At 44.4% G+C, this 105,028-nt stretch overlaps 1 protein-coding gene across 1 annotated transcript; it reads right to left on the bottom strand.

Moving 5' to 3' along the window:
- Window positions 1–19,008: 19,008 nt before the first annotated feature.
- On the bottom strand, window positions 19,009–83,780 carry LOC124551225 (luciferin sulfotransferase-like). Its single transcript, XM_047126217.1, has 6 exons — window positions 83,579–83,780; window positions 71,019–71,118; window positions 64,344–64,485; window positions 48,993–49,113; window positions 36,168–36,262; window positions 19,009–19,320 (listed from the first exon to the last, which is right to left on the bottom strand). Exons 1-6 carry the CDS (start codon window positions 83,778–83,780, stop codon window positions 19,009–19,011), a joined length of 972 nt encoding a protein of 323 aa, XP_046982173.1.
- Window positions 83,781–105,028: the final 21,248 nt, after the last annotated feature.

The following is a 105,028-nucleotide window of genomic DNA, read 5'->3' as shown; positions in this document are numbered from 1 at the left end:
TTAACTGCACACAGTTAATAACTAGGTTATTTATTCATAAACAAAGAGCTACTTAACTTAAGTTTCCATGTACGAGCTCTCTTCTGTATACTCCAAGTAGCCTCAATGCTGTTGAAGTAGAAGTCCGCTATGTTCACTATAAGGCTGCTATGTGCTGCCTGTCTCTGTGACACGCCAGAACTCCACGGCTTACAGACTCGAACTACTGGCGTAACAGGCTCGAACTAACTGGCTAAACTTGCTCTCCAATCCGCCGCGGCGATCCTAAACACTGGTGCCTGAGAGGGCGTTGGCGGCGTGTTTCCAGTGAGTCTTGTCGTTGACCTCTATCGATACTATCCTAACCTCTATGCTGCATGGTGTGCCGGCGCCAGCGTACGCCTGCACACGTAGGATAAGTTGAATTGTCTTATATTTCTGGTCACTCAGTGCAATTAATGTTTTAAAAAAAAACTAAAATCTAATGCTTTTGCTAAACGTATCAAAAAATCTAGTGGTTTCTGATGGTTTCGTACAAGCTTTTTGGTGGAAAATCCCGTTGCACAGTGGTAACACAGATTAAAGCATCATAAGACCAATCTAGGCTTACAGATCTGGATTTTTCTGATGACATCGTTACTCTGACAGAAACACTGCAAAGTTTACAACTCACGACTACCAAGCTGGATTGTGCGTCCAGTTCTGAAGGGCTAAAATTGAATGGTGATGATAAAGACACAATGTGCATTGAAAGTGGAAATGTGTCTCCTCAAATTGTAGTGCAACAGATGGAACGACAAGATGTTGGTAGATTTCCATATCTGGGCAGTGTTAACTGTAATGAGGGGGACGTAGATGCAGATATCAGCAGCAGAATTGGGACAGCTTGTGCAGCCTTCCAACAAATGTGATCCTGCTTCTTTGATGTGCAGATTGAACAGTAAGGGCGAAAGACTGTGTTACACCCTTTATAACACGAGCACTTCGTTCTTGTTCTTCCACTCTTATTATTCCCTCTTGGCTCTTGTACATATTGTATATCACCCACCTCTCACTAAAACTTACTCCTATTTTTCTCAGAATTTCGAATTAAATCGAGTTGTTTATCATTGTAATCTAATTAAATTACTTGCTTTTAAATTAAATACACTGCACTGCATTACACGTAATATTACAGTTCATTTAGTTTTTGTTTAGCCACTACATACTCTTTATGTTGTATACCTAAATATAGCTTCAGATTAGTATTCAAATAAACATTGTTTGGATTCAGGCTCAGCTCAATTACTCCGAACTGTGTTTGAAACTCGCCAGTAGCCGCTGATAAAATCATCCTTTATCTACACTGTTAACTTTTCAGAACCATAAAATTGTTTACAACAGCCTTTATGGCAGCGTAGATCAGAAGAGAGAAATCGACATTAAATAAAGATTTATTCATCGACAGGTGTTAGCGGTTGTGAAATATGACTTTTTCGCAAATATTTACGAGACGGGGGCACCATATGAACAAAACATACAGCGAAGAAGAGATGTACGTTCATGTCATTTTGATATGCGCCGAGTACAGCACACGTTGGAGTTACACAAATTTCGTTTTGTAGCTTCCGATAACTTTTTAGCCAATCTCACTTACACACTTTGTATTTAGTATTGGTTTATAGTGAGTTGTCTCCCAGGAAGCGCTATTTTATTAACAACTAATAACAATCCCACAGGCGAGGGTATTCAAATCCTAGTGATCAACTGCAGAAGCTTCCGCAATGAAGTACCAGTGGTGCAGTGGTGCTCAATTAATACTAGACACAGAAAGCTAGTGAAAACCGAAAAGTCAAAGCAATGACATTTTTTGGAAAAATTTAAGTGTATCTGAAAAGGACACAAATGGAAATGGAGGCTGTAAGTTCGTCGCAGAAAACAGGAAACTCAAGTTCACTGAGATAGTAACTGAAGCTGCATGAGAGATTGTTTGGCAAAGACTCACCCTGTGTGTGTGATGTCGCAAAAGGCCACTGATGATTACGGCATTCGATGTCCCATATATTTTCTATTGAACGCTAATGGCACCAGGGTTTCGACTGGGGGTGTCCAATGGTGAACGCGGCATGAGGCCACGGAGCGTAGTTGAACTGTTAATGCCGGCCGCAGTAGCCGAGCTGTTCTAGGCGCTTCAGTCAGGAACCGCGCGACTGCTACGGTCGCAGGTTCGAATCCTGCCTCGGGCATGGATGTGTGTGATGTCCTTAGGTTAGTTAGGTTTAAGTAGTTCTAAGTTCTAGGGGACTGATGACCTCCGATGTTAAGTCCCATAGTGCTCAGAGCCATTTTTTTTAACGGCTAATCACCGAGTAACTCACAACAGTGCTACAGTGATACAAGGCAGAGGAAAGGAAACGATAAACAAAGCAAGCATTGCACTGTATCTACAAGAACAATTGACGAATCTGAAACTTCGTCAGAAAGGAACTCAAGAAATTTTGCAGAGTGAGAAATAAGTGGCAGGTGCAATATTAGCGTTTCTACAAGGTGGAACGTGTGATGTCGCATATGCTCGACTGCGCGGGCAAAGCACATGAGGAGTACAGTGATGCCGATACCTGCTTATCAAGTGAAAGTGATATTGAAGTAGGTGTCGAGCCATGTAGTTCATCATTACTGTTGGACAGGGGGTCACAAATCCCGTCTCCAGTGAAGCACAGTAAAGCACAATCGTTGTCCAAGGAGCGGATACTAAACACAGCTACGTAGGTGACAGATCCTCCGTAGCATAGTAAAAAAAACCAATTATGAACAGATTTCGAATAAGTCCGCAGAAATATGACGGTGTAAAGCATAAGAAAGACTACGGATATTAAAGGGACGACAAGGCGCACTTATTACAAAAACTGGTGTTTGCGCTGTTCAAGGATGCTCGATACAATTTACGGGACTTTCGTGGTAGTGACCTGCTACGTTATGCACTTCAGATTGTGCACGACGTAGATTACATTGATTTCAAGGGAAGCAGTCGATTGGGGCATAACTTCAAACAGTGCTACAGGATTGGAAGACGTAAGGTAACGAAATTTCAAACAAAACGTCAACTTGACGATGCATAGCAAACTTCGGAATCGGCCCGAAAATTTTTAAGTGAGATAAACAAACTACCGTATCGTTCAGTAAGCAATTTGTTTTCAGCTCCGACCAAATGGGATTTGAAGAGGAAATGCTTATGAAAGGAACCCTGGAAATTAGGGGTACCAAGAGAGTTGTATCGAGAGCAACTAACACCAATGCCTTAATGGGGGAAACCACATTAGTAGAGTCAAAAAGCCGATAATTATTGCATAAATCGTTAGCTTAACTATCCAAGAATATGCTGTCAAAATTTCAAAGCGAAATTCACATTCGTTTAGATTTTATGAGCATAGACGTACAGAAGGAAATTCTTCCAACATCTGGAGATTTATCAAGGGGAAATTACTGGAGAGATGTTTAGGTGGCCACACACAAAATCTGAATGAAAGTTTTAATTCCACTATCTGGCAATTAGCTCCTAAACACTTGCATTCCGTGCTAGGAGTCGTTGAATTGCCATCGTATTTAGCAGCGGGCTTATTCAATGAAGGAAATTCATCCCTTCTGATGGTCATGAACGAGGGAGCAATCGTAGTGGGCACGCAAAGCTTCAATTATGCCGAACAAATGGATAACCAGCGCGTGAGCCGGCAGAACCGACGTAGTTCACTGGAATCGAAGGAAGGTCGGAAACCTCGGGAAGCGCAAAACGAAGCTAATGAGGAAGAAGAAGGATTACTGTGTGCTGGAAATGCAGATTAATCGGTAACCATTTTATAATATTGTTAACTTCCTTGACCGAAGATTTGTCTGATGTGATAGAAGAAGAAACAGGAGTCGATTTAGAAGAGATAGGGGATCCAATATTAGAATCGGAATTAAAAAGAGCATTGGAGGACTTACGGTCAGATAAGGCAGAAGGGATAGCTAACATTCCATCAGAACTTCTAAAATCATTGGGGGAAGTGGCAACAAAACGACTATTCACGTTGATGTGTAGAATATATGAGTCTGGCGACATACCATCTGACTTTCGGAAAAGCATCATGCACACAATTCCGAAGACGGCAAGAGCTGACAAGTGCGAGAATTATCGCACAATCAGCTTAACAGCTCATGCATCGAAGCTGCTTACAAGAATAATATACAGAAGAATGGAAAAGAAAATTGAGAATGCGCTAGGTGACGATCAGTTTGGCTTTAGGAAAAATAAAGGGACGAGAGAGGCAATTCTGACGTTACGGCTAATAATGGAAGCAAGGCTAAAGAAAAATCAAGACACTGTCATACGATTTGTCGACCTGGAAAAAGCGTTCGACACTATAAAATGGTGCAAGCTGTTCGAGATTCTGAAAAAAGTAGGGGTAAGCTATAGGGAGAGACGGGTCATATACAATATGTACAACAACCGAGAGGGAATAATAAGAGTGGACGATCAAGAACGAAGTGCTCGTATTAAGAAGGGTGTAAGACAAGGCTGTAGCCTTTCCCCCCTACTCTTCAATCTGTACATCGAGGAAGCAATGATGGAAATAAAAGAAAGGTTCAGGAGTGGAATTAAAATACAAAGTGAAAGAATATCAATGATACGATTCGCTGATGACATTGCTATCCTGAGTGAAAGTGAAGAAGAATTAAATGATCTGCTGAACGGAATGAACAGTCTAATGAGTACACAGTATGGTTTGAGAGTAAATCGGAGAAAGACGAAGGTAATGAGAAGCAGTAGAAATGAGAACAGCGAGAAACTTAACATCAGGATTGATGGTCACGAAGTCAATGAAGGAATTCTGCTACCTGGGCAGTAAAATAACCAATGACGGACGGAGCAAGGAGGACATCAAAAGCAGACTCGCTATGGCAAAAAAGGCATTTCTGGCCAAGAGAAGTCTACTAATATCAAATACCGGCCTTAATTTGAGGAAGAAATTTCTGAGGATGTATGTCTGGAGTACAGCATTGTATGGTAGTGAAACATGGACTGTGGGAAAACCGGAACAAAAGAGAATCGAAGCATTTGAGATGTGGTGCTATAGACGAATGTTGAAAATTAGGTGGACTGATAAGGTAAGGAATGAGGAGGTACTACGCAGAATCGGAGAGGAAAGGAATATGTGGAAGACACTGATAAGGAGAAGGGACAGGATGATAGGACATCTGCTAAGACATGAGGGAATGACTTCCATGGTACTAGAGGGAGCTGTAGAGGGCAAAAACTGTAGAGGAAGACAGAGATTGGAATACGTCAAGCAAATAATTGAGGACGTAGGTTGCAAGTGCTACTCTGAGATGAAGAGGTTAGCACAGGAAAGGAATTCGTGGCGGGCCGCATCAAACCAGTCAGTAGACTGATGACCAAAAAAAAAAATTCCTTGAATTTCTAGTTTCAGAGAATTTGTTTTTCATACGCGTTTATCTCGAAGTGACTTTTTTCGCATTTGGTTAAGTCTAACTCAAAAAGTATAGAAGCGATCATTGTGAAAATTGATAGTATGATTCTTTATAAAATTACGAATTGTATGAACCAACTTGTGAGATGATATCATGATTTTAATGGTATTTTTCTTTACATGATTAGACAAAAAATATCGTGAAAATCGAAGTCAATTGTTCCAACACCTGCAAAATGTTTAATTTTCATTATTTTCACCTGCATTGAGGTCCATAATCTTAGAAAATACACTCCTGGAAATTGAAATAAGAACACCGTGAATTCATTGTCCCAGGAAGGGGAAACTTTATTGACACATTCCTGGGGTCAGATACATCACATGATCACACTGACAGAACCAGAGGCACATAGACACAGGCAACAGAGCATGCACAATGTCGGCACTAGTACAGTGTATATCCACCTTTCGCAGCAATGCAGGCTGCTATTCTCCCATGGAGACGATCGTAGAGATGCTGGATGTAGACCTGTGGAACGGCTTGCCATGCCATTTCCACCTGGCCCCTCAGTTGGACCAGCGTTCGTGCTGGACGTGCAGACCGCGTGAGACGACGCTTCACCCAGTCCCAAACATGCTCAATGGGGGACAGATCCGGAGATCTTGCTGGCCAGGGTAGTTGACTTACACCTTCTAGAGCACGTTGGGTGGCACGGGATAGATGCGGACGTGCATTGTCCTGTTGGAACAGCAAGTTCCCTTGCCGGTCTAGGAATGGTAGAACGATGGGTTCGATGACGGTTTGGATGTACCGTGCACTATTCAGTGTCCTCTCGACGATCACCAGTGGTGTATGGCCAGTGTAGGAGATCGCTCCCCACACCATGATGCCGGGTGTTGGCCCTGTGTGCTTCGGTCGTATGCAGTCCTGATTGTGGCGCCCACCTGCACGGTGCCAAACACGCATACGACCATCATTGGCACCAAGGCAGAAGCGACTCTCATCGCTGAAGACGACACGTCTCCATTCGTCCCTCCATTCACGCCTGTCGCGACACCACTGGAGGCGGGCTGCACGATGTTGGGGCGTGAGCGGAAGACGGCCTAACGGTGTGCGGGACCGTAGCCCAGCTTCATGGAGACGGTTGCGAATGGTCCTCGCCGATACCCCACGAGCAACAGTGTCCCTAATTTGCTGGGAAGTGGCGGTGCGGTCCCCTACGGCACTGCGTAGGATCCTACGGTCTTGGCGTGCATCCGTGCGTCGCTGCGGTCCGGTCCCAGGTCGACGGGCACGTGCACCTTCCGCCGACCACTGGCGACAACATCGATGTACTGTGGAGACCTCACGCCCCACGTGTTGAGCAATTCGGCGGTACGTCCACGCGGCCTCCCGTATGCCCACTATACGCCCTCGCTCAAAGTCCGTCAACTGCACATACGGTTCACGTCCACGCTGTCGCGGCATGCTACCAGTGTTAAAGACTGCGATGGAGCTCCGTATGCCACGGCAAACTGGCTGACACTGACGGCGGCGGTGCACAAATGCTGCGCAGCTAGCGCCATTCGACGGCCAACACCGCGGTTCCTGGTGTGTCCGCTGTGCCGTGCGTGTGATCATTGCTTGTACAGCCCTCTCGCAGTGTCCGGAGCAAGTATGGTGGGTCTGACACACCGGTGTCAATGTGTTCTTTTTTCCATTTCCAGGAGTGTACATTATTAGTCAAAACCTTTTTTATATCAGAAGACAATCCGAATGGCGACACTGCACGCTATTGGAGAACTACACTTTCAACCTACAGCGGACATCATAGCGTAACTTTGTTATTTGGGGCTGAAAATATTCAAAACACTTCACAAAGTTAGAAACATGAATGTAATGATGCCGACATTTGATTAAATTCTAATTAATTCTTCCCACCCGAAAAAATCCCAAAAAATCAGTATCAAACAGCCTCCTAATGTGGTTTCCCCCCTTAACGCATTCGTATAAAATTATGCCGACTGTTAATCTGGATGGTAAATTGGCTGGAAAGTCATTTATTGTGTTGCTAGAAGGTGCAGGTGCTCTGCCTCCTACGAGTATTTATCGTGTACGTGATCTTGCAAGAGCATTAGTGTCTATTTAAGTCACAGCAAGCAAGAGTGGGGAAACTGGTTTAAGAGAACTACAGCTACGGTATGAGCACTGATTTTGGCCAGCAGCTGGTCAAAATAACGTGCGTTTGCTTGATTCCTGGTCTGCGTATAACAATCATTCTTCAGAATCTTAAACATGGCTGCGAATCAGCAACTGTGTAAATCCAAGAAGTTGAAAAAAAAATCAGCCACCCAGCTGCATAACAAAGGTTTATTAGCCCTTGATGTAGCTAATCTAATGCACCATCATGTGATGTAACAAGGCACACTCCTTCTGAAGATAATATTTTTAGAACTTCCGAAACCTCGGTCAAGGGCTAATAAACCTTTGTTATAGAACGGGTTTGCTGATTTTTTAGTGTTACAAATCACACTCCTTTAGAGCAAACTATCCCTCCTTAAAACTGTGTAACATTGCAATTCATACCACCTGGAACCATTGGACAAGTACAGCCTCTGGATGTTTGTTTTATACATGCCTTTACATATTATCGCACTGTCTGCACCTACGTCTTGAAGGATAGCCAGATTCACGATAAGCTCCAAGACAAAGAGTTTCGCATTCGGTTGCGGAGAAGACAGCAAAATCAGACACGACTTCACATGTTCCTCCGTTACATCCTATTGTACCGATTATTGAGACATATGGCCGCTGTAGATATTTTTGGTCCGATTCCCAGAACTAATAGAGGTTTTTGCTACATCTTTGTCGCTGTTGAACTAACTTCAAAATTTGTTACCTTCACTCCGTTACGCAAAGCTACTGCTAAAACTGTTTCGAAAGCATTTGTAAAACATTTTTTATTTCATGTAGGGCATGTGTTGAAAGTAATTTCCGACAATGGATCACAGTTTCGATCTGCTATATGGACACGTATGTTGCGAGCTAGAAACATTTCTCCGATCTATGTATCCAGGTACCATGCTTCTTCGAACCCTTGTGAACGATTAATGAAAGAAATTGGTAAACTGTGTAGAATATACTGCCATAAAACACATATTGATCGGGACACATCCATACTCTCATTCCAGGATGTAATTAATTCCACACCAAATGAATCTACTTTGCTATCTCCGTCTGTTATACTGAAAAATGTTGAACCACCTAACAAAATTAAAGAATTGGTAACCTTTCCTACATCTCGTCGACTACGACACCATGAAATAATTGACATTGCGCTGAACAACATCAAACATGCCGCAGAGTGCCGGAGAAGACAGCAAAAACCGGTTTGTATACGCCGTGACTTTCACATTGGACAGAAGATAGTAGTACGTACACACTATTTATCCAACAGAGGAAAGAATAGGTGTAGTAAATTTGAGCTTCTATACGCAGGTCCATATCGAATTCGCAGCATTCCTCACCCCAATGTAGTACACGCCGAAACTTTGAGAACTAGAAAAAGCAAAGGGAACCACCACGTCTCCAACGCCAAACCTTTTATTGAATGAACATACTTTATGATTTATCACACTGTAATGCCATTTCCTAATTTTTTTTATGACCACTTATGCAATTATATTCATATGAACACTTACTGATGATTATCGTATTTTTTCTTGGCAAGTGCCCGGCAAGGTAAGGTTAGCAGGTCGCTTTTCTTGTCGTTACACATCAGAACGTGCACATTTTTCCACATAAACTTACGTATCTTATGAATAATTATGCAATTCTATCTAGTGACATATTAATTTTATTAAATTCTCTCTCCATTAAAGTCTACAATTCTCGCCTCTGTTAACTACACAACATACAAGCTGAACACAAAGAAAGTCCCTTCCTGTCGTTATATATCAGACCGTATACATATTTTCCATTCTTCATGTATGCATGATTGTTTTCCTATTTTGTTTATATGCTCTATCAAATATTTAAGATATAACAAACACCAGTTGACTTTAACATTTTGCCTTATGATAGTTCAACATCGTGACTATTTTACATTTTTTTTTTTTTTTGCTGCTACATTGTGGTACTCTGTGTACATTTTTTGCACCTGCACACTGTCTATGTTTTTGACATATTACGTTTTCTGTCATGCTATGCTGTATGCTCAATTATGTTACTATAAACCAGTTTTTATTTAGTGGGTATATGATATAAATGCAAGACATTAATCTTTGTTCATCACTTTCAGAAAGCAATAACGTGTAAATGAAATAAATTAAACAGAAATGGGAATTTCACCTTCGGAATCGAAAGAAGATGCAATACCTCGTCACGAAGAGTAAATGGATCAGAATTAACAAGCATTAACAAGACTATACTATACACATCGTAGAATAGCAGTCTTAACTAATTTTTTCTTTCAGAATACGAGGCGATTGATGCAGGCTGTCAGACAGAACTACACATCTTAGTTTTAGTGATGAAATATGCTAGAAATAAGGAATTGTTGTATAATGAATAATGAAGTGACTTTTTGCAGTTGATAATGAATGGTGATGAATAACGATGAAGAATATGCTAATATGGATAATGAAGTTTTTCTTTATAGGTGATGATAATAATGGAGTTATGATGATATGGATAATGAAATTTTTCTTTGCAGATGAGGATAATGTTGAAGTTTATGTATTTATGCTATGTAGTTATTTAAGTATTTGTTGCAGTTCGTTTTGACAGTATGTCTTATGTCGCATGGTATGATGACTGAAGGTTTTGGAAAGGACAGCTAGAGAACATATATATTTTATACACATTTCACTAACTGTTAATTCGAAGTTCACTACTTCTCAGCATAATATGCGTTTCTTCTTTCAGTTTAATAATCCATTTTGTATTTTTTACAGGAGAAATTATTCATGAAATTAATGTGCTATAAGCAGTTGGTCATTAAACCTGTGTCATTTATGAATGTGATCACATATACTCTACTTGTTTCATAACCTTGCTACAGCTGACTCATGACGAATGACGTTACACATCTTCATTTGCAGCAATAACTCAAAAGCAAATATTGTTATGCCCCAGTAATTAATTATCGATCTCAACGCAATGCATTGCTAGCACAAAAAAAGAGAGTTCTGAGTAATTCTGAATAATGTTTTCTAGTCACAGACCTTGAATAATAGTTACAGTATGTTACATTTTCAATATGTCCTATGTCACTGGAATGATCAGTTCTGAGTAATACTGAATAATGTTTTCTAATCACAGACCTTGAATAATAGTTACAGTATGTTACATTGTCAATATGTCCTATGTCACTGGAGTGATCAGTTCTGAGTAATACTGAATGATGCTTTGTAATAATGCATAAATACTATGCCCCTAATTTCTGTAAATAATATTTTGTTATACTCTATAAATGCTATGCCAATAATTGACTCTCATTTTGAATGAAAACTTCTGAATAATACTGGATAAGATTTTATAAAAATATAAGAATTCTTTGTAACTGGCCAATGAATGCCAATAATTATTTTAAATATGTCGTATGTCACTTGAATGATGAAAAATGTTTTGTGCTATTCAATACTTGCTATATGTTTTGTAACTGGACAATGAGTGCCAATGATTACTATAACTAAGTGAATTATGTTAATACTATGCTATTCATTAGCTCCTGTTTTGAATGATAACTTCTGATGGTTTGTAACTGGCCAATGAGTGCCAATGTTCTCTGTAAACAGATAATTTATGAACATTATTCTGTAATACTACATACATGGTACAGAAATGTTCAGTAACTGGGCGATGAGTGCCACCAATTACTCAAATCAATTGTTAGACTAGTGTAATTCTCAATGAAGACTAGTATGTGACTTAATGTCCTTCACCTTCTGACCTAATTACCAGAAATTACTGCAATATCCGTTTGTCCTGTCTATCCTCATGATCATGGAGTACTATATTTGGTTTTTGCACTAACTCTAGGTTGGTGTACTTTACAAGAACGTGGTGTTGACACGACATGCTGTCCACCACCTTGAGCGATGGAGATGTTATTATGGTCCCACTGTTTGGTGTACCTAATGTACTACCAAAATGATAACATGGAATATTATTACGACATTTCAGTGTCTTGGCTACACTCATTAATACTTCAAGGAAAAGAACTTCAGATTGTCTCACTTGGTGTTGTGCTTCTGTAGAAAGATATGGACTTTCAGTGCAGCTGCGTGCAACCTAATGTGCTACAACCATGATGCAATCCTTCCCATTCCTTACCTAGTTCTTGTAAAATGGTAAACACTTATACAATGCGTTTAAATTCTTGTAAAATGATAAAGACATATACAGTGCGTGTGCACTTCATTTCATTTGTTAACAAGATCAGTTGTCCTAAATATGCTAAAGACTTATACAGTGCGTGTGCACTTTATTTCACTCCATGATATGTTATGTAAAAATGCTAAAGACTTATACAGTGCGTGTGCGCTTTATTTCACTCCATGATATGTCACGTAAAAATGCTAAAGACTTCTACAGTGCGTGTGCACTTTATTTCACTCCTTGATATGTTTATTTGTTGTAAAAATGCTAAAGAGTTCTACAGTGTGTGTGCACTTTATGTCATTTGTTAATATGATTTCTACTCATTCCGTACACATTTTGTGATTTGCTGATATGTTCAGTACTACAGTGCGTGTGCATTTTTGCCATTTGTTAGTATGTTTTGTACTCATTGTGTATACATTTTGTCATTGCCTGATATGTTCTGTACTCAGTGCATGTGCACTATATTTTATTTCATGTTCTGCACATATATATATGTATATATTCTGTGTTGTAAACTTAGTTAGTTAAGAAAAGTTTGTTGCTCATGGCAAGTCCAATTGACTCACCATCACTGCCAAATTTTTGCCCCCCCCCCCCCCCCCCCCCCCAGTGGAGGGTTATGTAAGACGTATGCGTTGCCGGCGATGGGCGAGGCATGGCAGAGTCTCTGACCAGAGAGTAGTATGTAGTTAGTTGTTGATTGTCGCGAGTCGGCGTCTGTCGGCTTTAGTCTTCTGTCGGCTTTAGTCTTCTGTCCGTGCTAGTAAGCAGTAGTCTTGAGTCGGCAGTAGTCGGCGCGTGCGTGCGCGTGTCGGCTGTCTGGTCTGCTCGGGACTCTGGTCAGGACTCTGGAGGATGAGTATTGTTGTAGAAGGTAAAGAAGCAGCCTTGCGCATATCTAGTAATGTATATTAATTGTCATTCAATTTCTTTAAAAAAAATGCCCCAATAATAATTGTTATAATATAAAGTAACTTTTTTAAAGAAAAGCATTCATTTCAAATTAAAGAATATTTCCAATGCATGATCATTCCTTCCAAGAATAAAAAAATATATATATATATACGCCAGCATTGCACGAAGCTGTGTCAATAAATGTCTACATAAGAGCAGATATATTTGCAGTTTTTATTGAGGTAAGAATTTTTCCTTTTTTTATTCAGAATACAGGGCCGAAGGGCAGCGCTGCTGTCCTCATAAAATTTACCAGATTACTAATTTTTTTTTATTATTTTGGTGTTTAGGAATTTTTCTGTTTCGAACTTAACATTAAATGAGAAAAGAATTTTGTGGGAACATTAAATGTGAATGCATTTCTGCACACAGATTATAAATGGGAGCCAATTTTGTTCAGAGGTTACAATACTTTAAAAATTCATTTAATTAAATATTTTTGTGGGGACGTTATACTTGGTTAATGGTTTCATATAAAATAATTCTGTGGGGAGGTTACAGGGTTCCTTGTCAGTATCAAGCATGGGCATTAACTTTTAACTGGAGCTTTTCGTCAGCCAACAAATTTATGTGCTTCTGTTAATCTGTTGCGTTTCCTTCTACTGACACTGGTTGTTGAAAGGCTCAGCGCAACTGCTTGCGTTTGTGGTCTATTGAGAAACACATAGAATTTTTGGAAGATCATCGTGGACCTCCTTACTTGAGTGAAATTAGAATTATATATCAATACCTTCAGTTGCTGACGGGGACAGGTGAAAATGTGCTCTCCGACCGGGACTCGAACCCGGGATCTCCTGCTTACATGGCATACGCTCTATCCATCTGAGCCACCGCGGGCACAGAGGATAGTGCGTCTGCAGGGACTATCTCGCGCACGCCTCCCGCGAGACTCACGGTCTCACCTTATATGTCTACACACTACATTCGTAGTGCCCCTACCCAACACACTCTTTACTCGTGGAAGACATTCTTTTAAAGTGTGTGTGAAATCTTATGGGACTTGACTGCTAAGGTCATCAGTCCCTAAGCTTACACACTAATTAACCTAAATTATCGTGGGGACAAACACACACACCCATGCCCGAGGGAGGACTCGAACCTCTGCCGGGACCAGCCTGCACAGTCCATGACTGCAGCGCCTGAGACCGCTCGGCTAATCCCGCGCGGCGAAGACATTCTTACCAAGTCCCGTAAGAGTTCGGGTAATATGTGTACATCCGCACAGAAGAGGAAGGTCATGGCCGGTATTGCCAAAACTATATACTTATATGGATATGGTGTCTGTCCTTACTTGAGGTCCGTCAGGTCCATCGTTTACAAAAGCAGAATGAACCGAAATGACTGTCTACTGTTCTTCGAAAATAGGAACAACCTGTAAACACCAAAGGCAAGTGGATCTAGACGCTTCAGTCCGGAACTGTGCGACTGCTACGGTCGCAGGTTCGAATCCTGCCTCGGGCATGGATGTGTGTGATGTCCTTAGGTTAGTTAGGTTTACGTAGTTCTACGTTCTAGGGGACTGATGACCTCAGATGTTAAGTCCCATAGTGCTCAGAGCCATTTGAACCATTTGTTCAAATACAAACTTCACATACTGTTGCTTTCATATACACTGCTGAGCCGAAACGTTACGATAGCCTTCTTAATAGCGTATTGGCCCGCCTTTGGAAATCAATACAGCAGCGATTCTTGATGACATGGACTCGGCAAGTGTTTAGTAGGTTTCCAGAGATATTGTAGAAGCAGATGTATACTCACAGATCATAAAATTCCGATAAACTACGTGCTGAGCTGGAGACGTATAGCGTCGCAGAGGTGTTCCGTATGGTTCAGGTCAAGAGAATTTGTTGGCCAACACGACGACGCGAATTCAGTATCGTTCTCGTCAAATCACAGCAGCGCGATCGTGGCCTTGTGACATAGACAGATATCCTGCTGAAAGATGACATGGCCATGAGGAAAGACAAGCGTGAAGCGATTCACAGGCTCGTAGTAATGATTATGTAGCACCTGTCATGCTGCCTTTGGTTATCACCACGGGTCGCACATAAAAAGAGGTGAATGTCCCTCATAGTACAGGGCAGGTTAAAAAGGACTTTACGATTTTGGTATAATACAGCAATTTTTTGAGATAGCTTACAGAATCGGCAAATGTGTCATTTTGTAGCAAACAGTTTCAAGTTTGATTCACGTAGTGCATCAGTACTCCATTCCACCGCCAGGAGCGCCAGCGCAGTGCACAGTTAAAATGGCTACTTTCACTGGAGCGGAGTGTGCTCGCTGTGTGTTTTGGTTTCATGAAACGAACTCTACAATAACTATTTGGCGTAAGTTTCGCACCGAATACACTAAAGGAACTCCAAGCAGACCTAGAATTTACTCTTGGCACAAGAACTTTGTTGAGATGTTTTCACTGCAGCATGGTAAATCACCACATTGCCCACAAGTTGGTGATTATGTCGAACACCTCGCTCCATAGCCTTTCCTCTGGGGTTTCATTACAGACCGTGTATATGTTCCTCTCCTACCAAACAACGTAGTCGACTTGAAAAACTGAATCTACGCTGTCATTGCACAAGTTACGCCAGATTTGGTGCCACGAATGTGGAAAGAAATTGACTACCAGTAGGGTGTTTGCTGCATCACAAATGATAGTCACATCGTATGAAAATGATACCTGACGCTTTATGCTTGACGATGTTTGCTGCAAAATAACACACCTACCGATTCTATAAGTTGTTCGAGTAAATTACTATATCATTTCTAAGTTGTAAGTCCTATTCAGCTCACACCATATACTACTGTCCTACCAGACTGCATCCATGGTGGGGAGGGGGGTTCATGTTTCGACCGGTCTAGATGAAGGTCATCACACACATTCATGCCTGAGGCAGGATTCGAACCTGCGACCACAGCAGCTGCATGGTTCCTGACTGAAGTGCCTAGAACCATTCGGTCACAGAGGCCGGCCACTGCTCTTCAGCTGAGAGACATAGCAAGTAGACAGGAAGACATTTTAAACAATATAAAGAAGAAAACAAGGCGGAATATGGAAACCAAAAAAGACAGAACATAAGAAAAGAAAGCATACAAAGCAGCGACTGTGACAGAGAGGTAAAAATAAAAAAAAAGTATTTTACACAAACACAAACTGGGTTAAAAGGCACCAGGTAAAGTATGGCCAGAACATAAAAAGTTGCAGAATGATTAAGACAGCCGTGTGATTGGAACAATCATGGAAGATAAACAGGTCAAGCACACAATTAAAACCACATCACTAGCTGACACTGTATAACGGCGCTGAAACACAACACTAACACAGCAGACTTGATAATGAATAAAAACCTGGTGGGGGGATCTGCCAAAGGGGGGGGGGGGGAACAGGGAGAAGGGAAAAGGAGGGGAGAGAAAGGGGGTTGAGGTGGGAGCACACCGAAGGAGGGCTGGGGAGGAAAGGGACGGGAGAGGAAAACACCTGAGGAGGGGGTGCAGGGACTCAGGGGGAGGGATGGAAATCCGCTCTGGGAGGAGGAGAGAGGAAAAGGAGGGGCCCTGGGGAGGGGGGGGGGGAACAAGGCCAGGTTACAGTTAGAAGGAAGGGTATATGTCACAGCAAAGTTCAACATCTGGGAGGGGGAGGTGCTGGAAATTGCCCTGATGGAGGAGATGGAGAGTGTGGAGGTGGAGAGAGGGAGGGATACAGCGATAGAGGCTCGGCAATGGGCGGGGGGTGGAGAGGAAAGAGGAAACCAGGGGGTGGGGGGATCAAGCCTGCGGACAGTGTAAAGGAAGTGGAGATGTCAGAGAAAAAGAAGGTGGTGGGGGAAAGGGATAAGGTCATACAGGAGTTGTGTGGGGGAGGAAGACGGATACAGAAGGCAAGGCAGAGCACGTGGCGTATCATCAGGTGTAGTTGGTATGTCCTTGTGGACAGCACCTTTCAGCTCTCCACAGAGAAGAAAGTCTACAGCTGTCAAACCTGGGAACGGGCCAGGCAGTTCCGCAATATTTCCATTGTAAGTTATAGATGGTTCAACCTAAATATATATACAGAGGAACATTAATAAAACCATCCCCAGGGACGGATTGCTAACGGGAAATGGAGGGAAAAAGATTCTACAAACACGTGTCCAGAAATGCATCTATGACACAGTAGATGGCACTGACAAATGACAGTCCCTCTGACCACGTGCCACGTGTTCCTTGTGTGATGCAGGCTGTGTGGCTGATGCAGCACAATGGTCTGGTATTTTTGTCAGGAACAAGCAGAGGTGGTGTCTGTGTACGGCCAAGCGGATGCAAACGGTCGATAGGCAGCACAGCTGCACCAAAACAAGTACTGACACAGACAGTGACCACATCACACAACATTTCAAGCACTGGTTTGGCGCTTGTGCGATCATGGATTCTTTCAGACAGACGAACATGAAGGGAGGCGGCGGACTGTGCGTACGCCAAATCTGGAGGATCGGGTTCCACAGGATATTGAAACGAGCCATAGTACAAGTTCCAGGCAAGTGGCCCGCCAACATGGTGTAAGCCAAAGCACGATTACGTGTATCCTGCATGACACCCGCTACTGTCCCTATCACCTGCAATCCCATGGAGGCCACTTTGAACATCTGTTGTGACGTGGACGAGATGTAACTCAGTACTGTGGTCATAGTCGAATTGTTGTCGTTGCACCCACACCGCCCATTTCGAGACACATGTTCGTCGGACCTTTTTTCCTCCACTTCCAGTCATCAATCTGTTGCTGCAGTTTGTTTAGTTCCTGCTTTCTTCGGAGCATCGTTCTCTGAATTAACTTCCCATCTGTCAACTTTCTGCTTAAATACCTTTCTGTCCAAAATATCTGAATAATTTATCTGAGTTTTTATACAGGTCCTATTTGACCGCTTCTACCCAGGGTATAGTTTTAAGTCCTTCTATGTATTTAAGAATTTTGTGGTTGAGTCTTGTTTTGGGACGCCTAGAGACGTGCCCATAAAATTTTAATCGCCTTTTTCTAATGTCTGCTGCAAAGTTGGACAAGTTCTCAGTTATATAAATGTAGAGTGCAGTAATCAGTCGTCCTTTTTAGATCTTATAACGCAAATCCAGATTTACGCTAGTAGCTAGCCGTTCTCAATGCACTACTTGCTCTTGTCAATGCATGTAAGCCCCTGAAGGCATTGAGAAGGCTAGCATTGAGAAGGCTAGCATTGAGAAGGCTAGCTACTAGCCGAAATGTGGATTTGCTTAATTAAATCTTAAAAGGACGGCTGATTGTTGCACTCTATATTTGTAAGTTACATAACAGTCGCTGAGTGCACCCACTTTCCGAATGGAAGGTAACCTGATGAATTTCTCAGTCGCTTGACGAGATAGTAGTCTATAACCCTCTTCTGTTTTCTTTGGCTCTAGTCACCTTTTATGTTGATTGTCGGGGTTTCACTGGCATACAGGACTTCAGGTTTTAATACTGTATTATAGAGCTTAATTTTAGTTTTTTTGGGCAAGCATTTTTTATTGTACATGTTTTAGGTTCTTCCATAGGCTCTCTTTAGTTTTTTGAGGGGAATGTTATTTGGTATTTGGTCTTGACCCGCAGCTTCAGCCGGCCGGAGTGGCCGAGCGGTTCTAGGCGCTACAGTCTGGATGTGAGATGTCTTTAGGTTAGTTAGGTTAAAGTAGTTCTAAGTTCTAGGGGACTGACGACCTCAGATGTTAAGTCCCATAGTGCTCAGAGCCATTTGAACCATTTGAACCGTAGCTTCAAGGACTTCACGAAAGCGTTTAAAATATGGGACTCTGTTGATATGACCATATTTTGCAGTCTTGCTTTGGGTGTCAGTTCTTGTGGAGATGAACTCAGACTTCAGGAAAACTAGAGTTCATTAACCGTGGCAGCAGTCTCAAGAATTAAGTGATTGCATCGTAAAAATGAGACAGGGCAGAACGGTGTAGCAGAAAATTTTATTTGTCTCGTTGAAATACATTTTCATCTACTTCATTGTACAATATGCAGTAGTTAGACAATAGTGCTTCTTTACTGATGTTTGATTTGGCTTTATTAGAAGTTTTGTGCGTTATGTGCGTGGGTGCGTGCGCACATGAGTGCTTGCTTGACAGTGTGTGTGTGTGTGTGTGTGTGTGTGTGTGTGTGTGTGTGTGTGTGTATGCATGTGTCTTTAGTAGAGAGATTTCGCCAGAACAGCACTGGCGTTGAACTCGACAGCTTCTCTCTGGTAGCCAGGTGTGCACGCCTGCTCCTCCCAATCATCTGAGCCCATCGAAGTCGGACCCGGCGAGGCAGGCGTCGGTCCAGGCGTCGACCTTCCGGCGGACGTCTTCAGAGAGTCGCTGCTGGCCGTCGCCCACAGCGCCGCTACGCATGAACCTTAGGCCTTCAGAAACAGCGGGTCGGAGGCCCATGTCCTGGCGGGCGTTCTCCACCTTCTCCTCGAAGTTGACGGCCTTGTTGGAGCGCATCTTCTGGAAGCTGAGGTGCTCCAGCAGCGCCGGCAGCTGGTCCTCCGGCACGGGTCTCCCCAGGTGGGCGGCCATTCTGTGCACCACCGAAGACAAGTCCTGCCAACAGACCACAGACGCTCTACGACAGCAGCTATGATCAGCATCGGGGGCCTCATGTGGCCACAGCCACACAAGTGGAAGGTCCAGCTCCAGCGACACTGCGGACCTAGGGCGTCAAATCCTCTCAATAAAAAACAGATTGATTGTAAGAGCAATCACACCTAGGACCAGGGTCCTCCAGTGGTCTCAGGCACCAGCTGTTATACGAGGGCGTGCGGGAAAGCAATGCCTTCGAATCTTCAATATGAAAACTCTTGTAGCTTTTTAAATACTAAAAAAAGAGTTCTTCATTTTTATTTTTCATGTCTACATGTTTATTTCTGAATACAGTCAGCCTGAACACATTTCGCCGGCCGGAGTGGCCAAGCGGATCTAGGCGCTTCCGTCTGGAACCGCGCGACCGCTACGGTCGTAGGTTCGAATCTTGCCTCGGTCATGGATGTGTGTGATGACCTTAGGTTAGTTAGGTTTAAGTAGTTCTAGGGGACTGATGACCTCAGATGTTAAGTCCCATAGTGCTCAGAGCCATTTGAACCCTTTTTGAACACATTTCTCCCAACGAGAGCAGTCACAGTTGAATGTTCGACTCTGTTGACGGAGCCACGACCTCACCTCTGCTTGTACCGCGTCATCAGTATCAAACTAAAGTCCTCGAAGCTGTTCTTTAAGTATTGGAAACAGAGGAAAATCTGACAGGACCAAGTCGGGCCCGTATGGAGGATGATCCATAACGGTGAACTCATGGTGCTGTATTGTTGCCGGCCGGAGTGGCCGAGCGGTTCTAGGCGCTACAGTCTGGAACCGCGAGGCAGCTACGGTCGCAGGTTCAGTGTGTGATGTACTCAGATTAGTTAGGTTTAAGTAGTTCTACGTTCTAGGGGACTAATGACCTCAGAAGTTAAGGCCCATAGTGCTCAGAGCCATTTGAACCATTTTTGTTATATTGTTGCAGATGTTACAGCGCTCGTGTATGGACTGGCATTGTCATGCTGAAGGGTGCTTCATGTGTGGACAAAGTTTTCTGCTGTTCGAAACTCTATTACAGAACGCTATTTCTCACGCACCGCCATGTTACACACTACAATTCGGAACCCTCTAACGGCAGAAGGTTGCAACTTGCACCAGAGAAGCGGGAAAATCGACCGAGTAACGCGCGTGACGTGTAATACGAGTATCTCAACCAATATTGAGAACAGAATAAAAAACTCTGAGGCGTTACTTTCCAGCACCCTCTCGTACATGTTCAAATCTCAAAATGCACCTAAAAGTTGAAAAGAGTTTCACAATAAAATAAACTTATTTTACATATTCAGCATAGTTTCATTCTAATCACCTGAAAGAAATATTGTTTAAGGAAATCATTTGTGTTTTGCTCTTCTTTGTATCATAAATGCAGGCAGTAACTTTATTAAGAGAACTGGTAGTTTAGAATCTAGTTATTTAAAAAAATAAAAACTGCCTGTTATTTTGTAACGCAGAGAAAATTTGAGATGCGCCTCTAAAAAAAAACTCTTGTATTAATTCTGAAATACCGTTTTAAACATAGATCTTGTGGTGTCACCGCCAGACACCACACTTGCTAGGTGGTAGCCTTTAAATCGGCCGCGGTCCATTAGTGTAGGTCGGACCCGCGTGTCCCCACTGTCAGTGATAGCAGACCGAGCGCCACCACACGGCAGGTCTAGAGAGACGTACTGGCACTCGCCCCAGTTGTACAGCCGACTTTGCAAGGAAAGGTTCACTGACAACTACGCTCTCATTTGTCGAGACCATAGTTAGCATAGCCTTCAGCTACGTCAATTGCTACGACCTAGCAAGGCGCCGTATTCAATTGATAATATTGTGGAGCATGTACCGTAACATCTACATCTACATCTACATTAATACTCCGCAAGCCACCCAACGGTATGTGGCGGAGGGCACTTTACGTGCCATTGTCATTACCTCCCTTTCCTGTTCCAGTCGCGTATGGTTCGCGGGAAGAACGACTGTCTGAAAGCCTCCGTGCGCACTCTAATGTCTCTAATTTTACATTCGTGATCTCCTCGGGAAGTATAAGTAGGGGGAAGCAATATATTCGATACCTCATCCAGAAACGCACCCTCTCGAAACCTGGCGAGCAAGCTACACCGCGATGCAGAGCGCCTCTCTTGCAGAGTCTGCCACTTGAGTTTGTTAAACATCTCCGTAACGCTATCACGGTTACCAAATAACCCTGTGACGAAACGCGCCGCTCTTCTTTGGATCTTCTCTATCTCCTCCGTCAACCCGATCTGGTACGGATCCCACACTGATGAGCAATAAGCCACATCCTTTGTTGATGGACTACATTTTCTCTCCCAATGAATCTCAACCTGGTACCCGCCTTACCAACAATTAATTTTATATGATCATTCTACTTCAAATCGTTCCGCACGCATACTCCCAGATATTTTACAGAAGTAACTGCTACCAGTGTTTGTTCCGCTATCATATAATCATACAATAAAGGATCCTTCTTTCTATGTATTCGCAATACATTACATTTGTCTATGTTAAGGGTCAGTTGCCACTCCCTGCACCAAGTGCCTATCCGCTGCAGATCTTCCTGCATTTCGCTACAATTTTCTAATGCTGCGACTTCTCAGTATACTACATCATCATCCGCGAGAAGCCGCATGGAACTTCCGACACTATCTACTAGGTCATTTATATATACTGTGAAAAGCAATGGTCCCATAACACTCCCCAGTGGCACGCCAGAGGTTACTTTAACGTCTGTAGACGTCTCTCCATTGATAACAACATGCTGTGTTCTGTTTGCTAAAAACTCTTCAATCCAGCCACCCAGCTGGTCTGATATTCCGTAGGCTCTTACTTTGTTTATCAGGCGACAGTGCGGAACTGTATCGAACGCCTTCCGGAAGTCAAGAAAAATAGCATCTACCTGGGAGCCTGTATCTAATATTTTCTGGGTCTCATGAACAAATAAAGCGAGTTTGGTCTCACACGATCGCTGTTTCCGGAATCCATGTTGATTCCTACATAGTAGATTCTGGGTTTCCAAAAACGACATGATACTCGAGCAAAAAACATGTTCTAAAATTCTACAACAGATCGACGTCAGAGATATAGGTCTATAGTTTTGCGCATCTGCTCGACGACCCTTCTTGAAGACTGGGACTACCTGTGCTCTTCTCCAATCATTTGGAACCTTCCTTTCCTCTAGAGACTTGCGGTACACGGCTGTTAGAAGGCGGGCAAGTTCTTTCGCGTACTCTGTGTAGAATCGAACTGGTATCCCGTCAGGTCCAGTGGACTTTCCTCTGTTGAGCGATTTCAGTTGCTTTTCTATTCCTTGGACACTTATTTCGATGTCAGCTATTTTTTCGTTTGTGCGAGGATTTAGAGAAGGAACAGCAGTGCGGTCTTCCTCTGTGAAACAGCTTTGGAAAAAGGTGTTTAGTATTTCAGCTTTACGCGTGTCATCCTCTGTTTCAATGCCATCATCATCCCGGAGTGTCTGGATATGCTGTTTCGAGCCACTTACTGATTTAACGTAAGACCAGAACTTCCTAGGATTTTCTGTCAAGTCGGTACATAGAATTTTACTTTCGAATTCACTGAACGCTTCATGCATAGCCCTCCTTACGCTAACTTTGACATCGTTTAGCTTCTGTTTGTCTGAGAGGTTTTGGCTGCGTTTAAACTTAGAGTGAAGCTCTCTTTGCTTTCGCAGTAGTTTTCTAACTTTGTTGTTGTACCACGGTGGGTTTTTCCCGTCCCTCACAGTTTTACTCGGCACGTACCTGTCTAAAACGCATTTTACGATTGCCTTGAACTTTTTCCATAAACACTCAACATTGTCAATGTCGGAACAGAAATTTTCGTTTTGATCTGCTAGGTAGTCTGAAATCTGCCTTTTATTACTCTTGCTAAACAGATAAACCTTCCTCCCTTTTTTTTTATATTCCTACTAACTTCCATATTCAGGGATGCTGCAACGGCCTTATGATCACTGATTCCCTGTTCTGTACATACAGAGTCGAAAACTTCGGGTCTGTTTGTTATCAGTAGGTCCAAGATGTTATCTCCACGAGTCGGTTCTCTGTTTAATTGCTCGATGTAATTTTCGGATGTGCACTCAGTATAATGTCACTCGATGCTCTGTCCCTACCACCCGTCCTAAACATCTGAGTGTCCCAGTCTATATCTGGTAAATTGAAATCTCCACCTAAGACTATAACATGCTGAGAAAATTTATGTGCAATGTATTCCAAATTTTCTCTCAGTTGTTCTGCCACTAATACTGCTGAGTCTGGAGGTCGGTAAAAGGAGCCAAGTATTAACCTAGCTCGGTTGTTGAGTGTAACCTCCACCCATAATAATTCACAGGAACTATCCACTTCTATTTCACTACAGGATAAACTACTACTAACAGCGACGAACACTCTACCACCGGTTGCATGCAATCTATCCTTTCTAAACACCGTCTGTACCTTTGTAAAAATTTCGGCAGAATTTATCTCTGGCTTCAACCAGCTTTCTGTACCTATAACGATTTCGGCTTCGGTGCTTTCTATCAGCGCTTGAAGTTCCGGTACTTTACCAACGCAGCTTCGACAGTTTACAATTACAATACCGATTGCTGCTTGGTCCCCGCATGTCCTGACTTTGCCCTGCACCTGTTGAGGCTGTTGCCCTTTCTGTACTTGCCCAAGGCCATCTAACCTAAAAAACCGCCCAGCCCACGCCACACAACCCCTGCTACCCGTGTAGCCGCTTGTTGCGTGTAGTGGACTCCTGACCTATCCAGCGGAACCCGAAACCCCACCACCCTATGGCGCAAGTCGAGGAATCTGCAGCCCATACGGTCGCAGAACCGTCTCAGCCTCTGATTCAGACCCTCCACCCGGCTCTGCACCAAAGGTCCGCAGTCAGTCCTGTCGACGATGCTGCAGATGGTGAGCTCTGCTTTCATCCCGCTAGCGAGACTGGCAGTCTTCACCAAATCAGATAGCCGCCGGAAGCCAGAGAGGATTTCCTCGGATCCATAGCGACACACATCATTGGTGCCGACATGAGCGACCACCTGCAGATGGGTGCACCCTGTACCCTTCATGGCATCCGGAAGGACCCTTTCCACATATGGAATGACTCCCCCGGTATGCACACGGAGTGCACATTGGTTTTCTTCCCCTCTCTTGCTGCCATATCCCTAAGGGGCCCCATTACGCGCCTGACGTTGGAGCTCCCAACTACCAGTAAGCCCACCCTCTGCGACCGCCCGGATCTTGCAGACTGAGGAACAGGACAAGCAGCCATGTCAGGCCGAAGATCAGTATCAGCCTGCGACAGAGCCTGAAATCGGTTCGTCAGACAAACCGGAGAGGCCTTCCGTTCAGCCCTCCGGAATGTCTTTCGCCCCCTGCCACACCCTGAGACGACCTCCCACTCTACCACAGGTGAGGGATCAGCCTCAATGCGGGCAGTATCCCGGGCAACCACAGTCGTAGTCCGATCGGGGGATGCGTGGGACGAGCTGGCCGTCGCGGACAAACCCCCATCCGGAACCCCACAGTGATGCCCATTGGCAACAGCCTAAAGCTGTGTGACCGAAGCCAACACTGCCTGAAGCTGGGAGCGAAGGGATGCCAACTCAGCCTGCATCCGAACACAGCAGTTGCAGTCCCTATCCATGCTAAAAACTGTTGTGCAAAGAACGTCTGAACAAATCTACAGAGAGCGCAAACAAATCGACACAAAATTTAAACGGTTATTAAAATACAAGATTGCCTAGTAAATGCAGTAATGCTGCTACTTGCGCACTGCTGACACACTGCTCGGCGGCGGAAGGAGACCACGCGATTTTACACTATTCAGGTACTAAAACGCGATGCTACAACTCTCAAATACTATAATACGCCCGAAATTTATGAATTAAACAATGCAAGTACCAAAAACACGCAAAGAAATTAAGAATTAAACTATGTAACAAATGAGTGAGCTAAGAGTATACGACTTGCTGCTGCAGCTGCTTATCCAACGGCGGCAGGGAGCACACTGACTGTGACCAACCGACACTGGCCGTTCAAAACAAAAACAGAAGACAAACGACTACGCGAATTTACAGTATTCAGGTACTAAAACGCGATGCTACAACTCTCAAATACTATAATACGCCCGAAATTTATGAATTAAACAATGCAAGTACCAAAAACACGCAAAGAAATTAAGAATTAAACTATGTAACAAATGAGTGAGCTAGGAGTATACGACTTGCTGCTGCAGCTGCTTATCCAACGATGGCAGAGAGCACACGAGGGATGTTCTACAATTGTGGATTAAAGTTAAGTATTACATCATCTACGTACTTTATTTGCAATTCTCAAGATATTGTCCTGTTCCAGGCCTCACGCCAGTCAGCGTGTAATTAAACGCGTGCATTTCGGCCTCCTCTAGAAACACAGTGTTGGCTCTTCTGCCAACACTACAGATCTCTCTCAGCAACCTTGCGTAAGTTCAGCATAGGAGCCGGCCGTAGTGGCCGTGCGGTTCTAGGCGCTACAGTCTGGAGCCGCGAGACCGCTACGGTCGCAGGTTCGAATCCTGCCTCGGGCATGGATGTGTGTGATGTCCCTAGGTTAGTTACCTTTAAGCAGTACTAAGTTCTAGGGGACTGATGACCTCAGCAGTTAAGTCCCATAGTGCTCAGAGCCATTTGAGCCATTTCAGCACAGGAATCACACAGCCAACCGTTTGCAAATAGCCGTTTGGTACACTGACCTCAGTTTCGACACCTCTAAGGTCTCCTTCAGAATGAAATTTTAAGAAACCCTACGAAATAGTACATCAAGTTTGTCACCAGAACAAACTGCCATGTTCGGAAAAGGGCTTAAATACAATGCAATACTTAAGCTGACAGACAAAAAGTTATAGAAAATATGATTGTAGATCTAAAAATTGGCCTTGTTAGGATTAAATTAGACGCTTCTAGTCAAACGAGGGTAGCTCATGATGTGTGTTGTATTTTGAGAAACATGCTGTTAGAAACTCCGTCAATAGCATTTCGATAAAAAATTGTTTAAAAATATGTCGGGCTAAGAAAACAATGCCCCTATAACGCAGTCTGACAAAGGGAATGCTTTAATCGTTGCTACTCAAAACGAATGTGTGTCTGAAGCTTCACAGTTTTTTGAAGAGAATAATGTTTCGGAGCGACCCCCCAAGATACAAAAAGAAATTAGATTTGCCATTAATGGCGCTATTTGCTTAAACCGTTTCTTAAAAAACATCTTATTAATACGAATCCACAGGTCCCAAAAATGCGTTCTCAGTTTAAAGTACATAAAATTCGCCATCCGACATGTCCGGTTGTAAACAGTATGAACAGTGCGTTTCATGACTTAGCAAGATTTCTTTACGAAAAAATTATAAAAGTCCTTTGTTTTTCGAAATAATTGTTCTGTCGTCAATAGTCAAAATCGAGTCAATAAAGTCAAAGATTTGCGGTGTGATCAAGATACTAAATTGTTTCCAGTAGATATTACGAACCTGCATACTAATGTACCTGTTCAAACAACTGTTGACATTGTTGAAATAAACTTACGTACTTTTAAAAAAGGTGTTTCTGATGAGCAAGTCACTGACCTAATTCGTTTGCTAAGAATGGTAGTAAAATACAACTATTTTGTTTTCAATGACGGTCTGGCAATGTGTAACCCACTGGCAAGCATCTTGGCCGATAATTTCATAAATTCGTTGGAAGAAAAATTCTTCAATAATTTATCAGTTGCTGATCTGAGTATTCTGTCGTATTCTCGGTACGTAGACGACATTTTGATCATATTCAGCGGTTCCCTGGAAGAAATTGAAACCTGTTTTAATAGTCTTCATTAAAAAATCAACTCACAGTAACAATCGTCAGTTTTATTACTTGGACCTTAGTGTTGCTACTGACAATGACAGACTTTCCTTCGGTATTTTTCGAAAAACCACTAACACAGATCAGATTGTGCCTGCTAGTTCAGTGCATCCTCATTCCTATAAAGATGAAATTTCCCATTCAGCCATTCATCGTGCAGCTTCTATACCTTTGTCATCTGACAAGCCTAATGAAAAGACGAATTTAATAAAAACTATTGAAATTAATAACGGCTATGATCCCTCGTAAAGACTTCAAAGTTACAACCAGCGCTAAAGTGATTGCTTTAGGCATCAGCGCTGTTTCTGACAATAACGAGTACAAAAACATTTTTCCACTCCACTTTTACGTTCTATTTCCTGTAAAATTCGTCGTCTTATAGTTAAAAAATATGGATGCAAAGTTACTTTTCCACTAACAATAACTTGAAAAAAATAATCTTGTGCATAATCTCAAGTCCACAGTTGCTGCTATACACAGTTAAGGAGTTCATAAAACCACTTGTGATACATGTCCAGTTTATTATATAGGACACACTGGAAGATCTTTCAGTGTCAGGTACATCATCATCATCAATTTTCTACTATATTAGCATGTCCTTTGCCTCTCCATTATCTATGATCCATTGCTTCTTTCTTAAGGCTGCTGTATGTTGTACCGTCCATCACGTCATCCAGTAACTGAAATCTCTTCCTTCCTCGCTTCCTTTTCCCTTCTACATAACCTTCTAAAACTGTTTTTATCAGTCCTTCTTAATATATGCCCAATCTAATTTCTTTTTCTCCTTTTTATTACATCTAGTAACTGTCTTCTCTCTCCCACCCTTCACAGTACCTCTTCATTTTTTACCCTGTCCATCCAACTTATTCGTTCCATCTTCCGCCATGTCCACATCTCAAAAGCCTCCAGCCTTTCTCTGTCTTTCTTCCTCAAAGTCCATGTTTCAGCGCCATACGGAAGAACACTCCATACAAAGCATTTTATGAGTCTTTTCCTCAGTTATCTGTCCAGACTGCTGTAGACAATTCTCCTTTTCTTATAAAATACCTCTTTTCCCATTGCTATCCTTGTTTTAATTTCTGTGCTGCACTTCCAGTCGGTGTCTATCCTGCTTCCAAGTTACTTAAAATTTTGCACCTGTTCTAATATTTTTCCATTCAGCATAATTTTTTTCTTTATTTCCTCCTAGTGCCAATATTTTTGTTTTCTTTGTGTTAATTTTCATTCCATAATTTTTCCGTTAGCTTCAGTGGTGTCCACTAAATCTTGTAATTCTGATCATAATTTAATTCTAAATCCTGTAACCTGACACTGTAAAAGAATTACAGTGTCAGATACAAGGAACATTTATTTGGAAAAAGAGGCACTAATGTACACTGAAGAGCCAAAGAAACTGGCACACCTGCCTAATATCATGTAGGGCCCCCGCGAGCACGTAGAACTGCAGCAGCTTGACTTGGCATGGATTCGGCTAAAGTCTGAAGTAGTGCTGGAGGGAATTGACAACATGAATCCTGGAGGGCTGTCCGTAAATCCGTAAGAGTACCAAAGGTGGAGGTCTCTTCTGAACATCACATTGCAAGGAATCCCAGATATGCTCAATAACGTTCATTTCTGGGGAATTTGGTGGACAGCGGAAGTGTTTAAACTATGATGAGTGTTCCTGGAGCCATTCTGTAGCTACTATAGACGCGCGAGGTGTCACATTGTCCTACTGGAATTGCTCAAGTCCGTCGGAATGCACAATGGACATGAATGGAAACAGGTGATCAGACAGATGCTGACGTACGTACCACGCGTCACAGTCATATCTAGACGGATCAGAGGGCCCATATAACTGCACACCTCCCCCCCCCCCCCCCCCCCCCCCCCCCCCCCCCACACACACACTATTGCAGAGCCTCCACCAGCTTGAATAGTCCCCTGCTGACATGCAGGATCCATGGATTCATGAGGTTGTCCCTATACCCGTATAAATCCATCCTCTCGATACAATTTGAAACGAGACTCATCTGACCAAGCAGCATGTTTCCAGTCATCAACAGTCCAATCTCAGTGTTGACGGGTCCAGGCGAGGTGTAAAGCTTTGTGTCGTGCAGTCATCAAGGGTAGATGAGTAGGCCTTCGGGTACGAAAGCCCATATCGATGATGTTTCATTGAATTTTAGCCCCCACACATCCCTCCAATACTAAATTTACGATTCCTTGATGTCGCAGAATGTGTCCTACCAACCAATCCCTTCTTCCAGTCAGGTTGTGACACAAATTTGTTTGGTCCTCAATTCTATTCAGTATTCCCTCATTAGTTACGTGAACTACGCATCTAATCTTCTGTAGCACCACATTTCAAAAATTTCTATTCTCTTCTTGTCCAAACTCTTCATCGTCCGAAGAAAAGACTTCCTGACAGTTAAATTTATACTTGACGTTAACAAATTTCTCTTCTTCAGAAACGCTTTTGTTGCCATTGCACGTCTACTTTTCATATCATCTCTACTTCAGCCATCATGAGTTATTTTGCTGCCCAAAAAGCAAAACTCATCTACTACTTTAAGTGTCTCATTGCCTAATCTGAGGTAATACTCATCGTAAATCAGGCTCGCAGTGTTTTTCTCGGCGTCTTGAACACGTTATAAACGCTATATTTTTACAATTACATATGCGTTTTAAAGTTGCTATAGAAAAACAAACTTGGTTTACAGTCATCAAAGTTTCTCTCACATTGCATAGTCTGCACCTAAGCAAGCGTAGCGCTGATCGAAGGGCGAAAACAAAATAATAGAATACGAAGTCCCATAGGCTTTAACTACAATCCCTTCTTGGTAAGATATTTTCAGAATCCTGTTGGATGCAACAGGTACAATCCCTTCGTGGAAATTTGTTTGCTATCCCTAAATGTCCTTTGTCTTTCTTTTTCATGCCTTTTAAGAAAATATTAAAAATACAACACACTGTGCATTTCGGTTTATTTAAAGTGTAAGTGAAACGAAATTTTAAAATAAATCAGTTACCAGTAAAGGGCCTCCCCACGACCCTCGGATTACCACCTCGCTTCTCCAACCGCTGACATACACTTCTGGCCATTAAAATTGCTACACCAAGAAGAAATGCAGATGATAAACGGGTATTCATTGGACAGATAGATTATACTAGACCTGACATGTGATTACATTTTCACGCAATTTGGGTGCATAGGTCCTGAAATCATTACCCAGAACAACCACGTCTGGCCGTAATAACGGCCTTGATACGCCTGGGCATTGAGTCAAACAGAGCTTGGATGGCGTGTACAGGTACAGATGCCCATGCAGCTTCAACACGGTACCACAGTTCATCAAGAGTAGTGACTGGCGTATTGTGACGAGCCAGTTGCTCGGCCACCATTGACCAGACGTTTTCAATTGGTGAGAGATCTGGAGAATGTGCTGGCCAGGGCAGCAGTCGAACATTTTCTGTATCCAGGAAGGCCCGTAGAGGACCTGCAACATGCGGTCATGCATTATCCTGCTGAAATGTAGGGTTTCACAGGGATCGAATGAAGGGTAGAGTCACGGGTCGTAACAAATCTGAAATGTAACATCCACTGTTCAAAGTGCCGTCAATGCGAACAAGAGGTGACCGAGACGTGACACCAATGGCACCCCATACCATCACGCAGGGTGATACGCCAGTATGGCGATGACGAATACGCGCTTCCAATGTGCGTTCACCGTGATGTCGCCAAACACGGATGTGACCATCATGATGCTGTAGACGGAACCTGGATTCATCCGAAAAAATGACGTTTTGCCATTCGTGAACCCAGGTTCGTCGTTGAGTACACCATCGCAGGCGCTCCTGTCTGTGATTCAGCGTCAAGAGTAACCGCAGCCATGGTCTCCGAGCTGATAGTCCATGCTGCTGCAAACGTCGTCGAACTGTTCGTGCAGATGGTTGTTGTCCTACAAACGTCCCCATCTGTTGACTCAGGGATCGAGACGTGGCTGCACGATCCGTTACAGCCATGCGGATAAGATGCCTGTCACCTCGACTGCTAGTGATACGAGGGCGTTGGGACCCAGCACGGCGTTTCGTATTACCCTCCTGAACCCACCGATTCCATATTCTGCTAACAGTCATTGGATCTCGACCATCGCGAGCATCAATGTCGCGATACGATAAACCGCAATCGTGGTAGGCTATAATCCGACCTTTATTAACCCTAGGATGCATATACAGGGCCTCCGAGGCCCTTGTATGTCTTCATTTTTTTTTAAATTCTGTAATTTTTTGTTTGATTTCAAACTGCTTTCCAGTACTCTTTCACTAACACTGTGACATTCCTCCTGTCACGTCTGAACGAGGTAACTTTTTAAGTTTTTTGTATAATTCAATACGTTTACCCATACACCGTGAATGCATAAGCAGGGCTTCAGAAGCCCTCACACATTTATAAATGTTCTTTAGCCTATATTGTCTTCAGCATTTGTTTGGGAGGAGTTATTAATCCAACAAAAACTATAGTGGTATTTCCAACAACCGGAGTGCCAACAGCAGGAGTAGCTGTAGTAGTAATAGTATAACTAAAAAATAATACACATTACTTTCACACATCGGTAATGTCGGTGTACTGTTGATCTTTTTGCTATCAGATGTTTTATTATTGCATGGTATTGTTATCCTGTGCTGCTCTTGTCAGCCTCATTGTTACTGTAGTTTGTTTGTTGCTGCAAGACCCATACTGTTACGAGTATGACTCGTTTAGTGCTGCACATGTGGTGTCACCGCCAGACACCACACTTGCTAGGTGGTAGCACTTTAAATCGGCCGCGGTCCATTAGTGTAGGTCGGACCCGCGTGTCGCCACTGTCAGTGATAGCAGACCGAGCGCCACCACACGGCAGGTCTAGAGAGACGTACTGGCACTCGCCCCAGTTGTACAGCCGACGTTGCTAGCCATGGTTCACTGACAATTACGCTCTCATTTGCCGAGACTATAGTTAGCATAGCCTTCAGCTACGTCAATTGCTACGACCTAGCAAGGCGCCAATTATCTTTTGCTGGTTATCTTATAAAGTCTGTACCGTCAGACCTATGTTCTCCAATTATGAATTAAAGTTAAGTTTCCCAGAAGCTATGTACTGTTTTTGGCTACTATAATTCCTTGTAATTTTCCAGACCTCACGCCAGCCTGCGTGAGCTTAAACGCGTGCCTTTCGGCTGCCCGTCCTAGTGGATTGGCTGTCGGGTCAGTCCACTACAGCACAAGCTGCTGTTCGAGGGACACGCCTTCTGCTATGGCTTCGACACGCAAAGCAAGAGAGTCAGTGCGTGCAAATGCAGCTAATTTTGAAAGTTTGGTGGCTCAGTGGTTTGAAGAAGATGATTCTTGCGAGGAAGGAAATATTTTTGAAGATGCAAGTAGTGAAGAATCAGCCAATGAACCTGCAGCTGTGAATATTGAGGCAGATGACAGTCCTTCCGATAATATTACTTCATCAGAGTCAGAAAATGAAGAACCACCGCAAAAAGGTATAGAAGACCATACATACATTAGTCGGAATGGAACGATTTGGAAATTAGATCCTTCTGCAACTTTTCGTACGCCTGTCCATAATATCGTAAAGAAGGCACCTGGTCCAGCCCGTGGTTTGAAAACCTGTAAACCTAAGAATGCCTGTGGACTATTTCATCTCCAAGGAAATACTAGAGGAAATCATCAACAGCACAAATATTGAAGGCAGAAGAGTGGCTGCTTTACGTGGTAAAACGTGGAAAAATGTTTCGCTTGCTGAAATGGAGGGTTTTCTTGGTCTATTACTGCTTTCTGGTGTTGAGAAGAGTTGGGATGTCCCTACTGGAGAATTATTCTTGGATGAAAAGGCAAATCCTACATATAAGGCCACCATGTCAGTAAATAGATTCGAGGATATAAGGAGAATGATTAGATTTGATGACAGGCGTACCCGTGAAGCTTGATCTACAGATGAGAAAACATGCTGTTCGCTATGTATGGGAACTATTTCTTGACAAGTGTAGAAATAGAATGATTCCCAATGACTCGTTCACAGTTGACGAACAGCTAGTCCCATTCCGTGGAAGATGCAGCTTCACCCAGTGTATGCCCTCTATACCTGCCAAGTATGGCACAAAAATATTTTGGTTATGTGATGCTACATCTGCATATGCTTTAGACGGAATTGTTTACACTGGAAGCCCCATGAACCTATTCAGAAAAATCTTGGATTGAATGTTGTGAAAGATCTTGCTAAAAGCATTGAAGGATCATCAAAAAATATTACTGTTGACAATTTCTTCACTAGTGTGCACCTGGCAGAAGAGATGCTTCAGAAGCAAATTACAGTGGTGGGAACTGTGTTGTCACCGCCAGACACCACACCTGTTAGGTGGTAGCCTTTAAATCGGCCGCGGTCCGTTGGTATACGTCGGACCCGCGTGTCGCCACTATCAGTGATTGCAGACCGAGCGCCGCCACACGGCAGGTCTGGAGAGACTTCCTAGCACTCGCCCCAGTTGTACAGCCGACTTTGCTAGCGATGCTACGCTGACAAATTACGCTCTCATTTGCCGAGACGACAGTTTAACATAGCCTTCAGCTACGTCATTTGCTACGACCTAGCAAGGCGCCATTATCTGTTGCTATTAATATTGTGAATCATGTAACGGCAAGACCGACGTTCACCACTAACGGGTTAAAGTTAAGTATTCCACCAGCTACGTCCGTTTTTCTAAATTCTAATTTCCTTGTCCTGTTCCAGACCTCTCGCCAGCCTGCGTGAGCTAAAACGCGTGCCTTTCGGCTTCCTCTATTAACACGGTGTTGGCTCTCCTGCCAACCCGCAACAGGAACAATCAAACAAAATAAACCAGAAATTCCTAATAAGATGAAACCATCTGCCTCAAGAGGGATTCGTTCCTCTTTGTTTGCATTTAGAGGTGACATTACAATGGTGAGTTATGTTCCCAAAAAGAAAAAAAAGTCTGTAGTTCTCATTAGCACAATGCACCACGACAGAAACATTGATGAAACTCATGCAAAAAAGAAACCAAATATAATAAAGTTCTATAACTCTACGAAGGGTGGGGTAGATCAAATGGACCAGAAAATTCGTTATTACAGTTGCAAGAGACAAACAAGAAGATGGCCATTTGCATTATGGATGAATATGATGGACGTCGCAGCAATGAACAGTGAAATTTTATTTTCCGCCCAACATCTGACATACTATAGTGGAAGAAGTGATAAAAGGCGTTTGTTCCTAAGAGATTTAGCAGAGGAAATGGTAAGACCACTAATGGAACTTCGTATTCAGATCCCTAATCTGCCACAGAAAACCGTTGATGCCATGCAAAGATGTGGTGCTCAAAAAGATATTGCCGAACCAATTACATGTTTCAGGAAAAAGTAGAAGATGCAGTTATTGTCCATATAATAAACACAGGAAAAGTGCTATGACATGCATTAAGTGTAAAACCAACATTTGTAAGGAACATAGTGGCGTTCTTTGTGCTTCTTGTTTGTCACATTTGAAAACTAAGAAAAATGCAATTTTGTATGATCAATGAATAATAACTTTTTGTCAAAATATGGCCTATATACATAATATTGTGAATAATGAGTATGTTTTGATTGGTGAAATTGGTTCTAATAAATGTTATAAAATGTAAACTGCAACTTATATGTGAATTAATAAAATTATTTGTGTATGTTGTATGTAAATGGATGTAACTAATAAATATTCACTCTTAGAGTTTTTTTAATTAATAAAATGTTGATCAGGCCCACCAGATCCTGTTACTGTATCTTAGGAATCTTTCAATATGATAATTAATTTGTCAGAAATAAATCCGAAACGTGATGGTACGCATTTCTCCTCCATACACGAGGCATCACAACAACGTTTTACCAGGCAACGCCGGTTAACTGCTGTTTGTGTATGAGAAATCGGTTGGAAACTTTCCTTATGTCAGCACGTTTTAGGTGTCGCCATCGGCGCCAACCTTGTGTGAATGCTTTGAAAAGCTAATCATTTGCATGTCACAGGATCTTCTTCCTGTCGGTTAAATTTCGCGTCTGTAGCAATTTTAATGGCCAGTAGTGTAAATAGAACATACCTCGCACGACCCGCAGAAAAAATGCTACTTTCTTCTAATCGCTGGGTCATCTGGAGCTACGACTTCCGTCGTAGGCCGTGCCCTGCCCTTCCCTAATTAAAAATTCTCCTCTTTTCATATAATCATTCTTTTGAGTTAAATTTATTTCTGACAAATTAATTATCATATTGAAAGATTCCTAAGATACAGTAACAGGATCTGGTGGGCCTGATTAACATTTTATTAATTAAAAGAAACTCTAAGAGTGAATATTTATTAGTTACATCCATTTACATACAGCATATACAAATAATTTTATTAATTTCCGTCACCCTGTTTCTGGCCAAGCCGTGCACTTACCATTGATTCGGAGGATATTGGGTATAATGAGTAGGTGTGGTCCGCTTATTAGCGCTACGCGGAGAAGACACAAGGAAATGCGCCGAACTGTTTACGTTCCTACGAGAGCACCAGCGCACAGCTTGGTAGTGTGACGTAATGATGACGTAATCGACCAATCTCCCATAGACTCGTGGACTGTAAATGGTCAAACAACAGCAGCAACGACATTCATTTTTTTTCCTTACTAGGGCAATGGAGGGTTTTGTCGAAAACCAGACTTGGTGCGACAAATAAACCAAAGTTGTTTTATGTAAGGATGTCGTCACGAGAAACTTCGATTTTATGTTAATAATGAGCTGTCAAAAAAAAGCTTTTGTCGCAGTCTTTTTAACCTGCGTCATATCCAAGAGCGACACGGGTCCCAAAAGCAGCCGATATCTGTGAAACACATTGATGCTCATGTCTTACCTTGATTAATCTTATGTTCAATATAAGAAATACTTACCGCCTTCATCTCCTCAAAGCTGTAGACGAGTACGTTCGGTTCATTCCTCAACTTCCAGAAAGCGAGGACGTGGTCCCAGAATGGGGTGTACTTTGCTGCAAATAAATAAGTATATAAATAAAATAACATTTTTTTCCCGTTTGGTTGTTAAAAAACAGCGTTTCTAGCATAATTAGCTGCATTGGGTTCAAACGAATTTCTTTATATCTTTCCTTGTTACTAAATTACTAACAATACTTCTGACACTCAAAAATTAGAGCAGCTGTGACAAATGGTGAGAGAATTACAGAATACTTATTTCAAGTTACATGACGATGACGATGAAAATGATGCTGTTGCGTGCATGACATCATGGTCTGAAGGTCTTTGAGACGAGTATGGTTATTAGACATCTGTAACATCTCTTTCCCCCTTCTCCCTCCCCCTCCGCCCTTCCCCCCCCCCCCCCCCCAAACCTAGCGGGGTGGAGGGGTGGTAACACACTGGACTCGCATTCGGGAGGACGACGGTTCAATCCCGTCTCCAGCCATCCTGATTTAGGTTTTCCGTGATTTCCCTAAATCGTTTCAGGCAAATGCCGGGATGGTTCCATTGAAAGGGCACGGCCGATTTCCTTCCCAATCCTTCCGTCACCCGAGCTTGTGCTCCGTCTCTAATGACCTCGTTGTCGACGGGACGTTAAACACTAATCTAACCTTCCCCCTTCTCCCCCTTCCCCCTCGCACCCCCCAACCCCTCTCTCCCCATCGCCTCTCTCCCCTCCCTCTCTCCCTCCCCCTCTCTGTCTCTTTCCCTCTCCCCCCCTCTCTCTCTCACATACACACACACACACACATACACACACACACACACACACACATACACTCTCAAATCAGTACAATCGTCAAGTCTGAAATAATGAATTAAAAGAGAAAGAAACCACAATGAAAGACATAAAAAGGCACAGAATCGTGGGTGCCTGATCGCTAGACTAATAAAGGATGAATGAGCCAGCCACTGTGGAACACTCCAATCTAAGAGCTTAGGGTGAAGGTTGGAAAATTCGCAAAAATGAGAAATACGGACCACACAGACCCCGTCAACTGTTAAAATGGATGGCAAATCCCCACCTAAATCCGCTGCTGCCCACTCGTGTGAATTCAAAACACACTGTATTGAAAGATGACTCTCCATAATGCGTACGCCACAAGTGCCATAAATAGATGGGTCTTCCGAAGCGAGCAAAAGGTGTAGGGAGGCGACCGAGTATGACTTAGTCACGCACGCACTTGAATTTATCCATCTTATATGGATGTTATTTACTAGCTGCGACTCTATTGTAAGATTTCTATGAAATAATGTATACTACAACAGTCACTTCTTACTAATATTTTATTAGCATGACGCGTTTCGGCAGCATAATGCCATCGTCAGATGAATTTGCAGTTACTTTTACAAATTAATTACAATGTGAAAATAACTGTAATTGCACCTGACAATCTCAGCACGCTGCTGAAAGACCGTGTGCTAATAAAATATTTGTAAGAAGTAAGTATTGCAGCCCATCATGATGCTGTAAACAGAATCTGGATTTATCCGAAAACATGTTTTGCCATTCTTGCACCCAGGTTCGTCGTTGAGTACACCATCGCAGGCGCTCCTACCTGTGATGCAGCGTCAAGGGTAACCGCAGCCATGGTCTCCGAGCTGATAGTCCATGCTGCTGCAAACGTCGTCGAACTGTTCGTGCAGATGGTTGTTGTCTTGCAAACGTCCCCATCTGTTGACTCAGGGATCCAGACGTGGCTGCACGATCCGGTACGGCCATGCGGATAAGATGCCTGTCATCTCGACTGCTAATGATACGAGGCCGTTGGGATCCAGCACGGCGTTCTGTATTACCCTCCTGAACCCACCGATTCCATATTCTGCTAACAGACATTGGATCTCGACCAACGCGAGCAGCAGTGTCGCGATACGATAAAGCGCAATCGCGTTAGGCTACGATCAGACCTTTATCAAAGTCGGAAACGTGATGGTACGCATTTCTCCTCCTTACACGGGGCATCACAACAACGTTTCACCTGGCAACGCCGGTCAACTGCTGTTTGTGTATGAGAAATCGGTTGGAAACTTTCCTCATGTCAGCACGTTGTAGGTGTCGCCATTGGAGCCAACCTTGTATGAATGCTCTGAAAAGCTAATCATTTGCATACCACAGCATCTTCTTCCTGTCGGTTAAATTTCGCGTCTGTAGGACGTCATCTTCGTGGTGTAGCAATTTTAATGGCCTGTAGTGTACAAAACCACCATGCAAACGGAGGCTCTCCGCTACTAAAGCACGAGTGGACTGTCAAAGACTGGCTCAGACTGAGGACTGTGGAAGACTGCGACAGACTGGGCCGTGTAGCTGCCGCCGGCCATCCTATATCGCGGCGGCACAGGACGCTCATGGTAGGAGCTGCCGAAGGTGGGGCTCAGTGGGCATGCATCATTAGATCCACTGGGTCACCGCATGACCACCGTTGACATCTGTCAGAATTGTGCGTTTCCATTGCCAATTGTGAGACACTGGTATGGGAGGTATCGATTTATGATACCGCATTCATTTCCAAAAGATGACTCCTTGCTCTCATCCTAAATGACCTTATTACTCATTGATGACTATTTAAAAGCTATAAGTTTGTGGCACAAGCTTGTGACCAGGCTATTGGCCTGATTGCATGTATGGCACTGCCTTTCTTCGCCACAGCACTAGGGTAGCCACCTTTCACTCCTGGGAGAGACCCCCAGTACTCATCTGATAGCAGGCTGAATGATTTTGGAGTCGTCCAATAGGGAGTGGAACGAGGAAATGTGCCCGCGCCTATCGGAGATTAAACCAGCGACGTTCAGTTCTGGAGCCAAGTGGTCTACCCACTACATCACCATCAATTATGCAAGTGGGTTCATTGCTCTAAGACGCACAGATACTGCAATACGCTATAGCTGCACTACGTCATGGCAGCTGCTGCGTGCCACTGCCTACCTGTCAGTCACTGGCCTGCTGTTTACTGAAACCAGGGGCATTTCAGCACACGGCGTACATGATATCTACGGCAGCAAGACCACAGCTAACCTGTTCTGGTACGTACAAATACTTGTCATCCGCTCAGGCAGGTCAGTGAATCAGTAAATCACTGAGTCGTCGCCCGTCACAGCGTCGTCTTCTGCCACGAGGTCAGTACAGCTCCACCATCATACACTCAGGGCCACCTGGCAGCGGGGTCCAGACACGGCCTTGCTGCACCAAGCGTCGAACTGAGACCCTCCTAGACATCGAGCCACTCGCCATCTGGGAGCACCAGTCGTCACCACCCAGACGCTGAACTGCAATTTCCTCTCTGGATATCTATGGTCCCTTCACCTGCCACAGCAGTGGCCTACCTCAGAATCAGCTTTGCAATGCTACTTTGCCACGGGAGTCCTTGAAGTAGCTCGGCCACCAACCAACGATGCTAGGGCGCGCCATGCCTGCACTGTGGAACTGCAGGTTTCTTCGAGACAACCATTCGCCGCCGAGGTTCATTGGTCAGTCCCCGCCTTCCAGCACCTGTCAGTGGAACTGAGCTACTAGTTTGAACTGTCGGAAAGTAAGCTTCCACTGTCACAGAGTGGCTTTCGACTCTCGCTCAGACTCACTATTCACCACCACCCCTACAGCAGACACAAAATGTCATAAACCACAAAAAAAAAAAAAAAAAAAAAGAACCGGTTTGCACCACCAACGTCACTTGCGTAGTTTGTTGTTTCTTTAACGTAAACGTCCTTTGGAATACTTCACTGAGCACAGGAACCCGCTAGGTACAGTCACCTATGGAACGGGAATCAATGTGAATTTTATGGGATTGCAGTATGTCCCCAGTCGTGATTGGGACAAAGTGGCTTCTGCACACTGGTAACTCTGTCAGGATGTCTGGGGTAGCCATCTCAAGTTTAGATCGCGCACGTACTGTCACGTTATGGCAAGAATGGCTGCCATAACTGGGAGTAGCCAGCTGAATTGACCGATGCTGCCTCGCTTAATGACGCAGGTGAGTAACCGCTGTCCTTGGCCACTTATATGTGATGCATCCATTATCACTGGCACACAGGCTGGGAATATGCAGTGTGTGCATGCGCAGTGGGCTTCCTTTACCACTATACCTTCCACTTTCTTCCTCTTTACGGTCAGCGCAATTAAGATTGTTTTCTGTAACGAGTGATACTATTTCATTTGCTCGATTTATTCACGAGAGTCTACCATGTAGCTGGATTGAAGTTTTTTTGTTAGTTGTAAACCAAGCTGACAATTATAATCAGCCGACACGTTCCTCAACTTAAATCTTTTCCATTTGTTCTGTCCAAAGTAAGTGTCAATGTCAGCGATATTTTAATTGTAGACTGAACGCGAGTATTACTTCACTACAGTTCAATCGCTGAGTGGAACACCTTCAGTAACATTTGTTATTCGATTGTCACTTTAACTTGCGTTGTATGCAGTCATATTCAGTCAGTTTGGTAACAGTTCGTGAATCTCAGGTATATAGCATTGAAAACATGGAAAATCGACAGCCAAAACGAAATTCAATTCTGTTTGCATTCCAAAGCTTGCCGGGCCCATTAAGTGCCACTTTGTTTTGACGAAGCTGTATAGAGCCCATCTTTCCTTAGGCATGTGGCAGTGGCAATCATCTGTTGCCCCGCATGCAGCAAGTGTGCGCTCTCAAGAAGTAGAGGGCAAAGCGGGTGCAAAGCTCTGCTCTAAACATCCATTACAAACAACAGTACAAACGCCTCAACAATGGTGCGTGACGAAGATGGGCAAAGTAGCAACTGGAGTGGAACCCGTACTGAGCGAGGTGGTGCAGTGGTTAGCACGCTGGACTGGCATTCGGGAGGACGACGGCTCAAACCCACAGTCCGGCCATCCTGATTTGTGTTTTCCGTAACTTCCCTAAATCACTCTAGGCAAATTCTGGGATGGTTCTTTTGGAAGGGCACGACTATTTCCTTCCCCATCCCTGAAACAATCAGGACCTCGACCTCGACAGTACGTTAAGCCCTAACCCTCTTTCCTTGGAATAGGACCTGAATAAAAGGCATCAGATTACTGGCTAATGCAGGTTCCTCGGACACTCAATCATCAAGGTTGAAGACTATGGAGGCAGAGCACGTGTCGGGCATGCAGTCCCCACTGGTTCATCAGTGAAGGGTGAGGGTGCTCTTCTGGACTGTTACAATGCGTGGGTGCGAGGCATCTCTAATCGCTATCTAAGGAGATTTGAAGGATGAACAGCTGTGAGACAGAATCCTCCAACCAGTTGTCCAGCCCTGCAGTCAACATTTCGGCGATGGGTTCATCTTTTAAGATGGTAACGCACCTCCTAAACACTAAGGCGTGAACGAAATGGGGTGCCCTGTATATCGGCTGACATGAACCTGACTGAGCAAGTGTAGGACCAGATGAAGCTTGCAGAGCGTCGTAACAGAAACCCTCACACACTGGATGGCCTCAGGACGGTGAATGTAGGCAACCAGCCTGTGACGACGTGCGGTTCTAAGCGCGTCAGTTTGGAATCGCGTGACCGCTACGGTCGCAGTTTCGAATCCTGCCTCGGGCATGGATGTCTGTGATGTCCTTAGGTTAGTTAGGTTTAAGAAGTTCTAAGTTCTAGGGGACTGATGACCTCAGTAGTTAAGTCCCATAGTGCTCAGAGCCATTTGAACCATTTTGAACCAGCCTGTGACAGCATGTCAAGCGATCCTGATATGTTGCTGCAGACGGTGTGGGGCAACACGGTTTTGTGTATTACCCTACTACAGAGTTTGATGACAAAAAATTAACAAAGATGTGCTCTTTCGAACTAACTGCCATAATTTCAATTACTTTTCACAGCAGAGTGTCATTAAGAGGGCTGTTCAAAAAATAAGGTCACTTTTCAAATTGCGCAGGCAGCGTACATTCGAATATTGTTTTTTTTTTATGGTGGTACACATGTCCCAAACATATGTTCACAGTTTTAAGTGTGCACCATACTTGCTTTTAACAGATAGAAAGGTTAGACTTGTTTTAGTGTGCTCGGCTATTTTCGATGATTATAAAAAGTGGAATAAAGAATTTGCCTCAAATTTTGTGTGAAGAATGGAATCAAGTGCTCTAAAACACTTGAAATGTTGACAATGGCATGCGGTGAGTCTTCACTAAGTAAAAAAAAAAAAAGTTTGCAAGTGGTACAAGATCATTCAAGATGGCCGAGAAGTTGCCAATGACGAACCTCACTCTGGACGTCCCAGCATATCAACAACAGAGGATAACGTCGAAGCTGTGAAGCAAACTGTTTTGGAAAGTTACTGTAAGAGAAGTTGCTGACAATGTTGGCATATCGGTCGGCTTGTGTCATGCAATTTTTTCGAATATTTTGGGCATGAGACGTGTTTCAGCGAAGTTTGTTCCAAAACTTCTTTGATCAGAAGAACCGTCGCATGAGCATCGCTCAGGAGCTCTTGAATGACGTCAGTGATGATCTTGATTTGCTCAAAAGGGTCATAACTGGTGACGGGACATAGTTTTACGGTTCTGACGTTGAAACCAAAGCCCAATTGTCCCAAAGGAAGCATCCCGGAGAGCCAAGACCGAAAAAAGCTCGCCAAGTTCGATTAAATGTCAGAGTTTTACTTTTTTCAGTTACCGTGGCGTAGTGCATCATGAATTATTGCCTCAAGGTTGCACGGTCAGTAGGGAGTATTACCTTGATTTTATGCTCCGTTTGCGAGAGGCAATACGCAAAAAACGTTTGGAGTTGTGCAAAAACAATTCATGGCTTTTGCATCACGAAAATGCACCTGCTCATTCATTGTCACTTGTGAGAGATTTTTTGGCCAAAAACAACAGGATAATCGTGCCTCAGCCAACGTATTCACCGGATTTGGCCCCCAGCAACTTTTTCCTGTTCCCAAAACTGAAGAGACCTATGCAAGGACAAATATTTTCAACGACTGGGGAAATAAGAACTGCATCTCTGGAAAAACTCAAGGCTGTACCAAAAAGTGCTTATGAGAAGTGCTTCGAGGATTGGAAGAAACGTTGTATCTGAGGAGGATTAGTGTGAATATTGATGAATAAATAAGTATTTTTTTCATAGAAATATAGAGTCGCCTTACTTTTTGAACACACTTCATATTTCATTCGACGATCCCCTTGAATCTAACAAGGAAAAATCACAAACTTGACCTCATATTTTAAGGGAAAAAAACCGAAGTAGCCAAATCTGCCAACCGGCCAGAGTGGCCGAGCGGTTCTAGGCGCTACAATCTGGAACCGCGCTACCGCTACGGTAGCAGGTTCGAATCCTGCCTCGGGCATAGACGTGTGTGATGTCCTTAGGTTAGTCAGGTTTAAGTAGTTTTAAGTTATAGGGAACTGATGACCTCAGCAATTAAGTCCCATAGTTCTCAGGGCCATTTGAACCAATTTGAACCAAATCTCCGACCCAGTAAACAACCCTGAGTGAAAATTTGAGAGGAGGCAGCAATAACTTTCTGAATTTTCAGCTTTTGAACATTCGCGCGTACTGGTTGTTTGTCACCCGCCCCACCTCAACGCAGCCGCCAATTGTTGAAGTGCGAAGTGCTGTACCGTGGCGTAAGAGATTACTGAAATACTATTCTGACTTTGGTAAAATGCTTTCTTCATTTTGTCAAAGTGCGCTGTATCTAACCTGCAGCTGCTGTCAGAAATTCCCTTGCTTTGAACATTTTTATACTGCGATTCACAAATGCTGTGTTAATGAAAGGAATCGACTGAGGATGCCATTAAGTAAGTAGCGTCGCGTTGTTTAATTATTATCATTGCTGTCATGCGGTGTCTTCTTTGGATTTTCAAGCTCCTACTCTTAAAGTGAAGCACATTTATAGCAGATGTGCTATTCTTCAGAGTGGTCGGCATCATTAAGTACTAAATCCAAAATCATATATTTCATTTCATAATTATTCTTCAGTTGGTTGGATATATTCATTTCGATTTTGTGGCGTATTTATGGCTGCAGAATGTCAATACGAGAATACTGTTAAAGTAATATTGAACGTATATGTGCGTAAGGTTGATATACAACCTCTGACAAAGTTCGGTGAGTAGTCTTGTAAAGTTAACGTAGATGAACTATGAACTTCAGTTACCTTACTGTCCTTAGAAATAGTCACCTCTCATAACTATGCACCGCTGAGCTCTGCGGCACATGTCCTGAAATTTGCACGAAATCTTCCTTTTGGATGGCGTCAAAAGCCGCGTCACGTTTCGTTGGATGTCAGGAATATCGTCCAAATTAAACCGAGTCTAAGTCGAGGGAATATGAAGAAGTCTGGAGGATTGGGATCCGGCGAGTATGGTGGATGTTCAAGTTGCACCACAGCCTTTTTTGCCAGGAACTGTTTGACGATATTAGCTGGTAGCTGGACGTGGGCGAGGGTTGTCGTGAAAAAAAAAAAAAAAAAAGCGGAACTTTGTTGTGCGTACTGGGGCCGTATCCTCCATAGATATTGCATGAAACAGGTCACATTTCAATGTACCGTGCGGCGTTCAACGTCGTTCCCTCAGGTAGAAATTCCTTGTGGATAATGCCTTGACTATCTAAATAGGTGATGAGCATCGTTTTGATGCGTGATATTTCGGCTCTGGCCTTTTTCTGACGCGGTGATGTCGGAGATCGCCATTCCATGCTTTGCCATTTCGACTCAGGTTCGTACTGGAGACACAAGGTTTCATCTTCAGTGACAATATGGTCCAAGAAATTGGGTGTCGCATCCACTGTTTCGACAAATTCCTGTGAAGCCTGTAAACGTGCCTGCTTCTGATCATCAGTCAAGTGATATGACACAAGACGACAAAAAGTTTTCCTCTTACCTAATTCCTGGGTAAGGATTTGTCGCAATGATTCACGGTTCATCTGCAGTTCATCCGCTATCATGCGCACAGTTTATCAATGGTCGTTCGTGATTAATGTCCTCACTTTCTCAATGTTTTCGCCACTGACGACGGTCGCCGGTGGTCCGCTACGGGGATTGTCAGAAACACTTTCCAGGCCTCCTCGGAAACGGGAGAACCACTAGCACACACACTTCACGGGCAGTGCTTGATCTCCATAAACACGCACCAGCATTGCGTGCGTTTCTTTCGGTGTCTTACCAAACTTAAACCAAAACTTTAAATTGATCCTTTGCTCATTCATTGTCCTGTCCACAGTTCAGAACCAACGCACTAAACAAGGTCTGACAGGTCTAACACGGAACACACACGATGCTCGACTGAACTACGGTGGGGGCAGGCTGTCAACACCGGCCGCTACGCAGGTGCAACGCTGTGAGTCGCCAGTGTTGCCTAATCGACCGTTCTGACTTGATTCACCGAACTTTATTGTCAGAGGTTGTATTATGTTCTCATATAACTTCCTGTTTTTCGCGTAGGATAACACTGGTCTCGAACAAGATTTTAAAACATTTTGGACATATGTATCCATCTTCCACCTCCTCTTTCCTGACCTTCATCACCCCACGAATAGGAAAGCTATGCTCGTTGCTCATCCGTTCAGTACTTCGTGCTTGGGCATTAGGTGGCTGCAGGGGGGCGGACCGAATGGCAAACCATCTGAGTGTCGGAACTTCCTGCCCGAAACCACTATTTTATCACTTTTTTTTAACGTACCAATGCATTTAGCATGAAACCACCAATGCCGCTGCAAGACTGAGACATCTGGTGGTACACTGAGGTACTTCTACAAATGTACTGCATTGCAGCAGTCACTTACAGCGTTCGCAGCAAGTCGGCGGGGCAATTGTGCTATGCAGTTGTAGGAGATTCGGACAGTTTTTTTTACAGAGGCCATGTTGAGGGGATCACTGACTGTGAAACTAAGTATATCTGAAGTTACTGTAATGTGAATTTGAGTTTGTACCGCCGCTATTGTGAGTAGTATCGAAATGAAAGCACTGGGGCAGTATGTAGTTTTGATACAAAATTTATGAAATTTTAGGCCTCTTCTTGCTTGTTTTATAGGACTATAGTTCATTTTAGGCATTATGAATTCACGGAATTTTCAAGATGTGCGAATTTCTTTTCAAATGTGTTACATGAAAAGATGGTGATTGAAAACTGTATATCCTAGTGGCTCCAAAGTGAAACCATCTCCTTAAAACAACTGATTGTTTACCGTTTACCAATTTCTTCTTCTATTCGTTGATTTCTGAGAGAATGATTTTTAATTTTGTGAAATTTAGTAAAATTGTACTCCAAAGTGCAACCACCTTCTTAAAACAACCGACCGCTCCCTTTTTCCTGATTTCTTCTTCTATGATTGTGAAGGTCGATTTTGTGAAAAATTAAAAAATTTTTTTTTTCATATTGTTGGGATTCAAAGAAAAACATAACTGGAATTTTTTCTCCTTAACATATGAGGTCAAATTGGTGATGTTTCCTTGTAAGCCCACACGCATTGAGAGGTATGTAGACGATTCATTGCTTTCAAAGCATTTCACGGCTCTCCCATGGTGTTGTCACGCTCACTGCACTCTATTAATATTTTCATCTGTACACACCCACCCATGCGACATCCCTGCTAAACAGTGGTAAACAGTATTATCTTTGCCTGTGCCAACAGTTTCTTCAAGTACTGCTCACCTGTCTTACGAAATGGCAGACCTTGCTCATGGTCAATGGCGCACGGTTCCAGCTGCAAATTGCCTAACAGTTTCCAAGGGCAACAAATTTCAAATTTTTCCATATTTCATATAATTATTGACCAAATTTATAACTTTGTCATACTCTACTCATTACGAGGTATAATGGTATGTTAACAGTTTAATACAATAAGGCAATTATTAAACTTAGAAACTGTGTACGTCTCTTGAGGCAGGGTAACTAACTCATGGCGCGGAAATTACCCAGACTGTATGTTCATCCAGTGTTTCAGGATGAGCGAACTCAGCGAGTTCCAACAAACTTCAAACGTAATTTCAAACTTTTTCTTGCTTACATGCTTAACCCTTTCAGACCTAAATTTTTTCTGGAGAAAAGAAAATTTTCCTTTATGTGGTAATGGTTCTGGGTGATTTTTTAAAATGATTTTAGATTTAAGGTTAATAAAAAGATGTTTACCCGTTTTCAAAACATACTTTGTACACTAAATTTCATTTTTATGGACTAAAATAACTAATTACAAAATGTACTCTATTGTAGCAAACAGTAAAATGATCGCTCAATAATTACCATGAAAAATAACGATAACAGTACTCAGTTATGCAGTAGAATATAGGAAACCAAGCAAGTCCGTGTAATCTGGTGGTCACGTGTCCGCTGGGCACTGCTGATATTTTCATAGTGACGTTCAACAGCTGGCAGCAATTGCGAATGATGCAAATGGTGGACATTCACAAATGTGTGCCTCAGTTTTCGAACGGGAAAAATACTCCTTTTGCTGCTAAGCCACAGTCAAAGTTAATGTACACAGCTGTAGCCAGACGTTCTGAAAGGGTTAACTTTAAATATTTAACACTTCAATTCATTTGTGATTAGACATTTGAAGCTCTTTCATGGATGGGAGTTCGACTTTTTAAATGATGAGGGATTCACTGACGTACAGCGAAAACATCACTTAGGTACAATTTATGGTCAATTGCTAATTTTCGCACCATACAGATATCTTTTCTGAATCTTTTTGCAATTTGTTTTGATCTTATGATTACTTTATTAGTCGATAAATGACAGCGTCACCTGCTAACAAACTAAGAGAGCTGCTCAGATTGTCTCCCAAATTGTTTATATAGATAAGGAACAGCAAAGGGCCTGTAACACTACCTTGAGAAACGCCAGAAATCACTTCTGTTTTCGACTTTAATGATATGGGCGTGTAATTTAGCGGATTACTGCTACTACCTTTCTTGAATATTGGTGTGACCTGTGCAAGTTTCCATTCTTTGGGCACGGATCTTTCGTCGAGGGAACGGTTGTATATGAGTGTTAAGTATGGAGCTATTGCATCAGCATACTCCGAAAGGAACCTAATAGGTATACAGTCTGGACCAGAAGACTTATTAAGTGATTCAAGTTGCTTCACTGCTCCGAGGATATTTACTTCCACGTTACTCATGTTAGCAGCTGTTTTTGATTCGAATTCTAGAATATTTACATCGTCTTCATTTGTGAAGGCATTTTGGAAGGCCAAGTTTATAAATTTGTCATACTCTACTCATTAAGAGGTATAATATTATGTTAAAGGTTTAATATAATAACACAGTTATTAAAAATGGCTCTCAGCACTATGGGACTTCTAAGGTCATCAGTCCCCTAGAACTTACAACTACTTAAACCTAACTAACCTAAGGACGTCACACACATCCATGCCCGAGACAGGATTCGAACCTGATACCGTAGCGGTCGCGCGGTTCCAGACTGTAGCGCCTAGAACCGCTCGGCGACTCCGGCTGGCAACACAATTATTAAAATTAGGACCCGTGTATATCTCTTGAGGCAGCGCAACTCATGGCACAGAAATTACCCAGAGTGTAGGTTCATCCAGTATTTGAGGATGAGCGAAGTCAGCGACTTCCAACAAACTTTAAACGTAATTTCAAACTTTTCGTTGCTTACATGGCTAACTTCAAATATTTAACACGTTAATGTACACAGTTGTAGCCAGACGTTCTGAAAGGGTTAACCTTAAATATTTAACACTTCAATTCATTTGTGATTAGACATTTGAAGCTGTTTCATGGATGGGAGTTAGACTTTTTAAAGGATGAGGGATTCACTGACGAACAACGAAAACATTCACTTACGTATGTTTTCCATGAAGCACTCTGCAAATTCATCAGCCGTGAGAGAGCAGCCGACCCACAGCTGGTGGTGGTTGAGGTAGGACACGATCACATCCTTCACGTTTCGAGTCACGTATATGATCTGGAACATTCCAAAACACGACCGTGGCAATACATTTCTAATGGAGAAACCACTACCCTGAAATGATCAATGCTGATTTTTAACACACGATGTTCTAATAATGGTACAGTATAAACTACCAATTTTTCATCATTTGTTCTTCACTGAATACGTTAAATATTTGTTGAACCACCCACGTAACGTTCAGCAGGATACATTAGTTAACTAAGGAAGATGTACTGTTTCGAAATGGGGAGAAAATAAAAGTATGGTACAACTTGAGTAAAAGAGACGATCCGTTGATAGAACATCCTGAGGCAGCAAAGAATAGTCAGTTATATAGAGGTGTGTGTCTGTGTGTGTGTGTGTGTGTGTGTGTGTGAGAGAGAGAGAGAGAGAGAGAGAATGTGTGCGTGGGTGTGAATGTGGGAGGGGGGGAGAGGAGGTAAAGATTGCAGGTTGCACTAGTTATGCAGAGATTGAAGAGACTTGCACAGGACACACTAGCGTAGAGAGAGCTGCATCAAATCAATCCTCTTCTTCTTCTTCTCAGGTCTTCGGTCCTCAGGTTCGTTAGCAGCAGTTCGTCATCATTTCTGTCTTCAGCCGTCCTGTTGAGAGCGGTATAGGTGTAGGCGGTGCATCTGGTATCCTCCATGATGCGTTTGACGTATTCTACCCTCAGCCTGCCTTTTGTGTTCTTCCTTTCTACTGTCCCTTCGATAATACTTTAAATGAACCCATCAAGTCTCAATGTACCTGCTGTGCCTGATGGGCTTCATGAGAGAAGGCTTCTCTTCCTCTACTCTCTGGAGCGCCTCATCGTTTCGTACCTTCCCTACCCAGGAAACCTTGAGCATTACGCGGTGGCGCCACATCTCTAAGGCTATTATTTTATGTTTTTCTGTTTCTGCTAGTGTCCACGCTTCACTTCCGTACAGCCGCAGACTCCAAACAAACGTATTTATGTGGTCTTTCCTTAGCTATTTGTCTGTACAACAAGATGTGAAAAGGTTTCTTCTCTAGTTAAAATCAGCTTTTGTCTGATGGATTCAGGTTGCAATATGCCCTTTTGATTTACCATCCGATGTAATTTTACTCCCTAGTTAGGCAAAGGATTCGACGTTTTCCAGTCGCTCATTTTTCAGTGATCATTTGTTTTACGTTTATTAATTTTCGCATTATAGGAAGTGCTGAGAGTGGTTTAGCATCTGGGACAACGTCGCTTCTAATTCTTTGGCACATTAACTAAACTAATTAGCACACTGTATTTTACTGTAATATTTTAAGCTATGTTGTAACATTTTACTTATTTTCATCAATTTTTACATTTCTAAATACTCTATAATCTTTCATTATCGTATTTCATACTTTATTATAACATTTATATGCCGCGCGGGATTAGCCGAGCGGTCTACGGAGCTGCAGTCATGGACTGTGCAGCTGGTCCCGGCGGAGGTTCGAGTCCTCCCTCGGGCATGGGTGTGTGTGTTTGTCCTTAGTATAATTTAGGTTAAGTGGTGAGTAAGCTTAGGGACTGATGACCTTAACAGTTAAGTCCCATAAGATTTCACACACATTTGAACATTTGAAAGTTTATATTTTTACTGTTGTAATAAAAATTATGTACTCTGATATTTCAATACCTGTAAATTTTGTTCATTATTTTCTCACCTTCTTTATATATTCTTACAAAGGCTAGATACTTCAATATAGCATAGTACTGTATTGCGTGTTACCACAATAGCTCCTACAAAGGTACTATTTGAATTTTATTTTTTCGGTTATATAATCTTGATAATTTTTACATTTGCATATGGTAGACTATAAAGGTAAAATATATGTATAATTTTCGGTAACTTATCATCAGTTTAACTACCCACTGAAGATGTGATAAGAGATAATGGATAGTTTATTACATAAACTATTGAAAACAAAACCATTATGAAGATGACGAAAGATAAACTTAAGTTGGATAGACATTAGATTTCAAAATTAAAATAACTTACGACTCGAAAAATAACTACAGTATAAAGCAGGGGAAGAATCATACAAACGTTCAATAATTTCTTTAAATCAGAAATGTGGATAATTCATAACAGAAAAATGACATTCCAGAAGTAATGTAGGATGGCGTGTATGGAGCCATTCCAGAAATGAAGAATGGAGAGGAGAATAAAGATAATGGTGTTTGAACAGAAAGAAATTAATCTCGGTGCAAAGTAGCACACGTGGAAATTCCAGAGCTGTGTACAGACAGACAACTCTACCAAAGGCGTGCCTGAAATTATAAAATGGAGTAATGAGAAAAAAGTTATCAGTCGAGTCAAATATTCTGTGAAAGCTTCTGAGTCTGTTTCAGCCAAATTTTTACGTAACGTCCTTCGAAACGTGACTTTTTTTCAGCTCATGTTAATACAATGAAGGGACGTATAGATCAATATTACAGCTCCACTTTCGGTAGATTTAACCAGTTTAGAAGGGCATTCAGAATAGAAATCACAAAAACTATTCTTAGTAAAAGAAATACACGCCTGGAAATTGAAATAAGAACACCGTGAATTCATTGTCCCAGGAAGGGGAAACTTTATTGCCACATTCCTGGGGTCAGATACATCACATGATCACACTGACAGAACCACAGGCACATAGACACAGGCAACAGAGCATGCACAATGTCGGCACTAGTACAGTGTATATCCACCTTTCACAGCAATGCTGGCTGCTATTCTCCCATGGAGACGATCGTAGAGATGCTGGATGTAGTCCTGTGGAACGGCTTGCCATGCCATTTCCACCTGGCGCCTCAGTTGGACCAGCGTTCGTGCTGGACGTGCAGACCGCGTGAGACGACGCTTCATCCAGTCCCAAACATGCTCAATGGGGGACGGATCCGGAGATCTTGCTGGCCAGGGTAGTTGACTTACACCTTCTAGAGCACGTTGGGTGGCACGGGATACATGCGGACGTGCATTGTCCTGTTGGAACAGCAAGTTCCCTTGCCGGTCTAGGAATGATAGAACGATGGGTTCGATGACGGTTTGGATGTACCGTGCACTATTCAGTGTCCCCTCGACGATCACCAGTGGTGTATGGCCAGCGTAGGAGATCGCTCCCCACACCATGATGCCGGGTGTTGGCCCTGTGTGCCTCGGTCGTATGCAGTCCTGATTGTGGCGCTCACCTGCACGGCGCCAAACACGCATACGACCATCATTGGCACCAAGGCAGAAGCGACTCTCATCGCTGAAGACGACACGTCTCCATTCGTCCCTTCATTCACGCCTGTCGCGACACCACTGGAGGCGGGCTGCACGATGTTGGGGCGTGAGCGGAAGACGGCCTAACGGTGTGCGGGACCGTAGCCCAGCTTCATGGAGACGGTTGCGAATGGTCCTCGCCGATACCCCAGGAGCAACAGTGTCCCTAATTTGCTGGGAAGTGGCGGTGCGGTCCCCTACGGCACTGCGTAGGATCCTACGGTCTTGGCGTGCATCCGTGCGTCGCTGCGGTCCGGTCCCAGGTCGACGGGCACGTGCACCTTCCGCCGACCACTGGCGACAACATCGATGTACTGTGGAGACCTCACGCCCCACGTGTTGAGCAATTCGGCGGTACGTCCACCCGGCCTCCCGCATGCCCACTATACGCCCTCGCTCAAAGTCCGTCAACTGCACATACGGTTCACGTCCACGCTGTCGCGGCATGCTACCAGTGTTAAAGACTGTGATGGAGCTCCGTATGCCACGGCAAACTGGCTGACACTGACGGCGGCGGTGCACAAATGCTGCGCAGCTAGCGCCATTCGACGGCCAACACCGCGGTTCCTGGTGTGTCCGCTGTGCCGTGCGTGTGATCATTGCTTGTACAGCCCTCTCGCAGTGTCCGGAGCAAGTATGGTGGGTCTGACACACCGGTGTCAATGTGTTCTTTTTTCCATTTCCAGGAGTGTATATTCAGAAGAGTGGGATGCGTATTCATAATGTTCTGATCATCATTTCGAAAAAATAAAGCTGCATGATTAATTATCTATTTGTTTGCAGGTACACATCTAGAGTCGTGGTGCACATCGAAACTCGGCGTCACAGTACCGTACAACGCCGCTAGAGGACCCAAAACAAATGGAACAGGCCACTGAAAGAAGTGTTCAGGGGCAATTCGTTTTCGGCAGCAGCAGATATGTTTCAACTGTCTGACTAACCGAGACCCCTAAAGAAGTCGTCCAGTCTGGCCTGAAACAGCTGCTGCACAGCGCTGAATCCTAGTCGGATAACGAAAATTTTCAATGTGCCTTTAATCCAACCTTCACCTGTCAGTGATGTAAAAAATTATCAGGAACAACGCATCGTTCGGATTCCACACTAAACCTAGGTCCTCTTTCCCTCGTTGGGTAACTGGGATAGATAAGAGACCCATAAGTAGCCGAAGTAATGTGTAATCTAAAGAGTGGCACCTGTCCGTTAACATACATGAAATTATTATTACCTAAATATTTAATTTTTTTCTTCTTCTTTCTAGTCTTTCCCGCAGTGGTGAAACCTCGGGGAGTACGTGTAGCTATGTTTTCCCCTGTCCTTCTTTATCCTCTTCTTTATCCTCCTATGGAACAGCAGCCGATTCACGCAACCCTCTCCAGCATACTTTTTTATGAGAGACCTGATTCCTCACTTGCCTCTTCCAACATAAACTGAATGACATTGCATATAACCACACATGCCAGCTTGTGAGAATGTTCTCTGCACCTACAATGGACAAAGACTCTGACGGCGTTCTGCGTAATAATGACAGAACAACGGGAACACCCAAGGTGTGCAGGTCGACAGGCGGGAACCAGTTGAGGCGCCCGCCATCTCGGAACAGCGGGCTGGATACAAGACGAGAACGTGATACCGCGCAGTGGTCCCACGTTATTTTGCGTGAGTTCTTCGCCATTTGTTTTGGCTCCCCTAGCGGTTCACGTACCAAGATTTCACACCTTTACTTGCAATCAACAGACAAATAAATGCATAACTTTATTTTTCTGAGATGACAATTAAAACTTTATAATTGCTCCTCATAAAAGTCGAAGTTTACATTTACTGTACGTTAGCAGTATTGACTTGCGGTTGTGAGACAAGGACTGTTAATGCGAAACCTATGCAGAAAGTGATAGTTGTTCAGCAAGTAATGGAGGAAGGGAAATGACCCGGTACCAATGTGGTGGTTTCAAACTGTGCAGTTATTGGTTATAAACAGCTGCTCTCCGAATCCCTGTAGTTCCCTTGCATACTGTCGCATCAGTAGCCTACACAGAAGTTTATTTGACCGTGTAACAAGTCAAGCTTACTCAGATATAGCCATTCGCCTCTGCTGTTTAGTCTATACATCTAAGAATCAATGACGGAAATAAAGGAAAGTCTCCAGTTTGGGATTAAAATTCTTCATGAAAGCATTGAGGCGTGGCGCCTTATATCGCTCCTCTCTAGAGGCCGAATGTCGGGAGAATGACTCATGCGTGCACAGTGACAGATGGTCTGAAGCCGATTCAGTCGAGTACGTAGCTCTAACTTTCATCCACCAGAGTCTAGGAGTGCACAGAGACATTCAGGAAACAGGCCAAGAAAATGTTTTTGTGAATTGTTCTGTTTATTTCTTGAAGGATTTTTTGCTTATTTACGTTTTCACAGTTTTGTATATGTCTTTAGTAGTGTGAGTGTGGTCTGAAGTAAATATGTAGCTCATTGTTCTATTGATGAACGCTGTACGAAGTAGTGTGAGAAAGTTCTAACACAGTGCGAATGCAGACGACGGGAAATTTTGTGTCATATGTTAACTAATTTTGGCTGCCGCTGTGGCCGAGCGCTTCAGTCGGGAACCGCGCTGCTACTACGGTCTCAGGTTCGATTCCTGCCTCGGGCATGGATGTGTGTGATGTCCTTAGGTTAGTTAGGTTTACGTAGTTCTAAGTCTAAGGGACTGATGGCCTCAGATGTTAAGTCCCATAGTGGTTAGAGCCATTTGAACCATTTGAAATCATTGTTCACTTTGTTAAGCATAGTACCGTTTAGACCAATGTTACACTACTGGCCGTTAAAATTGCTACACCACGAAGATGACGTGCTACAGACGCGAAATTTAACCGACAGGAAGAACATCCTGTGATATGCAAATGATTAATTTTTCAGAGCAGTCACACGAGGTTGGCGCTGGTGGCGACACCTACAACGTGCTGACTTGGGGAAAGTTTCCAACAGATTTCTTATACACAAACAGCAGTTGACCGGCATTGCCTGGTGAAACGTTGTTGTGATTTCTCGTGTAAGGAGGAGAAATGCGTACCATCACGTTTCCGATTTTGATAAACGTCGGATTGTAGCCTATCGCGATTGCGGTTTATCGTATCGCGACATTGCTGCTCGCGTTGGTCGAGATCCAATGACTGTTAGCAGAATGTGAAATTGGTGGGTTCATGAGCGTAACGGAACGCCGTGCTGCCTCCCAACGGCCTCGTATCACTAGCAGTCGAGATGACAGGCATCTTATCCGCATGGCTGTAACGGATCGTGCAGCCACGTCTCGATCCGTGAGTCAACAGATGGGGACGTTTGCAAGACAACAACCATCTGCACGAAGAGTTCGAGGACGTTTGCAGTAGCATGGACTATCAGCTCTGAGACCATGGCTGCGGTGACCCTTGACGCTGCATCACAGACAAACGACGAAGCTGGGTGCACGAATGGCAAAACGTCGTTTTTTCGGATGAATCCAGGTTCTGTTTACAGCATCATGATGGTCGCATCCGTCTTTGGCGACATCGCGGTGCACGCACATTGGAAGCGTGTATTCGTCATCGCCATACTGGCGTATCACCCGGCGTGATGGTATGGGGTGCCATTGGTTACACGTCTCGGTCACCTCTTGTTCGCACTGACGGCACTTTGAACAGTGGGCGTTACATTTAAGATGTGTTACGACCCGTGACTCTACCCTTCATTCGATCCCTGCGAAACCCTACATTTCAGCAGGATAATGCAGGACCGCATGTTGCAGGTCCTCTACGGGCCTTCCTGGATACAGAAAATGTTCGACTGCTGCCCTGGCCAGTACATTCACCAGATCTCTCACCAATTGAAAACGTCTGGTCAATGGTGGCCGAGCAGCTGGCTCGTCGCAATACGCCAGTCACTACTCTTGATGAACTGTGGTATCGTATTGCTGCATAGGCAGCTGTACCTGTACATCCCACCCAAGCTCTGTTTGACTCAATGCCCAGGCGCATCAAGGCTGTTATTACGGCCAGAGCTGGTTGTTCTGGGTACTGATTTCTCAGGATCTATGCATGCAAATTGCGTGAAAATGTAATCACACTTCAGTTCTAGTATAACATGTTTGTCCAATGAATACCGTTTATCATCTTCATTTCTTCTTGGTGTAGCAATTTTAATGGCCAGTAGTGTAAGATCATGTGAAGTTTTACTCTGTCTTTTTGAATACTGTATATACATCATTCTAAAACCGTCGTCTTGGAATATCGTTTTATAGAAATAGTTACTCTCGCCACCCCACTTTATCATTACGCATTACTACACGTGGTATACAACAGTTGGAATTTTTAATTAGAAATAAAAATCTAGCTTATCCGCTGCCTGCTTGCTGTCTGCTGTTGGGCTTTCGAGAAATCTGCAAGAATGTTGTCAAGACGCGAGGTAAGTGGAAATTTTGATTAGGGCAAGATAATTATTTTAGTCAGTTGGGCATTTAAATGGCTCTGAGCACTATGGGACTTAACATCTCAGGTCATCGGTCCCCTAGAACTTAGAACTACTTAAACCTAAAGAACCTAAGGACATCACACACATCCATGCCCGACGCAGGATTCGAACCTACGACCGTAGTGGTCGCGTTGTTCCAGACTGAAGCGCCGAGAACCGCTCGGCCACCAGCGGCCGGCAGTTGGGCATTTAATATAAGGACAAGTTGTATTGAGATCAGTTACAATTCAGTTCAAATTAGGTTATGTATATTCCAAGATTAGCATATGAGTTTAAGTTGGGTAACAGCTTGTGGGAAATAGTTTTGGTGATACATAAACTTTTATAGAGTGGGAGGGAAAGCTGGGCTAAATTTCATACAGAAGCGAAATTCTAGTGGTGAGGTTACAGTTATGACTGCAATGAATAAGAAATGGAGGTAGGCAGTACACTCAAACAATCAAATGGAAGGCCGATAGATTCGAAGAGATAAGAAAATACCCAAACAACCACTTATGTGATAACAGCAAATGAAAAATCCATCCCTCTTGGGGTACTGCTGCAGTCAGCGCTGGCCGTAGTTGTCGTTATGCCGTATGTGATGGGCATATCCAGGGTTGTCTGAAGCTGCATTAACCTGGTGATCCGAGCCAGGGCTGTGATGACCGTGAGCTGCGTGAGATGGATACCTCTGATTAGACTTAGGAGTTGGCAGCAGTATGTGTGCCTCGACTTATACCCTCAGAGAACAGCTATGTCTGCGTTTCACCAACGGCACAGACACGAAAACCACAGACAAAAAGTCAGCTTTATTGGCGAAATCTTGCCGTTCTGCAGTGTCCCAGAAGACCTGGGAGTAACATTAGGCAGAACTCTAACTTACAAACAGCGTCTTTCAGACATAGCTGCTAAACTCCAAACGAAAAATAACAGCCTTTAAAAACTTGCTGATACCTCATGGAGGGCTAATGTCCATCTTTTAAGATCGGCAACCTGTCTTACTCTGCTGTTGACTACTGCTGTTATGAAGAGCCAGCCGTTGTGGCCGAGCGGTTCTAGGCGCTTCTGTCCGGAACCGCGCGACTGCTACGGTCGCTGGATCGAATCCTGCCTCGGGCATGGATGTTTGTGATGTCCTTAGGTTAGTTATGTTTAAGTTATAGGGGACTGATGATCTCAGATGTTGTCCCATAGTGCTCAGAGCCATTTGAATCAGTTAGACATGAAGATAGATGTGCAACTCAACGGCAATGCGAATAATTACAGGATGTATTCAGAGTACGAACACCCTTCGACTTCCTGTTTTCAGCAACGTCTCTTCCGCAGTTCTGAGACGATCACAAGTTCTCCTGAAGATCTGTGTAACTTGAGAACAGTACTTAGCTACCCTTTTATGGAGACACTGCATAAGCAGAACACCAACGCTTGAAATTAAGGAAACGGTCGTGACGCACAGTAGACAACCTTGTTGGTTCCCCTTTCAATGTCAACCGTTCTCGGAAACCCCAATGGGAACAGTCATCAGTAGTCAACAAACATATACTTGAGAAGTTTCATATGCTTGAGAACCTTTCCGTGCAAGATACAAAGATTTAGAGATGGGCAAAGTCGTTCATCCTTGGGAACTACACTCCTGGAAATTGAAATAAGAACACCGTGAATTCATTGTCCCAGGAAGGGGAAACTTTATTGACACATTCCTGGGGTCAGATACATCACATGATCACACTGACAGAACCACAGGCACATAGACACAGGCAACAGAGCATGCACAATGTCGGCACTAGTACAGTGTATATCCACCTTTCGCAGCAATGCAGGCTGCTATTCTCCCATGGAGACGATCGTAGAGATGCTGGATGTAGTCCTGTGGAACGGCTTGCCATGCCATTTCCACCTGGCGCCTCAGTTGGACCAGCGTTCGTGCTGGACGTGCAGACCGCGTGAGACGACGCTTCATCCAGTCCCAAACATGCTCAATGGGGGACAGATCCGGAGATCTTGCTGGCCAGGGTAGTTGACTTACACCTTCTAGAGCACGTTGGGTGGCACGGGATACATGCGGACGTGCATTGTCCTGTTGGAACAGCAAGTTCCCTTGCCGGTCTAGGAATGGTAGAACGATGGGTTCGATGACGGTTTGGATGTACCGTGCACTATTCAGTGTCCCCTCGACGATCACCAGTGGTGTACGGCCAGTGTAGGAGATCGCTCCCCACAACATGATGCCGGGTGTTGGCCCTGTGTGCCTCAGTCGTATGCAGTCCTGATTGTGGCGCTCACCTGCACGGCGCCAAACACGCATACGACCATCATTGGCACCAAGGCAGAAGCGACTCTCATCGCTGAAGACGACACGTCTCCATTCGTCCCTCCATTCACGCCTGTCGCGACACCACTGGAGGCGGGCTGCACGATGTTGGGGCGTGAGCGGAAGACGGCCTAACGGTGTGCGGGACCGTAGCCCAGCTTCATGGAGACGGTTGCGAATGGTCCTCGCCGATACCCCAGGAGCAACAGTGTCCCTAATTTGCTGGGAAGTGGCGGTGCGGTCCCCTACGGCACTGCGTAGGATCCTACGGTCTTGGCGTGCATCCGTGCGTCGCTGCGGTCCGGTCCCAGGTCGACGGGCACGTGCACCTTCCGCCGACCACTGGCGACAACATCGATGTACTGTGGAGACCTCACGCCCCACGTGTTGAGCAAGTCGGCGGTACGTCCACCCGGCCTCCCGCATGCCCACTATACGCCCTCGCTCAAAGTCCGTCAACTGCACATACGGTTCACGTCCACGCTGTCGCGGCATGCTACCAGTGTTAAAGACTGCGATGGAGCTTCGTATGCCACGGCAAACTGGCTGACACTGACGGCGGCGGTGCACAAATGCTGCGCAGCTAGCGCCATTCGACGGCCAAAACCGCGGTTCCTGGTGTGTCCGCTGTGCCGTGCGTGTGATCATTGCTTGTACAGCCCTCTCGCAGTGTCCGGAGCAAGTATGGTGGGTCTGACACACCGGTGTCAATGTGTTCTTTTTTCCATTTCCAGGAGTGTAGTTCATTGGTGATGGTTCTTTTTTGGGAACTGTTCATTTTTATTCGTTCACCGTTCATTGTGCTTGGTATGTGGTTCTTGTTAAAAATTGAAAATTAGTAGCATAGCTGACTGAAGATGGAAGCCGCCAAGAGAGGGCACTTGCCTCCCCCCTGGAGTACAGAGTTTTTATTTATAACAGAATTCTCACACACTTGTAATTTTCGTGATTCTGAAAAACATCTCATTTAGTCAACTGTAGCGTTATATGTCTGATCGCAGTGAAAAAATATAATGTGGCGCACGAAAAACCGGCCCCGAGTACAAACTGCTCGCCAATTACGCACGATTTGTTGACCGCTACGAGCAGAATAGGTAAACATGTAATAATTAGGCAGTGAAGAAATAACAAATAAGCTAATGCAAACAACTTCGAAACAATAGATGGCAATTGGTAAGCGACAATGAACAGTCTAGTACTCGGGGAGGATTTTTCGTGCGCCACCCTGTAGCACTGAAATAATATTGTAGGAGTTATCATATTCTGTTTACAAAATAAGACACCATACACTCGATTACGAAGCGGGGGCTTCATTTGGTTGTATGTCGGTCTGCCTTCCATAACAATGGACATGCTGTTTAACCTTGGATAAAAAAAAAGACGAAAAATGGCCACTCGTGTGTGCCGTGCCGACCTCCTTTGCATGTGTAATAACAAAAAATCTTACCTTTTTACAAGTATTTTTTCTGCTGTTTATCGAAATAGTGAAGTAAGCTGATACGCCGTTACCTGAAAAGATGTATGTATTACATCCCACGTAATTTTTATGTAACTTAAGTAATTATAAAGTACATTCTAATTATCGGTTGTGGACGCTGAATAGAATACGAAAAGAACCAGAAGTTCAGAGTTCAAAAAAGGTTTGAAACAAATCTACGAGGGCCGTTCAGAAAGTAACCTCCGGTTGATTTAAAAAAAATACACCAAGTTAAATAAAAATATTTTAATATATACATCTTACAACTACATCTTTGCACTATTTTTCTACATAGTCTCCATAGCGATTGAGGCACTTATCGTATCTCTTCACAAGCTTTGAAATTCCTTCTGCATAAAAATCACCCGCTTGTGCCTGGAGCCAGCCTGTGACGGCATCTTTGAGCTCTTCGTCGTCATCAAACCGCTGTGACCCGAGCCATTTCTTCAAATGCATGAAGAGGTGATAATCACTTGGCGCCAGGTCTGGGCTGTAAGGTGGATGGTTGATAACGTCCCACTTGAAGGACTCAAGAAGGGCTGTTGTTCTGCAAGCAGAGTGAGGACGGGCGTTATCGTGCAAAAAAGCGATACCGGAAGTCAGCATACCACGGCGTTTGTTCTGTATAGCCCGTCGTAACTTTTTTATTGTCTCACAGTACACGTCTTGATTAATGGTCGTCCTACGTTCCATGAATTCAACCAACAACAGCCCTTTGGCATCCCAAAACACCGTTGCCATCAGTTTTCTGGCAGAAAAATCTTGCGAGGCTTTTCTTGGTTTGGTAGGCGAATTTGAATGTGCCCACATCTTTGATTGTTCTTATGTCTCAGGGTTCACGTACTTAATCCAGGTTCCGTCACCGGTCACGATTCTGTTTAACAATGGTTCTCCTTCGTCCTCATAACGTGACAGAAAGTCTAATGCAGAGGCCATTCTTTGAGTTTTGTGGTGGTCGGTAAGAATTTTGGGCACCCATCGTGCACAGAACTTACGGTAACCCAATCTTGCTGTCACTATCTCGTACAAGAGAGTCTTAGAAATCTGTGGAAAACCAGTAGACAACTCCGACAATGAGAAACGTCGATTTTCACGAACTTTTGCATCAACTGTCTGAACGAGTTCGTCAGTCACCAATGATGGTCTACCACTCCTCTCTTCATCATGAACGTTTTCTCGTCCACTTTTAAATAAACGTACCCATTCACGGACAACTCCTTCACTCATAACTCTTGGTCCGTACACGGCACAAAGCTCACGATGAATAGCTGCTGCAGAATATCCTTTGACTGTAAAAAACCTTATGACAGCACGCACTGCACATTTGGCGGGGTTTTCTATTGCAGCACACATTTCAAACTGCCACAAAAACTAAACTAGCGCAGGTACGACGTTCACTCGACCACGGCTTGATGCCGACTGACCTGTTGAGTGCGTGAACGCACAGATGCCGTCGCTAGTCCCCCCACAACCCGCACTGTGACCAATCGGAGGTTACTTTCTGAACCGCCCTCGTAGAATGGACGTGTGAACGAAACAAACAACAAAAACTCGATACTGAACTATGAGCAGTCAGCAGTGGAACTGCGAGTGGCCACCCGAAGAAGGACGAGTCAGGCCGAACGAGACCCAGACCGAGACCGAGACAGGCTGGAACGAGACCGGCCGACGTGCCGTTGCGGGAACGAGGCCGTCCGTTTCCCGTTCCCGGGAACTACAAGTAGAAAGCCGCGACCGAAGTGAACTATGAAAGACCGCTCCTTAGAATTCATTCATCGCTCGTTCATCTTGGTGAACCGTTCCTTTGGATCCGTTAGTTCGCGAATGACCCATCTCTACAAAGATTCGATCTCCCCAAACGTTAATGGAGGATCATGAACTGGGTATGGTTACCTAATGCACAAGCGGGGATAGGTTAGTTCTGTAACTGCGGCTGTGAGGCCTCCTTACGGACAATGCGCCATGCTGTTACTGACTGTCTTCCTCCAGCGCAGAAAAGAAGGATAATGGACAGTCACCATGCATCAGATGAAACCATCGAATGGATCAGGGAACCGGATCAGGAGATGTAGCGTTGTATGAGCTTGTGATTGAGAATATTTGTCCATGAATGTTGTATATATGTACACTCCTGGAAATGGAAAAAAGAACACATTGACACCGGTGTGTCAGACCCACCATACTTGCTCCGGACACTGCGAGAGGGCTGTACAAGCAATGATCACACGCACGGCACAGCGGACACACCAGGAACCGCGGTGTTGGGCGTCGAATGGCGCTAGCTGCGCAGCATTTGTGCACCGCCGCCGTCAGTGTCGGCCAGTTTGCCGTGGCATACGGAGCTCCATCGCAGTCTTTAACACTGGTAGCATGCCGCGACAGCGTGGACGTGAACCGTATGTGCAGTTGACGGACTTTGAGCGAGGGCGTATAGTGGGCATGCGGGAGGCCGGGTGGACGTACCGCCGAATTGCTCAACACGTGGGGCGTGAGGTCTCCACAGTACATCGATGTTGTCGCCAGTGGTCGGCGGAAGGTGCACGTGCCCGTCGACCTGGGACCGGACCGCAGCGACGCACGGATGCACGCCAAGACCGTAGGATCCTACGCAGTGCCGTAGGGGACCGCACCGCCACTTCCCAGCAAATTAGGGACACTGTTGCTCCTGGGGTATCGGCGAGGACCATTCGCAACCGTCTCCATGAAGCTGGGCTACGGTCCCGCACACCGTTAGGCCGTCTTCCGCTCACGCCCCAACATCGTGCAGCCCGCCTCCAGTGGTGCCGCGACAGGCGTGAATGGAGGGACGAATGGAGACGTGTCGTCTTCAGCGATGAGAGTCGCTTCTGCCTTGGTGCCAATCATGGTCGTATGCGTGTTTGGCGCCGTGCAGGTGAGCGCCACAATCAGGACTGCATACGACCGAGGCACACAGGGCCAACACCCGGCATCATGTTGTGGGGGGCGATCTCCTACACTGGCCGTACACCACTGGTGATCGTCGAGGGGACACTGAATAGTGCACGGTACATCCAAACCGTCATCGAACCCATCGTTCTACCATTCCTAGACCGGCAAGGGAACTTGCTGTTCCAACAGGACAATGCACGTCCGCATGTATCCCGTGCCACCCAACGTGCTCTAGAAGGTGTAAGTCAACTACCCTGGCCAGCAAGATCTCCGGATCTGTCCCCCATTGAGCATGTTTGGGACTGGATGAAGCATCCTCTCACGCGGTCTGCACGTCCAGCACGAACGCTGGTCCAACTGAGGCGCCAGGTGGAAATGGCATGGCAAGCCGTTCCACAGGACTACATCCAGCATCTCTACGATCGTCTCCATGGGAGAATAGCAGCCTGCATTGCTGTGAAAGGTGGATATACACTGTACTAGTGCCGACATTGTGCATGCTCTGTTGCCTGTGTCTATGTGCCTGTGGTTCTGTCAGTGTGATCATGTGATGTATCTGACCCCAGGAATGTGTCAATAAAGTTTCCCCTTCCTGGGACAATGAATTCACGGTGTTCTTATTTCAATTTCCAGGAGTGTATTTGTTTTCACCACACAATAAATAAATAGGTACCATCACCCTACCGACAAGTAAAGTACACAGGATATGGTTGTAGACATTAACGTAAATAAGCTACAATAAGACTGGATGTGGCCAGTCGCTAAGATAGAACATTGCTTTGTAGCCTGGCTGTGTGAATTTTACGAGAGGCAGGAGACATACCTTGGGTTTGACGGTCCAGAGCTGCCTGGGCAGAAGTTCTACGGGCAGGTGGCTCTTGATCAGCCTCGGCGGTTTGGAGTTCTTCACGATGTCGATGAAGTGCGTGGGCAGCTTCCTGCGGCCCGTGGCGAGCGACGACAATCTGGAAAACATACCATGCGTCGTAAGACTGTCGTTGAGCATGGCTTCCGTATCTGGAGGGAGGACAAGAGTTGATGGAAAATAAAAGCAGCGTATGTCCCTGTATGGGAATGTAAGCTTTCTCAGGGAATTTCACTGATGAACTCGTCTCAGCGTATGCACCTGTTGCATCACCCCGATACGTCGTCCAGGTATGTTTCTGTTGTGATCGTTCCTGACCCTTTGGGATGGTCAAGCCTGAATACATACACATGCCTGAGTCAATTTTTGTTTCTTTGCTCCACGAATAACGAGTCGCTGCAAAAGTTTTGATGATGTGCGAAGATTTGCGATATGCCTTGTCATTATCTGGTCCTTTCTTCTTTGTTTAGTATTTAAAAATTTTTGCTATTGTTTTATTACAATATTTATCTCGAGCAGTAACGCATAGAGTTGCAGAATGATAGCGTCAGTCTGTTGCCACGACTGAAGGTCGCTCCAGCAGTTCATTCGACCTAAGACTCGTGCTTGCAGTGGTTCGGCGGATCAAGAAGCACCTCGCTGCGCCAGCAGATATCTTGTATGGTGACATATACTGAAGAAACAAAACATTATGGTGATGATATCGACTTAGTCTACCTTTGGAATGCAATACAGCAGCGACTCTACGTGCCATAGAATCGACAGCTCCTTCGTAGGTTTCCGCGGGGATGTGCCACCAGGTGCCCACGTACAGGTCACGCAATACCCTGGCATTACGGGCAGTTGATACTTGCGCGTGGTGCTGGCGTCCGATTGCGTCCCAGATGCGTCCCATCGGATTCAGATCAGGCGAATTTCGTCATCAAGACACCAACGAGAATTCACTATCATCCTCTTCAGACCACTGTAGCACGATTGTGGCCTTATGAGACGAGGAGTTACGCAAGTGGAAGACGCCATCGTCGTCAGAAATGATATCGGGCACGAAGGGATGTAGAAGGTCCACAATAATGTTCACGTAACGCGCAGCTGTCATGGTTCCTTGACTTCCTACTATAGGTGCCGCGGACGCCCAGTTTGAATTGCGTGGCGCGGGTGCATACTTCGAGCAGCCGTTCGCCTCCTTGACAGCATATGCGGACGCGACAGTCGACCTAGTGTAACCAGCAGCGTGATTCACGCGACCAAACCAAACGTTTTCTTTGATTCACGATCCAAAAAAAAAAAAAAAAAAAAAAAAAAAAAATAAAAAAAAATAAAAAATAAAGAAAAAAAACACAAAAAGATTAAGTTGTTATATTAAGTATGTTGTTAAATTAACCTAATTATGTCATGTATTGGAAAATTCGACTCGTTCCACATCATTACGAAATATCGTATTCATGATCCATGGAACTAGTATTAATCTAATCGAATCTAATCTGACGCCGGCTCCCTGCGATCGTAATTGCCGTTGACGTTGGGTCAACTTAAATTTAGGGGTCGTCTGCAGCGGCACACCCCCCCCTCCCCTCCCACACACACACACACACACACACACACACACACGTGCAGACGAAACACATATATGAACAAATTCACAGGTTGGCAACGCTCATAACCTATAAAGAAAACAAATGGTTCAAATGGCTCTGAGCACTATGGGACTTAACTTCTGAGGTCATCAGTCCCCTAGAACTAGGAACTACTTAAACCTAGCTAACCTAAGGACATCACACACATCCATGCCCAAGGCAGGATTCGAACCTGCGATCGTAGCGGTCGCGCGGTTCCAGGAAAACAAATCAACAAACATAAACACTGTACTACTGACATTAGTGCGGAACACACGTAACTGTAGTTCTATTCCAAATTGAGGCGAAGTGAAAAAACGTCGAGGCACCGCAAGAAAAACTGCTTTAAAAAAAAAGAATGCCAAATGTAAATGTAGAACGTAGCTTCCTTCAACCTCAACGATCATGGTTTGCAGAAAATGTGAACAAAACGCAGGGACACCGTAAGTAAATTTTATGCCAACTTTATAAGGAAATACTGATTTAATCCATAACAATCAAAATTAACAAATTCATCTATCCATATTTTCAGAATCACAACAAAAGATGCTTTGTGAATAAAAGCAAAACGCGGCTGGTGTAAAACTGTCTTTAATTACACTACTGGCCATTAAAATTACTACACCAAGAAGAAATGCAGATGATAAGCGGGTATTCATTCGACAAATATATTATACTAGAACTGACATGTGACTACATTTTCACGCAATTTGGGTGCACAGATCCTGACAAATCAGTACTCAGAACAACCACCTCTGGCCGTAACAACGGCCTTGATACGCCGAGGCATTGAGTCAAACAGAGCTTGGATAGCGTGTACAGGTACAGCTGCCCATGCACCTTCATCACGATACTGTCCAAGGCAGGATTCGAACCTGCGGCCGTAGCGGTCGCGCGGTTCCGGACTGAAGCGTCTAGAACCGCTCGGCCACCGCGGCCTGCTATGAGAAATTGGTTGGAAACTTTTCTCATGTCAGCACGTTGTCGCTGTCGCCACTGGCGCCAACCTTGTGTAAATGCTCTGAAAAGCAAATCATTTGCATATCACAGCATCTTTTTCCTGTCGGTTAAATTTCACGTCTGTAGCACGTCATCTTAGTGGTGTAGCAATTTTAATGGCCGGTAGTGTAATTGCAGTAAACTTAAGATAGAGAAAAAAATAATACTTGATAAAATAGAAAGACCTAGAGATTCCAAAACAGTGCGGAGACTCCGTAACACTTGTGTCTGCACCGGCATTTAAATAACTGTCTATGAACACGTAGCTTTTGTTTATACATCGATATTGCCTAGTTGTGCTTCGTTGTTTTTATCTTATATGATGGATCTAAGTTTATCATTACTCTGTAAACACGTTCTCTGCTTTCCCGTCTGGTGGCACCGCCTACTACGGTGCCGGTCGTTGTGGTCGAGCGGTTCTAGGCACTTCAGTCCGGAACCACGCGGCAGCTACGGTCGCAGGTTCGAATGCTGCCTCGGGCATGGTTGAGTGTGATGTCCTTTAAGGTTAGTTAGGTTTAAGTAATTCTAAGTCTAGGGGACTGATGACCTCAGATGTTAAGTCCCATAGTGCTTAGAGCCATTTGAACCATTTTTGAACCTACTTCGTTGTCCGACACTTTGATTCGTAGCTCTGTAGTACGAGCCGTAAACGTGTGCCATAAGGACGCTTTGTACACATGGCCTATGTTGTAAACGTACCCTGCGTTGTGCTACGGGCGAGTACGCGTAAACACAGGCGACTTCTGACTCTTGTACGTTTTTACTCCTTATGTACTATGTGATCAAAGTATCCGGACACCCCCAAAAACATACGTTTTTCATATTAGGTGCATTGTGCTGCTACCTGCTGCCAGGTACTCCATATCAGCGACCTCAGTAGTCATTAGATATCGTGAGAGTGCAGAATGAGGTGGGTGTTCTACGGAACTCATGGACCTCGAACGTGGTCGGGTGACTGGGTGTCACTTGTGTTGTACGTCTGTACGCGAGATTTCCACACTCCTAAACATCCCTAGGTACACTGTTTCCGATGTGATAGTGAAGTGGAAACGTGAAGAGACACCTACAGCACAAAAACATACAGACCGACCTCGTCTGTTGACTGACAGAGACCGCCGACACTCGAAGAGGGTCGTAATGTGTAATAGGCAGACATCTATCGAGACCGTCACACAGGAATTCCAAATTGCATCAGGATCCACTGCACGTACTCCGACAGTTAGGCCGGAGGTGAGAAAACCTTGAACTCATGGTCGAGCGGCTGGTCATAAGCCACACTTCACGCCGGTAAATACCAAACGCCGCCTCGTTTGGTATAAGGAGCGTAAACATTGGACGACTGAACAGTGGAAAAACGTTGTGTGAAGCGTCTAATCACGATGCACAATGTGGCGATCCGATGGCAGCGTGTGGGTATGGCGAAAGCCCGGTGAACGTCATCTGCCAGCGTGTGTAGTGCCAACAGTAAAATTCGGAGGCGGTGGTGTTATGGTGTGGTCGTGTTTTTCATGGAGGGGACTTGCATTCCTTGTTCTTTCGAGTGGCACTATTACGGCACAGGCCTGCATTGATGTTTTAAGCACCTTCTTTCTTCCCCCTGTTGATGAGCAAATCGGGGATGGCGATTTAATCTTTCAACATGATCGAACACCTGTTCATAACGCCCGACCTGTGGCGGGGTAGTTACACGACAATAACATCCCTGTAATGGACTTGCCTACACAGAGTCCCGTCCTGAATCCTATAGAAGGCCTTTGGGATGTTTTAAAACGCCGCGCCAGGCCTCACCGACCGACATCGATGCCTCTCCTCAGTGCAGCACTCCGTGAAGAATGGGCTGCCATTCCCCAAGAAACCTTCCAGCATCTGACAGAACGTATGCCTGCGAGTGTGGAAACTGTCATCAAGGCAAAGGGTTTGCCAACCCTATATTGAATTCTAGCATTATCGATGGATGGTGCCACGAATTTGTAAGTCATTTTCATCTATGTGTCCGGATACTTTTGATCACATAGTGTAATTGTAGTTACGGATCTTGATGTTAACAGTCATCCTTGGTTGTCATGGTAACGGATAAACTAATAGAAGAAGATCTTTGGTTTCAACTTAACGTAATTACGCCAAAAGACAATTTTTCTGAAATATTTGTACTATTCGGTGGCCACGACTCGACCGCTAGAGTGTAGTTAACCTCTAGAAATAATAACTTTACTGAACTTCGGATATGTAGAGGTGTGTGAGGTGTGATCTCTGTGAAGAAGGCAGTGGAACTTAATGTTTTCTACAAGCTATATAAGATACGCTTGGCCAGAAAAGTCTTTAAGAATCTAATCCCTATTGTACCTATAGAGAGATTGCGGCATGACCCACCCTAATAACATCTCAGCACCTTTCATCGTCGTGTGAGAAAACTGGTAGTTCACATCGTCGACTTTTTCAGAATCCATGCTGGCTGGCATAGAGGAGGCCTTTCACTTCGAGATACGCCATAAATTTTGAGCTCAGACTATGTTCTAAGCAAAAAGATGTCAAGGATATCATTTCTGTCATGTTTCTTGTATACGGCGGTGAACTGCGTTTTCTTCGAACCTCTAGGCACAGGTATTTGTTCTGCTGGTCTACGGTGGGACTATACTGTGGTTAAAACAGAGGCTAATTCAGCCGCAAATTCGGTATAGAATCTGACAGGGATTGCTTCGGGCCTTGGAATTTTGCTCAATTTTAACGATTTCAGCAACTCTACTGAGATCAAGAGAATATTTCAGTAGGTGATCTCTCTTATTCCGGTTATACCTTGGCGCTACACAGGCTTTTTTTTTTATCTTGAGGCGATTTTTCTTTAGAATATCTCTACTGTCTGCGTCCGTGTTTCTTGAACAATAAACGTGTCTTCAGGAACCTGCGTTGAGAAAATCACGGTTCTTGATTCATCCGCTTCGCCCGTACATGCTTCGGTGTTGTTACAACACAATCAGTAGGTTGGCCTTCAGTTTGAGTAACAGTACATTTTCCTGTTATGCCGTACATTGTTGTACGCGGGGCTCTGCAGCAGAGGATCCGTATGCGTCCCCATGTTGGTCCAACGACGTCAGTTTTGGTTACAGTGGGAACAGGACCATAGAGATTCGACAGTGGGTGAATGGATACGTGTCGCCTGGTCAATTTAATGTCGTTTCTCGTTAGACCAGGTGAGTGGTCGCGTCTGGACACGCCGTCATTCGGGCGAGTGGCTGCTAGAAATTTGCATCACGACACGCATGCAGGCCCGTGGGGGCAATTTCATGCTGTTAGGCACATTCAGTTGAGCTCTCACGGGACCTGCAGGCTGCATGAAATCTGTGAACGTATTTGCGGATCACCTGCATCTCTTCATCCTTGATGTCGTCCCCAACAGCGATGGCATCTTCAGGCGTGATAAAGAACAGAACCTGGCTTCAGTGGTTTGAGGAGCAGGACGATGAACTTTCTTCGATGTCTTCGCCCCGAAATTCGTCGGATATGAACCTGATGGGACACATTTGGAACGGTATCGGACGCCAGCTCCGCACTCACGAGCCATAGTCCCGTAATTTTCGGGAATTACCTGATCTGTACGGAGACGACTGGTACAACATATCTCTGGTAACCTGCCAAGAACTTGCTGAATCCATGGCAAGCTGAAGCGGTGTTGTACTGCGTTCGAACAGTGGACCGAGAGACTATTAATCAGGGGGCCACAGGGTTTTCTTTCATGAGTGTGTTAGCCGTACTGCAGAAGACAGAAAAGCAAAATAAACTGGAACGCTCTGATCATCGTCAACACCACAATGCTTGTGTGAAGGGGTAAATACGAGAATATGTGTCTTGCACAAATCAGAATCCTCAAAAATGTGGATATTTTTCCAAACATCCGAAGCCCGATTTCAAACGTTTAGTATTGCTTTAATTGAGATCTGCCCGCAACGGATGTAGCAGAGTCCTTCCACTATAAATAATAAATATCTGCAATATTCTGGCGTCACTCTCTCGTTATACTCACTCGAGGAATGGAAATCTGTCTGTCAGATGAGTCCGCTTGGCCTGTTCGAAGTTGAGACCGTTCATGAGCAGCCACACCAACTCCTGGGTCCACGTTGTCCCTGGAGACAGAACACAATAATTCATTATCTTCGACTGCTGTGCTACATTTATTTATGTTTCTAGATGATCCACCACATACATAACTAAGTGGACAGTTTTACTCTTGCCTTAACATTTTTGAAACTAGTTGTGCAAAACAGACATAAATGTTTATTTTTACTTCTTAACGTGCCTGGTACACGCAAGTGACCTCGTTACCTGCCGACACTCCTATGTGTTGCTCTGCACTTGTTTCCTCTAGTAACTATCTGTGAGGTAACTGTTACTAATTTATTCGTTAAAAAGTACGCATTACAACCATCATTCACCCAATATCACAAAAAAATTCTAAAAATATGAACTATAAGAATAAAAATGGAGAGAGACGAAATCGAAAAAAGAATATGAAGGTAACAGAATACAGGTTGTCACGGGTGTAAGTGAACATGTTTTTATATGTGGTTTCTTAATATCTACTGACATCGGTGTGTTGGTTGTTTTCTGTCTAGGTCGAGCAGTCTTTCCAGAAACTTTACGACCTGATGTTTTCTGCATGACAGTACCTGGACCACGAAATGACATCTAGCATTATAGAGTAATTCTTTTGCGTCTACGCGTCCACACTTCAACACCTGATCTGTTGCCCACGGGAAATTAATCATTAATCGCTTGCTCTCGCTACATGTACTTGGAGGTATCACCCAACCTAAAAAATTAGATTTGTAATAGCTATAATTAGTCGTGTACAAATGACATAAATACCAAAAGTAATGTTGTTCAGCTCAACTTCCTCAGTCACCAATAGCAATATTTGCACTTATGCTCTTTACACCCTGTATAAAATAGATATTCGTTTACGTTGCGACGTAAAGTCACACAGGAGGCCAGCGGCCGTTACGAAAACACTGCCGTTTTTGCCCGCTAATACCGTCAGTCAGTTCTCAAGCTTAGGAAACACTGTCACTCAAGACAATAGGTGCACCCCGGATATCAGAAGAACCTCCCTGCCTAAACGGACCTTCAGTAACAAGAAAGTGCTTCTGACAAGCGGACGCATAAATATTAAAACTAGGAAAGAACTCAACATAACATTGTCTGGCTGTGAAACATGGGACTTATTGAAACAGCATATGCCTGGAAACAACGGAAATGTGGATGTGGGAGCTGCAGAAAGCAAAAGTCGAAGGAGTGGACCCTCAAAGTAGTAGACGAAACAATGAAATTGACCTCCACCATATAAAAGAGATAAATAAATTTCTTGGCTATAAGATACGTCACAACAAATTCGTGACCACGATTGTGGAAGGAAGGGTTTTAAAGAAGAAAGGAAGAGGAAGACCTGGAAGAATCGCCTGGATTCTGAAACTGATGGACTTAAATCCAAACAGTACGATGAAGAGAAACGCTCAGCAGAGGCGAGACAAGATGGTCACAGCGACAAAACCAACCATCTAGAAGATGGTGAGATGAATAACAACAGTCCACTTGTTGTTTGAACTTTATCACTGAACACGTTTCGCTCATAGCCCATCATCGGAACATTAGATAAGAGTAGTTAATACAGCTTATCGTGTCACATGATTTCAGTGTAAACATAGGTGCTGAACTAACGTTTAGACCGAAATCATGTGACACGATGCGTCATATTAAGTACTTTTATCTGACTTTCTGATGATGGGCCATGCCCGAAACGCGTGCACGTAACATGTGTTAACGACAAGTGGTCTGTCATTATTAACAGCCAAAAAAGCAGTGAAAAAGACATGCTCAACAGACAGAAATTTCTCAGTATCACAAATAACACGCGGAGGGGGCCACAAGTACGGCGGTCCGGTTCTGAGCGGAGGGTCAAAGTTTGTTACTGTCTGTCGCCCCCCACCCCACTTCGCCCCCAATAGCAACTCGCTCCCGCCCCTACATTTAACATACCACTGACGCCTTTCATTCTAATACGAGAGCGGTTCTGAATGTGAACGGCAGCCGTTCTGGCGTGCCGGCCAGAGCGGCCGAGCGGTTCTAGGTGCTACAGTCTGGAACCGCACTGCTGCTACGGTCGCAGGTTCGAATCCTGCCTCGGGCATGGATGTGTGTGATGTCCTTAGGTCAGTTGCGTTTTAGTAGTTCTAAGTCTAGGGGACTAATGACCTCGGATGTTAAGCCCCATATCGCTCAGAGCCATCTGAACCATATTTCGATCTGGCGTGGCGCTAGTATTCGTTCGCGGAGCACCGCCATTCTCACATCTACATATCCTCTCGTTTACGAGGCTCGTCCACAAAGTAAGTTCCGTCTGGTTATATAAAACAAACGTGTACAGATACAGAAAAAATGTTTATCGTACAGAAATCTACAACTGTTAAACTACTTTTCTACATAGCTTTCGAAATTTTGTAGGCACTTGTCATAGCGTGGCAGAAGTTTTTGTATACCTTCTTCACAGAAGGTTGCCACCTGTGTATTCAACCATGTGGTTACATGTTCTTTCAGCTCGTCATCATCGTTGAAGTGTTGACCACCAAGGCCAGATTTTAGGTGTAAGAAATGAAATTCGCTAGGAGCTAGGTCCGGGCTGAACGGAGAATGATGAAACGCGTCCCAGTGAAATTCTCGTAAGAGTTGTTTGGCCACATTCGCCGTGTGAGGTCGGGAATTATCGTGGAGAAAAACAACACCTTTTGACAGTAATCCTCGGCGCTTGTTCTGTATTACGGGGCGCAATTTCTTAATGGTCTCGCAGTAACCATGTGCATTGATTGTTTGGCCTCGTGGTAAGAAATCAATCAGCAAAATGCCTCTTATGTCCCAAAAAACGGTGCACATGACTTTTCGACGTGTCAAGATTTGCTTAGGCTTAATCTTCATTGGGGATGAAGTGTGCCTCCATTCCATTGATTGCCATTTTGTTTTAGGTGTTATAGTATAATAAAATAATGGAATAGATGATAATAAAATGCGTGGCTTTTTAAAATGTATTGAATTAATGAGATTAATTTTTCGGCGTGAATGACAAGCACAATAAGCTGAGCTATGCCTGGAAATAAGTCCGTATTAGTTCATATTATTTTGCAGGGCGGAGTAGTTTCTTTCTCCGCTGTAGATTTGTGCTTACCATTCTTTATAATACTACGTTTGGTCGCCGCGTTCACCTTTGAAGTCTTGACCGTGTTCCTATTAAGCTTATCGGATCTTCGTAATTTTCCAAAGTACACAGGTGGGCTTCAGTTATTGTAATTATTGTACTATATGAAATAACAACTCACACGACCTTTCTGTTAATAAAACAATACTGTATTTTTCTAAACGGTGCACATATGAAATCCACACTCCTCACTTATTCATAGCGACCCCAAAATGGCGGTCTACAATTACTCGCTAAAAAATTGACGTGCTTCTCACTCTTTCACTAGCTGAGCGCGAATCCCTCCTTCCTCCTACCGGTACCAGAAAAAATCCTCTGTTTATTAACAACTGAAAGTCAAAAAATACATGACGGTAGGCATAGGCTCTATGATGGGCTACCGCTTCATCTTGTCTCTTTGCCTTTAAGGAAGACGAAAACATAAAGGAAATGCAAAAGGTTTATCACAGTGTGTCGTACGATATCCAAGTTTCATTCCGCGTGACTATCCGAGAAAGAAAACCATCGCCTTCTTCAGTGTAGCGTGTCAAAAACTGAATTGCACTGCCCACCCGTTGTTTTTTGTGTTGTTCAGTAAGAATTTTGGGTACGCAACGTGAGTAAAGTTTTCGTAATTTCAGTGTTTCAGTAACAATTTCATGAATTAGTGATCTTCAGATTTGTGGAACTTCCATAGCAAGGGCACTAAGTGTAAACTTATGGTTGTACTTAATCTTCTCTTCAGTTGTGTGAACCAGTTCATCAGTAACTACAGATGGGCGTTCCCATCGTTCTTCATCGTGCACTTGATCACGTCCTTCACTGAACAGTCTGACTCACCTTCTAACCACAGAATCACTCATAGCATTTTGTCCCTAAACCTCGCAGATTTGCCGACGAATTTCCTACGGTTTAACTTTCTTTGCATTTAGAAAACGAACCACAGATCTGATATCACACGCGGCGGCATTTTCAATTACGGCTGACATTATAAAGAAGCACTATAAAGCACACGTCGGCAGCAGCGATCTGAAAATGGCGGACGTGCCTTCTCCTTGAGAAGCATGCTCGGAACTGCGATCGTACAGCTGCCGCGCACAGAAATACACTCCTGGAAATGGAAAAAAGAACACATTGACACCGGTGTGTCAGACCCACCATACTTGCTCCGGACACTGCGAGAGGGCTGTACAAGCAATGATCACACGCACGGCACAGCGGACACACCAGGAACCGCGGTGTTGGCCGTCGAATGGCGCTAGCTGCGCAGCATTTGTGCACCGCCGCCGTCGGTGTCAGCCAGTTTGCCGTGGCATACGGAGCTCCATCGCAGTCTTTAACACTGGTAGCATGCCGCGACAGCGTGGACGTGAACCGTATGTGCAGTTGACGGACTTTGAGCGAGGGCGTATAGTGGGCATGCGGGTGGCCGGGTGGACGTACCGCCGAATTGCTCAACACGTGGGCCGTGAGGTCTCCACAGTACATCGATGTTGTCGCCAGTGGTCGGCGGAAGGTGCACGTGCCCGTCGACCTGGGACCGGACCGCAGCGACGCACGGATGCACGCCAAGACCGTAGGATCCTACGCAGTGCCGTAGGGGACCGCACCGCCACTTCCCAGCAAATTAGGGACACTGTTGCTCCTGGGGTATCGGCGAGGACCATTCGCAACCGTCTCCATGAAGCTGGGCTACGGTCGCGCACACCGTTAGGCCGTCTTCCGCTCACGCCCCAACATCGTGCAGCCCGCCTCCAGTGGTGTCGCGACAGGCGTGAATGGAGGGACGAATGGAGACGTGTCGTCTTCAGCGATGAGAGTCGCTTCTGCCTTGGTGCCAATGATGGTCGTATGCGTGTTTGGCGCCGTGCAGGTGAGCGCCACAATCAGGACTGCATACGACCGAGGCACACAGGGCCAACACCCGGCATCATGGTGTGGGGAGCGATCTCCTACACTGGCCGTACACCACTGGTGATCGTCGAGGGGACACTGAATAGTGCACGGTACATCCAAACCGTCATCGAACCCATCGTTCTACCATTCCTAGACCGGCAAGGGAACTTGCTGTTCCAACAGGACAATGCACGTCCGCATGTATCCCGTGCCACCCAACGTGCTCTAGAAGGTGTAAGTCAACTACCCTGGCCAGCAAGATCTCCGGATCTGTCCCCCATTGAGCATGTTTGGGACTGGATGAAGCGTCGTCTCACGCGGTCTGCACGTCCAGCACGAACGCTGGTCCGACTGAGGCGCCAGTTGGAAATGGCATGGCAAGCCGTACCACAGGACTACATCCAGCATCTCTACGATCGTCTCCATGGGAGAATAGCAGCCTGCATTGCTGCGAAAGGTGGATATACACTGTACTAGTGCCGACATTGTGCATGCTCTGTTGCCTGTGTCTATGTGCCTGTGGTTCTGTCAGTGTGATCATGTGATGTATCTGACCCCAGGAATGTGTCAATAAAGTTTCCCCTTCCTGGGACAATGAATTCACGGTGTTCTTATTTCAATTTCCAGGAGTGTAGAAACGGAACTTACTTTGTGGACGACCCTCGTGGTAAGAGCTGTTAAAGTATGAACATCGATCCTTTGCACATTCACTCGTTATAATCTCAAAGCATTGGCACAATAGTAAAAAAGGTTTAGTCGGCAGTCGGTCCGATTTTTTAAAAGTGGTACAGCAAACATTTGTGATGAAGAGCCGGCCGCAGTGGTCTAGCGGTTCTAGCCGCTTCAGTCCGGAACCGCGCGACTGCTACGGTCTCAGGTTCGAATCCTGCCTCGGGCATGGATGTGTGTGATGTCCTTAGGTTAGTTAGGTTTAAGTAGTTCCTAGGGGACTGATGACCTCAGATGTTAAGTTCCATAGTGCTCAGAGCCATTTGAACCATTTGTGATGAAGAGAGGAGTGGTAGATCCTCTGTTGAGAGTAACGATTTTGTCAAGAAAATTGACGAGACAGATCGTGAAAATCGAAGACTACCGTCTCTGAATTTTCTGAAGAATTCCACCAAGTTACCGAAAGTTCTGTGCTCACTGGCCACCCAAGTTACTCACAAGCTCGCAAAACCAAACGAATGGCCTTTGGCTCAGACTTCCTTTCACGCTACGACGAAGAAGCAGAAGGTTTTTTTAAGACAATAGTGACTTGTGACGGGACTTGGGTGGCATGTGTAAACGCCGAAACGTAACAACAGGTGATGGTTAGGGCCACACCAAGCCGAGGAAAGACCGCCAAACTTCATCATCGAAGAACGTTGAGACTACGGTTTTTTACTAAGCCGCGGAGTTACGCCGATTAAATTCGAGAAGCGTAGAACGACGATCACTTCAGGTGTCTACAGTGAAACTGAAGGAACTTAAGCGAGCCATTCAAAACAAACGTCGCGGTATGCTGACATCCATTGTTGTGTATTTCCATGGCAACGCTCGCCTTCAGAATGCCCGTAAACTCTTAACAGATTTTGAGACGTTTTTGGTCATCCCCTATGCAACCCAGACTTGACACCAAGTGATTTTCATCTCTTCGTACACATGAAGAAAAGTCATGCATCGTAGCACTTTGATGACCAACTTCAATTTGCCGTGAAAGACTATCTCCCCCAGGCGGCAGAATTTTATGAAGGAGGGATTTGTAATCAGTGAAACGCTTTGACAGATGCTTAAACTGAAATGGTGACTGTGTTAGAAAATGATAAAAAAGGCAAAAAGCCAAGCCACCAGGGTAGGCCCTCACACACAAGCAACTGGTAAGTGTTCCATGTGATACGCAGCTTGTAGTTATTTATAATAACTCGCCTTAGCTTTCATGCTACTTTACCCTCCATTCGTTGGCTGTGCAATTTGGAAACTGAAACAGAAAGGTGCTTGTTGTCGGCTCTTTCATATTCTCGCCACCTGTTTTCTAACAATTATTTTGATAATCATCTCCGAAATATCTAACTAGCCACCCTCACTATATGTCGATTCTGGTACGTTGCAAACTCTTTGCACAGCTGTTGAATGGGAAAGCTTGTCTTAGGTGAATCGTTGGCTGCCAGCCAATTACAGCCTTGACGGTAGAGTGCGTCTTGTTTGAAGAGGAAGTCAGCCATTAGAATATCTCGTGGGCTTGAGTGAACAGTGCTTGGAGTGATAAGAATTGTTTTGTGTTGGAACCAAATTAGGAACAACTGGCTGCTTCGAAGAATCTTTCTCGTTCGACGAAGAACCATGATTTGCAATAACTTGTACGATTATCAGATTACCCTTCCAAGTTACACTTAAGAGCCAAAGGAACTGGTATAGGCATGCTGATTCAAATACAGAGATATGTAAACAGTCAGATTACGGCCTATGTAAGACAAAAAGTGTCTGGCACAGTTGTTAGATCGGTTACTGCTGCTAAATGGCAGGTTATCAAGATTTAAGTGAGTTTGAACGTGGTGTTATAATCGGAGCGCGAGCGATGGGGCACAGCATCTCCGAGATAGCCATGAAGTGGGGATTTTCCCATACGACCATTCCACGAGTGTGCCGTGAATATTAGGAATCCGGTAAAACATCAAATCTCCGCTGCGTCCGGAAAAAGATCCTGCAAGAAAGAGACCAACGACGACTGAAGAGAATCATTCAACGTGACAGAAGTGCAACCCTTCAGCAAATTGTTGGATTTCATTGTTGGGGCACAACAAGTGTCAGCTTGCGAACCATTCAACGAAACGTTATTGATATGGGCTTTCAGAGTCGATGGCTCACCCTTGATGACTGCACGACACAAAGCTTTACGCCTCAACTTGGCCTGTCAACACCGACAATGGACTGTTGATGAGTGGAAACATGTTGTCTGATTGGACGAGTCTCGTTTCAAATTGTATCGAGCAGATGGACGTGGAGACAACCCCACGAATCCATGGACCCTGCATGTCAGTAGGGGACAGTTCAAGCTGTTGGAGGCTCTGCAATGGTGTGGGCGTGTGCAGTTGAAGTGATATGCGACCCCTGATAGCTCTAGATACGACTCTGACAAAAGCGGGAAGCAGGGAGGTGCTTAAAACATCAATGTAGGCCTGTGCTGCGATAGTGCCACGCAAAACAAAAGGGGTGCAAGCCCCCTCAATGAAAAAAACGACTACACCATAACACCACTGCTTCTGAATTTTACTTTTGGCGCTAGATACTCTGCCAGATGTCGTTCACTGGGCATTCGCCATACCCACACGCTGCCATCGGATGGCCACATTGTGTACCGTGATTCGTCACTCCACATAACGTTTTTCCACTGTTCAGTCGCCAAAGGTTTACGCTCCTTACACCAAGCGGGGCATCGTTTGGCATTTACTGGCGTGATGTGTGGCTTATGAGCAGCCGCTGCACCATGAAATCCAAGTTTTCTCGCCTCCCACCTAACTGCCATAGTACTTGCAGTGGATTCTGATGCAGTTTGGAATTCCTGTGTGATGGTGTGGACAGATGTCTGCCTATTACACATTAGACCTCCTTCAACTGTCTGCAGTCTCTTTCAGCCAACAGACGAGATCGGCCTGTACGCGTTTGTGCTGTACGTGCCCCTTCGCGTTTCCACTTCAGTATCACATCTGAAACAGTGGACATAGGGTTTGTTAGTGACACCCAATCATCCGACCACGTTCGAAGTCCGTGAGTTCCTTCTGATCTCTCATGATGTCTGATGACTACTGAGGTTGAGAGGTGGCATGAGCCCCCTCTCATATTTCTATCTTACGATTCTCCTCTCTAATTGCATGCGGTGGAAAGTTGCTATTCCTTCACTCGCGGACTTCCCACGCAGCGTTTCTCGTCACCCGGGTGGTCCGGTGACAGGCGGGCTCTGCTGATTTTGAAAGGGTAAGCCGACGGGTGTGAGGGAGTCGAGTGAATGTTTTCCAGACGCCGACATTGTCAAAAGACACGCCCGGAGGGGCCTGAAGTAGCGGCTGGGCTAGAGGTTCCGTTACTTCGCAGAAACTTAGCGAAAACACTTTCTGGCGGGCTACCAGCGAGGTGTGGGAATGACTTGTGTACCCATGCAGTTGTGGCGGGAAAATTCCCGCGCTTTCTGCAAAATAGTAACTGTGATTGGCTTGCTCAGGGCATAGCTCCGTGACGTAGCAAAATCAGCGCAGAAATTGGCGCCAAGAATCTCCATTGGTGGAATGGTAGTGCTCCGGCAATAGAGTGGAATTTTCCGCCGGTTTTTGAGTTGCTGATTGGAACGTTTACCCACGGCCACTGTCGTGGAGGCGGGAATGTTCTGTGTTCGGCCTGTACGGGTGCTCAGGGGTAGTCGGCTCTCGCCTTTCGGTCGAAGTAGGTTACAAGACTGAGCTCTCGATGTGTGGGTCAGCCTGCCTTCCGTTGGCTGTCTAATATACTTTTATTTAATTGTGACTGTTTGACGAAGTTGCTGAAGTTTCGACTTCAACGTAACTTTCCGAGTACAGTTGGAAATTGAGCGTTCTGTGTACAAGAGGCCTATGTTGTCTGTCTTGAGCAGTTTTGGATAATGTTGACTGTATTGGAGTTACTGGGTGACTTCGCTTGTTAAAATCAATCACGGGATCGTCAGTGATTGTGTGGCGAGCCTTCTTCGTTTCCCTCAGAGGCGCATTTGTATTGCTAGGAAGTCTTTAGTCTGGAACAACCAGGCCAGGATAATTTGTTTCAGGCTATACTCGCGACATTATTATCACCACGATGGGACGTCGAAACAACCAGCCATCGCTTCCAGTACGCCAGATCGTGTCCTTGCAGCTAAGAAGACAGCTTGGTAATGTACGTCCGCAGCACCGGCAAAGCAGGTATTTTTGCTAGGCGATAATCAGAGCTCAGCAGAGCGCGCCTGTTCGTCTTTTCTAACTTTGTTCTATCTTGGGTGTTCATTGTCTGAGTTCTCACTAATGTAGCAGCAATTAATGTTCGGTTAGCGGTGTGTCTCTCTTAAGATTTGAGTGGCAAGGAATTGGCTCCACATACCACTTCGTCATAAACGTCACAATCTGGTTTAGGGACAACTTCACCTTCACAGCGTTTGTTTGAGTATCCAATTTGATCCAATTTGATGTATTATAAATGTTTCATGTGTTTTTGTTTATTTTTTCGTGTTTAGTCTTAATAAATCATATTGTTATTTTGGACAGAACTTTCATTCTGTTAATCGGTAGAGCAACCCTATCATTTCTCACTACGTTAATGAAACCTTCCTTTATTTGACTTATTTATCAAATTAAATTATTGCAGGTGCCAAACTCTTTTCTACTCCACTTGCAGGGTTGATTACAGTCAGTTCGCGTATCTTTTTAATCCATGTGCAGCAGCAAAAGTCGGAGTTAGAATAGGGGGGGCTTAGAGCATCATTTACATATGTAGATTCTAGAAGAATTTAGTGTTAAATACACTGCTAGCCCCGGTGCCTCGCAAGGTCGCTGATATTGGGCACCTGGTAACAGGTGGCAGCACAATGCACCTAACGTGAAAAACGTATGTTTTTGGTGGTGTCGGGATACTTTTGATCACATAGTGTATCTCATTGAGCTAAGATCACGTGTGTGATAGCCGGAAGTGCCTTAAAAATCTTGCAAGCGACTCACCTTGAGAATGGCTGAGAAGCTGTCGGCCGAAATATCGGTACTAGAGTTAATATCCCGGGTGCACTTCCGAAAATTAATGTAATGTTCGATCCTCCGGGAAAACTTCAAGAAGCACAGGAGATTATTTTGTTTACATAAGTCAGGTCCTGGATTTTTATCGACTAATTCTGATGCAGATGATTAGCTTTTACATCCAACGTGCGTAGATGAGTATACTCTTGAGGAAACCGTTCCACAACATTGCCGATCACTAAAAGGGTGAAACTAACACAAATTATCCGTACCTGTTAGTTTCATGAAGTTGCTTACTCACGTATTCTCGAGAATATTGGGATGTAGTCCTTCACTATTCGTTGCGTTTATTTTGTAAAAGTGTGTGTTGCGGTGAATTTTAGGGTATTATTTCGTATTAGACGGCGTTAGTAATCTTTGCAGGATCACTAGCGCTTGTACATCAGTGCCTCCGAGAGGGGCGATGCATTCCAAACACACACACACACACACACACACACACACACACACACACACACACACACACACCATACAATATACACTGTAAGGCAGAGTAAAATACGACGCCGCAACGAAAGGGACGAAAATCGATAAATGTAATGTACATGTACCGACAAACAAATGATTACAATTTCAGAAAAATTGGATGATTTATTCAAGAGAACGAGCTTCACAAATTGAGCAAGTCAGTAACCTGTTGGTTCACCTCTGGCACGTACGCAAGCATTCATTGATTGGCAGAGTTACTGGATGTCATACTGAGGGATACAGTGCCAAATTCTGTACAGTTGGCGCGTTCGATCGTGAAAATCTTGAGATGTTGGAGGGTCCTACCCATAATGCTCCACACTTTGTCATTTTGGGAGAGACGGCGATCTTGCTGGCCAAGTTAGGGTATGGGAAGAACGTGGAACGGAGTAGTAGAAACTCTGGTCGTGTGCAGGCGTGCGTTATCTTGTTGACATGTGAGCCCAGAATGGTTAGGCATGAAGGGCAACAAAACCAGGCGTACAGTAACATCGACGTACTGCTCTGCTTTAAGACTGCCGCAGATACGATTCTGACAGGTGACACGTTCGTAAGCATCCGGTCTGATCTCCTGCATCCATTCATGTCCATTGTGCATGGCGACGGACTTAGGCAATTCCAGCAGGACAATGCCACACTCCACTCGTCCAAAATTACTACAGAGTGGCCCCAGGAACACTCTTCTGAGTTCAAACACTTTCGCTGGCCAGCAAACTCCCCAGCCATGAACATTATTGAGCATATCTGGAATGCCTTGGAACGTGAAGTTCAGAAGAGAACTCCACCCCCTTGCACTCTTACGGATTTATAGACAGCGCTGCAGGATTCATGGCGTCAACTCCCTCCAGCACTACTTCAGACATTAGTCGAGTCCTTGCCACGTCATGTTGCGGCACTTCTGCGTGCTCGTGGGGCCCTAGACTATAGTAGGCAGCTGTACCAGTTTCTTTGGCTCTTCATTGTATCTGTAGTGGTCATAGCACGCGCTCGTGTTTTAGAAAAAAATGTAACTGTAAATTCATTTGCATGTTGATCAAAACCTAAGAAAGATGTGTTATTAAAAATATAGTTATTTGTAACAAACAGCTTCAGTTCTTTCTTGTTCTTAAAAATGTATCTTAAGTGCTCGAAACAGTTTCAAATGGATGGTACTGCTATTCTCTCTGAAGGTCTGTCAACCACGGACGTAGTACGCTAGAAGTAACGTAACACTCTGACAGATCCGCTCACCGCTTTTTGGAAACGTAACCACCCACACATCGTCTGGTTTCACCTCGAGATCTAGGATCGTCTGCGCGTCCTCCATGAACTCCACGGGCAGTGTACAGTTGGAGGGCGTGATTTTCACCAGGCCTTTATCGTAGATGTTATTCACATTCTGGTTGAAGCTCCTCACGCGCGGCGAAGACAGGAACTCCGCGGAAGGTGCCATGGCTGCGTTGCGGGTAGATCTGTGGAAAGTCAACACAAACAGAATGTTGATTACGCTAAAGCATGGCGGTAAGATTCTCAGTCCTCGCGTGTGATAAACACTACACAGTTACATGGATTAATGACGGATGCAGATTCTATCCTAGAGTTGAAGGCAACAATAATAGCCCAGTCACTGGAAACTCATTTTAATAGACTGTCACAGAAAAACTAAACATGATTGAGAAAAATTACTTTTATTTATGAAAAATACACACTTTGCCGTTTTGGATTATTTGCTTTCAAAAATTATACACATCAAAAAAAGTTTTGCACCAGCTAGGTTCCGAGTTCCGCAACCTGTAGACAAAATTGATTGGAATAGAGATCAACATAAACATCGTTTCCGCCCTTTGTTTTGCTCATGGAAACCACACATGGCATGTTGTACCACCATACAGCAAGTCCTTCGGAGGTCGTGGTCCAGATTGCTGTACACAAGCCCGCATCTCGTGGTCGTGCGGTAGCGTTCTGGCTTCCCACGCCCGGGTTCCCTGGTTCGATTCCTGGCGGGGTCAGGGATTTTCTCTGCCTCGTGATGGCTGGGTGTTGTGAGATGTCCTTAGGTTAGTTAGGTTTAAGTAGTTCTAAGTTCTAGGGGACTGATGACCATCGATGTTAAGTCCCATAGTGCTCAGAGCCATTTGAACCATTTTTTGCTGTACACAGCGGTACCTCTGATACCCACTAACACGTCCCCTTGCATTGATGCATGCCTGTATTTGTCGCGGCATACTATCCACAAGTTCATCAAGACACTGTTGGTCCAGATTGTCCCACTCCTCAACGGCGATTCGGCGTAGATCCCACAGAGTGGTTGGTGGGCCACGTCGTCCATAAACAGCCCTTTCCAATCCATCGCACACGTGTTCGATAGGGTTCATGTCTGGAGAACACGCTGGCCTCTCTACTCGAGAGATGTCGTTATCCTGAAGGAAGTCAGTCACAAGATGTACACGATGGGGGCCCGAACAGTCGTCCATGAAGAATGCCTCGCCAATATGCTGCTGATATGGTTGCACTATCGATCGGAGGACAGCATTCACGTATAGTACAGCCGTTACGGTGCCTTTCATGACCACCGGCGGCGTACGTCGGCCGGAGATAATGTCACCCCAAAACAGCAGGGAACCTCCACGTTGCTGCACTCGCTAGACAATGCGTCTAAGGCGTTCAGCCTGACCTGATTGCATCCAAACACGTCTCCGACGATTGTCTTGTTGAAAGCATATGCGACACTCATCGGTGAAAACGTGATGCCAATGCTGAGCGGTTCATTGGGCATGTTGTTGGGTCCATCTGTGTTGCCGTGGTTGCAAAGATGGATCTAGCTGTGGACGTCGGGAGTGAAGTTGTGCCTCATGCAGCCTATTGCGCACAGTTGGAGTCGTAACACGACGTCCTGTGGCTGCACGAAAAGCATTATTTAACACGGTGGCGTTGCTGTCAGGCTTCCTCCGAGCCATAATCCGTAGGTAGCGGTCATCCACTGCAGTAGTAGCCCTTGGGCGGCCTGAGGGAGGCATGCCATCGACAGTTCCTGTCTCTCTGCATCTCCTCCATATCCGAGGAACATTGTTTTGGTTCACTCTGAGACGCCTGGACACTTCCATTGTTGAGTGCCCTTCCTGGTACAAAGTAACAATGCGGGCGCGATCGAACCGCGGTATTGACCGTCTAGGCATGGATGAATTACAGACAACACGAGCAGTGCACCTCCATCGTGGTGGAATGACTGGAACTGACCGGCTGTCGGAGCCTCTTTGTCTAATAAGCGCTGCTCATGCCTAGTTGTTTACATGTTTGTGCGGGTTTAGTGTTGCTGGTACAAAGTAACAATGCCGGCGCGATCGAACCGCGGTATTGACCGTCTAGGCATGGATGAACTACAGATAACACGAGCCGTGCACCTCCATCCTGGTGGAATGACTGGAACTGATTGGCTGTCGGAGCCTCTTTCTCTAATAAGCGCTGCTCATGCATGGTTTGTTTACATCTTTGGGCGGGTTTAGTGACATCTCTGAACAGTCAAACGGACTGTGTAAGTGATACAATATCCACAGTCAACGTCTATCTTCAGGAGTTCTGGGAACCGGGGCGATGCAAAACTTTTTTTTGATGTGTGTATATCTGCTAAATGACGTCCTCCATTGTTGTCACGTTGAGGATGTCTACCCTGAAAGTTCTCCATACATCGTGTCGTTTCGCTTGTAATGGCTGCCACTTCTTGGATAATGGCCTCTTTAAGTGTTTGCAAGGTTGTGAGACGATGTTCGTACACTAGAGTCTTTAAGTGTCCCCAAAGAAAGAAATCACAAGGCGATAAATCAGGCGACGTTGAGGATCACGCGATGTCTCCTCGCAAAGAGACAAGATGACCAGGAAGCAACTCGTGCGACGTTCCATAGAACGCCGTGAGGTGTGGGATGTTGCTCCGTCTTCCTGGAACCACACTTCTTGACCTTCATGATCTGCAATAAATTGGTTTAGGCTAGTCTGGAGGTAGATCTGTAGTATGCAACAATAACGGTTTGAACTAACTGTTAACGTGTGGCCACCTGCTTCAAAGGAATACGGTGCCAATACAACAGATTCAGCAACGCCGCACCAAACTGTCACATGAGGGCTGTGTAGTGATCGCTGATCAATTTCGCGAGCGTTTTCTGCAGATCAGTGGGGAAAATTTGTTTACAGTTCGTGACAGTGGAAATGGGCCTCATCCGAAGCGATAAACAAATCGCCAGGGTCATGCCTGCCATGGCTGTAAGAAGAGTGCAGCGAAATATGCTCTTGAGATCAGTAGGGGCATACAGAACAACTCCAGGGGGAGCGCTAACAGTACTAATGGGGCTCTGTCCGCTCGATATAAAGACCAGAGAACAAGCGACGTCGTACTGGGTTAAAAAGGGAAACAGGGATAAGATAATTGAACTAATAGGGATTCACGTGGGAAACAAAATGGAAATCAAACGCAGGGGGGAAGACCTCTGGCAAGAACCGTGGGACAATGAAGAGACCGGTCGCAGAACACACGAATTACTGCCCAATATCAGGGAGCCACTGCAATTAAAATATTTCAAACCTTCAAGAGGACTGCTGCACTTTCTTACGGGTCATGGACCCTACCCGGCATACCTATGCCGGTTCGGGAAACGGGCTACACCAGCGTGTGACTGTGGGGCCACACCAGGCACCCCAGAACACGTGGTGTCTGAGTGCCACCTCTTCGACGACGTAGCGGCACAATTACGTCATCAGGTACCCAACCATTTCACGTACCACCTGCTCAGGCATGAGGACCATTTCTCAAATGGTTCAAATGGCTCTGAGCACTATGGGACTTAACATCGTAGGTCATCAGTCCCCTAGAACTTAGAACTACTTAAACCTAACTAACCTAAGGACATCACACATATCCATGCCCGAGGCAGGATTCGAACCCGCGACCGTAGCAGTCCCGCGGTTCCGGACTGCAACGCCTAGAACCGCACGGCCACCGCGGCCGGCGACCATTTCTCAATCTTGAACAAATTGGCAAACGAGATCTCACATAAAGTCATAAAAGGAATTCCTAAGGAACAACAATTAAGATTTCACATTGCTACTGACTTGACTCCGTGCGCTTGTCCCGTTCTGCCGAGGCATGGAGACAGCCGCTTCACGGCTGGAATCCACCACGTCTGGGATTAGGGGGAGGGTGCGCCTTTTTTACCGATTCAGACACTCACCGAATTTGACATTAGGTTAAATATTAGGTTAGATGTAAGAAAAGCTAGGATAGCAACACTAGTATAGTACTGCAGCGATCAACAACTCCGGCCAGCCCGGTGCCAGGGGCATCTTCACCGGGATTAGCTCGGTGAACACGGCCAACGACGCAGGTTTATACAACGCTGGCACACCTGTAACGCTGCAGGTAGAAGTAGATAGCATAAGTAGAAATAGGATAACATAATCCAGACATAACAGTAGTGCCCATAGTGTGAGCAGAAGAACTAACCATAAAATAAGCTGTAGTAATAAAACTTGAATTGTATCAATTAGGACCCACTAATTGTTTAAGGTGGTGGGTCGTTTATGCATCATATATTGAAGAATAAAGGTTTCTTTTTTTAAAAAAAATCGCCAGGTGGAATGTATTGAAGAATTTCCTAACATTCAGTTTTACGAGTTTCAAAATTTCTTTTCCTTAATTCCTGGGTAACCATCATTTTGAAGGGGTGCATATGAAGTTCTCTATGAAGAATGCTTTTTACACTCCGTTCAGACAACCCCAGGGCAGCTGCATTTTTAAGTGCTGAACGCATTGGTGATTGTAGCGCACACACATTGACACGCACCACATTTTCCGGCGTTGTTCCAATCGGACGGCCGGTAGGTTTTCTTTTCAGTGCTGAACCTGCCTTTCTAAAGTTTGACACCCACAGTTGAACAGTTTTTATATCCGGGAAACGGTCTTTTCGGCCAAGTTGGAATCGTCTCCGAAATGCAAGCTGAGTACTAATCACAGAACCACCATTAAGAATAAGTTACTCCACAAGAAACGCACGATGCTCACAGAGCCACGCCATGGTCCACACTGAAGACGGCACGCATACCGCATTCAAAGAAAAACAAACTCCACATCAGTATCCTCACAACAACTCGCACGCTGGCTGCGTCACGTGCAGGAGGTTTTATTGCCGGACTCTGTACTTAACTGTATTACACGTTAATGTGTTACATCTAGTATTTAACAAGAATTACGAATTTCTTTTTGTTGTGGATGTGGTAACGGAAAGCTACTATTAATTGAGCCCAGTTGTCCACAGTAGAACAAAAGTGTTTCCTTGCTATGTTGTTGTTATGGTATTCAGTCCAGAGACTGGTTTGATGCAGCTCTCCATGCTACTCTATCCTGTGCAAGCTTCTTCATCTTCTCTAGTACCTACTGCAAACTAAATCCTTCTGAATCTGCTTAGTGTATTCATCTCTTGGTCTCTCTCTATGATTTTTAACCTCCACGCTGCCCTCCAATACTAAATTGGTGATCCCTTGATGCCCCAGAACATACCCTACCAACCGATCCCATCTTCTAGTCAAGTTGTGCCACAAATTTTTCTTCTCCCCAGTTCTGTTCAATACCTCCTCATTAGTTATGTGGTCTACCTATCTGATCTTCAGCATTCTTCTGTAGCACCACATTTCGAAAGCTTCTATTCTCTTCTTGTCTAAACTATTTATCGTCCATGTTTCACTTCCATACATGGCTACACTCCATACAAATACTTTCAGAAACGACTTCCTGATATTTATATCTATACTCGATATTAACAAATTTCTCATCTTCTGAAACGCTTTCCTTGTCATTCCCAGTCTACATTTTATAACCTCTCTACTTCGACCATCATCAGTTATTTTGCTCCCCAAATAGCAAAACTCCTTTACTACTTTAAGTGTCTCATTTCCTAATCTAATTCCCTCAGTATCACCCGACTTAATTCGACTACATTCCATTATCCTCGTTTTGCTTTTGTTGATGTTCATCTTATATCCTCCTTTCAAGACACTGTCCATTTCGTTCAACTGCTCTTCCAGGTCCTTTGCTGTCTCTGACAGAATTACAATGTCATTGGCGAACCTCAAAGTTTTTATTTCTTCTCCATGGATATTAATTTCTCCTCCGAATTTTTCTTTCGTTTCCTTTACTGCTTGCTCAATAGACAGAGTGAATAACATCGGGGATAGGCTAAAACCCTGTCTCACTCCCTTCCCAACCACTGCTTCCCTTTCATGTCCCTCAACTATTAAAACTACCATCAGTTTCCTGTACAAATTGTAAACAGTCTTTCACTCTCTGTGTTTTAGTCCTGCAACCTTCAGAATTTGAAAGAGAATATTCCAGTCAACATTGCCAAAAGCTTTCTCTAAGTCTACAAATGCTAGAAACGTAGGTTTGCCTTTCCTTAATCTATCATCTAAGATAGATTGTAGTTGAATGAAATCAGGCGATGCTGAGAGGATTAGATTAGGAAATAGGGCACTGAACGCATTAGGTACAACTGGTGAGCAAAACAGCTGATGATCGCCGAACTAGAGGCGATATAAAGCGCGCACTGGCAATAGCGAAAAAACTCTTTTCTGGACGTATTTATCTGGAGTGCAGCCTTGAACGGAAATGAATGATAATTATTTCAGACAAGAAGAGAATAGGACTTTTTGAAATGTGGTGATAGAGAAAATTGCTGAAGTTTAGATGGGTACTTCGAGAAACTAATGTGAAGGTACGGAATTGGGTGAAAAGAAATCTATGGCACTAATGGACTAAAATAATGGTTCGTGTGATATGACACATGCTCAAACGTCAAGGGATTGTCAGTTTGGTAACGGAGGGAAGTGTGGTGGAGGGGTGGGAAGCGGGGGGGGGGGGGGGGGGGATTGTGGAGGTAGACCACGGGATGCGGGATGACTACAGTAATCAGGTGTAAATGGATGGAGGCTGTAGTAACTATGCGAGGATGAAGAGGCCTGGACAGGACAGAGTGACGTGGAAAGCTGCATCAGAACAGTCTTCGGGCTAAAGACGAGCGCGAGTGCAACTCAAAATGAAGACAATGAACGTGCAAGGACGGGAAACGATATCCTTAAAGTAGTACTGAGAAATACTGAACTCTACATGTAGATCTGCATGCATACGGTGTACGGCGAAGGGTACTTTGTACCACTACTGGTAATTGCCTTTCCTGTTTTCCACTCGCAAATGGAGAGAGCGGGAAACGACCCTTTATATTTCTCCTATCGTGTCTTCAGGGTCCTTGCGCTAAATGTACGTTGGCTGCAGTAGAATCGTTTTTCAGTCGGCCTCACATGCCACTTGTCTAAATATTCTCAACAGTGTTTCGCTAATAAAAACATCGCCTTCCCTCCAGGGTTTTCATGTGTGTTCACTGTCTAGAAGCCCGCCTCTGAATTGCTTCGACGTCTCCCTTCAATTAGACCTGGTGGGGATTCCAAACACTAGAGCAATACTCAAGAATCGGTCACATTACTCTTCTTTTTCGGTCTTCTTTCTAGATGACTTACGCTTTCCTAAAAATTCTCCTAATAAATCAAAGTACACCACTCGCCTCGCCTACTACCTTTCTTACATGCTTGATCCATTTCGAATCGCTTTGCAGCGTTACGCCCAGGTAATTAACTGACGTGACTGTGTTCAAAATGTTCAAATGTGTGTGAAATCTTATGGGACTTAACTGCTAAAGTCATCAGTCATTAAGCTTACACACTACTTAAGCTAAATTATCCTAAGGACAAACACACGCACCCATGCCCGAGGGAGGACTCGAACCTCCGCCGGGACCAGCCGCACAGCCCATGACTGCAGCGCCATAGACCGTTCGGCTAATACCGCGCGGCGCGACGTGATTGTGTCAAGGAGCACACCAGTAATAGGTATCGGAACGTTACCGGTTTTTTTTTTCTTACTCGTCTGCATTAACGTACATTTTTCTACTGGCATTCATCACACCAAACAGAAATTATGTCCTACTCATCCTGCATCTCCCCACAGTCACTTAAAAACGAGACCTTCCCGTACGCCGCAGCGTCATCAACAAACAGCCATAAACTACTGCTCAACCTATCTGTCAACTGATTTTTGTACACAAGGAACCAGATAGATCCTGTCATACTTCCCTGGGACACTTCTGACGAGATTCTTGTCACTGATGAACAACCCCCCCCCCCCACCCTCCACCCCCACAGTGACTACAGTTTCATGAGTATGTCACTGTTAATGCTGTTAATGAAAATGTGAGCCTCACGGGCACATTAGTAACAAAATATTCATTGTATTGGAATTCCTGCGGATTTCTTAAATAATGTTTCATGTCATTGGGTTTTCATCGATTTCATCCATGTCATCTGCACATTCATTTATTGTCAGAGCGAAATACGGTTCTTTGAACAACTGTCTTTATTTCACTCTGTTAGTGCAACACGCAAATATGTTTTTATTTTCTGTGATACACCTGCAGAGAACTCCACAGCTTGTTTATCAACACTGTGGGTGACTCGCACCGGTAGCTTTGGTCAGTTATGGTTGTACCCGTGTTACCTGTGGATGTTACCTGTACGTTGAGTGTGTTGCGTATCTGTTGGTCATTAGCTCATAACGATCGCTTTCTTTACATTTGAGACCAGTGTCTTGCCTAATTCCCCTGAAAACCGGAAGCGGTGAGCCGCCTAGTAACTGAGTGAAGATACTTAAAGCACTGGGTAACCTACGAACATTTTTGTTCTACATAGTTATCTGCCTGTCTGTTACTTAAGAATGAAAAATAAGTAGTTATTGCCAAATTGAAATTGACAATGTTTCATTCGGGTTTTATTCGAGAATTGATCGGTAGCGAGAGGCATAGGGATACTGCTGTAAAAATAAAGAAACCACTACAAATTTATAATATAGGACTAGAAAAAGCAATTTTCTCAATAAAAAGGTAAAATTTAAAAAACGCAAAACAAAAATATATCAAACATCGCTTCAGCAGTAAGTCGGTTCAAAATGGCTCTGAGCACTATGGGACTCAACTTCTGAGGTCATTAGTCCCCTAGAACTTAGAACTAGTTAAACCTAACTAACCTAAGGACATCACACACATCCATGCCCGAGGCAGGATTCGAACCTGCGACCGTAGCGGTCTCGCGGTTCACTAAGTCGGACTTACATAAAACATGTTTCTGTACGTGTTTCTGTTCTCCATTAAAAAAAATGGTTCAAATGGCTCTGAGCACTATGGGTCTTAACATCTGAGGTCATTAGTCCCGCCGGCCGGGGTGGCCGAGTGGTTCTAGGCGCTACAGTCTGGCACTGCGCGACCGCTACGGTCGCAGGTTCGAATCCTGCCTCGGGCATGGATGTGTGTGATGTCCTTAGGTTAGTTAGGTTTAAGTAGTTCTAAGTTCTAGGGGACTGATGACCTCAGATGTTAAGTCCCATAGTGCTCAGAGCCATAAACTGTACTTGCATCAAAAGAATTGTAGAATTTACACAATCAACTAATTTTTATTACTTATAAAATGCAATTTATATTGTGGAAAGATAAGAAATACACAACGGATTAACGCTGAACGATGCACAGTTCTAATTATGTGCAAAACAAAGAAAAAAAGGAAAAGAAAGAGAACTCCTAGACTCGTAGTTTCTCTCAAATATATTCATTTATGTTTCTTTCTGTACCAGTGCTGCCAATGCTACCGGGAATCCCACCAGTGAATGCGTCATTTGTGTAATGTACCAAAACTACCGAACCGTGCAACTGTATCACTCACCGTTTGGAAGCGACGTCTCGATGGTACATGGTAAGTCGTACACTGGAAGCCAGTAACTGTTTATAAGAGTCTAAAGTGATCCCGAACCGTGTTGTTGATGTCCCCTTATCTCGGCAGGAGAGTTGACATTGGTTCCTGGTAAACACAGCGGGACCACTCGGGAACACGGGTTGTGTAAAGCCAGCGTCCGCCTGCCCCTACAACACCCCAGTACAAGCCACTGTTCTATGGAAAGGAGAGGAAATTTAAAGAACGGACCTAACATAGGACTCGATGCTACTTTAAAACTTGGATACTGGACCAATTTTTCGACGCGAATACCACGGAGGCTAGGAAGAGAGAGCGTGGAGCGTCCGCAGACCTTTATTTTCATTTGTGCGCCAAAAAGTTGACAGTAATTCATCTGTCAGTACCTTGGCAGATTTTTTACTGACGTCTGGAAAGTTCACTTACGGATTTCATTCTGGTAATTGGACGACTGCCATTAGGGGCTGTTTCGACAAATAGGCGCTCATACCGAGCAGTGAAGAAGAGAAAAGACATACAGTAAACACTCACTGATCCGGATATCATTAATATTCGGAATTCTCGATCGTTCGGACTTGTTTTTTTATTTTTTATTTTTTTATTTTTATTTTCTTACCGCGAAGTAAATCGCCGTCTTATTGTTCAAAATGGTACAAATGGCTCTGAGCACTATGGGACTTAATTTCTGAGGTCATCAGTCCCCTAGAACTTAGAACTAGTTAAACCTAACTAACCTAAGGACATCACACACATCCATGCCCGAGGCAGGATTAGAACCTGCGACCGTAGCGGTCACGCGGTTCCAGACTGTAGCGCCTAGAACCGCTCGGCTAATCCGGCCGGCCCGCCTTATTGTACCGGACATCATTCGCTCCAAGTTCGTCACTTGCCGAAGCCCACACGACGAGTTGCATTAAATTCCATTTCTGTGATCGCTGAAAAGTGCATCAAAGGGCCGTAAGACTTACGATCTGGAGTTTTCTAATGACATCGTTTTCCTGGCGATCAAACTGTTTCAATGGCCAGTTCTCTAGGGCTAAAACAAATTGTGATAAGACAATCAAAATGCACAGAAAAGTATAAATATATCTACTCAAATTATAGTGGAACCGAATGTTGGTCTATTTCCATTCTTCGGCTAACTTGTCTGTGATAATGGTGACGTAGATGCAAAGAGCAGGAGCAGAATTGGGAAGGCTTATGCAGTCTTCCAACGAATACGATATGTATGACAATTAAACTGTACCTGTACACCTCCGATTCTTTAAAGAATCGAACTCCAATCCACAAAATAAGCTCCAAAGTTATGATTACTTTATCGGTTAGTTAATGCATTAAATATCTGACATTTAGCTCGTAAGCGACTCAAAGATTAGAAAAGGTTTGGAAGACACTAGGTGCTGTTATTGTCAAATACTAGATGTATTAGGCAAAAACTATTTTCATGCGTATCTCAATGTTTATGACGTCATACCTGCAGAACTATGTGCCGTATAATGATATAATTTTGTAGGTACGTTGTACAGTATACAGGATGGTTCTCGAAGATATGCAAATATTTTAATATGTCATTCTACAAGTAAAACTAAATAAAAAAGTTCATATAATGTTTAGTTACGGAATTATGGCTAATAAAAAATTGCACCTGAAATTTAGCAACTTCGCTAATATGAAGCCATGATGGATGAAAGACATAGGTTATGAGGACAAAGCCAATACATGTGAGGCATTACTTGCTCACGTTGTGAATGCAATAGACGAAATTAAGAACAACCCTGTGAAGCTGAAATGAGCAGCAAAATCTGTTCATACAGATGAAGCTACATGCTTTGAACACGGTGGAGACATTTTTGAACATATATTGTGAATGTATTGTGAAATTGTATGTACACTGTACAACTTGCTAAACACTGAGCTTTAATTTTCCCGGTTTAACATGAATTCACGTGTGCTATCGTATTAACAAAAGCAGATCATCTGACATATTCATACAGTTTGCGTTAACGTTATTACCATCATATTTCCAAAAATTATATTCTCTACAACTTCTGTTGAAAACTTTGTGCAATAGTCTGGAATTTAAAAAACAAATTGGTTCAAGTAGTTAATAAATGAAAAATTTTACGAAATTACGTCTTTGCTCGTCTGGATGTTCTGGAAAGCTACTGTAGATACACCTCTGGGACATGTTTTATTAGATTCACCAGATCAATAAGAACAAATTACATGGAAATCGTGCTTTACTTTAACATCGTACAGTTTTGCGATGCCTTCATACTACCAAAGTTGCTAAATTTCAGGCAAAATCTTTTATTAGCAGTAACTTCGTAACTAAAAATTTGCAGACCTATGTTTATATGAACTTTTTTCTTTAGTTTTACTTGTAGAATAACGTATTAAAATATTTGCATAACTTCGTGAATAATCTTGTATGTGGAAACGGCCTGCAATATTTCTTGCGAACAATATTAAGGATAGAGAAGTAATGAATTAAAATATCATGCCCGATGTTGAAGTTTAACCATGTGAACAGTAAAAAACGTAGCAAGCGATAAACTTTTTTTCCTTTCATCATTTTGTGGTGGACGTCCCAACGCAGAATGTTGACGACGATCGGAGCTTACTGATTGGGTTCTCTGATAAGTGAGTGGCTGAGACAAGGGTATCACCAGGACGCTGCAGGCCCGTTCTTATTTTCTGTATACATAAATAATCTGAAGGGCAGGGTGAACACCAATCTGCGGCTGATTGTTGATGAAGTTGTGATGTACAGGAAGGTGTCATCGTTGTGTGACTATAGGAGATGACTTAAAATTTCTAGCTACTGTAATGAATAGCAGCTTCCTCTAAATGTAGAAAAATGTTACGTAATGCGGGTGAGTATGAAAAACATTCCTGTAACGTCCTAATAGAGCATTGGTAGTCTGCTGCTTGACTCAGTCACACCGATTAAATATCTAGGCATAACACTGTAAGGCGATAAGGAGCCGAACGATCACGCCATGTTGGTAGTAGGGACGGCGAATGATCGACTTGGTTTTATTGGAAGAATTTTGGGAAACTGTAGTTCATCTACAAAGGAGACGGTGAGTGCAATGCTAGTGTGACCCCTTCTTGAGGGCAGCTCGAGTGTTTGGGACCCCACCAGGTCTAACTGAAGAAACACATCGGACGAATTTTTGGGACCTCACCAGGTCTAACTGAATGAAGAAATGGGACGAGAGTTTGGCACCCTACCAGGTCTAACTAAATGGAGACATCGGACGAGTGTTTGGGACCCCACCAGGTCTAACTGAATGAAGACATTGGACGAACGTTAGCGTCCCCACAAGGTCTAACTGAACAAACACATCAGACGGGTGTTTGGGACCCCTCCAGGTCCAACTGAATGAAGACATTGGACGTGTATTTGGGACCCTCCCAGGTCTAAGTGAATGAAGACAGCAGACAAGCGTTTGCAACCCCACCAGGTCTAACTGAATGAACACATCGGACGAATTTTTGGGACCCCACCAAGTCTAACTGAATGAAGACATCGGAGGACCCTACCAGGTCAACTAAATGGAGACATTGGACGAGCGTTTGGGATCCTACCAGATCTAACTAAATGGAAACATCAGATGAGCGTTTGGGACCCCACTAGGTCTAACTGAATGAAGACATTGGGTGAGCATTTGGGACCCCACAAGATCTGACTGGATGAAGACATCGGATGAGCGTTTGGGGCCGCACCAGGTCTAACTAAATGGAGACATCAGATGAGTGTTTGGGATCTCACCAGGTCTAACTGAATGACGAGAGTTTGGCACCCTACTAGGTCTAACCAAATGGAGACATTGGACGAACGTTTGGGATCCCAACAGGTCTTACTGAATGAAGACATCAGACGAGCATTTGGGACCCCACCAGGTCTAACTGAATGAGGACATGAGATGAGCGTTTGGGACCCCAACAGGTCTAACTGAATGAAGACATCAGACGAACGTTAGCGACCCCACCAGGTCTAACTGAATGAATACATTGGACGAGCGTTTGGAACCATACCAGGTATAACTGAATGAAGACATCAGACGAGCGTTTGGGACCCCACCAGGTCTAACTGAATGAGGACATCAGATGAGCGTTTGGGACCCCAACAGGTCTAACTGAATGAAGACATCAGACGAACGTTAGCGACCCCACCAGGTCTAACTGAATGAATACATTGGACGAGCGTTTGGAACCATACCAGGTATAACTGAATGAAGACATCAGATGAGCGTTTGGGACCCCACCAGGTCAAACTGAATGAAGACATTGGATGAAGGTTTGGGACCTCACCAGGTATGACTGGATGAAAACATCGAATTAATTCAGAAGCAGTCTGCTAGATTTGTTACCGTCAGGTTCGATCAGCACGTAGATATCACGGAGATGCTTTATGAACTGTAATGGAAATCCCTTGAGTGGAGAAGAGTCGTTTTAGCAATGCACTATAGTGGGAAGTTTAGAGATCCGCTATTGAGGCCGACTGCAGAATGATTCTAATGGCCACGTATGTACATGTCGCGCAATGATCACGAAGATTAGATGAGAAAAATTAAGGCTTGTACTGATTCTTATAGTCAGTCTTTTCTTTCGCGCTCTATTTGCAAGTGGAACAGGAAGGACCAGTAGTGATGCAAGGAATCCTCCGCGATACACCGTACGATGGCTTGCGGAGTATGTATGTAGATGTATCACCAAGAAAGAGTTTTGAAAATGTTTGAAATTGTGTGTAAAGTTTGTTGGATGTCGCCAACTGTTTTCATTCTCTAATACTGGATGAATATAGTCTAGGTCATTTGCAGGCCATGATTAACAGTACATCAAGAGACGTATACCATTTCTAACACTAATAAATGATTTATTGTGTTAAACCTACGCCTCTTACTGAGTACCTGATAGATGTGAAAATTACCAGACTATCAGTTAAATAAGTTATGGTTCCAAAATACTAACACGATTTCTTTATAGTAGAATGGAAAATCTGGTAGAAACTGACCTCGAGGGAGATCAGTTTGGATTCTGTAGAAATGTTGGAACACGTGAGGCAATACTGACCCTACGACTTATCTTAGAGTAAGGAAAGACAAACCTACGTTTCTAGCGTTTGTAGACTTAGAGAAAGAGATCTTCAATCATTTCTGAGAAAAAAGATACAAGATTATTTTTTGAAAATAAAATTTTTAAATTTCATGAAAAAGTTAAATAAGTGTAATCCAAGGAAATTAACCATAAATGTGTTAATTTAATGTAAAACATCGTACAAAATTTAACTGCCTTCTCTTCAGAATAATGGATTTGGTGGATCTGTTTTTAATGGACGTCACCCTTAATTGTTATATTTATTGTTGTTGGAGTGTTTGTACTGTCCTGAACACAAAAGGTTCAATGGATTTTCTTTCTTCTTCCACACACATGGGAGCGTACTACTGCACAACTGATGCGGCAGAATATGATTTCCTGCTACGGATTAGGAAATGGAAGTAGCCTGCAAGCCTGTGCCCTATACGCGGAAAAATATCCACGTCGCAGACTACCACCCGATAACCTGTTCGGCCAACTTTTCCAGCGTCTGAAGGACACATGTTCTGTAGCACCCCACAAGGTAAGCGGTGGAAGACAGTCCTCAGACGTCAGATGCAGGAACATGAGCTACATTTAGTGGGCGAAGGATCTGGAGCTACTTGGGGCGGCTGTCAGCAGCAGAAGGCGTGAGTCATTCTCTTGTTTGGACGGTACTGCGTCAAAAGTTACTGTATCCATACCATTTTCAGTGTGTCCATGCACTCAGGCCTGCAGATTACTATAGCGGATTGCAGTTCTGTCAATAGCTGTTTCAGAAATGAGCTGTAGATTCCCTTTTTTCGCCGAAGATTTTATTTACCGGAGTGGCAGGGTTCACAGCATGCGTAAGCTGATGAAAATCTACATCGCGAACCCCTTGCCCAACGTAAAGTTCCGAGCGACTGGAAAAAAGCGCAGGTGACGCCTGTATATAAGAAGGGTAGAAGGACGGACACTCAAAATTACAGACCAATATCCTTACATCGGTTTGTTGCAGGATTCTCGAACATATTCTCAGTTCGAATATATTTCCTTGAGACACAGAAGTTGCTGTCCATGCATCAGCACGGCTTTAGAAAGCATCGCTCCTGCGAAACGCAACTCGCCATTTTTTCACATGATATCTTGCGAACCACGGATGAAGGGTATCAGACGGATGCCATATTCCTTGACTTCCGGAAAGCGTTGGACTCGGTGCCCCACTGCAGAGTCCTAACAAAGGTACGAGCATATGGGATTGGTTCCCAAATATGTGAGTGGCTCGAAGACTTCTTAAGTAATAGAATCCAGTACGTTGTCCTCGATGGTGAGTGTTCATCGGAGGTGAGGGTATCATCTGCAGTGCCCCAGGGAAGTGTGGTAGGTCCGCTGTTGTTTTCTATCTACGTAAATGATCTTTTGGATAGGATGGGTAGCAATGTGCGGCTATTTGCTGGTGATGCTGTGGTGTACGGGGAGGTGTCGTCGTTGAGTGACTGTAGGAGGATACAAGATGACTTGAACAGGATTTGTGATTGGTGTAAAGAATGGCAGCTAACTCTAAATATAGATAAATGTAAATTAATGCAGATGAATAGAAAAAAAATCCCGTAATGTTTGAATACTCCATTAGTAGTGTAGCGCTTGACACAGTCACGTTGATTAAATATTTGGAAGTAACATTGTAGAGCGATATGAAGTGGGACAAGCATGTAATGGCAGTTGTGGGGAAGGCGGATAGTCATCTTCGGTTCATTGGTAGAATTTTGGGAAGATGTGGTTCATCTGTAAAGGAGACCGCTTATAAAACACTAATACGACCTATTCTTGAGTACTGCTCGAGCGTTTGGCATCCCTATCAGGTTGGAGTGGGGGAGGACATAGAAGCAATTCAGAGGCGGACTGCTAGATTTGTTACTGGTAGGTTTGTTCATCACGCGAGTGTTACGGAAATGCTTCAGGAACTCGGGTGGGAGTCTCTGGAGGAAAGGAGGCGTTCTTTTCGTGAATCGCTACTGAGGAAATTTAGAGAACCAGCATTTGAGGCTGACTGCAGTACAATTTTACTGCCGCCAACATATTTCGCGGAAAGACCACAAAGATAAGTGAGATTAGGGCTCGTACGGAGGCATGTAGGCAGTCATTTTTCCCTCGTTCTGTTTGGGAGTGGAACAGGGAGAGAAGATGCTAGTTGTGGTACGAGGTACCCTCGGTCACCCACCGTATGGTGGATTGCGGAGTATGTATGTCGATGTAGATGTAGACATATGCAGCTGCAGAAAGAGGACATCAGCATCGTTTCTCCATCAACGTATGGGCCGGCGTTCTTGATGATAAATTACAAGGGCCATACATCCTCCCACTAACATGAAATGGGCTTCTTTATCATCAGTTTTTTGTTAACATAGTGCCTACTTCGTTGGAGGATGTGTCATGACTACAAAGACTGGAGCTATGGTTTATGCACGATAAAGGATTGCAACTTTTCCTCACAATGTTCGTGAAAAAGTGACGCTGACATTTCATGATCGGTGGATTGGTCGGGAAGACCGCGAAACTTGGCCTCCCCGTACCCCAGACTTGAATCCCCTAAATCGGTTCAGGTAAAGTCTTGAATGGTTACATTAAAAGGGCACGGCCGACTTTCTTCCCCATCCTTCGGTAATCCGATGAGACCGATGACCTCGCTGTTTTGTCTCTTCCACCAAATCAACCATCCAACTTGAATCCCCTAGATTATTGATTATGGGCACACTTCAAGACATTAGTCTACGCTACACTGCAGGATCGCGCTTTCGGCGTATGTCAGCACTTCCAACAACAACCGGTTATATTTCATTGAATGTGTGATTTCTTACGCCGAAGAGCATAGGGGACCATTGCCATGGACGGACGGTCATGCTGAGCGCCTTCTACACAAGTGTCACGAGTGGACGTCACACACAACCTCTCCTTTGGTCATGCACAATGTGTACATGTCGCAGAAAGTATGCGTTTCCGGATTCATGTGTAGAGGTCTTCTTTTGATTTTGTGATGTGTGCTACCACCTCTCATAATACTGGACACTTTTGATTTCGCTATCGCGGACAAGTGTACAGATCTCAGACTATGCGTTTCCAGACTCGTGTGTATTGGACTTGTTTTCTTCTTTCGGGGGGTACTACCACCTTTCATAATATTTGACACTTTTTTTTTAACACCGTGAATGTGCAGTAGCGTATAAAAGTTGCTTTGAAACTATTCATTGAAATTAGTACAAGCAGTAGAGACTATCAAATCAAATATATTTCGATAAGGGGCGTATGACTTCTGACGGTAACTTGTAATGTTAGGGGACATCTCGTTAGTGGTGCTGACGTAAGATGTTGTGTCGGTGTCGCTGACTGGGAATGTGTACTGACATTTCAATGTCTATAGTTCGTGTGTTTGGGCACATGTGAATCCACCAGGTACTCGACCACGTGCACCTCAACAGCGATTCGGTGTTGCCGGGATTCTCGGTGATAGGTTGACTGGACCAAACTTTCATCCATTACGCTTCAACGGCGGAGGATATGGCATCTTCATGGAACTTGTGTTGCCAGAACTGCCGGAGGATGTAACTCTGGATGTTAGACTGGACTTCCAGCACAGCCCATCTCGGCGTTGCTGTCAGGCATCATCTGAGAGCCACCTTCGGGAATCGACGGATCGGCTGAGGTGGACCCGTGGCCTGGCCTCCCAGGTCACGTGACCCCACACGGCCGGATTTCTTCCTTTGTGTACATGTGAAGCAGCTGGTGTATGAAACCGCTGTGGAAACGGAAGAAGCTTCCGTCGCTAGAATTGCTGCTGTTGCCGGTACCACTGTGGACATGCCGCTACTCTTTGGAAGCGTACAACAATCAATGGTCTGACGATGTTCGGCGGGCATACATGCCAATGATAGCGCATTCCAGCATGTCCTCTGAATACCACTACCGTAATTATCGTGCTAAACTACCTTCTGTGTTCATCGTCCCTAGCATCAGAAACTGCCGTCAGCGACCATATGTACCACAACTAATTATATCTCTTCTGATGTTCTGTACGATGTGTACTAAATGGAACGAATGGTTTCGGAACATCCTGTATATCAAGTTCCTTTAATTTAATCTTAGAATATGTCTTGTTACTTTAATTTATTTAGTCCTGTTGTTGATTATTTTGATATAATTATACCAGCAGAAAAATGATGCTATAGGAACACAAAAATGCGAATATGTTCCTTTTTATTTATAAGACTCTGACAAAAAAGTGACATACCTTTAAAAATTTTCCCAAAAATTATGGCATACGAACATATTCGCGATTTTTTATTCTGACAGAGTGTTATTTTATGTACACTACTGGCCATTAAAATTGCTACACCACGAAGATGTGCTACAGACGCGAAATTTAACCGACACGACGAAGATGTTGTCATATGCGAATGATTAGCTTTTCAGAGCATCCACACAAGGTTGCCGCCGGTGGCGACACCTACAACGTGCTGACATCAGGAAAGTTTCCAACCGATTTCTCATACACAAATAGTAGTTGCCCGGCGTTGCCTGGTGAAACGTTGTTGTGATGCCTCGTGTAAGGAGGAGAAATGCGTACCATCACGTTTCCGACTTTGATAAAGGTCGGATTGTAGCCTATCGCGATTGCGGTTTATCGTATCGCGACTTTGCTGCTCGCGTTGGTCGAGATCCAATGACTGTTAGCAGAATATGGAATCCGTGGGTTCAGGAGGATAATACGGAACGCCGTGCTGGATACCAACGGCCTCGTATCACTAGCAGTCGAGATGACAGGCATCTTATCCGCATGGCTGTAACGGATCGTGCACCCACGTCTCGATCCCTGAGTCAACAGATGGGGACGTTTGCAAGACAACAACCATCTGCACGAACAGTTCGACGACGTTTGCAGCAGCATGGGCTATCAGCTCGGAGACCGTGGCTGCTGTTACCCTTGACGCCGCATCACAGACAGGAGCGCCAGCGATGGTGTACTCGACGACGAACCTGGGTGCACGAATGGCAAAACGTCATTTTTTCGGATGAATCCAGGTTCTGTTTACAGTGTCATGATGGTCGCATCCGTGTTTGGCGACATCGAGGCGAACGCACATTGGAAGCGTGTAACCGTCATCGCCATACTAGAGATGGGGGATGCGCTCTTGAACTAATTCATAGAGTTGAATCTTTCAAAGGAGTGAACAATCAGTGATTCAGAAAAAAAGAACGGTAGCTCCAAACGTTTCCCACGGCAGAGAGAGAGAGAGAGAGAGAGAGAGAGAGAGAGAGAGAGACGGAGCATATCAGCAGCGCTTCTGCTGGTCAGAGCACAGTGCACGCCACACAACACAGCCAGCGCCGGCCTCTGCCCTGCTTCTACCTTGGCTGCCTGCATTGTGCAGTGCCCCATTGGATTTTGTGTTTCCCATATGCCGTGCCGTCCATGTGCGTCGTCTGCCGCGCGCAGTGTCTGGCGCAGCTTAACTTCGCATCGCACTCTGTCGGCGATCTTTTCAGTCGCACGTCCTGCCCTCTGGGCAGTTGATGCGAGCAACAGGACAGAGAGCCACCTAGCGGATAACATAGGAACTACTTGCAACAACCTGCTCGCAAGGGAACGGACGATTTGTTTCGGAGCGGGTGAGTTCACCGCTCCCCCCACCCTCGGAACTCGCCCGCTCAACGCTCACCCCACCGTCTCGACTCTAGCCAGAGCGTTGAGCAAAGCGACTCAGGTGTCACTCTGGTCTCTGCGGTCTCAGCTCACGCAGTAATACAGCTCGCGGCTCGACCTGCTTGACTCAGCGCCTCTGCATCGGAGTTCGTCCCTACTGGATATTGTTCTTCGTAGTAATACCGCTATGTATATTACATTATTATGTTATGTATACATCAATTGTTTTTATTTTATTTTTATTTGTTTAAACTGATTAGATTAGGTTCCTGATGACTCCTCTTACTATAGGATTTTTATTATGGACACTCGAATTTACGCTTTAATTACGAGCGAACCGATAAACGTATCGCAAAATGTGATACACCAATATTTTCCTTGTTTTATTCTGCGTAAGGCTATATGCAGCACTTTCGTTTTACAGTCAAATTTATATATATTTTTTTCTTATTCTGGTACGGATTTTGCGATTTTAGGCGTCTTCGGAAGGAAACGTTCACTTTAAAAATATATGGCTTGCGATGAATTTGTATGAGGTTAATGAAATTTTAGTACATTATAGCCAAATATATTGTTAATGTAAATCTCAAGTTACAACATTTTCCGATCACCCAAAAAACCACGATAGTGCAAAATAAATCAATAATCAAAAACTTTGTCATATCGTGGAAATTTCAATAAACAATACAAAATTCTTACTCATTATCTGTGTTACTTAAAAATAGGATCAAATAAGATCAAAATACAGGTGTAGTACTGGAATAAACCAAGTTTAAAGGACAATGTGCCTTCCATTTATTTTCTATTGTAAATGAGTGGTGAGTCATGAAAAAGAGCTAATTCATTTCAGGGAGTGAACAGTTCTGATCCAATCTCTGAAAAGAACAGTTTTGCCCATCTCTACACCATACTGGCATATCACCCGGCGTGATTGTATGGGGTGCCATCGGTTACACGTCTCGATCACCTTTTGTTCGCATTGACGGCACTTTGAAATGTGGATGTTACAGTTCAGATGTGTTACGACCAGTGGCTCTACCCTTCATTCGATCCCTGCGAAACCCTACATTTCAGCAGGATAATGCACGACCGCGTTTGAAGGCCCTGAA

This window comes from Schistocerca americana, chromosome 9 (genome assembly GCF_021461395.2).
Source record: "Schistocerca americana isolate TAMUIC-IGC-003095 chromosome 9, iqSchAmer2.1, whole genome shotgun sequence".
Taxonomy (NCBI): Eukaryota; Metazoa; Arthropoda; class Insecta; order Orthoptera; family Acrididae; genus Schistocerca; species Schistocerca americana.
The sequence above is the reverse complement of the archived record's forward strand: the minus strand, read 5'-3'. Positions and strand labels throughout refer to the sequence as shown.

Bases quoted from the DNA above. Each gene is read 5' to 3' on its own strand.
- LOC124551225 (XM_047126217.1), bottom strand. From the start codon at position 83,780: ATGGCACCTTCCGCGGAGTTCCTGTCTTCGCCGCGCGTGAGGAGCTTC. The intron at 64,486-71,018 runs GTGAGTATAACG...TATGTTTTCCAG, and splicing joins GACAGATTTCCATTCCTCGA to ATTGTCGTCGCTCGCCACGG. The intron at 19,321-36,167 runs GTAAGTATTTCT...GTCTGTTGGCAG, and splicing joins GCTTTGAGGAGATGAAGGCG to GACTTGTCTTCGGTGGTGCA.